Below are 127870 nucleotides of genomic sequence, written 5' to 3'. Positions count from 1 at the left end.
AAAACAAAGGCGATCATATAGAATTATAAACAAGTACATTTGAACAATAATATCAAAAATATAAACTAAAAAAGATCTTTCATTTTGATGTGTCATAAGTTTGAAAATTGAGTTCAATCATGTACACCACAATTGAACAACAAAATCAAAAGCGTATTACAAAGCTTGATGTTTGTTTTAACCTGCAGTGCCATAAAACCTATTACAAATTGAGTCATGAGTTGTAACAAGGAGAGAATTGATGACTTTGAACATGCGACCTGCAACCAAAATTACAAATCTTCAATTAAAATAACAATAATAATTATCCAATAGATTTTAAATATTTTTGTAGCAAAGACTACATACTTTCCTTTTTAGTCATAAGTTGCCACAAAAGGCCTTCGACCAATAGCTCTCCCCCAGACTTTGAGCTTCTTGCACTTTCTAGCATTCATGAATGGACCCTTAAAAAATAAATTCCCTAAAAATCATTATTCCAAAATTTTCAGAAAGATTCAACATTTCATCAACATGAGAAACTAATAAAACTCATCTACTTTTATATGATTCTGATCACTAGGAAATGAATTATATTTTTACAACAAAGTATAAAGCAAATAACCTTTTTGAGTAGACACATTGGGAATTAGATCAAATGCATTGTCATGCATTATGTGGTAGTTTTAGAGTTATTGTTTTCACCTGTTTTAAGTTCCCTTACATTGATATAGTTGCAAGACTCCTAGAAATAATATTGTATTTAAATTCTAACTTGAGAAATGTGTGGATCTTGTACATTGGGGTTGAATGTTTGGTTCGAAAAAGGAGTAATGCTGGGATGACACTAGGATTTATTGTGATTCTTACATTTCTGACGTGGAGGTGGGTACATAACTATAGATATTTTTTACTCGTATCTCGATGAAAGACATCTATGACTATCACATCAATGCAGTGAAAAACAAAGTCACGCAAGGACTTTACTTGGAAAAAACTTTGATGCAATCTGTCCATTTCAAAATTCTAACCGCTTGAAAATTTTGAAGGAATCCTTCTTGCATCATAACACATGATGTTTTCAAGGAGGTATACCAAATATTAATGAAAAAGTAAGGACTTAAAATAAACCGAAAAGGTATGTGTCATGATGCAATAAGCACTACGTGAAAATTGACAAATTTGACAGTCCAAGACTCACGAATTTTAATAATTGAATTTCGACGATCCATGACCATCAAAAAAATTTATGTTCCTCAATTCGATGGCTTAGAACCATTGAATTTATCCTATCATCCATTAATTTGATTGTTTCAATCCAAAAAAGAAAAATCGACAATCTTATCAAATTTTATGAAATTTGATGGCCCAAGACCGTCGATTATGACATTTCTTTCATGTTGTGGATGGTTTTAGCATGCAATGCGATGGGAGGGCTTATGCTCCGTTTGGAAAAGCTGTATGGAAAGTTGCTGATGCTGAATTAAGTTGCTGAAGCTGAGAGAAAGTTGCTGTTGCTGTTGTTGAAGCAACTTACTGAATTGAGTATACTGTTTGGTAACATATTGTCTAATTGTGCTTTTAAGATGTTGAACTGTTTGGTAATCAGTTGATTAAATTCGAACACAATCCGATACCTATAGTTTAGGATTCAATTTGAAAATCATTATTTTCATATTGGCTACGCCTTTATACCTTCTCTTAGCTTTATATAGAAGTGCTAATGGACATAGGGAGGGAGTAGGCAAAGCGTGTCGTTGGTAATGGAAAGAAAAATACCACAACTTTGCCTCTTTGTTGGACCACCAACATGAACACAGTGGTCTCTCACTACGAAGTCCTAACCTAACCCAACCTAATTATATTTATTGAAGTATATATCAACTATACATACGCCATTTATACATTTCAAATAAATTCTCAGGTCAATCATTATCACTTCAAAAGATAATTGACCCAATAAATTTCAATTTTTTTTGCCCTCAATTTCAATTTTTTTTTAAAGAAACAGAGAAACAAAATAGGCTCTCCTCCTCCCCCTACTTTTCAAGAGCCTATTAGAGAGGGAGAAGAGTGGTTTTCTGATCCACAAATTGCCCGAATGTTGGTGGAAGTCGATCGGGCTTGGATTAAGGTTTTATTTTAAGCTTGGTCTAACCCAATATTTAGATGGGTTGAGTTAGGGCCCAATTTTTTAACATAAAAATATTTAACCCATTTAAATCCTGACCCAACCCAATCCATTGACTCTAATGAGTCAACTTGATTTTTAGGATTAAAGATTTTTGCCTCGAGTAATCCTACCCACATAAGTAGGAGTTGTAATTCCTTTAAAAATGGGAGTTGAGGAGCTTCTTGGAGTTGCAACTCCAACAAATTAGAATTTTAAGGTGGGAGTTGTTCTTCTCGCTATATTATGTCAAAAGGTGTTTTCTTCCGGGAGTAGATTATCTGTATTCGTTGCTCTTTGTAGCTATTGTTCTACAGTCCATAAATCATCAGATTTAACAAAAATAACAATTCAGTCCTCTTCTACCCCTGTTTTAGATCAGATTTGAAAAAGAAAATCGAAAAAACACTTGTTTTTTTTTTTTTTTTTGTCTAATCAAGTATTTGAAAATGGACAGTCAATAAACTCCTAAATTTAAGCGGTTAGATTTAACGTCTAGATGATGTCGCATACTTTTAACCTTTGAAAAGTGCTACAGAGGATAAAAAAAAAGTTCCTACCCAAGAACTTTATTCATCCTTAACCAAAGTAGAGTTAATTATACTCACAACTAGGGTGCAATTAGTGTTATATATTTGCTCATAAGAGGAGAAGGAAGTCATAGATAGAGATGGAGATGGAGATGGAGAAAAATGCGTTTGAATCAATTATAAGCGAAGGGATGAAGAGAAAGAAACACAGCTCTGTTCTGGTTCCTCCTGATTCCTCCTATTAGAGGAGGAATCAAACGTAAGATCTTCTCTCTTCTTGGGAAAAGGTTGAAGAACCAGAGGTTTTGTAGGAAAAAGTGGGTTTTTTTTTCTTTCTCTCTGTTTCTCAATTGGGTTTTATTAATGATATATAGAGAGGGAGGGGTTGTATAGCCGAGGGATTCGTTCAACTTTTGCTAGTCGACTGATTCGGCAAAAAATAATCACATTTTACCGACTGACAGTTTTCAACTTGGCAAGCCAAACACACTTGCTACGTTCGACCAACATTTTTGACACGTTCAGCGCCCTCTCACAGCAAAAACAAACACAGTATTAGTAGATGAGGTCGAGTATCTTCCACGTGGGGATAATACCAACCCATGCCCACCTAGAAAGCGAAACTTCTATCCAACCATTGGCTCGAGCCATGTGAAAATTTTACCTTCACACGTGTGAAAAAGCATCACTTAGAGCCGTTGGATTTCCAAATGACACATATCAGATCACGTATCTCGAGATATATTATCTTTAACCACGTCGGCATACTTATCCGATAGAATCACTTGATAACAACTGCACCACTACGCGACAAAATGATATTGGTCACGTGTCTTAATAATCACCGTTGATTTTTATATTTGCAAAAGACAAAAGTAGATGCAGCGTACCGAAGATGTTTTTTTCTATTTGTCCTTTTCTAAAGGAAACAAGATTTAGTTCTTTTGCCACGTCATACTTTATGTTGTCACGTGTCACTAGTAATGATAACCTCCGATCCGCTGCGTAAACCTCTCCAACTACTATTTTACATATTTCCTGCTAATTTGACGAAAATAGGTCTGTAAACGTAGAGATTAACGATAGTATCCTTCATGGATAAAGGGTATTTATTAAATTTTATTATTATTATTATTTTTTTTTTGGGTACTTTGTAGTAGAAAGAATCTAGACGTGAAACCGGTTTGGTTCAATGACCAAAGAGAGAAATCTCGAAGAAAAAAAAAAAAAAAACAGTTTGGTACATTTTTATATTTTTCTGACACTGAACTTGGCCCTTTTTTGATGCTGGTTCATTATGAATATATAAAAATAAATTTTATTAAAAGATAAATATCTATTTTTTAAAACCCAAATCTAAGTTCTATTTACATATTCTATCCTAAATTGATTTGAGAAAACTCTATCGGAACATCATTTTTTTAATCTTGTTATAAATTCTACCTAAACAAAATCATTTATTTTTGGGTATTTTTACAATACCCCTGTCAAATTAGTGATATTATGTTTATCTCCCTAAATAATGCAACTCTATAATTAACTCCTTAATTCAATATCAAGGTCTCATTTTTACCGAAGAATCAAAATTAACAGTGATTTTACTATAAGCAAGAGAGAATTTATCCCAACCCCAAGGGGTTGACCTAGTGGCAAGCAGAGCCCTTGATAAGCTTCAAAGAGTAGGTCAAGTGTTTGAAATCCCACTATAAATATTTTGGTGCCACCCTCTAAGGTCCTGTTGACCCTTGATTCAACCTGTTGCACATAGGACTTTTCGAGGGGACGGTGCATGTGATCATGGGTTTAGCCCCACTCGAAAGGTAAAGATACCCTCAATATCAACAAAAAAAAAAAGAAATAAAGTGAGAATTTATCTCCAAATTGAAATTTTTTTAGAAAGTTAGATATATAAGTTATGGACTATTAAGTTGATAGTAAAATCAACTCTGTTTTATGGAGCTTATTGTTGGGCAGTCAAAAAGCATCATATTAAAAATTGAATGTCGTAAAAATGAGAATGATGAGTTGGATGCTTGAAAATATAAAGAAATCTAAAATCAGAAATGAATACATTCGAGAAAATGTAAGAATAACTCCAAATATATGATAAATTCAAAAAAAAAAAAAAAAAGCTGATTGATCAAGTGTCAACTCTCGTACAACTTTGCCGAGACCTATGTTTTCAATAAACCATCACTCAAGTCAAATTAGTAAAGTGATCTGAACATGCTCAACAAAGACCGATTGCAACAACAATTAGTAAAAATGTTCAAGATGTAAGATCTTAAAAGAATGAGAGGAAGATCGAAAAGATCTTGAATTTACGTAAATTTGAACACATTCTCGATAAGAACAAACTTTTTAAATCGAGTGAAACAGAAGAATATATACGATTAATTTAGCCAACCCAAACCCTTAGTTGTCATTGAGGATATGAATCTAGAAAAAATACTCATTTTTTTAAATTTTTTTTTGGCAGATGTGGTTACCAGAGAGGTGACAACATAATGTGGTCATTTTATTTTCAATCCAAACATAGTACATAATTATTATTAACAGTTGACCCACTAACTCATAGATCACATCGACCACAAAAATCATGGAGCCCATGAGTTGTACAAGGGATAAGAAATAATGTTTCTTAAAAGGAGATTATATCTTGATTAGAACTTAGAACATTTTTTAATCATCCTCTGTTGGTATTTTAAGTAACTTTAATCTCACAAAATATCCTAACAAATGAGCTTTATTTTATTTTATGTATCAATCATTAGTTTATTTGAAATTCGCAAAACTACAATTCGAGAGAGTTAGTTTAGTCCGTACGTGAAGGCATCAACGCTCAGAATATGCGCAGGAAACAGTTTCCGGAAGAAGGGAAATATATATGCCCAGTCAATGTTGAATAAAAAGGGGGAAAGTGTAATATCTAGAAAATCATGTGTGTCTAATCAATTCATAGGGAAGAGGTGGGGTGAATCAAGAAATTAAATATAATGGGGGGGTATGTTTTGAAATGGACTTTTCTAAGCTCAACCCATGGTTGGGGCTCTCCCTTAACATGATTGTTAGGATTTGAGAAAAGACGTGGGATTTCTCGAGATCAGTTATTTTTTCTAGGGATTAATATTTTTTCTAGGGATACATTTTTCTTAGGAATCCCTACAATCTTATGGCTATGTTGACGGAGAATGTTAACTCGTTGGTGAGACTAGCATATACACCTCATGAGACTAGTATTTATGGTGCTCCTGAGACACTTCTTAAGTGTGGTCTTCTAGAAGAGAGTAATAAATAATGACAAAATTAGAATATTAAAGTTTTGAAGGTCATAAAAGAGATCTTAAAAGAGGTAAGAGATATCGAAAACAAATATGAGCTTACTCTTAGGGTGTGTTTGATTGCATGAAAAGTCAATTTCTATGAAATTTGAAATCAATGAAAAAATTGAAGTGAAAAATAGGTAGGGTAGAAAAAAAAAAAAAAAATCAAATTCCAATGTTCGATTGCATTTTGAAAACATATAGGGGGAAATAGGTGGAGAAGAAGAATATATATATATATATATATATAGGGTCGGGTTCCTGCAACACAAATTGCGACACACATATAGACAACGTGTTTGTCTTATATGGGCAAAAATGTTTGGAATGGGCTGATTTTTTGTGAGGATGATCTCTGTGATGAGAGAATCATCCTGGCAAAAAATCATCAAATTCCTAAACTTCTAACCCCATCAAAATTGATTTACAAAAATTGGACGGTCTATAATTTTTCAACAAAAATTGGACGGTCTAGAAGTTTCATAATGAGCTGATTTTTGGCAAGGATGATCTCCTCACCACAGAGATCATCCTCACAAAAAATCAGCCCATTCCAAACATTTTTGCCCATATAAGACAAAACGCGTTGTCTATATGTGTGTCTATATGGTTGTCGTTTGAACCTGATCCATATATATATATATATATGAACAGCGTTCCTAAGACTCATATTGGGACTCACATTGCGACACACCGTTTTGTCTTATTTGGGCAAAAATATTTGGAATGGGCTGATTTTTTGTGAGGATGATCTCTATGGTGAGGAGATCATCCTTGCCAAAAATCAGCTCATTATGAAACTTCTAGACCGTCCAATTTTTGTTGAAAAATTATAGACCGTCCAATTTTTGTAAATCAATTTTGATGGGGTTAGAAGTTTTGGAATGGGATGATTTTTTTCCAGGATGATCCCCTCATCACAGAGATCATCCTCACAAAAAATCAGCTCATTCCAAACATTTTTGCCCATATAAGACAAAACGGTGTGTCGCAATGTGAGTCTCAATATGGGTCTTAGGAACGTGACCCTATATATATATATATATATATATATATATATATATATATATATAGAAAGAAAGAGAGAGAGAGAGAGAGAGAGAGAGAGAGAGATGGCATCAACAACGACGATGATTGTAATACTGGTGGTAGTGAGGAAGAATGAAGGATTATAGTATTGATTTTGGGATAAATTTCATTTTTCGTGACGGTAAGTGGGAAAATAAAATTCAGCATTTGTTGGATTTTTATAAGAGGGTGAAAAATCATTTTCCATGACAAAAATCAAATAAACACATGAAAAATGGTTTTCACACATATATTGCATGTGCAATCAAACACACCCTTAATAACATTGACTTGATTATAAGTAAAGTGGAATGGAGGAATAAGATTTGTTTTACCTGACCCAAATATTTGGGAAATGTTTTATTATTATCTTTGTTGATGTTAATGATTTATTGGCTTATTTCTCTCATGATTAATTACTCTCACACAAAAATGTAAGTCAACTCTATTTTTTGATATTTTCTTAATTAGATATATTCAAATACTAAAATTCCTTTTCGTGCAAAATAATTTTCTCATCTCTTGATTTATTTCTCTTAATTAGATATATTCAAATATCAAAATTCATTTTCTCATTTCTACTTTCTTTGTAAAATATTTTCTATCTAAACATTAAAACCCGAAGGGTCTATTTGGTCACGTCAAATTATATTTTATGTATCCTAAATTGGATTTTCCTTCATCCTGTGACAGTAAACCTTGGCCAGATTAGCTTCAAAGTTGTTTGTCCAACATTAATCATGACACGGAATTAGTTCACATGTTGTTTGTCGGATATCAATGAAAGTCTATTCTAATGTAATAAATTATTTAAAGATGTATTTTATATAAAATTTGAAGTGCAAAATATATACCATGAGGTAAAATCTTAACAAATATTTTTTTTGTTCATTTTTTTTACTCTTTTCAACATCTTTTAAAAAATGTTAAAATTGTTATAGGATTTTCATTGTTTTTCTTAATCAAGGTTTTTTGTTCTGTAAAATAATTTCATCCTTGTTCTTTGTATTTTTTTTCTTTTACATTTCATATTTAATTGATTAATTAGTATGGTTATAATAGATTATCTTTTTGGAGAAATTATAAAAAATTAGTACTTTTTTGATAAATAATTGTTTAGTTAGGTTTTTTATTATAATTTCCCTTATCTTTTTTAGCTGAGTTAGACTATAGGATTTTAGATCATAATGTGAGCTCACATTTTGGCATTCAAAAACATGATCCAATGGCATAGGAATGTAGAGGGAAAATTTTTAAGAACTTTGAAAAAATAAATTAAAAAAAAGAGTTATTGTACACCATTGAATTTGAGAGCTCGGTAGCTGTCTATTTTCAAAACTTTGAATAAAGCTCAAAATAGTCTTTCTTTTTTAAATATTATTTTAAATTAGAGTTTTCCATGAAATCTTATGGTGTTGATTTGCTAGTGTAGTAATCCATGTGGTTCTAATGACCTTTAGTAAGATTTGAAATCTTACTAACTTTGTAAGAAAAATGGTTATCTTTTTAGTTATAATATGACTTTTGTTATAATTTAAGAGATGTGGGAAGGTAGAGACGTGGGAAAGGGGAGTCTTATACTTTTGGTGGGATTCCCTTTTCGTAGTTTTATAGGATTTTTAAGTTACATAATTCTCATATCGGATTTGTTAAATTAATTTTTTTGGTGAGACAAACACAAAATTAGTGGATAAAGTATCTTACACCGAGATTAGGATACCATAATAATAGAGACGAACACAACATAAGAGATTGAGGAAAATCAACTTGGTAGGCCCCGGGGGGGGGGGGGAATGGTAGTGGAAAATAGATATATTATCGCTTGCTTGCTTAGCAAAAAAAAGTAAAAAGTAAAAAAAAAAGAAGGGGATAATAGATAGTTTATAGAAAAACTGAAGATGAGGATATTTTGATGATTTCAAATAGTTTTGTTATGCTACGTGTGGCAATTATGATGAATAGTACGAAAAGAGAAAAAAAAAACAATAAAGAAATAAGAACACACATATTTAATGTGATTCGACGGTGTGCCTACATCCACAAGAATGAGGAGTTGAATTTTCACTATATGTTAAATTAGGGTAACATTATATGAATTTATAATAAACCCTAGTTGTACAATAAATATTAGAAAATTTTAATAATACCCCTGTATCGTAGTGCTGGGGTGTTACCCTTGTATCCTAATCTATTAATCTTCCCTGATAATAAAATAGTAAATTATCCTAAAAGGAAAATGCTATCGTTCCACTCTATTCTGTTTGATATGTTATGCGTTCTTCACTTCGTTCGGAACGCTACACTCCCCTCTCTCCACTCTGCATCATTCTGGTATTCGTCTCCTTTCTCTATATATGTGTTTCACTCAATATGAGCCACATACTACAACAAGTTTTTTAGTTAAAACGAATCATTCATGAACATCACAACAAATATGATTAAAACATTTATAATGCCCACATAAATAAATAAATAACTATGCAACAATTACAAAATTAGAATTGGATGAAATATGAAATAAAGATATACAAACAAGAATCAATCCCAACGAAAAGGCAAAATAAATTGGATTGGTAAGTCATGGTTAAAGGTATGCCATCAATTTTAAAATGTAGGGATCTCTCAAATATTTATCAAAACTTAAAGGGGCATGCCTAAATCACAAAAAACAAAAGAAAAGAAAAACTCGTGAAACCCTTCAAAAATAAAAAATAAATTAATATCCTTAAAAGAGTCCCAGCATATTCTCTCACTCTAGACTCAAGAGAGTAATTTCGTACCTCTTTACTTCGTCTCTTTCTATTGGCGTCCTCCCCCTTTAAAACCTAGCCCAGACCAAACGAAACCAAACCAAACCCAGAGAGAGAGAGAGAGAGAGAGAGAAAATGGTGAAACCCATCTCCCTTTCTTATTGTTCTAAAGAGAAGAAACCATGTATTAAATGGGTTGAGAAATATTTCAAAGACTGCCTTTGCAACATCAGTGATGAAATCTCATTTGGTTTTGGTATTATTAGTCTTATATGTTGGGGAGTTGCAGAAATCCCTCAAATCATCACCAACTTCACCAATAAATCCTCCCATGGAGTCTCTCTTGCTTTTCTCCTTACTTGGATTGCTGGGTTTGTTCCTTTTTGTCCATTAAAACACACTAAAAGCTTCAAATTAACTCTCAAATCCTTTTTTTTAAAATTTTTTTTATTATTTTTTGTTTCATGCAGAGATATTTTTAACTTAGTGGGTTGTCTTCTTGAACCTGCTACGGTAAATATTTTCTCCAAGTTTTCTCTTTATTCTTAATGGTTTATGATAAAAAATAATATGGGAAAAAACTAACGTGCACTGAAGCGTTCCATGCTTTCATATCTCTGAGAAAGCTTACACACTGTGGCTCCGGTTAACCTTAGGGCGCATTTTATCAAAATATCTTTCATTTTTCTATTCTGTTTCTTTTTCTGAAATCTGAAACTCTTTTTGTTTGGTGGATACACAGTTGCCAACCCAGTATTACACAGCTCTGGTAAAGATATGATTTTGTTTTATTCATGTGAAGTTACAAAAATACCCTTATTTGGTATACATAATTTCATAATTACACTTGTACATACTTTTGTCTAATGTACCTAAATACGTATAACTTCTATTGTATTTTCCTACAGCTTTATACAACAAGTACAGTAGTATTGGTATTGCAGAGCGTATATTATGACTACATCTATGAATGGTGGAAGTGTAGAAAGAGTCAAGGAAACCTCGCGGTATGTTGTACACTTTTGCCAGATAATTTGACAAACCATAATTGTGTATTTGTATTTTATACAACAAGCTTCAATAAAATAGGATTTTGTTAACGTGTGCCCTAAGGACACACGTAAAAGAAGAATAAATACACCTGAGAAATTTGAATCTGGGGGTATTTTGGTCAAAAAAAATTTAAGATAGTTTCGGTACAAAATTCAAGTTCCCAAATTTATTTATTGCTCTTTAATGTGTTACCAAGACCCCCACAAAAAATAAAGGTTTTATTAATATGGATTTTTGTTAACTGTGTACCCCTAAGGGCACATGTAAGATGTATTAAACACACCTTGAAAATAAGCATTTAAGAGTATTTTTGGTTTAATTTTTTTTTAGGGTATTTTAGGTAATAAATTTTAAGAGTAGTTAAGAGTATTTTTAATATAAATGTTTTTAGAGCATTTTAAGTAGTAACTTTTTTGAGGTGTATTTAATAATTCTTAATGTCATGGCACATGTTAACTACACCCATTAATATGTGCATTAAAAGTACATGCTAAGATGCTTTTAATACACTTTGAAAATAATCAATTTGAGGATATCATAGATAGTAAATAAGTTTTTTGAGGTTATTTTAGGTAATAATATATATATATTTTTAGGTGCATTAACATGTGGGGACTGACTAGTTGCACACCACTAGTAGTTGGTTGCACCCCAATCTTAAGAAAAACACTTTTTTTTTTTATGTTTTAAACACTTTCGGATAAGGTTGCACTTTATTAAGATAATATCTTCCAAGTTCTAAACGCGTTCTCATTGTTTTAAGATATTAATTATTTATTTATACAGGTAATGAGTGGTGTGCAACTAGTCGGTCCAACATGTGTCCTTTGGGTATACTTTAATAGCACCAAAAAAAATTAATTAGGGTGTTTAACCAAAATGGGTGAGTTTGATGTTGAGCTTAACGGTGGAAATGAATTTTTAAAATATTTTCCAAAAAGAGCATATACCTAGTTTGGTATTTGTTTATTTTCACCGAAAAGATTACTTGCTTGACAATTACTTTCGTATTTTATTTTTACATCTTTATGTGAACCATGAAATTCAAAAGAAGAGTACAAAATTAATTACAAAATTCAGTAAAATAACCATATAGTGGGTACCCATTTTGGTAAAATAAAAATACCAAAATAAGCATATATACTTTTTGACAAATATTTTAAACCATAATAATATAATTTGTCAGGTGGCATACTCAATTGACTCCCTAACGTGACAAGTTTAGGAATCATAGATCTGTACATCTCGAGATACACGATTGTATTTTCCCATAAAAATGTATCCCGAGACATACAGATATACAATTCTCGATCTTATCCTTGTCAGGGAGTCGATTGAGTATGCCACCTAACGAGTCATATCATCATGACTCTTTAATCAATGGTTTAATCAATTCAATTGGATTTTTTTTCTTTCTAGGAAGCGATATAAGTGGTTGAAAGAGGATTGACACATTTTAAGATACGGTCTTTGGGAATTATAACAACTTCTATTATGGAATGATACTTTACAAATAAAAATGCTAAAGTGATTTGAAATAACACTTGAAGCACTCGAGTGTTAATTCAAATCACTATAGCAAAGCTTTTTATGAAGAAAAAAAGGTAATTTAGAAAAACTCACATCGTCCATTTTTTAAATCTTTAACGTCAATCAAAACATATTGAACCAGGGACCGACCACTATGATGGCACGATCGAACCAAATTGACAAAATTTCGATTCTTTAAACATTAATACTTAGGACTAACATGAGCTTCTTTATACATATAGGTTGAAGGAAATACAGAACAACCTCTCAATCCCAAGGAAGTTGATACAAGCACACACATACCTAGTGCTCCACTAAAAGTATCTACAAGGAAGGATGTATATTATACGTATGTATATATCCAAGAAATACAAAATCAATTTTTTTTTAAATATTTATTATTTTGTTAAATTGATGAAATTTTAATTGTATAATTTCCAGGTCAGCAAGATCTATGGCAAATAGTGATACTCCACCATATGGTTCTTATCTTAGATATGCGAGGAGTGGTCCCTCAGCTTTGGAAGATATAGACTCATCTTCTGAAGATGAGACACACCCAGTTTATTGTAGCCAGCCCAAGAGACTCTCACGCACAGTAAGATTTTTATTTATTATTTGTTTAAAGGTGAATTACACTTTGACCCATTGTAGTTTGGTATAATTCCATGTTGAATCCGTAATGTTTTAATAATTGCAATTACCACCCCTTTCATTGATGGTGTTAAAATTTAGATATTGTTTTACCATTTTGCCCACTCATTTTATCTTTTTCTTCTCTTAAAAATTAAATTTTAAAATAATATTTAAAAATGCACCCGTTTAAACATTCAATCTCGTGACAATATGATGCCCCCCTCTGACACACACCCCCGTCACAGAATCATTGATATCCTTTGCCTTGTGACTTACAATCATGCGTATCCCGATGCAAATGATTTACATTTCTGTGATGGGCATAAAGGGCGTCAGAAAATCCTTATTCTTTTATTTATCAAAGAGTAAATATTGTAAAAAAGGTAAAATGATCTTTATAAAAGTAAAAAATATATATATTTTAACGGTTTCAATTAATGGCAAGTAGATGGAAGTGGTGTAAGTGCAATTGTCAAAATATTAGGGGTTAATATGGAATTATGCCAAACAATAAAAGGTCAAAACCGTAATTTACATTTTTTTTTTTAAAGTAATGGAGTCAGGTCAGATCAGGTCAATTAAACAACAATATCTCCACTTTTAAAGAAAATAACAAATTAGAAAAGATTTTCTAATAAAAAATCTCTGGGGTCCCCTCTAGGGTTCACAAATTTTTTGTTTTCTCAGTAGAAGTCACTTTCAAATATTTATGTTACTAAAGAGTACAAAAAAAAGAAAAAGGAAAAAAAAAATTTAATTTTTGGATTTCCATTGATGAATTAAACATAAACAATCTGAACAAAGTATTTATCAATCGAATAGAAACTCCCGACAGGGATCTTTTACTTTGGATGTACTTGAAAAAAGAACTTTATTGTGATTAGAATTATTTAAAAAAAAAAACCCTAAAACCTAGAAAAGTACTTGTTGAGTTGAAGAAAAAAATATCTTGTAATTATAGTCCTAGTTTTAAAATTCGAAAACTCGAAATGAGTCGAATGGTGAGTGTTGAGTCATGTTAATAATTTGAAATGAGTCAAATAAAATTAATTAATTTTATTATTAAAAGTTAAAGATAGTTTTAGGTATTTTAAATATATAATTATATATTTTTTTTGTTGGTTCTTCAAGATAAGATTAAATGTAATCATATAGCTTAGAAAAGTTTCTAACTCAACTTGGTACATTTTCAAGTTGATTCAACCGAGCTGACAAGTTGGTCAAGATATTCCATCATATCTTGTGACAGAGTCACAAGGAATTGAGTTGGACTCGTTCAATTATCAAGTTGACTCAATGAGTTTTAAACTGATTCGAATCAGTCTATTACAAATTTTAAAACTATGTTACAAATATCCTTCCTCTTTCATTAATTAATATAGGATCTTGTTAACGTTGTGACCTAAATGCACTTCGGAAATTGGATTTTATACCCAAAATGCCCTTAGAAATATCTTTTTTTTAATACCAAAATACCCTCATATGCTTATTCCCAATATGTATTTATTGCCCTTTATTAAGATAATCAGTGTTGTTGGTTGACCCAATCATCATCGAAGACTTATTAAAAAAATTTGAGATTAATTTTTGTCTAAAGTCACGTCTTATGTTATTTCTATCGGTATATCAATCATGTTGATACAGGTGGGTTATGGGACATTCCTCGTTACATCTGTGAAATTGCCCTCCCAAAGTAAAGCATTGGTGGAAAAATACATGCAATCATCGGGACGACGTTTATTGATTGTAAGATTTATTTAATTACAATAAATGTAGATTGTTAGAATGGGTTTTGAAGTAATTTCATGTAGATAATATAGAGAAAGTGAAGGTTAATTAATTAATACATGTTTGTTTTAGGAACATGAGATGAATAATGATGTCTATGGAGTTTGGTTAGGGTGGCTGATGGCTGCCATATACATGGGTGGTCGTCTTCCTCAAATATGCTTGAATGTAAGTTTTTCTCTCACAAATATTATTGTTTTTGTGCTTTGTGCTTTGTGTTTTTGCATTTGGTTTCTAATTATTTTTATATGCTACTCATTGATCAGATCAAAAGAGGAAGCGTTGAGGTAATATCCCTTTGATTCTATTTTATATTTTAGAGAGTTTATATTGCCACACCACCATTTTTTTTTATTATAACACATCAGTTTAATGAAATTATTAATGAACACACCAAAAAGGATATAGAAACACCATTTGATAGAATTATCCTCTTAAATACTCTCTTGAGCAAGGAAATAATGGTTATCACATGATTGGATTGGAGTGTCATAAGTAAAAGTTGGTGTGGGAAAGTAAGCTCTCTAGTCTCATTTAAATATTGATTTGGCTTAAAATTGTAAATTGTTGTAGGGATTGAACCCACTCATGTTCATCTTTGCTCTCGTTGCCAATGCCACTTATGTTGGAAGGTCTCTCTCTCTCTCTTTCTAAGCTTCATTTTTCTTAGGGTGAATTACTATTTTGTGAACTCAAAATGAGTTATTTACGATTCCAGCTCACTATTCATTTTAATTACCAAAATGTGAATAATCACATTTTCGTTATAAAAAAAATTCAGAATGAAGTGATCATTTCGTTGGTTTAAAGTGAAATTCACTTTAAACCTGCAAAATAATCACCTAGAAAACCTCCAAATTCATTATCGTTCACATTTTAGTAATTAAAATAAACAGTGAGCTGGAATCGTAAATTTGTCAAAAGTTGATCACTTTTTTTGTAAATATCTCTCATTTATATATGTCCAGCATACTTGTGAGAAGCACAGAATGGAAAAAAATAAAGCCAAACATGCCTTGGCTGTTGGATGCTATAGTTTGTGTGGCACTTGACCTCTTTGTATCCTTTTTTGTATTCTTCTTTATCAAAACCATCATTAAATATTTGAACTTGAACACATTCTTGGTCTATTTTGTTAACCTTAACAAATATATACTTAGATCATTTTGCAGTATATATATTACAAATACCTGCGAAAGATGATACGAAGCAACGGAAAAGATTATAGACGAGGCTATGTTGAAGCAGAGAAAGCACTTTTATCTTAATTTTTGTTGTTTGATTTCGAGAATTTAATGCTATGAAGTCGAAGCAGTGGAAGAGGCTATGTCGAAGCAGAGAAAGCACTTTTATCTTGATTTTTGTTGTTTGATTTTGAGAATTTAATGCTATGAAGTTGAATTCTATCCTTTGGTTTGGGATGATATGCAGTGTGTATGTAATAGTTAATTAGTTGATGTAAATGTAATTATCTATTTTTAGAACCGACAAATAATCTCCGGTTGATCCAACCCAATTAGATCATGGAGGTTCGTCATAGCTTGTATATATATTTCTATCTTATCAGGAGGGGGGGCGTGATTGGTGGAGGATGCATCTATTTGTCATATTTCAGGTGTGGGTATCAATTTTTTTTTTTTAATCCAATCCATCGTTCATGTGTCACTTTGAGATTTGTATCAATGTTCTGACTACTTATACAAGCCTACTCGGAGAAAAAGATCGCTTATTAGAGGAGAAGGAAGAAAAGTAAGCATCCTTCAACAATACAAATCTCAAGAAATGTGCAACGGAAAGAAAGAATGTCACATGTTTGAGATTTTGATAGAATTTTTAGTGTTGGGATTGAGCAATAGTCACGACTATAGATTTGATGGGGATCATATTTTGTACATCCGATCTATCATTCTTGTGTCACCTTGAGATTTGTATCAATCTTCTGACTATCAATACAAGCATGTCCGATGATCAGATGATAAGACTCAAATCATATGACTACGTATCTCGTCGAAGAAAAAGATCACTTGTCAGAGTGGAAGAAAGAAAAGTAAGCATCTTTTGATAATACGTATCTCAAGGAATGTGCAACGAAAAGAAAAAATGCCACATTGTAGAGATTTTGTTGGGACAAGATAGAATTTGTGGTGTTGGGATTGAACAATAGCCACAACTATAATAAATTTGATGGGAATCATATTTTTGGACTCTTCCAAGATTTCAACAATTTTGCATTTAAAGCTCACATCTCTATCTTATCTGAAGTAATGGCTTTTCTCACATAAAGGTTCTTTCCATCTCTCCTCCTATGGCTTATATGTTTCAAACATAAAAAGACAAATCACTTAAAAAAATTATTTATTAAATACCAACTTGATGTAAAGTTATTGGTTACTATCTGTCTCATATAGTCATATATATATATATATATATATATATGGGAAATGTTCAGCACCCTAAGTTTTACCACACACTTTAACAAACGTTTTTTGTCCTACATGGGTTAGATGTTTTGGAATGGGCTGATTTTTGGTGAGGATGATCTCTATGATTAGAAGATCATCCTCCCCAAAAATCAGCCCATTCCGAAATGTTTAGCCCCATGTTTACACGTTGAAAAATCGTGGACCGTCCATTTTTTGTAAACCATTTTTGATGAGGTTAGAAGTTTTGGAATGAGCTGATTTTTGGTGAGGATGATCTCCTCATCATAGAGATCATCCTCACCAAAAATCAGCCAATTCCAAAACTTCTAACCCATGTAAGACAAAACACGTTTGTTAAAGTGTGTACACATGTACGTCAGGAGAGTAGAGGGGGAGTCAGAAAATCACAACTCTTTTAAGATTTCAAATCTTAAAAAATGTTCATTGAACCTACATGGATTACCATATCCACGCACAATCTAACAATATAGCATTTTATGAAAAAATTAAGATTAAAAAAAATTAATTCTTTTTTAAAAAACTTGATTCAAGGTATTAAAAATGGATGGCTACTGGACATCCAAATTTAAAATTAACATTCAATAGTAAAAAAATAAATTTAAATAAAAATTCATAGAATTATGTCATCCACAATCCCGTGGCATCGGATCATGTTTTTGAATGTCACAAGATTATGAAATCAGGAAACTTCCTTTTTTTTCATTGTGAGAATTTCATGTGTTGAGTTGTGGGATCAACTCTCCACATTCCTTGGGATTATTGCAGAATCATCAAACATTGATCATGGTTGTTGACCCAAGTCAGATCCGAATCACCACTTCGAAGGTTGGGTAAGAAACCTGGTAAAATCAGCCATAGTTACCGAGTATTATTTACATTTACTTCCTTAAAGTCAAGGAACTCTCTCAAAAGCTTAGAGCCCATTTGGATGCATACAAAAAAGTAATTTTTTGTCTTTTAAAAGTTATAAAGTCCGTTTGGATTCATTTTAAAAAATTATTTTTAAAAAGTAAAAAATATTTATCTTTTTAAGAAAGTAAAAAGAAATTAATTTCTAAAAGTTACTTTCTTTAAAAGCTACATTCTACTAAAACTACTGTCTATCCAAACAGGCTCCTATTTTTTGAACCTCATAAATTCTTTCAAGGATTTTGTTAGGGCTTTAAAGCGCAATAAATACACATGAAATTTGTATTTTGTACCGAAAAGGCCCTTCAAAATAAATATTTTCTACCAAAATACCCGCATTTGCTTATTCCTAACGGGTATTTAGTGCCGTACCCATTAAATATATGAGTTAGACATAATAATTATAGGGTTCGGATCCCTTGACTCCTTAGAATGACTCATGAAAAAAACACATGATCTCAATTATCCTCGGGATAAGTATCTCCGAGATTTGTACTTCATTTTACATGTAACACCACTAAAATTGTTAATCATTGAAGTATTAGTTATTTTTTCAAATTTAAATTTTCCCTCATTCACAATCATGTGAGATTTACTTTCTTTCTCTCACCACTAAAACTCGTGTTTATTCAACAACAGTTTAATGTATTTTCGTCGGAAATGTAGTATCGAAATCTTTTTTATTTTTTATTTTTCTTTCTTTTTTGGTTTGATTTCACCTAAGTAGATATAAAAAAGAAATGATTTCTAGTTTTGGGGATGGTCTACTAAAACATATTTTCTCTCAAGGGAAAATTGCTTTGCTAGAAATTCAATTTCCTTGGAAAATATGCACTTATTTAACTAAAAATCGCATTTTCTTTTTCCATGCGCAACCATACATACCCTTAGAACAAGCTTAACCAAAAAGGCTCCTAAAAACATGTAGATACCAATATGGTGTGGTTGGGCTTAGTGGGTCCAATAATGGATCACCCAACTAACCTCAAGAACTTGATGAAACTGCCCATTTTCTTGGCTAGATTCAGAGAGAAACTTCATTACTTGTTTCAGATCAAATTCATTGCAAAAAGAGAGAGAAACCTCTCTGTTTTTAATCATCCAGCCCAAATTCTATGAACCTAGACGTCATTTCGTTTCACTTCAAAAAAAATGTCTCCATTCAATGAATGTGGTGGGAATACTATCAAATCAGAATAATCTTTTTGTGGTGGACCGTCGATTTTTATTATAAATTTTTAAATCACTTTTGATGGGATTAGAAGTGCCGATTTTTTGTGAACATGATCTCCTCGCCAAAGAAGTCATCCTCACAGAAAATTAGTCTAATTGAAAACTTTTTAAGTCTTATAGGACAAATTTTATCAATCAACATTGTTGTCATAAGATTGTTAGCTGAACACTCCCCATATATATATATATACATAAAAGGTCATGTTCGGCACCCAACCATTTACATGGGTTAGAAGTTTTGGAATAGGCTGATTTTTTATGAGGGAGATCATCCTCATAAAAAATCAGCCTATTCCAAAACTTCTAACCCCATCACAAATGATTTACAAAAAATGGACAGTATACGATTTTTCTACTTGTAAACATGAGGTTAGAAGTTTTATACTGGGCTGATTTTGTGATGATGATCTTCTATCTTCTAACCCATGTAGGACAAAACATGTTGGGCAAATGATATATATATGTGGGAGTGGTTCAGCAACCCTAAAGTTTGCCAAACATTGTGCCAAGCATTTTTCAAAACATGGGTGAGAAGCTTTGGAATGAGCTGATTTTATTGTGAGGATGATCTCTACATTGAAGAGATCATCATCTCCAAAACATGAGGATGATCTCCTCATTGTGCCAAACATTTTTCAAAACATGGGTTAGAAGTTTTGGAATAAGCTAATTTTTTGTGAGGATGATCTCTATGATTAGGAGATCATCCTCACCAATAGAGATCATCCTCACAAAAAATCGGCATATTCCAAAACTTCTAACCCCATCAAAAATGATTTACAAAAATTGGATAGTCCACGATTCTTTAATTTGTAAACTAGGGTTAGAAATTTCAAAATGAACTGATTTTTGTAGAGGATGTTCTCTTCATCGTAGAGATCATTCTCACAAAAAATCAGCTCATTCCAAAGCTTCTAACCCATGTTTTGAAAAATGTTTGGCAAACTTTAGGGCTGCTGAACTGATCCCTATATATATATATATGGGAAATGTTCAGCACCCTAAGTTTTACCACACACTTTAACAAACGTTTTTTGTCTTACATGGGTTAGAAGTTTTGGAATGGGCTGATTTTTGGTGAGGATGATTTCTATGATTAGAAGATCATCCTCCCCAAAAATCAGCCCATTCCGAAATGTTTAGCCCCATGTTTACAAGTTGAAAAATCGTGGACCATCCATTTTTTGTAAATCATTTTTGATGGGGATAGAAGTTTTGGAATGAGCTGATTTTTGGTGAGGATGATCTCCTCACCATAGAGATCATCCTCACCAAAAATCAGCCCATTCCAAAACTTCTAACCCATGTAGGACAAAACGCGTTTGTTAAAGTGTGTGGTAAAACTTAGGGTGCCGAACGGGACCCTATATATATATATGTTATTTGAACGGAGGATCAGATCACGAGTTAATTTGAAACTTGGTGAAGTCACAGCTTTCCATTATTTATTTACCACATAAGGCCATCTCTCTCTTCACCATAGAGATCATCCTCACAAAAAAATCAGCTCATTCCAAAGCTTTTAACCCACGTTTTGAAATGTTTGGCAAACTTTAGGGCTGCTGAACCTCTCCCTCTACATATATATATATATAGGGGGCGTTCAATGGCCAACTTTTTAGCAAACTTTTTGGCAAAACATTTTTCAAAACATGAGTTAGAGGTTTTGGAATAGGCTGATTTTTGGTGAGGATGATCTCTACGGTGAGGAGATCATCATCACCAAAAATCAGCCCATTCCAAAACTTCTAACCCCATCAAAAACAGTTTACAGAAAATGGACGGTCCACGATTTTTCAGCTGGTAAACATGGGTTAGAAGTTTTGGAATGGGCTGATTTTTGGTGAGGATGATCTACTCACCGTAGAGATCATCCTCACCAAAAATCAGCCCATTCCAAAACCTCTAACTCATGTTTTGAAAAATGTTTTGCCAAAAAGTTTGCTAAAAAGTTTGCCCTTGAACGCTACCCATATATATATATAGGGTCCCGTTCGGCACCCTAAGTTTTACCACACACTTTAACAAACGCGTTTTGTCCTACATGGGTTAGAAGTTTCGGAATGAGCTGATTTTTGGTGAGGATGATCTCTATGGTGAGGAGATCATCCTCACCAAAAATCAGCTCATTCCAAAACTTCTAACCCCAGCAAAATTGATTTACAAAAAATGGACGGTCCACGATTTTTCAACGTGTAAACATGGGGCCAAACATTTCGGAATGGGCTGATTTTTGGGGAGGATGATCTTCTAATCATAGAGATCATCCTCACCAAAAATCAGCCCATTCCAAAACTTCTAACCCATGTAGGACAAAAACGTTTGTTAAAGTGTGTGGTAAAACTTAGGGTGCTGAACATTTCCCATATATATATATATATATATATATATGGGTCACGTTATTACGACCCCCTTTGCGACCCCCTTTGCGACACACCTTTTTATCTTATATGGGCAAAAATGTTTGGAATCAGCTGATTTTTTGTGAGGATGATCTCTATGGTGAGGGGATCATCCTGGCAAAAAATCATCCCATTCCAAAACTTCTAACCCCATCAAAATTGATTTACAAAAATTGGACGGTCTATAATTTTTCAACAAAAATCGGACGGTCTAGAAGTTTTGGAATGGGCTGATTTTTTGCCAGGATGATCCCCTCACCATAGAGATCATCCTCACAAAAAATCAGCCCATTCCAAACATTTTTGCCCATATAAGACAAAAAGGTGTGTCGCAAAGGGGGTCGCAAAGGGGGTCGTAATAACGCAACTCTATATATATATATATATATATATATATATATAGGGGGGCGTTCAATGGCCAACTTTTTGGCAAAACATTTTTCAAAACATGAGTTAGAGGTTTTGAAATGGGCTGATTTTTGGTGAGGATGATCTCTACGGTGAGGAGATCATCCTCACAAAAAATCAGCCCATTCCAAAACTTCTAACCCATATTTACAAGCTAAAAAATCGTGGACCGTCCGTTTTTTGTAAACTGTTTTTGATGGGGTTAGAAGTTTTGGAATGGGCTGATTTTTGGTGAGGATGATCTCCTCACTGTAGAGATCATCCTCACCAAAAATCAGCCCATTCCAAAACCTCTAACCTATGTTTTGAAAAATGTTTTGCCAAAAAGTTTGCCCTTGATCGCTACTCATATATATATATATATATATATATATATATATATGGGAGGCGTTCAAGGGCCAACTTTTTAGCAAACTTTTTGGCAAAACATTTTTCAAAATATGAGTTAGAGGTTTTGGAATGGGCTGATTTTTGGTGAGGATGATCTCTACAGTGAGGAGATCATCATCACCAAAAATCAGCCCATTCCAAAACTTCTAACCCCATCAAAAACAGTTTATAAAAAATGGACGGTCCACGAGTTTTCAACTTGTAAACATGGGTTAGAAGTTTTGGAATGGGCTGATTTTTGGTGAGGATGATCTCCTCACCGTAGAGATCATCCTCACCAATATATATATAGGGGGGCGTTCAATGGCCAACTTTTTGGCAAACTTTTTGGCAAAACATTTTTCAAAACATAGGTTAGAGGTTTTGGAATGTGTTGATTTTTGGTGAGGATGATCTCTATGGTGAGGAGATCATCATCACCAAAAATCAGCCCATTCCAAAACTTCTAACCCATGTTTACAAGCTGAAACATCGTGGACCGTCAATTTTTTGTAAACTGTTTTTGATGGGGTTAGAGGTTTTGGAATGGGCTGATTTTTGGTGAGAATCATCTCCACGGTGTAGAGATCATCCTCACCAAAAATCAGCCCATTCCAAAACCTCTAACCCATGTTTTGAAAAATGTTTTGCCAAAAAGTTTGCTAAAAAGTTTGCCCTTGAACGCTATCCATATATATATCTATATATATATGGGTCCCTTTCAGCAACAAACATTTTGGCAAAACATTTTTCAAAACATGGGTTAGAGGTTTTGGATTGGGCTGATTTTTGGTGAGGATGATCTCTATGGTGAGGAGATCATCCTCATCAAAAATCAGCCCATTCCAAAACTTCTAGCCCCATGTTTACAAGTTGAAAAATTGTGGACCGTCCATTTTTTGTAAATCATTTTTGATGGGTTAGACGTTTTGGAATGGGCTGATTTTTGGTGATGATGATCTCCTCACCGTAGAGATCATCCTCACCAAAAATCAGCCCATTCCAAAACCTCTAACCCATATTTTGAAAAATGTTTTGCCAAAATGTTTGTCAAAATGTTTGTTGCTGAACATTTCCCTATATATATATATATCTATATATATATATATATGGGTCCCTTTCAGCAACAAACATTTTGGCAAAACATTTTTCAAAACATGGGTTAGAGGTTTTGGAATGGGCTGATTTTTAATGAGCATGATCTCTATGGTGAGGAGATCATCCTCATCAAAAATCAGCCCATTCCAAAACTTCTAACCCCATGTTTACAAGTTGGGAAATCGTGGACCGTCCATTTTTTGTAAGCCATTTTTTATGGGTAAGAGGTTTTGGAATGGGCTGATTTTTGGTGATGATGATCTCCTCACCGTAGAGATCATCCTCACCAAAAATCAGCCCATTCCAAAACCTCTAACCCATATTTTGAAAAATGTTTTGCCAAAATGTTTGTCAAAATGTTTGTTGCTGAACATTTCCCTATATATATATATATATTATTTTAACGGAGGATCAGATCGCGAGTTAATTTGAAACTCGGTGAAGTCACAGCTTTCCATTATTTATTTACCACATAAGGCCATCTCTTTCTTCACCAACAGTGTTAGGATACTTTCCTAATTATATTTTGTTTTATATTAATAAGAGTTCTTACCCAGTTCGAGCTCTATCTCGAGGCAATTATAATTAATTAGAAATTGTTTCACATTAAGAGTTTGTTTTCTTTAAGCTGTTTATTTCCAATTAGGAGTGTTTCTTTGATAATTAGCTCTAGGAAGCTTAAGCAATAATAATAACAATTTTATTTCTTTTTTTCAGAAACTCTTCTTCTTCTTCTTAATCTCTCGTTCTCTTGTGGTTCTTCTTCTTGATCTAAGAATCCTATCACCTAGTCAGAGCATCTTTTCTGATTTTCACTGACTATTAAGGAGTTAGAAGTTCAAATTCTATCCCCCACCCAACGAGTTAAAGAAATTTGTGAGACATAGAATTGAACTCAAATTAATGAATTGTTGGGGATATTAACGCTAATATGGCAACCCTTGGCATCGATAGCACCTAAGCCACATCTAGAGATACACAACCGTCCAAATCAAGATGGGGCTGTAATTCAAAGCCGCACCATTGGTATTGATTTTCTATTGTTTAACGAAGATAATACATCTGGTTGGATTTTTCATATAGAGCAATATCAAAAGATCACCAGTGTCATGGATGAACATATGGTGACTTTGGCATTGATTTATCTTATCGAAGATGCAATTCTAACGTATCAATGGTTGAAACGCACCTTACGCTAATTGAAATTGGGCACAATTTATGCGGGCATTGTGTACACGATTTGGTACAATAAGTCAGAATAATCCTGGTCTGAGTGCTTCCCAAGTTGAGTCAAACAGGAGCAATTAGCAACTATCAATTGCATTTAGAACAGTTGGCTAAAGAAACGATAGAATTACCAGAAGATTTCTTGATTTTGCATAACGAATTATGTGTAGGAGTTCAGTTGTGGAAAAATGCTGCACTTATACAAGCTTTTGAACGTTAAAAAAATAAAAATATACAATCCTCCTATTGAACATACACCGTCATTACTTGCACCAACTCCTCCCATTCAATGAATTTCCTTGACAGAGTAAGCAAATCAACAAGCCAAAGGTCTTTATTTCAATTGTGACGATTGACAAATAATTTAAACCGGCCCACCATTGCAAGAAATCCCAATTACTCCTTTTGAAATTCAATATTCTTTCTATTGAGAATCGTGCAAATACACTTAAAGACGAGGTTGCTATCGAGATTTTTCCGACTTGAGACAAACTGATTTTTAAGGGGGTGGGAATGTAAGGATAGTTTCCTAATTATTTTTACTATTTTAGATCATTTCTATTAATAAGAGCTGTTTCCCATTTAGAATTCTATCTTCATGCAATTACTATTAATTAAAGATTGTTTCCTATCGAGAATTTATTTCCTTTTTAAGGCATCTGTTTCCCATTAGGAGTGTTCCTTTAATATTATATAAAGGTGCAATTTGCTCTATGAAGCTGAAGTAATAATAATAATAATTTTATCTTCTTCTTCTCATAAACTATTCGCCTCCTCCTTAATCTCCTATTCTCTTCAAGTAATTCTTTATCTAAGAATCCTATCAAACATTCTCTTTCTAATATCTGATCAACTATTTGATATCAATAGGAGCAGACGATGATGATGTTAACATAATCGATAGGCTTCTAGGACAGCTTGAGCTGACAATTGTTTTTCTACAAATAGTCTGGTACTATGTTACCAAATTCGTTGCTACTTGTCCGAACCACGAATTGATACAAAGCAAACCAGTTTGTGGTATGGTTTATATTGGGTTCATAAAATAAGTGAACCATGAACCCACAGAATTTTGATTGGATTCGTCGAACCAAAGCATTAAATTCGACGAACCAAATAATTTTTTACTTAGGTCAGTGAACCAAACTAATTTATTATATTTTTTTCATTATCATATTTAAAATTTGGATTATTTTATTAAATTATTTCTATTTAACTTAGAATTTTTTTAACATTATAATTGTACTTGAATACTTGATTTATAAATATGCACAAGCAAACCGATCTAGGAAATCAAAGAGAACCAAGAAACAAATTATATCTACCTACCCCTACGAACTGGGTTTATTCTAGTATGGCAAGCCATGAACCCCAAACCCAAATTCAAACCGAGCAAACAGATGAACCAGGTAATATAGGTCTAGTACTAGGGTTGGTAATGGTTTTCGGTCAATCTAGGACAATTCCTAAGAATTAGACTGGACTTGAAACCATCTTATAAGGCATCAAATTGGATCAGATTTTTATTGAATCTCAATATTAGGATCCAAATCTTCGGTCGCTAACGCTTCCTTCCCTACTTCATGAATATAAAAAAATAGCATTTTTTATTATAATTAGTATACTGTGTGGCATTTTAATTTGATAAGTTTTATATATAAAAAATTATCTTGATCATCCTTGAAATTTTTACCAACAACTATGCTTGCAATGGTAACAAACAATATCTTGATTCCCACTGAGAAACATGCTCAACTTATCAAATAGCATTAAAATGAATCCAAACTAATCAAATTTATCAGTCCAACATATCAAATCTATCAAATTGCACTAAAATGAATCCAAACTAATCAAGTTTATCAGTACAAAACATATCAAATCTATCCACAGATGAGAAAATCAATAGAGTATCTCTATATTCAAGAAAAGCTATGTTTCTACATGAAATCTAAAGGCATAAATTTACCCGTATTTGCCGTACAACAATAAAGTGTGAAATGCGAATGGTTTTACAAGAAACATTGAAGTTATGTTTCTTGTGTAGATTCTTCTCTTTGAATTTATTGTGATGTAGAGATGAATCGTATAAGATTAGCTCTAAATGTGAACTAACTAGAAATCGAACGCGAGCTTACCTCCCATCTTCAAAATGGGAGAAATTCAAGGCATCCAAAACTAGCTATTTAGGCTTCGAGATTTTTCAGGAGATGAATTTACAATTTCAGGGACTTGATCAAGCAAACGATTCAACTCCTCGGGAAATTCAATCTTCGCTCGATTAGTCTTTCCACCGACGACCACTGTTGTTCCGTCTTGCAACGCCCATATCTTTAGAAAAAGAAAAACAATATAATTTCATTAAAATATGGCAAATCAGAAACTAAGATATCTTGTACTAAGTTTTTTATTTATGGAAGAAAAGTAGTACTACTTCACCTGTGAATGAGAAAGATAACTTATGCAAGTTGTGAGCATCAGAGCACCAAATCCAGCATACACAATTGGCACCCCTGGATCAGTCTGATTCAAAGAAAAGTTTAGCTCTATTGTAAGTGAAACAGATATTTTACTGGCACCCCAACTTTTACTTATTACACCCCAATCTCTTAAATTATTTTTATACCCTAATTAAATATTAAAGGGATTTTTCCCCAAAAATGCACAATTTATGTCCAAATTCCGGTTTCGGTACATTGTTCATTTTAATTCCCAAAACATGCATTTCGAGTGAATTCGTCACTTTTATAATCAATGAATTCGCTGATATATCTACAAATTCGTAGATATTAAAAGTGACGAACTCACGAGTTTGTAGGTTATAAAATGGGAATTCAAAAGAACGTTGTACTGAACTCAGAATTTTGTCATACTCAGTACACGAAATGGAGATTCACGTGATATTAAAATACACCATTCAAACATTACAAAAGTTTGGTTCAAGTTATTACTTCAACACTACAAAGCATTGTAACACATTCAAACAACTTCAGAAGTTGTTTAAAATTAGGATAAGATCATAGAAAATCCTAAATCTAACAAATAAAAATATAAAGAGAGACTTTACTTATTTTCAACCATTGACTTATCTTGTATATTTTTATTTGGGGTGTAATAAGTAAAAGTTGGGGTGCCAATAGCAGCTCTCTATTTTGCTTTTGACAAGTGAGATATAGCAAATATAGTTAAAAGCATAGTTAAAGTATTTACAAAATTATAAATTATTAAAATAAATAAATAAATTATGTGCTCACCTTCAGATTGAGACCAGTACTACCAATTGCATCCAGGATTTCAATTTTTGTGCCATCGATATCAATTGGAAGCTTTGAATTAGGCCGACGGACTCCTACGAATTTCCCCTCTTGATCATACAGCACAATTGACTGTAGATCACGAGCAAGCATTGATCTGTATTTTAAAAACAAAGAAAAAGAAAAAGAGTGAGAATTCAGTCGTTCGTTCACACTTCTATGACAAGTTAGACAAATACGCAAAGTAAAATAATAAAGAAACATACATTCCTTTAAGATTAGGAGAATTGACATCTCCGATTGGCAGAAAAGTCCCAAAGAGCTTCTTGTCTCCTCCGTTCAACTTCAGAGGTGCCATAGCCAAATTGAAAGGTCCTTCATTATCTCTGAGTATTTGAAGAGCGGAAATACTCCAATCGGTCTGATAGATTGTGATCCCTCCATATCTTAATGGGTCATTCACACTTATAGTTTTCCTCGTCACCTCCTTTCCTTCAAGATCAAATAGTGAAAGATCGGTGTGAAACTGCGACACCTAAACATAACCATAGAAAGAAAACCCAAACCTTAATATGACGTTCAATGGGTGTTTTTGCTAAGGATTTAAGGGAATATAACTAAAATTACTAACCTCCCCACTGTCGTAGTAGTCCATGTAGAATCTGTTGACATGCACCTCAGTATCGAAGGCTTGTGTGGGAATAGAAAGAAACCCTTTCGGACCCAATACATCTCCCATAACGAAGTTCAGTCCTTGAGGAACAGTGACCGAGCCTCGAAAGCTTCCAACAGCACTGAATGTCCCTCCTGCCATTATAAGCAGCATTGCTAAATGTACTCCAATCGGAGCAAATCGACCGGCCATCCCCCTGAAGGCATATAAGGACGGTCCTTTCAAGAATACCTACCATAATCAAACCGCATACAATTAATGGGAAAATTGCAAAATTAAGGTGATTGAGTTTGAGAAACCAAAAACAACGCCTTTCAGAAAAAAAAAAAGATAAGAATGCAAGAAACTTAATCTGTTACTTTGGACAGTGATGTGGGTTAACATAGGATATGGCGACCCCGAGAGGCCTGGTCTGATTCTTGGTAGTTGGCACAAACTTCAACTACATTAAGCCATTCAAAATTATATTGTTTATCCAAACTCTAGAAATACAAATATTTAAAAATTCAAGAAATAAAATTTTAGGAGTTGTGAGGACAGATTTAATAAAGGAAAACAAGGTCAAGCAATGCCTATTTACATACAAGGTTTGTATCATTTACCAGGGCCTTTACTCAAATATTTTGGGTTGTCATTACAAATCCTTTTCCTCCATTCAATTCTATGGCTATTACATTTGTCTTACCTTTATCTAATTTTTGCAGTTTTTTTTAGTCTTACAATTTTTTTAGAAAAACACTTTCCTCAATAACTTAGTCAATGTTTGTTTGCGCTATTTTTCAGCGCTTATTGCTAAAAAAAATTAAATTCAGCACTTTTTGTTAAAATAGTGCATTTGTTTACTTTATATTTTCAGCGCTTATTGTTGAAAATAAGTGAAAAAAATTCAGCACTATTTTGATGCTGAAAAAAAGTGCTGAAGCGGTAAGCACTTCGCTTTTTTCTACACGGACAAGTATGCCCTTCATTTTTTTGAGCATGGACAAGTATACCCTTGTTCTTAAAAGGATATTACCTCTTATATCCCATGGATAAGTATATAAGCACCTCACAAATTAATAAACCCACACCATGACTAAATTATTTTGTCTTATATGAGTTAAAAGTTTTGGAATGAGTTGATTTTTGGTGAGAATGATCTCCTCATTAGTATATAAGCACCTCACAAATTAATAAACCCACACCATAGCTAAATTATTTTGTCTTATATGGGTTAAAAGTTTTGGAATAAGTTGATTTTTTATGAGGATGATCTCTACAATGAGGAGATCATCCTCATCAACATCCTGAAACTTCTAACCCTATCAAAACAAGATCAAGAACCATAAATCCTCCTTTTTTTTTTTTTGAAAATTATTTTTTACTAGTTAGAAGTTTTTTTGGTGAGGATGATCTTTTAGACCATATAGACCATCCTCACTAAAAATTTGCTCATTCCAAAAGTTTTAACCCATATAAAACAAAAAAATTGGCTATGGTGTGGGTTGCCGTTATTAATTCATAGGGTGCTTTTATAATTACACATCCTTCATTTCTATCAAAAATTATTCATCCAAAATTAAGTTCTTTTAATGTTGATTTCAAATTTTGGTGCCTTATATGACATTATTATTTTTAATTTGAAATTTGTGGGCTTTTATAAATATAAATTATTATTTATAAATTGAAAATTTGAGTATTATTTATTATTTAAAAATAAATTATATTTTAATTTTATAAGAAATAATATATTTTATTGTGTTTGATAAAAAATAGGCATTTGAAACATGCAAATAATGTATAATATGATTGTAAGGGTAACAAAAACAATTTACCAGCTTCAGCAATGTGTAACAAACATGATTCAGCCTCGAAACAAACAACTTTTTCAGCACTTAAATTCAGTGCTTATAAGTTTCAGCGCTTAATGCTATTCAGCACTTATTTTTTTCAGTTTAACAAACAGCACCTTAGTAAGATTTTATGTCTTAACTAAGGATCGTTTTGCTCAAATGGATTACCACAATGTCAATCCAACAGCACAGCCCTCTAGATCTTATGGAATAACTTGGATACAAAAGAAAAAAAAAATTCAAAAAAAATTCTTTGGGTTTCATCCAAGGTTTTGAAAATGGCAGCTACTGAACTTCCACGGAACTTGCAAATTTAAAATTCACCAGTGAAAAATAATTTATTTTCAAAGAACATAGAATTTTATCCTCTGCAACCCTGTGTGATTGGATCATGTTTTGGAATGCCACAAGGTGAGGTCAACGACCCTTAGTAAGATTTGAAATCGTACTAAGTTAGTAAGACTAGTTGGTCTCTTTTTTCATTGGTCCCAGTCTCATTTGTGTCCCATCAAATGAATTTCAATCGCTTCCTAGTCAACATTTCTCACCTTGTGTCAATTAGTTGTAAGATACAAAAAAGTCTCCTTCCCTTGTTATGTAGCTGAAACCTAAACATAATTACATGCTGCTTATATGACACTAAGACAGAGACATAACTCATAGCAACATAAGTGAACACGATACACACCCAAATAAATTTAGAGAGTTACTATTGACACCCCAACTATTAATTGTTAAACCTCAATTTCTTAAATTATTTATCACACCCTAATTAAAGATTAAAACAAACCATTTGAACATTACAAAAGTTTGGTTCAAGTTATTACCTCAACATTACAAAGCATAATAACATATTCAAACAACTTCAGCAGTTGTTTACAATTAGGATAGCATTCATAGAAAATCCTAAATCTAGAAATAGAAATCTAAACAGAAAAATATTGGCACCCCAACTTTTACTTATTCTTAAAAATTGATTGATTTTTTTTAAATTTTAATTGGGGTGTAATAATTAAATGTTGGTATGTCAATAGCAGCTCTCTAAATTTAAGTGTGCATAAAGCGTACAATAGCAATGACTATACCTCATATCCAGCACCCATTAGAATGACACCCAAGTCTTGAACTGATGCTCGGGGCAGAGATTCTGTAAATTCCTGTTTACGGATCGCCTCGGCTGAGTGCAAGAAAGTCCATCTGCAGAGACCCATTGATTCCCATTAACTTAAAGCTTCTTCCAACTCACTTCCACTTGAAGAAGACATGATTAGATTTTCATAGGGAAGCAGACCTTCGTGCAACCTTAACGATGGGGATTTGGGTTGTGTAAGTACAAGCCATTAGTGATGCAGCAAGGAGAACCAACATTCCAAGGAAAACGGGAGATGAGAACATGTGATCAAATCCAAGGGTGAGAACCCATCTCCAAGTGAAGAATCCCAGGAAAGGATCATCTTCGGGGTACCTTCGAAAATAAAATTCTGGGGCCTCCCCTTGATCAATTATGGTACCTGTGGAATCCAAACATATATATTACAGAATAATCCAACCTTTAATGACAATTATCAATAGATTAAGACTAGGAACAGATAGAGAGGACTCCAAGATGCAAAGCTTGAGCCCCCAAACTCTAGAATTGAGATGGGCAATGGCTGTAAGAATCCAAAGACAATCAATTAAAAACAGCAGAGAACTCCAAAAAAAAAAATTTCATTATAAATTTATATTGGACAAGGTAAAAGAAAAAAAAATGGTAATTTTTTTTTACCTAACCCAATCGAAAAATTATCACAAGAGATATAATTTTTCTCAATTTTCAGAAGTGGCCCAGGTTAAAATAATTAATTAATCTTCAATGAAATTGGAGTACTCAATTATAGAAACCCTAAACCAATTCCCATAATGGTAATCTTCAAAGACAAATAAAACCCATTATAAATTTAATATAAACAAGAAGTGCAGTCTTAAAAAAAAAAAAAAAACATACCCAGAGCCATAAGAGCTGCAATGCTGAACATTTCACCAATAGCCAAAGGTAAATTAGAAAGAACCCGTAAAACCCTTCTGGGCACCTTTTTAATTAACCCTAAAACCCGAAAATCCGAAAGATTCAGGGACTTGGCTGGGATTTCTTCATTTTCATTGACTTTCTCTGACAGGGATGGTGCTCCCTCAGAAAGAATTATCTTCTTTGGTAAGGAATTCTTCTTCATCTTCTCCTTGTTGTTATCTGGAGAGATTTTGAGCTCAGAAATGATTTTAAGAGAGAGATTTTTTTGTTTCTTGTTGGAGAGATTGGGAAGATGGGTTTTGAAGTTTGAATGAAGAAAAGGAGATTTGATAAGAAAAGGTGATGATGGAATTAGTCTCATTAAGGGTTTTGTAGGGTTTAAGGACTCCATTATTATCTGAGTGTGTAAGAGCATTTCTTAATTCTCATGAGCTGAGCTGAAACACACAAATATGGAGGACTGAGGACTATGTGAAGAGAGAGAGGTTTGTTGGTATGGTTGGATAAGGTAGAGATGAGATGACAAATGGATTGATTCTTCATCACTGGCTTGCTTTTCCCTCTAATATCTTTAATCATCTTCTCAAAGTCAACATTATAAAAGTTCTAGTTTAATCGAGTGGCTAGGATTTAAGGATCACATTCACTTTAGAGAACTTCTATTGCCACCTCATTTTATTTTTCTTACAACGCATCATCCTTTTAATAAACTATAAGTGTTGAATGTTTTAATATTAAAAAAAAAATTGAATCTATATTTTTTTTTTAAATTACCAAAAACTAAATAAGTGGTTGGACATTCAATTGGACTGTCCAACGTTTTAATGTGTTAAAATACGTTACTTTACCTAAATGCCCTCTGAATGATATAACTTGCTTTAACACGCCCAACAATTTAGCCTTCATTTAGTAAATATTAAAAGGAAAATGTTGAAGTAACATTGAAATCAACATCGTTCCACACATTGTTGATGTGGATGTGTGTAAGAATCATAGATGTTTTTCATCGAGGTACGAGTGAGAAACATCTATGATTCTATGCACACCGATGTGTGAAACGATGTCAACTCATATTAAAATATTTAAATCTCTTTTAATAATTTTCTCTTAAATCAAATAGCCTATCTGAGGTATATGATGGTCATATTCTTTATCTTTTTGGAGGATTGCACCCCTATTTCTTCTTTCAGTAGATAAAGCCTAATCGGGGCTTATTGGGTTCTAATCCAGCCCTAAGTTGGGGAATTGTACCTTAGATCAACCATATAATCCTGTAGGCCCAACTCGGTTATACCCAAGTTTGGCCCCAACAATTTGGGGTTGGGTTCGAATTAATTTTCAAGCTCTATAAAAAAAACATAAAATAAAATAAATTGATACACTTAGAAAAAAATTCATTTAGGGAACAAGTTGATATTGTTTTTTCTTATTAAAATAGGGGGTCCAATCTCCATTCTTGTTCAAAAATGTGGTTGAGATGAGAATAATCTCATAATTTTATGATATATTTTAATTAATTTTTTATTAAAAAAAATCTTATATTTTCCTACACATGATGTATGTTTATAAAGGCCAACTATTTGGCCAATGTTTTGATCAATAGTTTTGTCCTACATAGGTTATAAGTTTTGGAACAGGCTTACTTGACTTTTTATGCAGATGTTCTCTTTACGATGAAGAGATCATCCTCACCAAAAACTAGCTCATTCTGAAAACCGCCCATAGCCCATATATATATATTTTAAAAAAGAGAGTCCACTTTTTTAGATTTTAAGTAAGGGTAATCATGAGATAAGGAAAAATGATTTCCTGGGTTTGGATTGAAAAATATTTCCCCATCCCAAGAGAGAAGAAACATTTTCTTTGAAAAAATGATTTTCCCACAAAATGTGCAATCATACACCAAATTGCATTATCTCAATAATATCTTTTTACCACCTATTTCCAACCCCCTAATGAGATCATATAGATCCCATTGAGTGAAACCCATCCATTAATTGGAAAAATAAATTTCTAGAAAATATTTTCATGAAAAGAAATTTCTACCACTTTCAAACTTGGTTAAGATTTATCCAAAGATCAACTACCTACCTCCATCCTAATACCTGACCACCAAAGACTTAACCCTTAGCCTCCAAATGTGATTTATTCTTTTGTAAATAATAAATATTAAATGAAAAATTGCTGTATTATGTCATTCTCTCCTTGTAATTTATCAAATCAAACTTCCGTTTTTCCATCGATCATTGAGATTTCTTTGTGATCAACAATCCCAAACTCCTCCCTACTCCACAGCTTGATCTTCTCCATAGAAGTTGCAAATTTCTCTCTACTGACAAGCCAACTCCCTCCCTTACCAGAGATAAGGAACCCCACATTATCCCTAAAATTAGAGGTCAGCTGTTAAAAATCAAAACAGGACCAGCCACCGAATTACAACCCCACACACCAAAATCAAAGACCATTGTCAACCCAAAATCTCTCATGCCATTGTCGACCCTCTACTACCATCTTTCTTTTCACGAGAGAATATGATTGACATTGATATCACCACCCATACACAGTTGGAAGTCATAATAATCTGCAACATCATCCAATTCCTCCCAAAATTACATCCTATAATTTTTTTTCCCTGAGCCCTACCATACGTGCATGTCAAATACATAACAAGCTTGGTCTCCGAAACAATCTCCCAAAACTGAGACCTAAATTGCTCCAACTAGAACCTACTAAACCTGCATGACCTGGTGCCAATTACAAATCAATAGTTTATACAAACTTAAACACCAAACTACCTCCCCATTTTCTAATCATCGCTTAGCAATGGCAATTTTCACCCCAAGTACTCAACACTTCATTATATTCAACAACAATAAGTTCAACTTCAATGCAACAAATGATGTTTTATGCCTAGACTTGTCCAGATAACCTAACACTACTGTTGTTTTTTTCATGGTAGAAAGCCAAAACTTTCAACGGAATTGGGTTGTTGGACATAGAAAACAACTCCGTATTGGACTCACCTTCTCCTCTAGTAAAACCTCAACTCTGAATTCACCCAAATATTCAATTAAATCTAGTCACACGGAGGGTCAACCTTTCCCTTTTAATTGTTCCTGTTGGCAACTGTTCTTCTAAATGATGTTTTTCAGATGAGCGAAACCCTTCCCTCAATACCTGTGCGGGACATGTCCATGAAATTTCCCTCAATCCACCAAAACGTCTCACTCCCTAGCATCTTCTGTCGTGAGCTTGCATCACCCGAAGAGGTTTTCAACTCTCAAAAATGTCTGGACCATTTACAGCCTAAAAACATGAAACAGACTGAAGGAAAAAAAATGTGACTGAAAATAACATGGCTGAAAGGCACATAGCATCATTACAAATTGACAGACATAATCTAGTTTCTGAACTGCTAGGGTATCATTGTATCTAAATCTGTTAAGCTATCTCAATGTCGCATTGCTGATCCCAAGCCTGGATGGAGATTATATCAGGATGGCAGCCAGTGTAAGACTAAATCAAAATCCTTCCATGAATACTAATGAAATAGAATTTACTTATACTGTTGGCCCGTAATTTTCCCCATTGATAAAACATTTAATCTCAAGTTTGGATGTATAAACGACATTAGATAACGAGTAACAAGGCATACCAATATTTATCAACCTACAAGAATGCCAAACATTGTTTTCAAAAGCTAAAATGCAATGTGAGACATTTCACCAAACAAAGCCAGGCGTAAACCTTTGAATGTAAAGCATGAGCGTTACAAGCATGCATTTTACAAGTAAATCAGTAAATATATCAATAGATAAGTAGAAAAATTCTAATAAGAGAAAAAAAATATAATAATGCTGAAGTGACCTCAAGATTGTACCTCATCGCACATCTTGACATGAAAGTGTAAAGAACCATAGATGCTTTAAATCGAGATACAAGGAAAAAGCATCTTTGGTTCCTATACACTTTCTAGTCAGGATGTGCGATGGGGTACAATCTTGAGGTCACTCCAGCACGGCTCAAAAAAAAATCTTTAAAAAATATTACGCTAAATCACAGTGCCAAATGAACAGAAGAGAAGTATCACCTTTTCAAAATAAGAAACAGACCATGCAACTCACTATTAACCCTCACTGAGCTGTGGGCAATCAAGTGCACCACCATAACTTCAATTCCCAACAAGAGTCAAGCTCCAAGCATCCAACCCCTATGAACATACAAAAAGCAATTCTACCATTCTTAGGCTTTTTTGAATTGCAAGTTGATGTCCGTAATTGACATTTTCATTTATAATGGAAATGAATGCCATTGATAGCTTCACTTCTGATAAGGCAATAAACAACTAATTTGCTAAAATCCATTTTGATAGAAGAAATCCACAGTAGCATAGAACATTCAGCTTAACCTCATAAACTTCATAATCCCTGAAACTGCAGAATAATGTACTAAATTTCCCCAGACTTTGTGTTAATTCAATCTATTAAGGTGCGGCAATATTTGAGCTCCATGAGTATTAACTGGCATAGACCATGCAAAAATTAAATCAGGAGAAGACAATAGTTTCTCCATACTAAAACGTGCTGAAATTGAAAACAACTTTGTCACGAAATTTTTGGGATTGGTACAACATGAATCCTGAGAAAGTAAACAACAATCATCTTATGAACTTACAAACACAAGACTAACAATTCTGAAAACCCATCAGCATTTCAAGTTCAGTTAGCAAAATCTACGACCATATAAGAGCAAGAATCACAAAGACACCCACCATCAGAAACATCATCTTCAAATAGGAATCCGCCTGTTGTCCTTGACTAGTAGGCTGTGGGAAACCATGAGCATGGCCTCCATGAAACGAATTAGAAAACCCATACGGAAAACCAGGAGTCGATCCGTACATAGTAGTATCAGGGAATCCATGCACTTGAAGATTAAAAAGCGATGGAATCAGACCACCGAAAGCTGCAGAGAGCGTGAAATTCCCGAGCCTCGCAGTTGCCATTGGAGCGAACCCCCCCATGAACCCAAACCCATTATGAGGAAAATGGTTTGGGTCGGGCGGAGGGGCCGTTCCAGGTCTCTGGCCGGCTGGACGATTAGGAATATTAATGCCGGGAATCGACTTGGATCTTGGATCCGTTGGCGTTTTTCCTCGGCCATAAAGGGGAACTAATTTCTCCTCTTGTATGAGGGCCTTACATACAGGACATTCTTGGCATTGAGAGTGAATATGGAGCCATTTGTAAAGACAAGGCCAACAGAAAAGGTGGCCACATAGAGTGACAATTGGGTCTTGAGCTAAATCAAAGCAGATATTACATTCGAAACTGCCAGCATCGTTGTTACCGTTGTTCGAACATGAAGGGCTTTGGGGTGGTTTGCTGGTTGACTCCCCAAACCCACTGCTTGCCATCTCTCAAAATCCTAGAACTTCAAATTCCTGTTAATTCATATATAAAAAACCCAAAATCAAGACCAACAAAAAAGAACTTGTTCTTGATTTTAAACAAATTAATTCAAATTCAGATTCCACTCATATATAAAAACCCAAGACCAAGACCAATAAAAAAGAAAACCTTGTTGTTGATTTCAAAAAAATTAATTAAAATTCAGATTCCACTCATATTAAAAACCCAAAATCAAGACCAGTAAAAAAGAAAACCTTGTTCTTGATTTCAAATAAATTCATTAAAATTCAGATTCCACAAACATGGACCCAGATTACAAAACGAATTTTTACCCTTAGAAACCCCAATCTGAACCCAAGCAATGAAAATTTTTAAGAGTAAAAATATATATATTCACACTCATTCAACTACCAGAACTCTGGATTGGGAATTGGGAACAACTATGTAAAAAATTCTTTTATAAAAAATCAAATTTACCCAGATTATAAAATCAAATTTGTACCCTAAAATCCCCAATCTGAATCAAGACAATGAAAATAAAAAACAAAAACTTTTCAGACTCATTCACCTACCAGAACTCTGGATTGGGATTGGGAGTTGGGACAACTACGAAAAAAATTATAAAAAAAATAATATAATACAAAGTCACCAATTGTTAGAGATCAGAAAATAAACGCTGATAAAAACATGAAAAGAGGTCCTAATTTCAAAACTAAACCCTAAAAAGACTAATTTCCTAAACTTGGAAGAATCTCTACCATTATAAACTTGTAATTTGAACAACAGCAACAAAAAACAACTAAAACGCTTAATTCAAACCGATTCAACAACCATAACCCAAAGATTTTCCACAACCACGAAACAATAAAACAAAAAAACATTATTAAAGATCGAAAAAAGACAAATAATAAGGTACCTCGAATTTCCGACTTACAATACGAATCAGAAATTTAGGGATTTTTCGGTCAAAATCAAGAAACTCAAAAGCAAGATCTAAGAGACAGAGAGAAATTGACCGACCTTGATTGATGAACTTGTAATCGAATTGGTTGCGAAAACTCTTTGAGAATAAATTCGAGGAAATCGGAAGAAATTCAATGGAAGATTCGAGGTGGTCCGTCTTTTCGGGCTAGATTCAGGAAAACCGATATTGTACACCAGATGACGTTTTATTAAAACGCTTCGTACCTTCCCAATCGTTAATTGTTTTCATTTTGTGCAACTTCGAGATCTTAAACTCCTAACAATATAGTATCGGGATACTCAGGTCTAGGGCTGTGAACCGATCCGGTTCGAATTGGATCGAAGTCAAACTGGACCAACCGATGACAATTGAATTGGATATGGAACTAATCCGGATCTTATTGGACGGGGCCCTTATCCAAAATTCTCGATCAACTAATTATTTAATATGGTACATTTTATCTTCCAAATGAATCAGATATGAAACCATATGAATCAGCCTTGATCCGGATTGATAAAATCCAATTAATATATAAAATATAGATAAACTTTGAGAGATTCTATTGCCACACCAACTTGTTAAGAGCATCTCAATTCAAATGTGAATCACCAAAGAATTTAAAATTTTGGACTGGACCCGACCGGACTGGACTGACCCGCGATACAATCGTAATTTTAATAAAAATTGGTTTAACTTAAATAGAAATCATTGTTCAAACCTGTTTTTGTAAACCAATGGTTCAACCTTGAAAACCATTCTTACTAGTAATGGACAAGTTTAAATTTTTTGAAATATTTAAAATTTTCAATTATTCATTATTAGATTCTCTTTTTTTTTTTTTTTTTTAATTAATGAAATCTTAGAAAATCTAGCAATCAATCTTTTAGATTTTATTGACTTTTATTATCAAATAAATATAGAAACCTATTAAATCTTGATTAAATAAAAATTTACTTGTGCCTTTTTAGTTATCAAATATCAATATATACAACTTTTTTAAGACTTTTGCATCAAGTGATAAACATAAAAGTGATGAACATTTCGAGACTATTTGAGTGAAATTTCATTTCGAGTATCGGGCCAAATTTTAAAACATTGATGCACATGTATTGGTGTGCTCTTAGTAAAAGTTAGTGTGGCAATGGAAGCTCTCTAAACTTTATATATTTAAACAAAATATATAATATAATTTACTTACCTTCTCACGGATGTGAAATCGGATAGGTTTATTGATCGGAGACCAATTCAATAAGAACTGGATTGAATCCAGTGCAAATTTAATATGAATCAAATAAAACCCTAAATGATTTGGAAAACATTAGAGAACCATTTTCCTTAGTAAAGATTTGAAGTCTTATCGAAGGTCGTTTTGCTCAAATAGAATATCATATTAACAAATCCAACACCACAACCCTCAAAATTTCATTAAAAAAAAAAATTAAAACATTAAAAATTGGACTTGATCGAAGGTTTTGAAAATAGATGGCTACTGAACTTCCACCTAACTCTAAAATTTAAAATTAAAAGTCATTGAAAAATCATTTTTTTTTTTTTTAAGTTCATTGAATTGTATATTCTACAAGGTTGAAGGAGTGAATCTTGTTTTTGGATGCCACAAGGTGAGCTCAAAGACCACTAGTAAGGAGAAATCCTTACTAACTTATTAAGGCTAATCATACTCAAAACATTATTCTATTATTAAAATAAGAATAAGACTAATGGTTTTTTAACTCAACCTGACAGTCAGATTCAAAAACTTGCTAACATGCCATGCACAAAGAATCGTAGATTCTTTCACTTAGGATACACAATTGTACCTCAGGATACACAATTGCAGATGGCAGGTCGATTGTGTATCTCGAAGGACAAATCTACAATTCTTTGCCCATGCCACGTCGGTGAGTTTTGAGTCCCCTTATCAGGTTGAATTCAAAAATCAACACTCTAAGAATAATGATGAAATGACCTCAGGCTGAAATCTCATGTCACACTTCTTGACATGAAAGTGTATGAGAACTATAAAATACTTTTCATTGAGATACAAGTAAAAAGCATATATGATTCCTATCCACTTTCACGTCAAGAAGTGATATATGAGATTCCGGCTTGAGGTCACTCCAGCACGACTCTTAAAATAATGCTGAAGTGACCTCAAGATTGGACCTCACATCGCACACCCTGACGTGATAATCTATAGGAACCATAGATATTGTTCCTTGAGATACAAGTGAAAAAAAAAGCATCTATGATCCCTTTTCATGTCAAGAAGTGCCATATGGGGTCTGATCTTGGGGTCACTCCAACACGGACTCTTATTATTATTAGTCTCCAAAAGTCTGATCCGACAACTATTGAATCTGGTTGGATTAGATTGAATCCGATTTATACAAATTTTACATATTTAACCTAAACGGATAATTTAAAATCTTATAAGTTATCTGAAGTTATGAGACCCAAACTAATCAGATTTTGGGTCTGATCCGATCCATTGACAGCAATTTGACCACTCATCTCGTCCATCCGAGAGGAGACCTCAAACCTTCACATATTGGATAGAGACCACCCATCAATCACCACTTTTTCGATGGAGCCACAGCCAATCATATAAATCCACATGGTCCTTCACAATCATAATTCCATGCATCATGTTGTGTATGTGAACACCCTTGTGAAATTCACTTAGTAATTTGATAATGACAATGAAGGGTAACTCAACTAAAATGGCAAATGCAAAAAAAATAAAAATAAAAAAAAAAGTAAGAACACAATATGAGATTTTACCTGAATCACTCAAAGACTACGTTCATGGAGGTGTGAGTGTTGGAACTTGATTTCACTATGAAGAAAATATGACAAATTGATACAAGAACTGCCTTTATCACTTAAATTTACTTTCTTCTAAATCTCAATCTTCTCAAACCTCTCAACCTCTCCTCTCTTAGATTTTTTGTTTCTCTACTCTCTTCTCTAAAAAAGATTTAGACTTCTTACAACAAAAAAATAAAATCTTTTTTTTACAAGCACCACGTAAACAGATCACTTACATAAGTTACAAGCACAACTCAAATTACCTTGGACTAACCCAATAATACACAGACTTGAACCGGGCCTACAAATGAGTTTTGAGTCATATCTCAACACATCAACCTAACCATCTTCCTCCACCCATGATTTTTAAACTCGTCTAAGACCGAGATGTATCACGCGAGTTAACTCAATATCGAAGTTGAACGAGACTAACTCACAAAGTCATTTTCTGACTGAGATTTAGAACTCACGTTTATTTTGTTGACTTGTCTCACGAGAAGTCTCAAACGTATCAGAAAACTCGTCAGAGACAACTCGATATCAGGCCTAGACGAGACTCGACGCGACGCAAAACCAAGTTTAAAAACCATTCCTCCATCTGGTTTATCAATATTCATCATCATCACCCGGTCCACTTGGACCTCTACTTTAAAAGATAAATAAAATAACATTAAAAAAAAATTAATTAATATAATTTTAAAGAAAAAATCAGATACGAGAAGCATTGAAACCTTTACTCTAAAATATACTAAATAAGAAAAAAATTGCATCTAAAAAGGAAAATTTTATACAAATTTCAAAGCTCAACCTTCTCTCATTGTGGTGGCAAAGATGTCACTTCTCTTTATAACCATTTGGAGATAAGATGTCCACTCTTCTTTCTCAAAGATCCTTTTGCAAGTAAATTATTTTCATCTGAGTTTCCAATCATTAAAAATGTAAAATATAGAATTTATTCCAAACAGATACTTTTCATAAGCAAAATTATAGAGGTTTTTCAAATCATAAATGCATTATCATCACCAAGCAAACGTTGAAAAAACATTTACGTTTTCGACCCAAATAATTGGGATAAGACGTAGATGATGATAACGATGATATATCAGAAAGCAGAATTGAACCCATAGTTTCTTTTAAAATACTATCCACATTGTTAAAAAATATTCAATCTGACAAAAAAAATTATATAATATATTTTTTAATATAATATTAAACACAATAAAATTTCACATTTAATGAAAAAAAAAACTGTATTTACTTATTTCTAATGAAAACATTGTATCTCCAGCCTTCAATCAGATATAACCACAAAGCATCTCATCCAGCTTTCAATGGCGATTCCGGCATACTAAAGTCTTCAATGCATCACTATCTGGAGCTCTGGGCCATCATACAACCTTTGAACTACATTTCATAACATCCAATCGAACAGTAAGATAAATGGTTGATGTTGTGAAATGTGTTAATCATGTTTGATCAATTTGGGTGTTGCCATTAACATTTAATTCATGTAGTTTCAAGAACCAAAAAAAAATTAAAAATTAAAAAAAATGTACCATGGAATAACATAATTAATTTTGGTTGATTAAGAGTTCAATGTCGGCTCCAACTTCGGCAATCTTTGCCTCTTTTGAATTCTTTGCAATTTTGGCAATGCTCTGAACATCAAAGTCCATTGCTATCTTTTTCACGAGCCCATCGAGCATCTGTTTTCAAGGGAACAGCATTAGCAACAAAGAAACTGTACAACAGAGGAAAAAAAAAAGGAATGGAACCAAAACTAAACATAGGACTCTACATCTATCCACATAGTAGTGCATACATCATGGATGATCAGAACTTCCACAAGTCGTCTACTATTTGGAATAAATAATATTAACTTAATTCTCAAAAAATACCAGTGATCCGACGGTGACAAGAGCCCGGAATTTTGAATCAAGATCTAGGTTTCCCTCTTCCACAAGCTGCAAAGCAAAAATAAAATCATCATGGTGGATAAAATATATGGTTCCCCAATTTTTGAAGACCTCTACTCAACATGAAACACAACATAGTTCAATTCATATGAGTAAAAACACGCACGCGCGCGCGCACACACACACACACAAACAAACGCAATGCATACATCAAGGGCGGCTGAAAGAACTTGAGATTGGCCTTCTTGATCCCTTTTTTCATTCAATAGCACTGCGTAACTGCAAAATAAGGTAAATGGTCAATTGATTGATTAGAGCAATAAACATTATCAGAACTAAGAGAATATTTTTGGTTGGCACTCATCGTAAGCTCTTCAAAAAAGGTTGCATGTCATTGATGAGAAACATTAGATAGCTAGATCTGTCCCATCATGGTGCTTAAAAAGTTCGAAAGATACCTAAATATATAATTCCCCTTGAGCACATCAATTTGTTTAATAATATCTCACTTGTTTGGGAATTGCTTTAAAAGATCTATACATTTGGTTTTGTTTTTTTTTTTTATTTCAAGAATGTAAGGGTCATACCCGACACATAAAATCCCAAGGGAGTTGATTGGTGGTTATTCAGAAAAAGAGGCCCTTCTTCCACTAACCACCAACAACCACATTTGTGAGCATCCACAATAGATTCATTATTGGAAATTTTGGAGGTGAAGAAATCAACTCCGATCTTGTATTATAGTAATGCTCAAAATTAATAATATCATAGAGTTTCAGGCAGCTCAAAAGCATTCCACACAATGGCATCAAAATAGCATACTTTTGTTCTTTTCATTAAATATTCAAAGGCTACAAATAGATTTCAGAAGAAATATGAAATGTTAACAAGATTATTGCCATTTGAAGTTTTGAAGATGTTTCATCTGTGTTTGGGGTTCCTCCAGTGTCTAAAAGTTACTCCTTCAACGTAACCTTTTTTTATAGGTCCATCAGCACAACCTATTGGGCTCCTTACAATAGCTGTGAGTCCTGTCATACTTCGATGCAGTTATCTTTCACGTGTCATTTAATTATGTCTTTATTGTGTAATATAGCTAGTCATATAGCCAATCCATTGGGTGGGAAAAGAGTAAATTGTCGATCCTCGTACATCAGTTTTCTTCCCTACTTGTATTTTCTCCTTCCACAATCATGATACCAACAACAAAGTGGAAAACAAAAGGGAAAAAAAAAAAAGAGGAGTCTTACTTGAGTAACAAAGTGGAATAGGACAATTGTATATGCTTGTTGGAAGATGAGCAACAACTTGACACTGCATCAAGAATCTGCAAGCTCAAAAAACAGAGAAACAAAAAAAATAAAATCAGTATTCATGAATAGAACTAGATTTCAACCAAACGTACAAGGAATCAAATAATCTTGCAAATGACAATTGAGAGCTGAGCCTATCATTGATGCACTTTATATTGAAGAACAAGAAGCAAGATGGTTCAAGATACATGCTCAGACATACAACTGCAACAGGAGCAAAACAGTGGAGGTTGCCAAGCCATATGTGCACAAAAGCAAACAAAACTCTAGAACTCACAATGCTAAATATTTCACTAAACAACTCATGCATTCTTCAGCCTTAGAAGTCATGCAATGTAAACTACCGATACATTAGTATTGGCTTGTTCCAGCCATGGTTCAAAGTTTCGTTCCATTTGGAAATTCGGTGGATTTCGGTAAATTATCGATGCGTTCAGTAATGGCTTGTTCCAGCTATGGTTCAAAGTTTAGTTCCATTTGCAATTTTTGGTGGATTCTGGTTATCTTTCACCTCTTTATTTAAAGGGAGCGGTTCGGCAGCCCTAAAGTTTGCCAAACATTTTTTGTAAATCACTTTTGATGGGGTTAGAAGTTTTGGAATAGGCTGATTTTTTGTGAGGATGATCTCTACGGTAAAAAGATCATCCTCACCAAAAATCAGCTCATTTTGAAACTTCTAACCCTAGTTTACAAGTTGAAGAATCGTGGACTGTCCAATTTTTGTAAATCACTTTTGATGGGGTTAAAAGTTTTGGAATAGGCTGATATTTGGTGAGGATGATCTCCTCATTATAGAGATCATCCTCACAAAAAATCAGCTCATTCCAAAGCTTCTAACCCATGTTTTGAAAAATGTTTGGCAAACTTTAGGGCTGCTGAACCGCCCCCTTATCTAAATTGATAAATATTGCTAGAAATTTATTTGTAAATGTTTAATTTTAACACTTAAAAATAAATTTATTTACCCTTTAAAATGGAGACAATTGGTTTTGTTCGAACATTCCACAATAGGCAATAAAAGCCTTTGGACCTAAACTGATTCTAGAAATCCTTGAAAAGATTAAGAGTATTCAAATTGACTATTGGATTGAGACCCTAAGTTTTTTTCCTTAGGATCCTTCATTTTAATATTTGGGAATATAGCCTTGTAGGATTGTAACGTAGCCTATGACCATAATTAATTTCCTATTAATTTTTTTAATTCTATTTCTATGGTAGATTTAGCTTATTTTATACTTTTATTTGTTCTTGGTAATTTATTTGAGACTCAGATTCATCATTCTAAGTTAGTTTATAATGTCCTGGATCAATCATATAATGAATAATCAATAAAAAGATAAGAGAGAGAATTTAGTCTTCCTTTCTATATTGCAACAAAAAAAAAAATGATAGGTTTCATCTGGCCGTGGATCCAAATTTTGACTGTAGTAAATGATGAGGGTTTCAATGTTAACTGAAAGATTTCAAATGCAGATTTTACCTATCAAAAGAAGATTCCATCTTACTAATGATTACAGTATCCACATAGTGACAACTTCAGCCTTACTTGCTATCAAACCTTCTTATAGGCTCTAAAGTGAGAGCTTAGCCCACAATACTATTCTAGGGAAGGAAGTACTGACCTCACTGCGATGACTTTGTAGCCATTGATGGAAGACTGAATGTTTAAAGAGATTTGTCACAGCACGAATGCCAGTTAAAAGGTTTGCTGCCAATGCCGGAACTGTTGTAACTTTCTTCATTGTATCCATCAAGATATCTGGTAAGATCGTATAACCTCTACATTAACTATCAAACCCAAAGAACAGAGCTGTGATGACTGATGACAGACACATGAAACACCAGAAACTATAAGCACCACAGCAACTAATCGGGCTGAGAGTCCCAAAATTACAAAATGTTCAACGAAGACACAAGCTTCAATTCAAAGCTATATTCCAGGAAAAGCATCAGATCCAATATTAGTAAAGCAGGTTATAGATATATCTAACATGGAAATCATAAGCAGTATGTTCATCCAAATAAGCTTTTCATGACAGAAAGTTAAACACAAGGCAGGGTGCATCTCTGCAAAGTTGTATACCATCTCCATCTACGATATGCTCGAGAAGCAAACTAGCCCCATCTGGATGAAGGATGATCATTCTTAAAAGATCAATAACTACACATAAACAATAGATCATGTAAGCCAAATGAAAATGAAAGCAACAAAATTAAGCAAATACTTCCATAAACCACAAAAAGATGACTAAGTCCCTGCACATTATAATACAGGATTAATTGCTGATATAAAAATAATAATAATAATAAAATCTTAGAATGCAACTGAAACTCCATTTAGAGATTAACTCAAAACTTTGAACCTATTAAATGATTTCTACATTTTAAAAAGTTCAAACCACCCATCTTTTCAAAGGTGACAAAGGCTCGCCATAAAATGCCTTGAGTTTTTAAGGAGAGGCCCTTTTCCCCCCAACAGCTTACGCCTTACTCAATGAGGCATGTAAAAGACTTTACACCTTTGGGGACACAGATGCTTATTTTGCACCTTATCAAAACAGAATGCACCATTTTTGTAGCATCATATATAATAGTTTTTATAATGATAAAGTTGTCCATATTATAATATTTGATTTACATACAATGTCTGGCTCTTCTACTTCCACTGATTTTGTTTCTTTCCTATTTCTATTTTTATCTCTAAGTTGATCTTATGCCTCTTCTCCATTTTAGAAATAGAGTGGTGTTATGCTTTTTTGGGACCAAGATCTCTAAGCAAAAGCAACATGGTGGGTAGAAGATTCCTGCTACTAGGGAAAAACAACATAACTCAATCGCAAACCTTAAACAATTCATAACTACTAATGAATTCAAGAAATTTTAATCATTGTCATCTATGCCTCGTGCAAATATTGGGGTTGATGACGTGAATCTGTTTTCCACCATTTCCTTTGTAACTAATACTTTTTCACCATTCAACTCTATCTAGAGCTATATCTTTTTTCAATGTATGTATCATAACATATTTTCTTACTATACCTCAATCCATGCCATTTTGACCTTATCATCACTTTTAGATCCTCCAACATGCACCATAATAGTCACTGTCATTTGTACCATCATTGGTTTTTGTTGCACAAGCCCAAACAACCGTATCTTTTGTTGTACAAGCCCATACTACCTCAAATGATATTCTTTAATTTATTTAAAACTGGGATTCTTCCTATAAGCACTCATTTGTTATTTGGTCTTTCCTTGTCTTTCCACTCGTCCATCTCAACATCTTCTCTAGTACGCTCATTCTATTGCAGATTCTCTTTTATAATGCACACCAATCTCTCCTCCTCTATGGAAGATTAAACCTAAATAATGGATGTGGTCAACTTGGAGCACTTTTTGCCATCCGATCTTAACTAGTGTCAGATCCCGATCAATGTTCTCACGAACTTGTATTTCATATATCTGTTAGCCATACTTATTTTAAAACCCTTAATTTCCAAGGCATCCTTCCATAGTTATAGTTTTGAGTTTACAGTTCTAGATTAATCGACATGACTACAACATTAATCATTGAGATCTCTCTGAAATAAGCAATGAATCCCATCCCTAACTGCTTCAAGAAGTTGTCCCAGCATCTTATTTAGGTCTTCCTCAGGGAGCAGCATATAGAAATCAAAATATCTAGGATCCAGTAATCGAATGATAGAAAAATGGTTGGGTTCTTGGAAGACCAAATATCTTTTCAAAGGAGAGAAGGTGATCTTGATTAAGAGGACTCTTGCAAGCATAGTTTCTATCACTATTTTCATTACCTAGCCAAGTTGAAGCACGTCTAGACAAGTTGATATGATAAAGAACTCCTTATCATTCAATAAGGAATTCCATTTTATGAAGTAGAAATTGATTTGTTTGACAAAGAAGAATGGGGATATAGGTATTAAGAGGTTTAGGCTAATGAATTTCGCATTATTAGGCAACGAGCTTCAGAAGTTCAGAATGAAATCGAAAGTTTGTGGAGAAGGCATAAAGTCTAAATATGGTAAAAAGCATTTTGGGTGGGAGAGTGGTGAAGTTAAACAGTCTTACAGTTGTAGTGTGGAAAGGTATCTTAAAAATCTTGCCAGAGTTTGTAAGAGGGTCACCTTCAGGATTGCTTAAGGTAACAAAGTAACATTTTGGGAGGATCACAAGTGGGGTCTCGCCCCTCTGCCTACAATTTCCATCATTTTTCCTTATCATAAAAAAAAAAATTTAATCTATCAAAGACTACATGATATTCACTAGGGAAGAATTTTCATGGACTCAGATTTAGGAGAGGTTTCAATGTTTGGGTAGTTTGGAACATTGCTAATCTTATCAAACAAATCTTTCGCAGCCAGATGCCCCTATGGTGAAGGATCGAAGAATTTGGATAGGCAGCAAAGACAAGAACATTTCCTATATAAATCCATTGCTCCTGCTTCTTGGGTCAAGATTCCAGTGGCCGCAATCCAGAGCCTAAGGAGGCAATTTTCACTTGCTTGGCTACCTGGGGTAGATTCTTACTTTTAGTCAGCAATTCAAACGCGTACTATGCATGGCTAACTTTTGTTTCAAGTGCAATAATATGCTAATCATTTATTTATTCATTGTAACTACGTTAAGAAGGTTCGGCCACATTTTTTATCCAAATCCTTGGTGCTTTCCTAATTCCATTTCTTCAAGGATGGTGGATTCAAGCTTTCTCACATAAAGATAAAATTCTGGGGGCATAGTTCCTTTTTCAATTTGTTGGAGGATCTGGAAGGAAAGGAACAATAAAAAAATTTTGAGGGGAGGAAAACTCTCTTTAGGGAATGATCATTAGCATTTGGATTTATTGTTTTTCTGACGTAAGCTCTTTGAGTTTAAGGGTGTATTTCTTCATTTTTACTAGTAATAGATAGGAAGGTCTTCCCAATATCTGTCTTCCCAGCCTACCTGGTATGTGTGGTTTGTGGGGGATTGCATGTATCCGGGGGATTTGGGTAAGATATGGTGCTCTAAGAGGCCAGTTGCCTTGCCCCTGCTAGTTGGGCTGACGGGTCCGGAACCCCCATCATCAAAAAAAAAAAAAAATCTGGCTTTTTAATTCAATAAATCTATACTTAATCTTTTTTTAAAAACATGTCATTTTAGTTAAGGCTCAAATTGTCCAATCAATGAGATTTTCAAGCAACTGCCCTCTAAGAAAAGTGACCCATCATTTTTTTATTTTATTATCGATATGTGAAGTGTGAACTGAACTAATTTGACAAGGATCAGCAAAATATACAACCTGGATGGACAAGAAACCAATACAAGTTATACAATAAAAGAAAAGTAAAGGAACATCTGGATCATTAATGATAGCTATCACTCCTAAATTTCCTCCAGAAACAAAAAAGATCTCCAGCATGGATTCTATAACAAGACTATGAACAAGAACTTGTCAGGAAAAAAGAACAAGACAATGGGCTTCAACCCATAGTTCAGTTGGTTTGACACATTGCAAATCAACTTTGAGGTTGTGGGTTCAAGTCCAGCTTACCCATTAAAAACAAAAAAAGACGATGAACAAAATATAAAATGACTGATTATTATATACTCGTGGAAGTAAGAACATTGTAACGATAAAGACATGCAAGAAAACAAAATTGAAAAGAAAAAAAAAAAGTAGCAACACAAATTGTTTCCCTAATGGACTCTCTATTGCAAGATTATAAGAGTAATATCTGATTAATACTTAGTGCAGTAAGAGAATAAATGACAGAATTATGCAAGAAAACAATGACTGAAGGATAAAAGCAACAAATACGGAAGAAACTATCATGACAGTGTAAAATTGGCTGTCTAACCTGGAAACATCATTGCAACTGGCCAAGATTTTAATAATTTCAGTAACAAAGAAATGTCAACAGCAGCAAATGTACTGCAATGATAGTGAGATGTGTCCTTTAATATCTTAACAATAGCTGCCAACCTTGGCAGTTCAATCTCCGATAAAGACAAGCCCTTCTGTCCCTGGGAAAAAAAAGTTGTCAAGATCCATCATTTCGAGGAGAGAGAAAAAAAAAAAAAAAAAGGAAAAAAAGACAGAAGCACACACAAGTTGTATTGTATTGAAATACAACCAACTGCATATGTTAAAGACTGGTGGACTATAGCAACAAAGATCCTTAAGCTTGAACTAAAGCAAACAAACCGTTCTTTAGACTTTAGGATCCTTTTTCCTACCAAAGAAAACTGACCTCTGCCAGTTCTTTAGACTTTAGGGTCTTAGCGTTATAGATCAAGACTTAAAATTAGGTCTTACAATAACAAATTGATGGGTCATGCATCACAAAACATTAATAATATAATGAATGCAACTTCAAGAAAGTAAATATATGTAAATGGAGAAACCAGGTAAAGAAATTGAAGAAATGTAAAAGAGCAATATGTCATAGATGGAACTAATAGAAACAAATAAAGGCATATACAAGTGAAATTGGAATCACGAATAGTCATCATCTTAAAGCTTCAGTGCTCAGAGAAACCTACCGGGTCTGCAAGTAAAGCATTGTTGAATTCCGCAATCTTTTTGAGAATCCCATCGAACTGGGCCACATCAAAGAGAAGCATTCCTTTCTGGTAACAAAAAAGATTGCACATGCATTACTTTTCAACATAAATACTCATTATAGAAACACATTTTGAGCCCGTGGTTATTGAAATATTATGACATTGGTCCAGTGTCTATGTAAAAAGAAAAAAAAGAAGAGGGGGAGGGGGGGTGAGTATGATATGCTATATTAATAGTTCGTACCTCATTTTGAGGCATAAAACATTGTTGTTCTTGTACATATAAGAAATTCTATTGTATAGCACATTCATCAAAATAGTAATCTAAAAATCATTTTAAAAAATTATACTGTATGTCATAAAAACTTTATAGCTAGTTATGATATAAGTTAGAAGGATGTTCCACATTATAAATTCGACACTAGGCTTGTGTAATAACATATTGCATATAGTAAGCCAAAAATGACAAGTTCACGACACGGGTGTGTGCGCGCGCAAGAGAGAGAGAGAGGATTGGATTTTTCTTTTTCTTTTTTGCACAAGTGTATGATTCTGATTTTTTTTTTTTTTTTTGATAAGTGATTATCCAAATTGATGATGATGATGATGTTGCAGGTTGTACAAAACAAAATCAAATAAAAATATTTACAACTTTGAAAAAGCATATTTATCTAAACACAATACATGATTGACACTTGATTTGACCCTCTTTCTGTTTCTTGACAATGTATGCAAGAATAACTTGGTATTTGGGTACTCGTTTTGAAGTGTTAGCTCGAAGTTTGGATGCGAGTGAATGGATTCCATGGCTCATAATTTGTTATGACTGTCTTCTGTACCACTATATGTCTCAGTGCGAGGATGAAAACCTCCTAAAACGTAGTTTTGTATATAGGGATTCCCATTTCTCTTTAGTACAAAAATTATCCATGTCTATAAAAAAAAGATTTTTAAAAAATCTGCTGAATCTAACCACAATCTTATATAGATCTCGAATTGTAGAATTTAATCCCATATTTTTGGAATTGAGGGAAACCAGAAGGCAAACGAGAATGATAGGAAAATACCTTGGGAATATGCTTGAAAATAGGTTTTGTTGAAACACCTGGTATGCATGCAAAAATATGTGGGAAAAAATTAGATTGAACATAGAAGTCTCCTGTCAAGAAAACTAACAAGGAGAGAATTTCTTAGAGCAAGAAAATAAATCAATAATTGGAAAGCACTGATCTTGGAGAACAAGAAGATGTACCATTCGCTCTGGAAGGTTCTCCAGGAATATACGCATTAGCTGAAACATTAAAGTATGAATAGGTATTAGCAGCAGAAGTCAATAACGACAATGAGCTTTCTCAACTACTACTAATGTCATGCCATATTTCAACTACACATTAATACTTACAGCCAGTGTAAGGATCACGAAATGATGTATCCAGAGAAAAATCCTTTTGTCCCGAATTTTGTAATATAAACTGTACAACTTGTTCACGATAGGAAAGAGGAAGATTCTCCTTAAGAAGCCACTTGTCGGCAACAGCGTAAGGGTTATCTGGAAACAACTCACCATTTGTAAAATCATGCTTAGGATTATGTAATGCAAAATGTACAACTAATTTCACATGAAATAGAAGACACTAGCATCTAAGAACCTCAGCAAGACTTCAAATTGTAAAATTAGGATTTCACGTTTTAATTTCTATTTTTTTTTTTAAGTAAACATCTATACACGGTACCCTTGGTATTCTTTATTTTTGTAAGTTAAAAATTCATTGAAAGGAGGTCGAGATGACCAACCAAAAAAATATATATATATATATCAACCAAGAAAACAAAGCAACAAAGTAAAACCCACACAATTCTCTCACCTACCCCACCTCTAACAGTTTGAGATGTTAAATACCCAATCTCATCTCCCCAAGAGATCCTCGAAAAACACCTTCCTAATTTCCTTGAAGATTTTCTACCAATAAAAGTTATACCCCAAGATAGAAATAATGATTTCTTGGAGGGGTTGTTCTCTACCTTTGAAGGCACGATAATCCTCTCCATCCAATTTACCCCAACAAATGGAAAATGGTGATAAATGCCACAAAGACCTCTTAAACACCCCAAAGCATTCCTAAACAATTGCCAACCCTTGACCAGAAAAAGAAGGGACTTACAAAAGCAACCAATAACTCCAAACAACAATAAGAAGTGAGACCATAATTCAAAAGCTAACTTGCAATGGACGAAAGCCTGCCCTTCTCCTTGAACCGTGAATTCCCGAGCTTCCCAATAAAGGAATGAGCTAGCCTATCTTTATCATGTTCTGGTAGATTGTAGATGCATCTTCAACCTGGTCCAAGGGATTCTTCTGCCTCCTATAGTGGACATCCTTGATTTCACTTTGCTTGCTAAGATGACCATTGATTCCCCATCCTCTCATATGGGGCTTAAATTTGGGTCAATTGGACCACTCTTGATGATGTTGTCCATCATGAGAATCTTCTTCAAATCAGCTACCCAAATGAAAAAGAATTTTGGATGGAACCCTTAGACCGCAATTTGCCACATGAGGAAAAGACATGACAGGCAATTGCACAAATGTTTGGTAGAAATACCTGACTGAGAAACCCATGTCCCAGTTGGAAGCACACACCCCCAATCTTCAATCCCTAAAAACTTATGACCACTTGAGATACAACTCACTAGTCTAGCAATAGAATCCACCTCTCGATTGTTGAGGGGCCTTCAAACCTCGAAATCCCAAGCCACTTATGACACTGAAGGATTCTAAACTTTGTAATCCGAAGCCCATTCTTCCAAGATATCGTGAACAATAATCGGAACTACGCTTTTAGAGGCAATAATGTGCACCAATGAACTTCCCAATACTGGACTCTAGTTCCCATTCCAACCTTAAAACTCAACCTTTCCCTAAAGGCCAGAGGAACTTTGTGGATTCCTTTCCATGCCCCACACTTGTATGATGAGCACACCACCCTGCTCTCTCAATCAAACTCCTTTTTCCCAAACTTAGTGACAATGACCCTCTTCCACAAAATGTCTTATCCCAAACCAAACCACCATTATCATCTACCTGACAGGGCCAAATTCAACAATCCAAAATCCCAAAATCCTAATCTCTCATGCTTCTTCAGGGAACAAATTAGCCTCCATTTCACCAGATGAAACTTCATCTCAAACTCCATATCATGCCAAAGAATACCTCTAAAGATCTTGTCAAACTTGACCTCCACACATTTAGGCATTGAAAACAATGAAAGAAAGCAAACGGGAATGCTTGCAAGAGTACTCTTGACGAAACTCGTCCTTCCTCCATTCAAGAAATAGCAACCCATCCATGCACTTAGCCTCCTTCCTACCCTCTCAATCACCAGATCCCACATAGATTTTATATTATAAGGCACCTCAATTAGACAAATATCGGACCTCTTAATTGTTTTTCATAAAGAAAAATAATAAATAAGCTTTCAAAATTATGTACATAAACTTTATTCACCAAAAATGTGTAATACGAACTCTATGTACAATTTTCTTAGCAAAGTATTTCAGGTTCCAAAAGAACAATGCCTACGTGAGAGTGACAAAAAAGATACAGAACATTAAATCCAGTAAACATTTTTAGAACAAACCAACAAAAGCATGTAACTTGTGTGAACAATGATTACCTGATCGATTATAAGGCAACTTACGAATAGGCTCACCATCTCCAATATCAACATCAAATACTAAGTAACAAGAATATTGGAGGTCGATTAGAAAAAATACAAAGGGTATAAAAGAGGTTATTCAATTTAAGCAACTGACTAAATGTAGGCTTACCATAATCATATTGAATCCCATCAAGGACCAGACGGTTCATGCTATCTTCAGGTCCATCAACAACTTCACCGATCTAAAGGTTTGGATTTTGGTCAGACCAAAATTTTCATCTTTTAAGGGAGAAAAACAGACCAACAAAAAGGAAAAGGAAACAGACAATCCAAATCTGACAAAACAATAATGAACAGAAGAAAAATATAGGAATCTAAATGGCTTAAGGCAATTAAATAATTAATTAGTTCCGGGGGGAATCACAATGAACCCCAGAAACTACCATTGTCATACCCAACTTCAAAATACGCATATACAACCAAACCACTAAGAAAAGATAAAACTGCACAAATAAAACTTATTTTTTTCAAAAAGGAAGAAAATATTAACCATTTTATGTGTATAAAAATATTAAGATAACAAAATATTATTACAAGATGCTATGTAAAGGTTCCTGGTTCCCCATAAACTAGGCTTAGCAGTTTGGCATTCTACCCAAAGAAGCCAAAGCCCCCCCTCCCCCCCCATGTAAAAGATTGCATGCAGAAGGATTCAATTCAACTCCATCAATACAGCATAGAAATGTAATTATAAAAAACAGTGGATACAATAAGGGCTAAAAGAGAAAACTACAACCATAGCAAGAAACTTGGATTGTAACAAAAAAAAAAAAAAAAACTTTTTCAGCAAAATATATTTTATTAAAGGACATTATCATCATCATCACCATCATCCTCAAAGCCTCATCCCAAATGGATTCAAAATTACAAGATGGACATAAAAGCCCAAATTACAAGATGAACAAAGGTCTAGTGAGAAGGAGACCCACACTGACCCACAAATAGCCAAGATTCCAAACTAGGTAACCTTTTAGTTATAGTATCCCATCCAAAAACAAAGTCATCAAAAAAGATACCCTTAAAATCTGGTAGAAAATAAGACCATGAATACAGTGTTCAAAATCACATCTTGAGGCAATGTCTTGAGTAGGAGAAAAAACGACAAAGACTTTCTCAAACAATCCGGAATAGAAAAATCCTGAAACAACGAGTGACAAATGCTTTAGAGTCGATGTTACTTTCCAGTCTCCACCGAAATCAGAATGTCTTGTCGAGAAATTTCAAGACAATATGAAACGTTAGACCATATAAGAATACATCATAGAATTAATTTTCAACACAAATGCCCGCATATTAGTCTTTTTTATATTCAAAGACATTATCATTCCTTCCATACCATATGAACCAACATGCTACAAAAGGGAGAAGAATAAATAAGATCTTCCTTTACGAGAAAATGATCCATTGTCCCTTTCAATCCCTTGCACATTGTACACATATAGAGATTTGAACACCCATACTGACTTTAGTCTTCCAAATCCCAAGACTACCACATCTCTTACAAACGCCCCCAGTCTTCCATTCCACTAAAGAATGTTTAGGACATCTTCTTTAAAAATCTTTGATCAATGTTTCCAACTGCTTCACGATACTCGTTGGAATCGAATAACAAGCCATGCAATAAATAGGGACACTTGGAGAAAGACTCGTAACCAAGACCATCTTACCCCTTCTATATAAGTATAATGATTTCCAATAAGCCAATCACCTACCAAGCCTCTCAATGATAGGATCCCATATGGCTTTACATCCATACGTAGCTCCTAGTGGATTAACAAGGAAAGTCCATGGAAGAGTCCTTATAACATATTCCAAGATTATTGCAATGCCCATTGTTCTCTAACCCCATAACTTCCCTTTTAGCCAAGTAACCACTCAAGCCAAAGACTGGCAACATAACACAATAAAGCTCTCACACATACCTAAGTTTGAATCTAGATGGCCAGGTGATGAAGGTGTAAGATTATCAGCCACCCCACATTGCCGTGAAAAACACCCCCAAGACTCTTCTATCAACTGCGTTTAAAACCATCATACTAGTGCATAGTAAAGAAGGAATAGGAATCACAAATCTCCTTGCCTCAAGCCCTTCTAACTTCTATAGTAGTGAACAAAAGACCCATTAATAAGGACTTGAAATGTTGTAACTTGCAACCCAAAAGCATTTCTGAATTTCGCTTCGCCACTTCCTGATGAATCCCATTCTACCTAGCAAATATTTTTTTATCAGCATGATCATATTTCTCCAAAACAATCTTACAAAAGAAGAATTGAGAAGAATAATTGTCAAGTCTCAATCTGAGAGCTTGGCAGGAATTTATAATAATAAAAGAGTTAAAAGACTAAAAAATCCTTTCAAGAAATAAAAGAATAAAAGCTATTACTAAACAACTAGGACTAAAATAACACTAGATTATTTCTAATAACAAACAATGATCGGCTGACATGAGAAGATCCTAGAATTAGTTTACTCATTAGCAATTATTACGCATTGAAAATTTTTTCTACCCATAACAAAAGCCCCCTTCTTGGAGCGATGATAGAAAGGACAACACCGAAAAAGCTATGTTCTTGGATATGATCTTATAAATGCACCCCACCAAACTAATGGGTCTATAATAAGAAATGTATCGTTCCTTTCTTTCTTTCTTTTCTGATTTGCTTTTTTTTTTGGCTGGGTTAGGGGTGTTCAAGAAATGGAACTAATATTGGAACAGTAGTCTAGGAAACCCTTGTCATGAAATCCTAGTAAATTACCCTCCCATCAATGGTCTTTTTCCCACCAGATCTTTTGTTTCATTTTTCTTCCCATCAATTGAACCTTCTGCCAGTACAATATAGTACCAACACTTGATTTTGAAAGATCTTGTTCAATTGGTACCTAGATGACAAAGGCTACATGTCAACCCTTAGCTCAACTGCAATACAATCTGTGATCTGTGCTTGCATCATTAATGCTGCAGGTTCAATCTAGGATTGTCCACCAAATAAATACTTGAAAATCAAGGTGAACGTTCAATATACCTAGATAATTCAAAAGCTAGGGATCAACCCTTAGCTCAGCTGCAATACAATCTGGGTTAAGGTTTCAAGTTCAATCTAAGATTATCCACCAAGTAAAATAATTCAAAATCAAGGTGAATGACCAGCGAAAATATGCCAAGAGTTCTTGAAATTATGTTAGATAAGATATCCTAGCCAGTGGATAATTGGAAGACTTAGAATTACTTAAAAAAACTAAATAACATTTTGAAGTTCGAGAATAGACGAACTAACAGGACTTTTGTAGGTAGGGAGAATATATAGATACATCCTATTTCTCTTACTTATCTTCCCAGGTCATTAGATCCATGCAAGAGTGGATCAATAAATTTGACATCATGATCCAGAAATAGCTCTAACATCATGAGGAGAAAAAAAACGTTGGAAAGAAGGTCCAGGTAGTCCTCTTGTCAATACAGAAGAGTGCAAAGAGCAGTTAAGATGTCCAAAACAGACAGCCCGGGCAGCCATCAATATACAAGATATACGATGCTACATCTTGATCAAACAGGGGGCATTAACTAAATGAAAAAGAGCAGTCAAGATTTTCAAAAATGAAGGCCCGGGAGTCATATTTCAATGTAAAAGATATACAGTGCCACCCCTTGATTACCAAGAAGGCAAGAATAACCCAAAGCCCAAATTTATTTATACAAGCAAATATACCAGTTATATCAATGTCACATCTCAATGGACTAGAATAGAATTTAAAAATAAAAATAAAAATCCAAGTTTCTCCATATGGAGTAGTGCTAACATAAAAATGCAAGCTACATGGAACTAGATAAAACAATAAATTTGGGATACATATTGTTTTTCAACAGTCTAACAAGTATAAATGAGACACATGATTTTTGTATTTGATATTGTCAGTAAAACATTTTCCTCAGTATTAACAGTCAAATTTGTATAATAGCAACAAAAAAAATTCAATAAATATAAAGTGGATACATTGGAAATTATAATATATTAATATCCAATACAGTTTAAACACCATCATATCCAATACAGTTTAAACACCATCATGCACTACAAAGGAATGTTTCCCATTGAAAGAATTAGGAATTAAATCAATTAATCCATGTTGCATCTTGCAAGTTACACGCATGATAATCTCTTCATGAAAATAAAACCAGCGCAATTGCTTTCAAAAACAAAAGGACGTTCCATAGATTAGGATTTAGCAGGTACCCGGCCCCATTTTTTTTGGATAAAGCTTTGATGATGACAGATTGAGAAATAAGAATGTATAAGATTCACACCAAATTAAACCATGCAAGGAAATAGTTCTCATAGATATAAAAGATGAAACTAGGTAGTACTTTATCCCACTTCTGCTCTCCTGAATTCCATGAATAAGCAACACCATTATCCCCTTCTCTCACAATTTTTGTTTGTCCATCTGTGGTACCTGTTGACAAGAAAAAGGAAACAATTGAACAATATAGGACAAACATTGACCAAAAATTTATCGACCATTCAACATTCTTCAAAAATAAACTACAAATTTGAAATGTTCAGATAAAAAGCAGTTGGCATCAACCATAGTTGTTTTAAAATTTTCAACATTAATTAATCTCAACAAAATATTAGTAATAACAATAACACAAACAATTACTAGGTCTTGGCCTGCACATATTATTTCTATATCAATAATATCTGTCGATACTTAGGATAAGGCACGATGCAGAAGATGGTAATAAATATACATAACAAACAATGGAGAATAGAAATTATGATATAAGCGTCAAATTTTCAGGTACATGGTGCCCATCAGTCCATCGCCACCCATATTTCACAGCTACCAAGATTGAGTTCCTAGAATCTATCCTTAGCCAACCTCAAATCAGGTTAAGCCTAGAATCCATCCAATAACCCAGAAATGACATATATAGACACAAATGACCTATGAGAAATTTGAACAATTTACCATTCTACAATATATTTTTCATAGAAGGGTAACTAATAAATATCAAACCTGGAACATGCAAAGCCTCCATCCCAGGTAATTCCTCCAATTTCAATCCACCAACCCTCTTCCTATAATCCAAACAACAAGTCATAGAAATGTACATCAGATGAAGGTCTTTATTTTTAATTTTCTTAGGTAAAGAATTTTTTCAGGTAAAAAAAATTCGTTAGAAGACAAAGAAGCACAATATCAGAGGTCAAGACGAGCATCCAAAAGCGAAGGGAAAACAAGAAAACATGATCAAGAGAGAAGGCCCAAAGAGGCCAAATCATCAAACCACCCACTATGACACTTATCTATCCATCTAATGAAACATTGTTTTTCCATGAGGTTTCGCCTCAGAATGTTAGAAAACTGAACAAGATTTTAAACCATGCTCCTCACTAATCATAGCAGCCCACCTAAACATGAAGTCCTAGAAAGGAACCCCTAAACTTATTAAATTGCTTACACCAAGACCTAAAATATTAATGGTGACATCTAAAACAGCTGGCTTCTCTCTCGAAGACCAATCAATTCCTTTCCTTTCAAATTCCCCAGAAAATTGCAAAATGGAAGGATGTTTCACATAACTCCTTCATGTGCTCTGAAGGCAACTGAACTCCAACTTTGAAAAGAGATTTAGGATGCCACTCAATGCACGTTAGGTCAATGAAATTTGACCAAATGACTCTAGCAAAAGAGAAATGGATAAGAATGTGATCTACCGATTCACCACTAGCTTTGCAAAAAGAACTACAAGACGGAAGACCCTAGAAATGAAAACATCCACTGTCAGGATTTTGACTAGAGTAGCCAAATGAAAGGCGAATGATCAAACTGCTCTTTGGTTCCACCAACTCTCAAGAACTATACCTTTTGTATAGTAGAATATTGTCACATAATTTTAAACATCGCAAATTTTGAACAGCAGAATCATATATTGTTTACTAAATGGCTAGCCGAAGAACAAATGGTGCGCAGAAAGCTACTGAACATATTAAAAAAAAGATGCCTATACTTCAGAACAAATTTTAACAAATGAATCCAAACTTTGCTGAAACCAAAAAGATCTATTAGTCCTTGAAAAAGGTAGATGTGTATGGTTAGCAGCAAGAATAAATCTCCATTCCAGAAAAGAAAAAAAAAATCATATTGCTAGTCAAAACCAGAATATGGATGGTGTACTGATGACTAATTATACCTGCTGCACTTGTACTGAGAAACTTGTGAAACATATGAATCAATTTCAACTGGATCAGCAATCCTATCTTTATGTACCGTCCAGATCCGTATAACTCCATCGGAACACGCAGTAACAATGTCCCCATTTTCCAAGAATTTGGCATCCCAAACACAACCAGGGTGCTCAATGCTTTGCACACAAACTCCATCTGCAACACAAGATTTTACAAAGGTAAATTTCTAGCCAGATTTGACGAGACAAACTGCAAAGAAAGTGGGGGAAAATTACTAATTCTACGACATAAGTCCAAAATGCACTCAGATGCCTATAACAGTACTCATCACTGGTATCACAATGGTGAAAAATATGTCTAAGGAGCTTTATAAATTAAAGAATTTTTCAATGGTAAAAGTAATAATAACTATCAAAATTTGACACAGTTCTACCAATTTTGCAAGAAAATGTAGCTATCAGTCATTTTTCTCAAACAAGAACCCTTAATTTATACATGCCTTGTGAAAGTTCTAACCTACTATCAAAAACTAACCCTTAATTTATGCAAGCCTTTGGACAGTCCTAACCTTCTATCAAAAATTAAACCATCCTCATTTTAGAAGGACACTATAAAGTCCTAGCTTTCGCAGAACTGGTTGTCATTGGGCCAAAATATCATTGGCACATTGGTAAACCAATGTCACGAACTTCTAGATTTCATGATAAAACTCAGATTTTAAAAAATAAAAACTAACATTTTTAGGTTTGATTTATGGTTTTAGGAGAGAGTAGATCTTGAGAGGAGAGAGAGGATATAATAGGTATTTGATATTTTGATTTAAAGAATGAGGGTATTTATAGGCATTTAATCTTTTAAAAGAATGTGAGTCCCACTCCAAGGTTTGTTGGGTAACAAACTTGAAAAAGTAAGGTTCGCTTGGAGTAGTCAAAACCATAGTAACAAAGTTCAGATTCGGCAAGTATTCAAAGAGAGGTCAGTTTGATTAATTCAGATGAATTTGGGAAAATTTCAAGAGTAAAAAAATTATGTTTTTAAAATAAGTGCATTATTCACATCAATGAGCAAAATTATAGACAAAGTTAGGTCCATAATTTTTAGATTGAAATTTTTTAAATAAGAATAATATTAAGCACAAAAACAAAAAAAGTTTTTCAATATTAAATAAGAAGCATGATATAATAAAACCTTAGAATATTCAATCAACTATGATGAATAATATTTTAAAAATCGAACCAGTGACCATTGGTTATTCCATGGTCTGACCTTGATTCAATTTGGTGGGATTATTTTATATATGTTAAAATCTTTAAAATATTTAATAGAGATTATCTTTATATAGTGTCTTAAAGAGGTAACACTCACAAAAACCAACTGTTCAATATCTAATTTTCTTATTTTAAAGTAAACTAGTAGCCTCAAACGAGTCCATCAAACAAACAGCTTCGATAGGAGGATGGTGCCTGAAGATTTTCAACAGGGATATCACTAGGAAACAACTCATCACTAGAAATTTTGTTTTCCCATCCATCTCTTATGTTTGATGGTTAGAGAAGTCCTGAACACAAAGAAGTATTCAACTTCAAAAAAAAAAAAAAATCAACTTCGACTCCCTAATAACCCTATGTCATTTTTGAGATTCAAAGGTTGAAGAATATCGAACTTGGGGTTGAATACGATGGGTTTTTAGGGGAGTTCAAGTTCTATCCGTAGATTTTTCTTAATTCCCCAAAAATCCATCATCCTCAATCTCCCTAAAAACACTATTGTTCTTGTGATAGAAGGTTGAAGAAGAATGATTTAAAAGATTGAAGAAGATAGGATTTTGGGTTTGTCATCACTGGAGTATTGATCTTCACTAGAAACACTATCTGTTTTGAGTGTTCAAGAGAACCAACCAAAAAAAGGTCTATTTTAAAAGGGCAGATACGTAGAAGAGGAGACTAGAGAGGCGGAGCTGTTGATGCTGAACTAACCGGTGTTTTCTAATTAATCAGCGAACAAACGATTGAATCGGTGAATTGACTATTTAAACGATTAACCACAGATTGAATCATTGGACCCTCTTGGGTAGGATAAGGATTCTATGGACTCTTACTCCCTTCACCTTATGCTGGACGATTTGGAGAGAGAAATCTGAGGGTTTTCCAAGGGGTGGAGCAAAGCACAAGCAAGGTGGTTTTGGAAATTCTTGTGTTGTTGTTCTATTGGACAACGTTGGAATCAGACTTAAAGGGGTATTTTTTTGAGCAATTTGTCTTTAATTAGGGGTCCTTGTTCACGATTGGTTTTCTCAACCTCCGCCTTCTTTTGATCTAATAAAAGTTTTTTACCGATCAAGAAAATCATTGGACCCTCAATTCTGTTGTAATAAACATGCAAAGTGAAGTCTGCCTGGTAAATCTCTCTAAATATAATCATCCCTAACAAATTAGGATGTTGAAACCAATTAAGAGAAAGTAAAATCGTAATCAATGTGTTCTAAGAAAAGAAGAATAACCTTTCCATATCTTGGCAAAGCAATCTTCACCGCCACTAACAATCAGTCCAGACACATGTGCATGCACAGAATAAACAATTGAAGTATGACCAACCATCTCCATCAAGCCTTCACCAGTTAATGCCCATAACCTGATGGAGCTGCAATTGCAAAAAATTCAAGTACAATCAGGGAAACAAGAACCATAACACCACAGAAATAAATCCCACTTAAATAAAGAAAAAGAAAGCAGATATGAGCAGGGGCGGACCCAAGAAAACTCACTTGCAGGGACCGAACTAAGTGTATTAAAATAAAATAATGTAGGGTCGCATTTGGGGGGACATCTACAAGTGACAACTATTTTTACATCTCTCTGATGCCATCCATTTTACAAGGTCCATCGGCATATGGCAGTGTTAAAGAAAACATAAAAAATCGATCGCATCCGGGTGGTTTTGTAAAAATAGTTGTTAGTTTTAGATATCCCTCAAACACGTCCCTATAGTGTGCATTTTTTTTTACAATAGAAGTCGTATTACATATTCTTTTCTTCTTTTTTTTTTTGTCACTAAAGCATGTTTTTAATGAGTTCAGTAACCCAGTATTGGCTAGATTTGAACCCAGGTCTCTAGTATCATCACCCAAAGACTTTACCAACTAAGTTAGCTAGCACCTTGATGGGGACATCAAATCATCACCCTCTAAATATTACCATAGGAGAAGGAAATCACAAGCTTCCTTGTGGATTGGTGATAGCTACAGAGAGGACTTGAAGACCCCACGTGCAAGATTTTTTGAAGACTCCACATTGAATAGTGCATATGGGTTGCATTTGGATTGAGGAGGACTTGTTGGTTGAATTAGAATGACCAACACATGACCTTAGTGTTAGAATAATTAGGATTTATTTAATTTTCTGTTTTGGACTTTTTTTATGTTTTGTGCTTATTTTTATGTTTTATTGGCCCATGGTTATAGTATAGATGTTTGGGGGTAGTTTAGTAACTTTATGTTGTCTTTTATTTATATTTTTAAGGTTTGAAATTTTAAGAGAGACAAAAGTTACGAAAATTAGATAATTTATCTTATACTTAAAGGTAGCTTAGGTCTTTTCTCTTTAGGGTTTTGTTTTTATTATTTAAGAACATCTTTATGTTATTTTATGGAGCTTTTTGAATACAATTTACAGAATTTCTAGTTTTCCTATCTTGAATGTTGGGTATTAATCTTGGTGAGCAAAAATCCTCTACCTCTTCTATTTTCTTCTTGGTTTGTAGTTATAGTCTAATTTTCTTCTTCTTTTCATCTTATTTTCACAGTTTTCTGTGATTTTTTTGTTACTAAACCCTAGGTGAGCCCTTACCAACATCTCTTTAGGGATCCTATACATACTAAAACCTATCAAAATTCCTCTCAAAACTACCATGTTACTGCCTAGCCCAAACTACTCCAAAAAACCATTGTCTATTAAACCTGGATCAACCACAAAATCATCCCTATTTGCTGTCCAAAAATTTACAGCAAGCTTAGACCATCCTAAATTCTTCTTTTTATTAAGCTAACCTTATTAAAACCCTATATCTAACCTTAGGAACCTTAATTTTCTAGATCTTCTTAGACATTGTCAAAGACTAATACCTTAGGCTAGTTGGAAGTTCTACCTTATCGATCAAAAAAAAAGTTCTACCTTCCATAAGATCCTTTAATTTAATATTTTAGATTCAGACCAGTGGAACTTAAAACATTTTGTCTAGAATAGTTTGTTAGCTATTTACTGGACTTTTCTTATTTCTTTGTAGTAGAATCCGATAGCTTATAATATTCATTGTCCTAGATAAATTTTTTTTGTAATCTCAGAACCATCATTTTAGTTAGTTTCATAGTCCTACATCACACCTACTCGTATTACATATTCTTACCGTAAAAGAAGAACTAAGGTGACTAATAAGATTATATATAAGTTAAAGGTACTTTATAACCCATTAAATGCTTTACAAAAATATATTTATCCAACTTTGGTACAGATATTTACAAAATCAAAAGAAAAGCTTATTCTATCAAAATTATGCTCAACACTCTTTAAAGAGACAGATCGGATGGAAAATTGGGCATCGTGGGATTCTAAAAGTTTTGTAAAATAACAATGACACGTCTCACCAATTAATAAAACAGAAATATATCTCACCTATTAATAAAATATAATATCTTTATAGAGAAAGCAGACTAGAAGGATCTCACAAATACCCTCACCTTTATGTTTAAAGAGGGTCATTTCAATAAAAAAAACCAAGAGAATTGCAAGCACACGATCTTGTGGTCATGTTGGTTATTTTCAAAATTACAAAACATTTGCACTATGTAATGTTAAAACCCCTTCAATTAAAGTTTCAAATTAAAAATAAGTCTCGTCTCATATATGCTTTTGCATACGAGAAACACTTTCCTTACTAACTTAGTAAGGTTTCTCAAAGGGATTACCAAATTGGCAATCCAACACCACAGGCTTCAAGATTTCATGGAAAAACTTAGATCCAAAAAAAAAAAAAAATCAAAGAAGTAATTTCTTTTTTTTTGCTTGATCCAAGGTTTTGAAAATAGAAGGCTACTAAACTCTCACTGAACTCCCAAATTTAAAATTAAAATTTAATGGTGAAAAATAATCTTCGTTAAGTTTGCTTGTTTGTTTTTTTGAAGATTATAGAATTTTGTCCCTACATCCTTGTATCATCAGATCATGTTTTTGGATGCCACAAGGTGAGCTCAACAACCCTTAGGAAAATTTGAAATCTTAATGAGTTATTAAGGCTAGAAGTACTCTTTGCACATCCAACTTCTAACATAAATAATACGAATTTTTTTTAAAATTTTGTGGTCACGTTTGTATATGTAAATATAAAATAGTAAATTTTAAAAGAAATATACTTCATTAATAACTTAGTAAGATTTAAACTCTTACTAAGGATCTTTGAGCTCAAACGGATTACCACATTGCCAACAAATGACATAGCCTCTACATTTCATGGAAAACTCAGTTTCATAAAAATAAATAAAAAATAAAAACAATTGTTTTGGGGCTTGATCTAAGGTTTTGAAGATGGATGGCTACCAAACTTAAATAGAAACAACAAATTTAAAATAAAAATTCAACGGTGAAAGATAAGATTTTTTCGATTTTTTTTAAGTAGATAGAATTTTGTCCTCTACAACTTGTGACATCGGATCATGTTTTTTTATGCAACAAGGTGAGCTCAACCAACAAGGTGAGCTCAACCCTTAGTAAGAGTCGAATTCTTGCTAAGTTAGTAAGGCTAGTATATATAAATAATATGTTAAAAAAAGTTGTGGGGACCACAGCTCTACATGAAAATTTATTATGCACAGGAACATATATAAAATAGTATATTTAAAAAAAAAAAAAAAAATTGTGGGGACCATGCCCCCCTCCCTCTCCCCCTCCCCCCCAAGACTCTACATAGTTCCACCCTTGGATATGAGTAAAAGAGGAAAACTTAAAATAAAACAAAAAAGTACCCAATTAAAAAAAATGTGTAGATTGAACACTATTGCATAAACACCACCATCCTTTAAACCAATGTCGTATTTCAATTAAAGTTTTAAAAGTTTTCCATGGGGTTTTATTTTCTCATAGCCACACAGGCATTGAAAGGTGAAATTAGTAAGAAGCTATTTGGCTAATCTGAGCTAGTTTGATATTATCTATGGGAGAGGTAATCTTTCTTGTTGATGTGTTTTTGGATCTGGTGTAAACACCACTTATGGCATAAGTGCCCCACAAGTGTTCTTAGGTAAGAATTTACTACAGACAGAAACTGTATATCACCAAGTTAAAATGTATTAGACAAATTGGAAAGTCTGGATTAGTGGCTCCTATTTCTGCAAGTCAACCTTTATGTCTTATGACTTATATTACAATATAAGTTCTCTTCATGATCATTTTGCAAAAATTCACGATTAATATAGTCATCATCTTCTTCAAGTTAACCTTTATGTCTTATGCCTTATGTTACTGATGCAGGACTTTGAAACTAACTAAAATAATGGTTCTGAGATTACAAAAAAAATTATCAAGGACAATAAATATTATAAGCTACAGGATTCTACCACAAAGAAAAAAGAAAAGTCTAGTAAATAGCTAACAAATAATTCTAGACAATGTTTTAAGTCCCGCCAGTCTAAATCTAAAATATTAAATTGAAGGATTTTATGGAAGGTAGAACTTTCAATTAGCCTAGGGTATTAATCTAACAATATCTAGAAGATCTAGAAAATTAAGGTTCATAAGGTTAGATATAGGGTTGGAATAAGGTTAGATTAATAAAAATAAGGATTTTAGGATGGTCTAAGCTTGCTGTAAATTACTGGACAGCAAATAGGGATGATTTTGTGGTTGATTTAGGTCGACTAGACAAGGGTTTTTTGGACTGGTTTAGACTGGGTAGCAACATGGTAGTTTTGGGAGGGGTTTTGGGAGGTTCTAGTACGTGTAGGATCCTTAAAAACACATTGAAAAGGGATCGCCTAGGGTTTAGTAACAAAAAAAATCACAGAAAACTATGAAAATAAGAAGAAAATTAGATTATAACTGCAAAACAAGAAGAAAATAGAAGAGATAGATGATTCTTTCTCACCAAGATGAATGCCCCAACATCAAGATAGGAAAACCAGAAATTCTGTAAATTGTATTCAAAAGCTCCGTAAAATAACATAAAAATGCCCTTAAATAATAAAAACAAAATCCTAAAGAGAAAAAACCTAAGCTACCCTTAGGTAAAAGATAAATTACAAAAATTATCTAATTTTTGTAACTTGCTCTTTCCTAAAATTTTAAACCTTAAATACTTAAATAAAATACAACATAAAGTTACTAAACTACCCCAAACATCTATACTATGACCATGGGCCACATAAACATAAAAAGAAGCTCAAAACATTTTAAAAAATCCAAAATAAAGTCCAAAATAGAAAATTAAATAAATCCTAACTATTCTAATACTATGGTCATGTGTTAGTCATTCTAATTCAACCAATAAGTCCTCCTCGATCCAAATGCAACCCATATGCATTATCCAATGTGTAGTCTTTAAAAGATCTTGCACATAGGGTCTTCAAGTCCTCTCCATAGCTATCACCAATCCACAAGGAACCTTGTGATTTCCTTCTCCTATGGTAATATTTAAAGTTTTCTTCGTGATCAATTTTGTAGAAATAGGAGCCATTGATCCAAACTTTCCAATTTGACTGAGACATTTTAATTTGGTGATACAAACTTTCTACAGTATGCAATAGAAAGTATGTTTTACCTTTCATGACAACATGGCTTCTTAGTGATGCATATAGTTTTCATGAAAAACTATGAAGATTATATGCATCACTAAGAAGCCATGCTACCAGATAGAATAATAATGGATGCATCACCACTGACATTAGCAGAAAAAACTCGCATACCATAGTAGATACCCAATCTGCAGCAATGAGACACACAATATACAAGGAAAAGTTAGCTCACCCATCATGTGAAGCAGAAAGAATTCCCAAATCAGGCATCACAGCTAAACCTCGAACAGTATCTGCACATGCCTCAAATGGCATTAGAAGTAAAGGTGAATATGAATTTAAATATTCTATAAGCAAGGAGATAATCCATGTTTAAATCATTAAAGAATAAATAAAAAAGAATCGTAGATGCATAGAACTTGATGTGCTTCTGTTGGTATCTTTCTCTTTAGTTTATTGTTAACAACTTAGCAATACACATGCAATGCTCATGCAGGTACACACCCAAGGAAACAAAAAAATAAAACCTGTATGCCCAACAAAAGTGTGTTGACAAGTTTTCCCCCTCCAAAGCTTTATAGTTGAATCACTTGAACCTGAAAATACCAGATAGGATGTAACAGAAGATATTAAAATCAAGTCAAATGTACTCAGAGCAATCATGTAGTCTTCAGCATCTCAAAGAATTGATTTGCCCACAACTGTAAGCTTAGGTGGGTTTGAGATGAGTGTGTTAATAAAATAAAATAAAAATGAAACAAATGATACCTGTAATAAGCTCGCCTGAAGGTAGCTTTAAAACAGCCTGTATTGCTGCCTTATGAGCTTCCCAAAACTCAATCGGTTGACCATTCCTCCACCTTCGTATAGTACTGCAACAAAGAAGCCCCAATAAATAACAACTAATCATATTATACAAATGAGGAAAGTAACCCAAAGACTTAACATGACAAAATAATTGCATGCCTTAAAGAACTTCTCGGAATTAGTACACAAACAGTTAGACAGAAGGGCCTTGAAAAAGCTGTCAAATAGGCAAGCACAACATGGAAAGGTAACTGGCTAAGATAAAGTTACCTACAAGGTCACCAGATATATGATAGGTGTACCATTATTAAGAGTCACACAAATGATATATGTAGCTTTTATTATGGGAACAACCATATAATTACGTGAAGGGAAGATACCTTCACAATGGTTATCGCGTATGTCGTCCTCGTCCTCGAGAGGTGGGCCAAAAACCACAATTCAATGAGACAGGATAAGTGAGCCATGTGGCATTTTGTAGTTACGTATAAAATGTTTGGCAAATAAATCCATATCAAAGTTTTGCTTGACCACTTCCTTTCCCACTCCTACCAAAACAATCACTCAAGCTTATGAAGGATGAACCTCACACAAAATCCAAGCAAGTAAGTCCAACAAATTTCCTTACCACTCACACATTTGAAAGAGAAGCAAGAGCACTTTTGCCTATGCTCTTGTCAATAAGCAATCAAACCAACATGAAAATCCAAACCAAAGGAACCAATTCTGGAACTACAGCATAATTATCAAGATATAATTCATGAGGAGCCGCTAATGGTCCATAAAATTAGCATTTTATTCAAAGTCTATGATCTATGATTTCCTCAGGAATGATCATTGAAAAGAAGATATTGATTGAATTAGATACCAAAAGACTCAGCTAAACACATGCAAGATATCCCAGTATGAAGCAAATACACACAAATTCCTGAAACATAACTAAAATGGCTCAATAATTCAAATCAACATTGTGTAGAAAGCCTTACATTTCGAACAAAAAATTACACAACCCAGCGGGATTGATGTAACGCAACCAAAGATGATTGATGCAAAATAATTCATAAAAAAGAAATTATTGATGCAAAATATGTTGACAAAATCAGATAATGATGACAAAGGGAATGAACCACTTAATTGTAAATAGTAAGTACAGAGATAATTAAGGTAATTCAGTCCATAACTTGTTTGTACAAGTTTTAGGCAATAGAATCATTTCAAGCTTGTGCATGGTTTTAAAAACGAATTTGACGCAATTTTGAATCACCCGAGTCGAACTAGATGGCATACCTTAAGTCATACTTTTCTCCTTTTGATTCACACAGACTTGAGTCTAGATCATCCAAATCAACTTGGTCTTGATGCCTGACAATCCAGACTTCTAGTTGAAGACCTAACCATGATCTTATGAATAGAGAGTTGTGATTAAATGTAATGATAGGCGGGGATTTGATTTCCATTTCGATTTAAACTTCTAGAGGAAAGACATAATCTAGGAGGTCTCCCCTTGGCATTTGTCAATTGTTTGCTGACTTTTTCCCACTTTCCATTGTGATTTTCCTTATTATTTTCCTCTTTTCGTTTGACCAACCACCAGCCTTCTTACTTTTAGGAATGTCGATTTTCTCAAGACTTTCTTTCAAAATGAATAACACCAATTGACACACATGCATATACTCCAATGACTACTGAATTGTAGTTGTACCCCAAGCATGATTATGATATACTTTCTAGGCATTCCATGACATATTTTAACATATTAAACATTTACGGTCCTTGTACATCAACATTTTCTCTTTCACACTTCTTTTTGTTCCCCAATCCTTCTTTTAGCTCAATCAGCATAAACTACTTAGGGTCTATTTGATTCCAAGAGGAAAATGGTTTGCCATGGAATCAAACATTTTCTACAGTTTGATAACCATTTTCTCTCATTTTTCGGATTTCTTTTCTTTTCTTTTTTTCAAGTGGTGGAATTCATTTTCCTAAGGTTCCCATGTTCTAAAGGAATTCAAATTTTCTTGAAAACGAAATTCCCTGCAATCAAACAGTCCGTTACCTTCTGGCAAACTAAAAGAAAATTAAACGTGGTTTAATGTGACCAATACAATGTAAAGTGTATGGTCAAACAATCTCAAGAAAGGGAACCAAATTTTACAAACTAAATATGAAACCACAATCAACATTCTATGAGTAACAATTAAAATAATAAGTGTTATCAATCAATCAATCAATAAATAAATAAAGCATGTGCCAGCTAGCTTAGTTGGTAAAGTCTTTGGGTGATGATACCAAAGACCTAGGTTCAAATCCCGGCAGTACCGAGTTACTAAAATCATTAAAAACAAGCTTACAAATAAAAAATAAATAAATAACAAGTGTTGTCTAGAGCACAACTACCACATTATAGTTTTCCATCCAAGATGTAACTCACCAGTCAACCGACGTAGACACAATATCCGCATCATCATCTACAGTAAGACCCGTAACCTGTAACAGATGACCCTTCATCGTTTGCACACTCTCTCCCGTTTTCAAATCCCAAAGCAAAACAAGTGTGTCCATACCACCAGAAACAATTCCACCTTCCGGAAAAGTTTCATTAGGAGAAATCCAAGCCAATGGACCTACAAAACTAGAATGCCCCAACATTATCTTTGACAAGGTGAACTTATGCTTCTCGACAGGATCATGGGACCAGAACCTAACAGTTCTGTCCCTCGAGGATGTCGCAAACCCAACGTCACCACATACACAAATTCCACGAACCTAACACAGAAATCAGTAAATTGTATCAGAATTCAGGACAACCATATGTGATTTCTAACTAATTAAATATCATTTAAAAAAAATGGATGCTTATCAATCATGGAGTTAAATTTTCAGTCTGGACATGTCGTCAAGTATGTGAGCATGATGCTACATACATAAACATAAATGTAAGTGCACGATAAAGAAACAAGGATTGAAAAACTAATAAACAAGGTAAACGAGATGATCAATCGAAATGGAAATTAGGGTTAGGAGAGTTCACATATTCGATTGATTCAGATAAATTGGATCAGAATTCGTGACAACCATCTGTGGTTTCAAACTATTTAAAGATTTTTAAAATTGATGTTAATCAACCATGGAGTAGATTTTCAATCTGAACATGTCTTCATGTATGTGTCCATGATGCTGCATACATACATACATGTAAGTGTACAATAAAGCAACAAGAATTGAAAATCTAATAAACAAGGAGATGAAGCTAAGTGGAACTTAGGTTTAAGCGAGTTCACATTTTCGATTGATTCGGATAAATTGTATCATAATTCATGACAACCATCGGTGGTTTCTAACTATTTAAAGATTTTTAAACTCAACAATTATCAACCATGAAGTAGACTTTCAATCTGAACACAACTCCATCTACGTGTCCATGATACATACATACATACATACATGTAAGGGAGCAATAAAGCAAGAAGAATTGAAAATTTACGAAACAAAGAAGAAGATGAATCGAAGTTGAAATTAGGGACTTAGGGTTAGGAGAGCTCATGAATTTGGATTGATTCAGAAAATTACACAAAAAATTGTAATTTTTTTCTTCATTTTTTTAGTTGAATTGGAGAAAACGAGGATCGAATTAGGGAACAAATGGGGAGATTCGAGGAGATGAGGAAAATTGTAGAATGATAAAGAGATCTTACGTCATCTTCGTGACCTCGAAGTTCGCAACTCAAGCTGTATTCTCCGAAATCGACTTCCATTGTCTTCTCTTCTGTAACTGCGAGATTCCAGAGAGAAACAAAAGAAGGAGCGAAACGAAGGAAACCCAACAAGTGAAGCCATCGGTACTTATTCCAGTAGAGGAGATGCACGTGCAACTCACGTGATGATAAATAAAGGCCGGCCTCATCTACAATTGTCAATGGGCCGGGCTTTAACCCAACCCGGCATAAGACCTAGTTTGGATCAATGTTACCTGATTCATGGGTTCGCTCGGTTTACAATTCGTGGTCCGCCACTTTGGAACGAATCCGGTTCGTAGGGGTAGACAGAGATGAGAGCATTTAAAGTTTAAAGTGAAGATATGTATGGTTAAAAAAAGAGATGGAAGAGGTTTGGTTTTTCATTAGTGTATTAATAAAGACCAAGGTCAAAGACGCATACAGAGAGTTTGAAAACTTGGTGAGGTACCTCAAATACTTTCAAAACATGGTGGGTTATGTAAAAAATAAGTTAGATTTACACAATTACACCATTCACTTTGTTTGTTACATTTTACGAACTTAATACTAATTGTATCACGAATAGATTGATTCAAACATGTTCGTGGTCAACTTCATGTGCAACAAATTAGGTAACAATTATCGAGATTCAGGGCCATATCAAGTCTAGTTCGTGTTTAGCGTTGAGTTTGGGCTTGGGAGCTAGGGCAATATACGAGTCGAGTTCAGAATAGGTTTTTGAGGCTCAAAAAGGCAATTCAATGAACTTGGGGTGCAAGAACTTCTTCAAAGGTTTGGCTAATAATAACTTCCTAGTTAAGGAGGTGTGACATGCAATCGCGTATAATCGGAATTGTAGGACCCAAAAAAATCACACTCATTGAAATTAGTAAAATTGTCATATCAAGGCATTCAAATCTAGTTCAACCTAATTAACCAAGTATCATGGGTCTAACCCATACCCCAATCAATTCAACCCAAAGGGATCTGACCCCTTAACCATGGCCCAAGATAGTTTGACCTTTATATTGGCCGACCCCATCACCCCCTTTCAATCTCAAGGAGGTTCGACCTCCCTATTGGAGTCAACCCCTTTACTCTTCTAAATCTTGAGGAGGTCCAGACTCCTCAAGGAGCCAACCCCATGGTATTTTCATCTGAAGGAGGTCTAGACTCCTCAAGGAGTCAGAACCGACCCCATGGTATTTTCATCTGAAGGAGGTTCAGACTCTTCAAGGAACCGACCCCTTGATATTTTCATCTAAAAGAGGTCCAGACTTCTCAAGAAGCTGACCCTTTGCTATTTTCATCTGAAGGAGATCTAGACTCTTCAAGGAGCCTGTCATTTGCCATTTTCATCTAAAAGAGATTCGGTTTCCTCAAGAAGCTAACCTCTAGTTACATTCTTTGACATTTCCACCAAACACTAAAGTGATTTTTCCAAATTCTGCAACAACAACTACTGCTCATGTTACTTCTTTTTCTCATGTTTTACTCAACAATTATTACTACTTCTTCTTATCTTGCTCTACTTAACAGCTACTACTTCTTCTCCCACCTTACTCAACAACTACTACTATTGTTATTTCCTTTTTCTACTTTTGAGAATTATTTTGAGGAAATTGATACACTAAGAGAATTATGTGAAGCTACCCAAGTAGAAAAGGGTATTACAATACACTCTACTACCAAGGTAAAACATACATGGTGCCCGATAGAGTTGCAGACAAATAACATGACTGAGTCAACTTGAAAATTGAACAGTCTACCGAGTTGGACCAGTTGCACGTTAAGACCACTCCTCGTGAAGGTTACAAGAATCAAGAGCAGTGGGTCTTCAATGTCATTAAGGTCTTTTATTGTCATAAATACTAAACAACATGGGTGAAGGATTACAACTAGGTTATTAATCACCTTTTAAGAAACTACTCTATAGATATAAAAGCCTCTCCCATTCATATCCAAGGCACAAGCCACACAAAAAACTCTCTAACACTTAATTTCTTCTTCTTGTTCTGTAATTTATCTAAGATCTAACTTGATCGTCGGAAGCTCCTTCGTTGGTATCCCACCAATGTCTTTTCAAGTTAAAGTGATATCATGTTGTGACTAAAGATTTTGATGCATTATCGGAAGAGACAACCAAAAGTTACATCGAAGAAGACGACCTGGGTTGATCATCAATTGTAACTTGCATCTTAAAGATAAGTCAAGCAATCATTGTAACACGTATTTCAAGAAAATACTTATTATCTTTATAACTCGTATCTCGAGGGGTGGAGATAAAAAATCTCTCGCAAAAGTGTTGATTGATCCATCAATTTCCCCCTCATTGGGAACAAGTCCCTCTCTCTCTCTCTCTCTCTCTCTCCCCCCACCCAAAAAAAAATAAAAAAAATTATTCTAGTGTGAGTTCATAATTTGACAAAGTAAAAAAGGAGAATAGATTACATACCTTTACTTTTAATTGTCCCTCTTTTATATTGTAGCCTATTAGAACCATACACTCCTTCTAATGTGCCTTAGGATTACACATGTCCTTATTCATCAAGATGATCCTGAGCCATAGTCTTTGGAGTTGCATTAGGGTTAAAGGATCATCCAATTGCACATACATTCAAGATGGGAGACAAGAATCGGGGATGTGTTTTTTATTCATATTTGGATGTGCTACGTGTTATGTTGAAGTAGTATCCAAGTAATAACGAAAATGGAACGATACAAGTTAATAATTCTGTAAAATACCTTACGCATTTTATTTAAAAAAAAAAAAAAAAAAAGCTGAAGCCTTAGAATTACAAGCGTGATCCGAGCTGAAAAATAAGATAAATGAATCAAGTTGAGGCACGGGCCAAGTTTCTCTAGGTGCCTCTGCGATAAATCCAAGAAAGTGTGCAAGCAAATAATCGGCATGCAATACTTTGAATCAACTGATATTTGTAGGGATGGCAAATGCCCCCCCCCAAAAAAAAAAAAAAAAAAAAAAAACCCAATGTTTTCAAACTATTAGCAAGCCCCTTTTGACTGCTTTGCCACCTTCGTCCCCCTTAATTTTTTTGGTTTTTAAAAATAACCCTCTATTTTGGTGAATATTTATCTACCCCATATCACCTTATTCCCCCTCATCCTTTTTTTTTTTTTTTTTTGAGTGATTTACCCACCCCTTAAATATTTTGGTGAATATTTGAGTTAGCTCTATGTATTCAATTAATGGCATACCCCCTCAAATTTTTGGGTGATTTAACCACCTCATCTACATTTTGACGAATATTTGAGATACTCCTATGTTTATAAGCAAACTTTTATAAATCGTTTGAGACCAAGATGACTTGCTTGAATCATATTGGTGTTGTTCGCTAACGATCAAGATTAATCATTTAAATCATCCTTCACATTGATTTGTTTAATATTAGGTAGGACTTGTCCAATATTTACATAATGTTAGACGGGAGGGTTACACAAGTCATTATTTTATTTATTTTAATCATGGTTGATATGTTTTACAAAGGCCTATATTTTACAGATGTTCCTACAAGTTAGTGTTAATGGGAGAAAAGCTCACAAGAAATTGACATCTTTATTAGAGAGCTACTATTGCTAGCCCAGCTTTTACTTATTACACCCCAATTTTTATATTAGTTATCACTTCCCAATTAAAGATTAAAACACTCTTCAAACATTTCAATTGTGGTTGGCTCAAATTATAATCTCAACATTACAGAACACTATAGCAACTCATTCAAAATTATTAGGTCCATATAAAATCCTAAACCTAGAAAAGAAAAAGAAAAAAGAGATAAAAATCTAGAAAAGAAAAAGAAAAAGGGAGAGATTCTATTGACAACCCAACTTTTACTTATGCTCACCGATTCACTTATTTTCTTTATTTTTAACTGGGTATAATAAGAAAAAGTTCAGGTGCCAATAGCAGCTCTCTTTTATTAACATTATCAACATTACCATGGTGCATAACAGGAAGCAGGCAATATACATCGCTTGGCATCATAATAACGGTGCAACTTCAAAGACATTATGACCACTTAGTGAACCATTATACACTCAAGGTCAAGGTTTAAAATGTCATATCAATTGAATGTTTCAGTTAATGAAAAAACCAATACGGTATAGGCCGATACATTTGATTCCCAAAACATTCAATGTTTCATATTGGTCTCAGCCGATACTAATATGTATTGACTGATACATTACAAAATTTTAATCCAGATAGCCCTTGGGTCTTGTAAAAGATAATATTTTGTTAAAAAATATAAAGCAGAGATAAATCTAGCAAAACCTCTGTCTCTCTCTTACTCTCTGTCTTAGTGCTTGAGCTATTCTTGGCAAAGCAATGAGGAGAATAGATTGCATACATTTACTTTCATTGGTCTCTTTTTATAATGGGAGGTGATTGCCAATCTATTGTTCCTTTTGGCCTATTAAAACCATAATCTTCTTCTGACGGATTATTATTGCACATGTCACAGTCCCATGTACTTGATGATGTATTGGTCTTGTTCAATACAAATATTTTGCTTATTAGGTAGTCATAGAAGGTAGTCCTTCCTCGTCGAGATGATTTCTGGCCATTGGTGAGAGGATAATCCCATTGGATATACAATCAGGATGGGAGATATGATTCAATGATCAGATATTTGTTCAAATCTGGATGTGATACATGTTACAGTAGGATGTCTGCCATTATCTTGACCACCTACAGCTAGTTGTTCTCGCAAACAAGGGTTGGGATTTGGAAATACATGAGTTGTTGAATTCAATTTCAGTACACCTTAGAACCATAAGGTGACACAAATAACAGAATGTTTAACGACAAGATCAAAAGCTCTTATGCAGGTTTTTTAGATATCTTGAGTTTATTATACCTATGCTCTAAGCAAAACATAGAATTTGCAAGGATTTCTTTTGATGATTTTATTTTTAGATGGGATTCTTTATGTAATTAGTGTTTTTGTTTGTTTATTTTTCTCATTGTTCTCTTGAGGCCTTCTCGGCCTCCTTGTGTTCAGTTCTCCTCTTTGCAATATATTATACTTATCAAAACCAAAAAAAAAAACCCCTACAGCCCAAAAGCAACTCTAATGGCAATGCCATATTTAACCCTTACCAATTTCAACTTTGGAGACTGAAGTGCAAAAATCCTATATTTGGCGTGTACCTCTCCATGCTCATTTCAAAAATGCCATTTATATGCTTTTGGATAGCAATTTGGTATATAAAAAAAAAATCCATCAATACCTTTTTTTTAATGGCAATTTGGTAAAAAAGAAAATTCGAAAAACACATTTTATAACCAAGAACAAGAAGGCACTTTAGTAAATTTTGAGATATTTCAAAACCAATAAGTGCTGATTTTCTAACTAGAAAGGCTTCACTTGGCTGACGTGGAACAGACAAGGAACCATAGATCTTTTTCCTCAGGGTACACAACTGCACATCCTTATAAAATGGCAATTGTGTATCCCGAGGAAAATGATCCATGATTCCATATCTATGCCACGCCAGCCAAGCAAGGAGGGCATTTATGGTAGGTTTAAATTTGAGGCCTCAGTTATAGTGTAGCTCTAGAAGACCTTTTGCTTGGTTTATAACAAAATCAAAGTTACACAGGGAAGTATTCCATGAAACATACCCACAAAGAGAAACAGAAAAGAATTGAGAAGAAATCAGAAAATACAACAATTTCTTCTTTGTTAGCCTTTGGCCAACAATTTGGTTCAGTTACAAGCAAAACAAAAAAGCTTCTTTCTTGCTTCCATTTCAAATTTTCTCTACTTTGGACTCTCATCTTTTAGAGACCAAACTAAGTAAACACAACACCCACTCCTTCTTTAAGGATTTTAGGGTTGTTGTAACATAACCCTACAACACATGCCACCTATCCTACAATTAGAACATAAGAAAAATAATAAACACAAAAACAAGAAAAAAAATTAAAAATTAGAGGCCTATATGATACAGATTTTTCCTAGAATTTACTGTTAATGGGAGAAGAAACTCCGCAGGCGACGCAGCCACCAAGGTTGCATCTCACCAAAGCCGGTGCATTGCTCGTCACTTTCTTCCTCGCTACTGAAAAGGGTTTGGTCAGAGCAATCGAGACCTGCTATACATGCAGCATTGTATGACCGACATGCCGAGTGGCACACTCGAAGCCTGTTATCCCCATTTTTGTCGCACTTTTGTATGGAGATCTGAAAAATTCGGGATTTAGTATCATTGTCGTCGTCATCATCATCACCTCATCCCAAAAACCAAGTCTCATATACATAATAGAGTTCAAAAGAATTTGGCATTTTTATTAAACCCCAATTTAAAAAAATAATTCATCACTTCCCAACTAAAGATCAAAACACTCTTCAAACATGTCAAAGGTTTGGCTCAAATTATAATCTCAACATTATTACACTCGTTCAAACAATTTCAGTAGTTGTTTGTAACTATGATTACGCTCATATAAAATCCTAAAACCAAAAGATAGAAATCTAGCACTAAAAAAAAGAGAGAGAACTTCTATTGGCACCCCAACTTTTACTTAATCTCAACCATTCACATATTTTTCTTTATTTTTAATTGAGGTGTAATAAGTAAAAGTTGGGGTGCCAATATCAACTCTCTTTTATTAACATTAATTATCATTTGTAAGTAAAAGAAACTACAAGGCGGCTAGCAATGACCATGGTACATCATAGCAAGTAGGCAGTATATAGTGCACATCATCATAAATAATGGTGCAACTTCAAAAACATTAAGAAAATGCTGGAGTAACTTTAAAATTGACAACGTTTCACACATTGCTGATGGGGACATCAAAGTTTGAAGTGTAGGTTTTAATTTTTATTTAGATTTCTATTTTAGGACTTTAATTTCATGTTTTATGGGCTTATTTTAATGTTTTATCGACCCTTGATCTTAGTATAATAATTAAGGGCAGTTTCGTAACTTTAGTTTGTCTTTTATTTAAATTTATTAGGATTAAAAATTAAGAAAAAACTATGAAATTAGGTTATTTATCTGATATTATAGTTTTATTAGGATTCTTGGATTTATTTTCTTTATATATAGATTGTATTAGTGGTTCTTTAACGAAAAAAGATTAATAAAAATAGAGTTTGAGCTTTGATCATCACAACAATAGGTGTGATGTGAACCATTTTGGAGTTAGTCCAATATAACATTCTTTTCTTCTAATATTTTTTTTTTCTCTCTTTAACTTTCTTGAATTCTTGATTCTTGAAACCAACAAACCTCAAACCTCAATCCTTTTCCCTTTCCTTTAACCCTTATCCAACCTCAACCAAAATCTTGTAATTTACAAAACTTTGCATTTTACATCTCAATAGCCAATCAGGATTTTGGAAACCCTTTTCCTATTGTCGCCCAAATCCTTAACCCAATTCCAAATCCCAAATCAAATCCCCTAACCACCCCATATTTCATCTTCTTCCCTCATCGTTCATATCAGCAATGTGTGCAACGACGTCAATTTTAATGTCACTCCAGCTCGATTCAAAGACATTATGACCACTTTGTGAAGCATTATACATTCAAGTAGATTATTTGCCCGAGGTATTAAATATTGTGTCCAGTAGAACTCCTACGGTACAGGTGGCATAACAATAGGGCAGTCAAGGTCAAGGTTTAAAATGTCGTATCATCGAACGTTTAGGTTAACAAATACGGTATGTCGGTATCAGCTGATACATTGGATACAAACCATACATACCCAATACATTCCTGAAACATCCAATGTTTCAGGGCCAATGTTTCGTATTGGTCTCAGCCGATACTGATACGGATTGACCAATACATTCCAATATTTTAAATCATGGTCAAGGTCAATGGAGACGCAAGAATTGGGAATGGAGACAATGAGACAACCAACTGAAACGTGAAGTAACTTACCCAACAGGCTAACCGCTTCGCCGCTGCCGCACAGTAGCTGTTATCGAAGATACCAAATAAGGTCAGACCACCTGGGATCAACCGATTATAATTGGGTAAAACCACGGCTGCTTCTAGCTGTTGTAATATGCTTAGTTCACTAGGGGAGCAGTGTTGTCCGGTGGCATCTGTAGCAAGGAGATCCCTGCAGATAGAAAGGCTTGGAAGGAGGATAGAGCTGTTTTGGCATGTATATCCTGCGTAGTCAGAGCAGCGGAACTCACAGACTCCATTATCACAGACCCCACCATGCAGACTGCACTGCTCGTCGCAAACAGCTGCATATCATGTATATATGCATAAGCACATTATTATATTTTTCTCGTTCTTATGGTTGGGGAGTTAAAAGAAGCATTACTTGGTGCTATGACATGAATTTTTATAAAATAATAGACTTATAACAGTACAATTGAATAGTATAGAAATTAAAAAAGAAATATAGCAATAGAAAATGTTGCACGGGCTGGAATTATTCGACCCAAATCAAGTAATTTGGTCAGGTCGGATCCAAAATTAGTGAAAGTAAAATGGTTCGGATATGGTTTTAGATAATAGGATCCAAGTTGGATACAGATCTGGATATAAATTTCGAATGGATAAAATCAGATCCAACCCATTTTAAGCCCTAACCAATGCATTAAACCAGGAATGCTCATTCAATGAGCCACCTCTTGGGTAGGCCCAAGGCCACACAAAAAATTATGCAACTAGGGCACCTTAACCATACAGTTGAAGAATAAGATGATCTGATCGGTATGATATCAGGCTATGATTCATCATCCACTAGATGTGGTTCACCAATTTAATAGTTCAGATTCGACAAAATATACTGCAGGAAATATTTTATTTTGTTGTCTATAACTCAACAAACTTTCCTTCCAAGCATAGAGAAAAGGTTGCAAACATTTTATTAAATTATTTGTATTTAAATCTAGTCATGATACGGATGAACACAAATTCTACTATTCTATTGGTTGAACACATTCACAGTATTAAAATAAAATTATAATAATAAAAAAAAAGATGACGACGATGATGAAGATAGTTGGAGTTGAAAACTGAAACAACACGAGTTCTCAGGAGACTACCTGTTGAACAATCAATACCCGTCCACCCATTTCCACATTCACACATCCCATCTGGGAGGCACATGCCGTGCCCGTTACAATTACCTGGGCAGGACCCTGCAGTTAGAAAGCTACATTATGAGCAAAATTCAACCAATAATTTTTTAGAGCTGCCATTGGCACCCCAACTTTTACTTATTAGACCCCAATTTCTTATATTATTTATCACACCCTAATTAAAGATTAAACACACCATTTGAACATTACAAAAGTATGATTCACGTTATTACCTCAGCAAGACAAAGCATTATAACATATTCAAACAGCTTCTAACAGTTGTTTACAATTAGGATCAGGCTCATATAAACCATAAATCTAACAAATAGAAATCTAAACAAAATAAGAAGAGACAGTTTATATTGGCACCCCAACTTTTTTACTTATTCTCAGCTACTGATTTTTCTTTATCTTAATTGGGGTACTAAATAAAAGTGGGAGTGCCAATAGCAGCTCTCTAAGTTTTGCAAGACTGAGGAATTGAACCCTCTAGAATAGAAAATTCAGATGCAAAATCCTTCTAAAACTCTTTTGGTAGATGATAAGGGACAAACCTAATGACCTCATGATTGTGAGACTGCATGTTCTATGCATAACTCGTGATTTTGCATCAAAGCAAAAAATTAGTGAAAGTAAAATGGTTCGGATATGGTTTTAGATAATAGGATCCAAGTTGGATACAGATCTGGATATAAATTTTCGAATGGATAAAATCAGATCCAACCCATTTTAAGCCCTAACCAATGCATTAAACCAGGAATGCTCATTCAATGAGCCACCTCTTGGGTAGGCCCAAGGCCACACAAAAATTATGCAACTAGGGCACCTTAACCATACAGTTGAAGAATAAGATGATCTGATCGGTATGATATCAGGCTATGATTCATCATCCACTAGATGTGGTTCACCAATTTAATAGTTCAGATTCGACAAAATATACTGCAGGAAATATTTTATTTTGTTGTCTATAACTCAACAAACTTTCCTTCCAAGCATAGAGAAAAGGTTGCAAACTTTATTAAATTATTTGTATTTAAATCTAGTCATGATACGGATGAACACAAATTCTACTATTCTATTGGTTGAACACATTCACAGTATTAAAATAAAATTATAATAAAAAAAAAAAGATGACGACGATGATGAAGATAGTTGGAGTTGAAAAACTGAAACAACACGAGTTCTCAGGAGACTACCTGTTGAACAATCAATACCCGTCCACCCATTTCCACATTCACACATCCCATCTGGGAGGCACTTGCCGTGCCCGTTACAATTACCTGGGCAGGACCCTGCAGTTAGAAAGCTACATTATGAGCAAAATTCAACCAATAATTTTTTAGAGCTGCTATTGGCACCCCAACTTTTACTTATAAGACCCCAATTTCTTATATTATTTATCACACCCTAATTAAAGATTAAACACACCATTTGAACATTACAAAAGTATGATTCACGTTATTACCTCAGCAAGACAAAGCATTATAACATATTCAAACAGCTTCTAACAGTTGTTTACAATTAGGATCAGGCTCATATAAAACCATAAATCTAACAAATAGAAATCTAAACAAAATAAGAAGAGACAGTTTATATTGGCACCCCAACTTTTTTACTTATTCTCAGCTACTGATTTTTCTTTATCTTAATTGTGGTGTACTAAATAAAAGTGGGAGTGCCAATAGCAGCTCTCTAAGTTTTGCAAGACTGAGGAATTGAACCCTCTAGAATAGAAAATTCAGATGCAAAATCCTTCTAAAACTATTTTGGTAGATGATAAGGGACAAACCTAATGACCTCATGATTGTGAGACTGCATGTTCTATGCATAACTCGTGATTTTGCATCAAAGCAAACAAAAGTTGAAAAAATTCCATGATTAGGGCTTACGTTTATTGCAGTCATGACCATGAAACCCGAGAAAGCAATTGCACTTTCCTCCTATACAGTCTCCATTGAGATTGCACGAACTTGGACATTTACCAGATATGGGCACTAGCACGTTGTTACAGAGTTCATGGTAAGCAGGGCAGATCAGTTCTCCTACAAACATTAATATATACCATCTTAATATCTGAGAAAGAAAGCAACGGTATTTCAATTTTACTGCATTTTTAATTAATTACCATTGAACCCAAGAAACTGAACAGGTCCACCAGCTTCAGGACATGCTTTCCAGACCCCATCAACAGAAACCTAAATAGCACGTGAAAGAGTTACATTAAAAGGAAGATTAACATTGAAAGTTCAAAATTAGAGACCATAGGTATGTCTGTTCACATGTTGAAGCTTGCTCTCACATATTGGTTTGTGCCCCGGGGGGGGGGGGGGGGGGGGGGGGCAATGGCTCTAGGGACGTAGGATCAACTAAATTTTAGTAAAACTGAACATTACTTGGACATAAACGTGGAACCTACCTCTAATGAGTAGTTCATGCACCGATGCTGATAACAACCATTCCCTTGGGTCGTAGATCCCCTCACAAATCCATTACGCACTAAAGATGACGCCATACACCTATATATCCAAGAGAGTAGAGTTGAAAGTGAAACCAAGAAATATTTATTGCTTTCCCAACATTTTCGACAAAGCACTCTCGTAGAAGTATTTTAACAATGGTCTCGGTGATATTAGTAGATGCTATTCGAATCGTTCCTTTTTTGTCCATGTCAGCATTTCATATAGAAGTTATTATGTCTGCAATTTTTCTTTAGTGAAATCTCTTTCAACTGGTAATTCAAAAAAGTTTTTTTGTGTGACAAGCAAGTAATAAAACCGTGGAATAATCAGAATTAATATGAATGCATGAATGGGCTAATCAAATTTCATTCAATCGGGAATAATGCGTTCATTGAATTTCTAGAGCATGTCTCACCTGGAGTTGCTGCCTCGCACTTCACCCAACATTCTGTCAGGTGCCCGTGCACTGTTAGTGTCTGTACATGAACCATCAGAATAAGCTACAAAATATGTGCAATAGTCAGCCAACGATGACTGCCCACCTGCATTGTCAAAGACTGATTAGGCCGCAGCTCATACAAGTTGATCTTTGCATGTTTCAAAATCATACATGGTTCAATCTCTTCTCCAAAGTAGAGTATCATAGAAGGCAGTTGCAGCCTATAAATGGAATACCAGAATCAAGGCCAACGAGGGGGGGGGGGGGGGGCAATGTTTTAAAAACCAGACCGATATCAAACTGGAATTTTGCTCAATTGGTCAGATTAGGGTCCGATCGAGGTTCTCTTCGGTTGGATCAATTTCTATTAATTAAATATATTCATAAATAATGAATAACGCCCAACCATTCTTCAAATTTTTTTCCTTCAAGGTTATTCAATTGTCACCTTCTATAAAATAAGAAGTCCAAAACAAAAACATTAGTTAAATTAATAAGAGTTTTTTATTTGACTAAATATTCCTAAAAAATCTATAATTTAGCAGATATGATATAAGATTTAGTGATTTTATTTGTTAGTAGTTGTTAGAATTTTAAATTTAATAGGTTTTTATATTGTATCTGATACTAAAATCCTAAAAGAAGTAAATAACAGGTCGACTTTTCCATATTTTCTATATTTTGAAAGAGGGATACTCGGAAAATTTTCACAAGAGTCGGTTCTTTGAAACCGACGGTTTGAACAGTTCCATAGTCCATTTTTTTTTCAAAAAGAAAAAAAGAAAAATGCTGTTCTTGATTAGGCAACGGTTCTTAATGAGCTAAACCGATTTTTAGACAAAATCCGGTTGGACCTGGTTCTGACTTCGGTCTGGTCCGGTTTTTAAAACATTGGTTGGGACACAATTGAGCGCACCTATTACGTAGCCTAGCTCAATTAGAACAAGAAACATATCTTATGCCCCTAATATATTGTTTATAGACAGATATTACTATCTAACATGATTTTGGGCGTCAATTGAATGACCAGTCAGTTGTACATTGGGAAGGGCCTCAGCAATGTATTGGAGGGAAAAAGAGCACAGAATTGTTGTCATCATTAGAAGTGAAAACTAGAGCAACAAAGATACATTAACATACCTTTGTTAGCATCTGGAAAATAGCGGGCCCACAGAGGGAGGTCTCCACTATAATTCACGATAGGGCAGTAACCTTCTGACTCCCTATTATACGTACAGCCTGACAACTGTGTCGTGTTGCAGTGGTACGCCCCCTTCCAGAGATTGCAAGGTGATGTAACAAACTCTGTCCCTTGATTACGACCCCAATCTAAACGGTCTGCCATACTATAATTAGCCTGGTACCATCCACTATCCTCTAATAAAGCTAATGTCATTGTCGAAACTACTGATCTCGTGTCCACAGACCCCGTCATAATCTCATTCATCAGAAGCCTTTTCTCCCAATGGGACCCTGCATCCAAATGTTATTCTAATTCATTATTTCCAGTGATTTGGGTAATCTTAGCCCCAAAAATCCCTTTTTTGCTGTTCAATTTATGCTTAATTTCATTTTTGGTAAATTACACTTTCACCCCCTATGGTTTGGGATAATTCTATGTCAACCCTCTAATAACAGGTTCACTTACCCCTTCCGTCTACTTACCGTCAACCAAATGGTTAAAAAATGATTTCTACCTTTTGGAAAGACCATTTTTCCCTTTCTAAAATGTTGTTTTTTTTTTTTATAAATAAAAATATTTTTGTGAAAAAAATGGGTTTACTTGTGAATGTTTAGACAGGGACATTTTTATAGTTCTAAAATTTATTTTGTTGTATATTAAAAAAAAAAAAAAAAAAAAGATAAAATGAGAGGGTAAAATAGTAAAATAACATCTGGATTTTAATATCGTGCGTGAAATGGGAGGCAAGTGAAATTGTCAAAATGTTAGGGGGTAAATATGGAATTATGCCAAATCACAGGGGGTCAAAGTGTAATTTACCTTTTCATTTTTTAATAAAAATAGCGATGTGCTGAACTTGTACTACAGAATTGTAAGAGAAAAGAAGGTACCTGCTGTGCCACGTCCTCCCCCGTCTTCTAGCTCTAAACCAGTAAAATTTTCAGAGAAGGCCTACCCATAAAAGACCCATCATCAAGAGCTTGTTTCTAGAAATATAAAACTTTTTGTTTGATTGACAAAAACATAGAACTCATGCATGAAGTTAAAAAAAAAAATCTTGGTAAATGTACAGTTCATCACATATAAGAATTCCCTGCATAATTCAGAAGTAGTCAACATACCCCATAATGATTTCTTGAGTGCATGACAACACGTGGAAGGACAACACGGGTCACAATCCGCCCAAGCTTCTCATCCATAGCTTGGACAGTGACCTACAAAAAGAAATAAGAAGTTTTATTAGGATTTCTGAATTTTAGAATATCCAAATGCCTGTATGATTCTGATTTCTAATTAATACTATTTTTTTTTTATAAGTGTAATAAAAAGAAAGAAAATTACAAGGAATATGAGGCTGAGGTAGCCCCCCAAACAAAGAAAACCAAAGAAAAACTGAAAGAGCCAAAAAAAAAAAACAAATAACAGCCACAACTGAAACAACACATCACAGAGAGAATCTCATTTAAACACAAAATCCTCGAAGGATACTCCCAAAAAATTCTTGTTCAGCTACGACCAAAGTAAGTGCAAACCCAAGTTCTCCAGGATCACAGCATGATACTAATTTTTGTACATGAAGAGAAGCTACTATGAAGAAAGAATATACAAATTAGACAATGTTTTTCAGTAAAACTCCTTGTTTCCTTCATATAGCAGTTCAACTAGAAAATGCATACCTTCCAATCAACCAGCCACCCAATGATTAAAATGATCCTAACAGAGCTTCACAATTTTTTAATGAACAAGAAAATGATGGGCAGCAGATAATGATGGGTGGGAGAAGAATGAATTTCACATTTTTACATAAACTTGTCTATTATCTTTGAAAATAGATATCAAGAGCATAAACGATCACAGGTTCAACAGCCAATGCTCTTCTGAACCAATATGCTGTCTTCCCTAAAGCCTGAATATTTTTGTTTTGCTTTTCATGGTTAGTACATCTATTTAATCAGAACACTCTCCAACTAAGTTATAATATTTGATACTTGTACTTCTAGTCTTTGAAATGTATATCCAGTTCGAAGTTAGACTGAAAATACATAAATGATTCTACAAAAAAGTATGATGAAGATAATGTGATCCATTTTATATGATCTTCTTAGATCAGAAATAAATAAATATTCAAAAAAAAAAAAAAAAAGCATAACTGACATGCTTATAAAACATGGTGACACACAGTTTTAGACCATCCAAAGTATCCAGTATGTTAAGCATTGGATGAAGCAAATGCATTTCAGGCCGAGAAACTTCAATTTTCAGGATATAATATGTAACAAGAAATATTAATTTGCTAGGTTGTTAAAGATAATCATGGTTTTATATTAGAAATCAACTTTTATCAAGTAATTTGTATAAACATGTTTAACTTTACTTTTCATAATATTTTTTCCTTCTTTTATTGTATTTTCTTTTAAAACTTGAGTAAGCTAAATACATTTTATAAAACATATGTAAGGCCATGACACAAGTACCTGTATCAAACAAAGACGTCCGCATCCTTGTTACGTACAAGTATGGACAATAAACTGATTTAAAGATTCATCACATGGTTATTAAAAGGAAATTAGGTTAAGAAATTAACCTTACGAAGGCGACGAGTCTTGTCCTCCCCAGATATATCATCCATAGTGCAATTATACCAGCAGTCAGCAAAAACTGGAGGACTACCATGAGGATCGCAAGCAGGTGTTCCAGGAAGAGAATCCACAAGGGCCTCTCCAAGCTGGAAAAAGGAGGGGAAAGTAAAGAAACCGTATAAAGCAATTGATTAAGCCTAATTCCACAAATATAGACTCGTAAAGAGATTACCAACTAATCAATGTTACCCACCTTTACTATGTCTCCAACTCTCCGACAATCCCTATCAGGTGAATGACCTACCGCATCGTAATTTAGGTATATTCTTATAGGCTGCCTTGCATTCTTTTGTACCTCTGACAGTCGGGAAATTTCAAGCAATGCACGTCCATTGCGGTGAGTGGTGGTCAACAAACTAGTCTCTGCATAGACTTGTGGGGTAACTGAGTACTCCCTGCGACCAGGTCGCCGCCTCTGTTCAAGTAGTTGATCATGGATGCAGGAGTGTGAGAGAATGTCCGGTTTTCCCACTTCATACAACTCGTTTTCTTGGGATTTGACACTAACAGCAACAAGCCATACTAGGACTAACACAATCTGATTCAGCAAGAAATAGAACACAAAAGTCAAATTTTGACTAAAACAAACTCTGACTGCATCACAAATATGAAAGAATCTAACAAGAAAAGAAAAATCCCTGTTAGACGGAAAAAGAAACAACCAAAAAAAGAGAGCTGCTATTGGCACCCAACTTTTACATATTACACCCTTATTTCTTAAACTATTTATCACAACCTAATTAAAGATTAAAACATACCATTCTAACTAGGGGTGCACATTGGATTGGATAAATCCGAGAACCGAACCAATCCGAAGCTTTTGGATTGGATTGATTCGGATTAAATACACCCACGGTTCGGGTATGGTTTGAAAGAAAAAAAATCCGGTTAATTCGGTTCGGTTCCGGATTAAGAATATAACAAACCGAACCAATCCGAAATCCGAACCGTAATATATATATATATATATATATATATATATATAATGATTTTTAAAAAAAAATTTATTTTCTTTATTTCTCTCTTCTCCTTCGAATCGAATTTGGGGGAAATCTATAAATCGAGAAACCTAGCCGTCGTCTTCCCGGTCGTCTCCCTCGCTCCACCTCGTCGGAAAACATAGAGGACTCTCTCTCTCTCTCTCTCGAAACCTCGCCGCCGTCTCCTTCGCTCACCTCGTCGAAAAACACAGAGATCTCTCTCTCTCTCTCTCTTGAAACCTCGCCGCCGTTCTCGGTCGTCTCCCTCCCTTACCTCACCTCGTCGGAAAACACAGAGGTAACTCTCTCTCTCTCTCTTTCTCTTGTTGCCGTTGTTCTCGCTCGTTTCGAAAACGACTTCGTTTTCGCTCGGATGTTCCCTTCGAACATAAATTTAACTGTGTGTGAGTTTCGCTCGGATTCTCTGTGTGAAATTCAAGAATATAAATTTCTGATGTATTCGAACAGAAATTTTAGAATACTAGAAAATTCAGAACAGAAAATTTATTTTTAATTTTATTCGAACATAAATTTTTAATTGAAATTTCTAATGTTCCTGTTTATTCGAACATAAATAATAGATTAGAAATTTTAAACATAAATTTTTAATTCTATATTTTCGATGAATCAGAGAAATGGAGAGGTGGAATAAAATAGAAACTTTCTGATGTTCATTTTTTTATCGAACAAAAAATTTAGAATAGAAATTTTATAACAGAAATTTCAAAACAGAAATTTCATAACAAAAATTTCAGAACAGAAATAGAAATTTCAAAATAGAAATAGAAATTTTCTCTTATTGTTTTCATGATTTTTATTTTTAATGTGTTAAAAAATAATAAGTATTTTGGATTGATTCATGATTTTTATTACTATTAGATTAGTTCATTATTTTTTAATGATTTTTATTACTATTGAAAATATTAAGTATGAAAACCGAGAACCGATCCGAACCAATCCGAACCAAGATTGGATTGGATTGGTTCGGTTCTATAGGGTAATTGGATTGGTTCGGTTCCAAAGTTGTAGAACCGATCATGTTTGGTTCGGTTCCAATTTTGCTAAAATCCGAACCATGTGCACCCCTAATTCTAACACATTCAAAAACTTCAGCAGTAGTTTAAAATTAGGATTAGACTTATATAAAATCCTAAATCTAACAAATAGAAATCTAGAAAGAGAGAGAGAGAGAGAGTTTCTATTGGCACCCCAATTTTTACTTATTCTAAACCATGGAATTTTTTTAATTGGGGGGTAACAAGTAAAAGTTGGGGTGACAATAGCAGCTCTACAAGAACCCTGTTATTTCCTTTCAACCTGTTCTTCGAAAATTGAAATGGTATTGCAATTGGAATTATTCCAAAGTTAGTGGTAGACCTAACTGCAGAGGAACAGTCCAAACCCCACATCAAACATTAAGACAGTTCTCTCATCAATTCTACAGAATGCCGAAGTAAAGTAGAAACTCCAAAACAGAGCCCCATAAGTGTATTTAAACTCAAAACCTTCCAACAGTACTAATATTCGCAATATCCACAAGAAATCCCTTTAGAAATCAATGAACATGAAAGTGCAATGCTCGCTTCCCCAAGCTAACATATAAATTTGAAAGCTTTCACACACAAATTTACCTGGACAAGACTCAAAACCCTAAGTAGTCCAGAAGCATCAGCACAAAAAATAGATGACGAATAAAGATTGGCGTATAAACCAAAACATTCACTTTTCCATCCGCACAAAGAAAAGTAGCAAATCAGCCAAAATTTAAAGTCAGTCTCAGTAGTTCATATCCTAATACCAATGAAACCCACAAAATGAGTAAATTTCTCAACATTGTCACATTTCTAATCACAATTCATTCAACAAAAGCCACAGCTCAAAAATCCCTAAATATCTCCCCCTTTCCTCCCCAGACAACTTAACCTAGAAAGACCTCGGATCTATCGTTTCTGATTGATTCTTCGCAGACAAAACACGTATCTATATTTCTAACCAAAGACACAACTAAAATAAGAAATGTAGCAAATCGATCAATTTAAAGTCAATCACAGTAGTTCATATCTTGAGACTACTGAAACCCACAAAATGGGTAAATTTCTCAAGAATTTCACATTTATAATCAGAATTCATCAACAAATAAAAGCCACAGATTTCAAAAATCCCTAAATCTTATTCAAATACAACTTAACCCATACAGTCAGAACTCAGAATCCTAAAAACCCATTAATACCCACGAAATAAAAAGCACCGATTTTTCATTTCTGACCAGTTCTTTGCAGAGAAAACCCTAACTTTGTAGCTCTAACAGAAGGGGGAAAAAATCATGGAAAGAGAACCATAAATTGCACAAAAAAGAACAACATTTGAGGTAAGTTCTGAGTTTCTGAGTAATCCTACCTCAAGAGGAATTGCTGAAAATAGATTCGAACTCCGAAAGATGAATTTGGAGGAAATCATACATTTGGTTGAGTTCTTGACCTCCATCAAATGAGGTTCGAATTGAGATTGAGAACTCCTCCTTCGACAACCTTCCCATCAAACCACCAAAGATTTCCTTATCCGCATTTCAAATTCTTTCGAAATGCGAAAAAACTCGTCTTTGTTGAGAGAGAGAGGGAGGGAGAGAGAGAGAGAGTTCTTCAGTTTCTTCGAAGTTGGTCAGCTGTAGTTGTTTAACTGACTAAAACAGGCAAAAAGTGTACAAGTGGGCCTACAATCAGTGTTTCAAAACCACACCGAACCGCTGGTCCGACCGGGATCTGCCAAAATATTGGCACCACAACTTTTACTTATTACTCCCAATTTCTTAAGATATTTATCACCCACCCATTAAAGATTAAAACACACTACTCAAACATTACAAAGGTTTGGCCCAAATTATAAGGGTGAGTCTTCATTTCGTGCGTTGAATATGACGATATTCGGAGATTGGTAAACTGTTCATTTTAATTCTCAAAACATGCATTCCGTCATTTTTATAACTTATGAACTCGTGAGTTCGTCATTTTTACTATCTACAAATTCGCAGATATACCAGCAAATTCATTGATTATAAAAGTGATGAAATTATTCAAAATACATGTGTTTGGGAATTAAAATGAACAGTTTATCGATATCGGAATTTGGATATAAGTTGCGCACGTTTTGTGAAAAATCCAAATTATAATCTCAACATTATAACACTTGTTGAAGCAATTTCATAATATAGTTGTTTACTATTATGATTAGGCTTATAAAAAAATCTAAGCCAAGAAAATAGAAATCTAGCACCAAAAAAAAAATTATTGGCATCCTTGGCTTTTACTTATTCTAAAATATTCACTTATTTTCTTGGGATTTTTCTCAAAACGTGCACAACTTATGTTCAAATTTCAATTTCGGTTCATTCTAATTCCCAAAACATGCATTTCGAGTGAATTCGTCACTTTTATAACCAATGAATTCGTTGGTATATCTACAAATTCGTAGATATTAAAAATGACGAATTCACAAGTTCATAGGTTATAAAAATAACGAATGCAAGTTTTAGGAATTAAAATGAATATATAGTATACCAAACTCGGAATTTCATCATATTCAATGGATGAAATGAAAATTCACCCTTATAATAATTTGAGCCAAACCTTTGTAATATGTTTTAATCTCGTCTCGATCAACTTATTAAGTTTAACACTTAACTTGCTCATTCTTCTCAATGGAAAATGATTTAGAATAATGCTAAAGTGACCTCATTTCGCCTGACGTGGAGGTGTGTGCGAACGATAAATATTTTTCATCAAGATACAAATGAAAAGCATCTATGATTTTGTGACCACCTCCGCGTAAGGAAAGTGTGAAATGAGGTCACTGTAGCAAGACTCAATTATTTAAATACCCCCTTCTTCAACTTATAAATAAAAAAACCTTTGTTTTTCTTTCTAAAATCTGTCACCTTCATGCTCTTTTAGGCGATTTTGTTTAATTAACCTTACTTTGAATCCACCGTTTTCCATCTAAGATTAATCCTTTATACAAAATCCTATATTTTCTATCAAAATGTCATTGTTTGAATGAGTGATTTTTAAGTATTTATGATGATTAATTGTAATGATGGAATAAAAATGGAGGAAAAGATGATGGATCTTAGAAAGAAAATTAACTAAGATTTTTTAATGGATTTTTTTAAGAATGAAGAAAATATAGGTTTGAAGGTGATTACTAATAAAAATATGAGTTTTGGTTAGACAGTGAACATGAGGGCATTTAAGTCATTTGATATAGACAAAATGCTTATGTGGCTGAAATGCATGATTTAAGCAAAAATATAGCATTTAAGTCATTTAATTTGTGAGTTGTGACACATGGAATCAGATATAATTTACAAAGTTTTCCATTTATAAATGAATAATGTTGAAGTGACCTCAAGATTATACTCATATCACTCTTTCCTGAAGTGGAAGTGTGCAAAAACCATATATGTTTTTTTTTATCTCGATGAAAAACATCTATGGTTCCTACACACTTCCACATCAGAAAGTGTGATATGAGGTACAATCTTAAGGTCACTGCAACATATCTCTTTATAAAATTTTCAAAACTTCTAACAGTCTTAGGATGATATCTTAAGACAAATCTAGAGATTTTCCTATTAAAGCAATAAGGTTTGTCAATTTATAATTAGTTTACCAATATCATAATTCAATTCTTATTTTGATTATAAGTCTCATTAGTATTGCATGCACTATTTCAAATCCAACCAATGACTTGTTAAGAAAATAGGTGCAATTAAACCAAGAAAACGAATTGAAACAAATACAAAATAAGATGCAATCACACAAAGATTTTACGTGATTTACTCAAGATTAAGGTACGTCCACGGATCACACCATGCTATTAGGCTCCACAAACGACAACATGACTTGACTCCATCAAGTCAACTGAGTTTCAAAGTTTACTCAATTAGGTGATCCGATCCCAAATGGATTTCAATGCTGAGTTGCTTCAAAATTCAATTAAGTTGAGTCGATTTTGAAGAGTTTTTATACATTACGCCCCCTCCAAAAAACATGGTAAATTTGAGTACTACAGTTAGTTATAGTTCTTACGATTCACCATTTTACAACATGATTCATACATAATTATGACATATATAGGTACATTGAAACAACATGCATGAAATGCTGATTTCACCAAATATATTGCACCAAATATCTTAATGATTTATATTTGCATTTACTAAGTCGGGATATGTGGACTCATGAAAAGAGACTCATATGTATAAACATGTAATACCAATCGTTAAAACATGAAATCAACAGTCAAGATTTAAAAAAAAATGTATAATAAGGATTTATCATGAATATTTAGGAAACGATATGATATTTAGATTTTGTTTTTACGATAGGGACTGAGTATTTTATATATGTGTCTATTTTCATGAGTCCACTTTAAATACAACAAAATTTAATAGAAATCATAAGCATTATATATTAATTAATTTAATTTAATTTTAGTTGCATTGACAAATCAGCTAGAGCCAACTCAGTTACATCGCTACTCCAAACTGAACCCATGCAACATAACTCACGAAGAAGTTAATTGTGTTGAAGACATCCACTTGAAATGATTGATGCAGCTACTATTTTTATATGATTTTTTTTCTTATAAGGGCAAAGTAACATCTCTAAGTAAATTATTATTATTTTTAACTTTTTTGCTTTCTTATTCTTAATTCTATGGATTAGATATTCTAATTAAAAATTGAGATATTCGAGAAAATTAAAAATTATAATGAAGAATAAATTAACACAACTATAATAGTTTCATTGTATTAATCCTATATTTTCTATCAAAATGCCATCGTTTGAATGATTGATTTTCAAGTATTTAAGATGATTAATTGTAAGGATGGAATAAAAATAGAGGTAAAGAAGATGGATCTTATAAAGAAAAATTAACTAAGATTTTTCAATGGATTTAAAAAAAAAAACATATATATATATATATATAGGGGGCGTTCAATGGCTAACTTTTTGGCAAAACATTTTTCAAAACATGAGTTAGAGGTTTTGGAATGGGCTGATTTTTGGTGAGGATGATCTCTACGGTGAGGAGATCATCATCACCAAAAATCAGCCCATTCCAAAACTTCTAACCCCATCAAAAACAGTTTACAAAAAATGGACGGTCCATGATTTTTCAGCTTGTAAATATGGGTTAGAGATCATCCTCACCAAAAATCAGCCCATTCTAAAACTTCTAACTCATGTTTTGAAAAATGTTTTGCCAAAAAATTTGCCATTGAACGCTACCCATAAAAATATGAGTTTTGGTTAGACAATGAACGTGAGGGCATTTAAGTCATTTGATATAGACAAGATCTAGGTAAATAATAGGGGGTTGTTTCAAAATGCTTACGTGGCCAGAATGCGTGATTTAGGCAAAAATATGGCATTTAAGTTATTTAACTTGTGAGTTGAAACACATGGAATGATATAATTTACAAAGTTTTCCATTTATAAATGAATAGTGCTAAAGTAACCTCAAGATTGTACCTCTTATCGCACTTTCTTGACGTGGAAGTGTGTAGGAGCCATAGATGTTTTGTTTTATCTCGGTGAAAAACATCTATGATTCCTACATGTTTCCACGTCAGGAAAGTGTGATATGAGGTACAATCTTGAGGTCACTCCAGCATAACTCTTTATAAATTTTTCAAAACTTCCACTAGTCTAATAGTCAATCATAATGAATCTTAGGATGATAAGTTAAGACAAATCTAGAGGTTTTCCTATTAAAGTAATAAAGTTTGTCAATTTATAATTAGTTTACCAATATCATAATTCAATTCTTATTTTAATTCTAAGTCTCACTAGTATTGTATGCAGTCTTTCAAACCCAGCCAATGACTTGTTAAGAAAATAGGTGAACCAAGAAAACGAATCAAAACAAACACAAAAGAAAATAAATCACACAAAGATTTTACGTGATTTTCTCAAGATTAAGGTATGTCCACGGATTACACCATACTATCAGACTCCACAAACCACAACATGACTTGGCTCCATCAAGTCAACCGAGTTCCAAAGTTGACTCAATTTGGTGATCCGATCCCAAATGAATTTCAATGCAGAGTTGCTTCAAAATTCAATTAAGTTGAGTCGATTTTGAAGAGTTTTTATACGTTGCACCTCCTCCAAAAAGCCTGGTAAATTTGAGTAATACAGTTATACTTCTTACAATTCACGATTTTATAACATGATTTATACATAATTATGATATATAGGTACATCGAAACAATGCGCATGAAATGCTGATTATAATATATTGCACCAAATATCTTAATAGTTTATATTTGTATTTATTGGGTCAAGATATGTGGACTCATGAAAAGAAACTCATACGTATAAACATGTAATATCAACTGTTAATACATGAAATCAACAGTCAAGATAAAAAAAAATGTATAATAAGGATTTATCATGAATGATATTTAAATTTTGTTTTAACGATAGGGACTGAGTATTTTATATATGATTCTATTTTCATTAGTCCACCATTAATACCAAAAAAATTTAACAGAAATCATAATCATTGTATATTAATTAATTTAATTTAATTTTAGTTGCCTTGATAGATCAGCTAGAGTTACATCATGCAACATAACCTGTGAAGAAGTTAATTGTGTTGAAAACATCCATTTGAAATGATTGTCGTAGTTACTATTTTTATATGATTTTTTTTTCTTATAAGGGCAAAGAAACATCTCTAAGTAAATTAAAGTTTTTTTTTAAACTTTTTTGCTTTCTCATTCTTAATTATGTGGATTAGATATTCTAATTAAAAGTTGAGATATTCGAGAAAACTAAAAATTATAATGAAGACTAGATTCTCACTATTATTGTAGATATGTTTTGTCTATGACCTTGTTGAGAGCGATCTTTTAACTTTCACAATTGTAATAGTTTCATTGTATCAGTAAATCAAAGTTCGTCTGTGATTACGGCACAGACATCATGTTAAAAGGGTAAAACTGTAAAAAAAATTAAAGTTTAAAGGGATAAAAGATGAAAAAGAATAAAGTAGGCTAAAGTTGTAAAAGAGAGAACTTTATCTTCATATATATAACAACGCCCTAACATAGGAAAATATAATAAAGTTAGAAGCTGAATAATAAAGAAAGTAAAATAGGTTACCCAAGGTTTATCCCATAAAATTGTAGGTGATAAGAAGTTTATTTTAGTTAGATTTGTCTGAAACAAAAGTGGCCCTACCTTTCTTATAAATATTTTTTTAGGCTAAGAAGAAAAGAAAAAAATTAAAAAATAGAAGAGTGGAGAGAAAAATAAAAAAGTGTCATGTGTAATAGATTTGTCCAACCACGAAAGTGTAGTTGAGGGGACATTTATACCTAGCAAGTTGTATTTTACTATATAGATATAATTAATTTGTTCTTTATTGAATTAAAGAAGAGGGAGTAAGAATTATTATTATTTTTTGTATCAAAATTTGTTTATTTTCAAATTATCTCGCAAAATAATTTAGTACTCATTTTGATACAAATATTCTTGATGCTCATAATTCAATGTTCTAAAAAATCAATAAGGGAATTCAATGAAGAATTGAGTAAAACCTCATAAAGATAAAGTCTCAAAGTAATAATCTTGATGGATTAAGAAGAGAGCTGCTATTGGCTCCCTAACTTTTAAATTGTCGAGAATCAGTAAAAGTTGGGATGCCAATTTTTTTTTTGGGCTAGATTTCTATTTTTGGAATTTAGGATTTTATATGAGCATAATCATAAATATAAATAACTATTGAAATTGTTTGAAAGTGATGTAACTTTTTGTAATTTTAAGATTATAATTTGAGACAAATGAGGTTAATATTTGAAGCGTATGTTTTAATCTTTAATTGGGATGTGAAAAATAATTTAAGAAATTGGAATATAATAAGTAAAAGTTTGAGTGCTAATGGTAGCTCTCATTTGAGAATTATAAAATCAATCTTATCTTAATAGATCGAAAATTTAGGATTGAAACTAGGTGATTTCATATTTCATAGCCCAGCTCCAATAAAATGGGGAACACTAACTAAGATCAGATCATCCGACTTGAACCATTAAAATGTGGTCCATCATTTTTACAATCCACACGGATGGATAGGGGGCATAGCTAGGATTTTCTCCTAGAGGCAAACTATAATTAACTTGTAAGCTTAAAGAGAATTGGTATTAGGGATTATTATTAAGGGTTTTTGTTTAGTAGTTGAAAAAATGGGTAGTTAGGTCATTTCTCCGTAGTCTAAGAAAGAAGTCTTAATTCGATTGAGCAATGTCATCAACTAAAAAACATAGGTACCTCAGTGGGTAAATTCCCAAATAATTATCGAAGTCTTTGGTATTTCTGAAATATTGCTAATGTTCACTCTTAAACATATAAAAAAAATGGGTAAATTCCCAAATAATTACCAAAGTCTTTGGTATTTTCGAAATATTACTAATGTTGACACAACTAGCAAGTAATGTTGACAAAATGTATCAAATTGCCAACATTAGCAACATTTTGAAAATACCAAAAAGTTTTGTAATTATTTGGGAATTTATCCTAAAAAAGTCCCATTTTTCTCTTTGCATGTTTTTCTAAATTTCTTTTCTTTTGTTTTTTAATGATTTAAAGCATAGATTAACATCATCATCTGTGAGCAATTAGAATTACATGCTCTCCTTAACTTCTTAAACCTTTCGATATTGAATTTCTTAATCTTCATAAGTCGCTTCTTATTTCATTGTGAAACATCTTTCAAAAGATGGGTCCTTTGAAGTCGTAAGAAAGAAAGTGTACCCAGCCATTGTAAGAAAAATTTACAATGCAAATCATTTGCATTATATAATCAAGAACTCGTAAAAAGAATTTTCAAATTTTTTTTTTTGATCAGTAAGCCTATTTTTAATGAGTTAAGTAACTTGGCGACGACGAGCTTTTAGACGCATATTTGATGCACTATCACACACAAATGTTTGAGGATATTATTTTATTCAAGAAAAATAACTGATAATTAATTTCAAACTAGTAGGTGGCAGTGCAACTGCCCATTTTTTTATTTATCAAAAAATAGGATTTATATATGATTATGATTTTTTAAAGTATTTTAAATAGATAAATTAATTATATGTTATAGTTTATAATTTTTTGTATTGAAAGGATATTTTTGCAAATTCAGTAAATTAACTTTTTATTAGACCTAATCTAATTATAATATTAAAGATTAAAAGGATTTGTTTATAATTTCAATAAATTAACTAATATGGTTAGGGGAGTTATACACATACAATTTTATTTGTTTCGAGAAAAAAAAAAACTCTAACAATAAGCTCAAATGTTTTGTCCAAGCATTTTTTAAAGAAAATTTTGGTGTCAACAACTTTCTATTATTCGAAACCGGATTTGATGCAAAAACTTGGCATAAATCGTAAGAGTTAGGAAATTCCTAAATTGACTACGCACGACTCTGCGTTTGACATTAAGTTAACCTGGAGGTATACATGGAATCATAAAAGCTTTTCATCGAGGTATGAGTGAAAAGCATCTATAGTTTTGCACATGTCTCCACATCAACGTAGTGTTGAATGTAGTGTCCTACATAGTCACTCTAGCGTGACTCTAAGGGTTATGCTAAGTCATCCATGCTCGCTACATTAGTTTCTTTAGTTTAATAATTTCCACTTCATCGATCTTTTTCTATGGAAAACGATTTAGGGTAAATTACCATTTCGTGATCAATTTTTGACAAATTTATGATTTCAAATCAATTATTTAAGATGATTAATGTTAAGGAAAAAAAAATGGAGGAAAAGATGCCTAAACTTAGAAAGAAAAATTAATAAGATTTTTTAATAGATTTGTTTAAAAAAAAAAATGAAGAAATATAGGTTTGAAGGTGATTACTGTGAACATATGGATTGGAAATTGATAAGAATGCAAAATGTCATATTTTTCTCCTTTAATATTTAGTCCTTTATACATATTTAGTGCCTAAATGTACTCATTATTCTTTTATTTTGATTTAGGATGCAAATGGAGGTGTTAAGTGCAAAACGAAATTAATTGGGCGATTTTGGACAGTTTTGACATCACTTCGTAATCTGGGCATAACTCTCTCATCCAAACTCCAATTGAGATGATTCCAAATGCTATGGAACGCTGAGAAAAAGATCTACAACTTTCGTGTTTTGAGTTTTAAGTGATAATGACTGTATCAAGGTCAAAATTAGGTTTGAAGTTGCTGCACGTAAACTGTTGACGCGAATTTGTTAAAAATTTGACGAGGTTTATTTTCGAAAGTCTCCAAATCTAGTGCACGAAAATTCCAACTAAAACACCACTTTCCTAATTATATTAGGACTTTATTTTATTTTAATTAGTCAGATTTATATATTGTTATTAGAGGATAAGATTTAGGATTTTTTTTAGGAGATTTTGTTAGCTTCTAAGAAGGAAGAGAAGAACGGGTAAAAGAAAGGAAAAAAAAGGAAGATCGCTCTCTCTCTATTAGGATTTTTTTTTTTTTAATCTTTTCTTTAGGAAAGAGGTGGCTGAAACTGGGGGAACTAGGGGTCAACGAGTTGCTATCAAGAAGAAGGAGAAGTTGCTGAAATTTTTCAGCAACATTATTGCCGTGAGAAACATCACCACCAACACATCTCAAACTTCTTTGGTTGTGTTAAAAAGTGTAACCCTTATGACTTTTATTTATTTTTATTATTGCAACCCTAGTTGCTTTTGGATTAAAGAACATCTTGTTGGATTCTTAAGTTGGAAAATTTTAATTCAATGAGTTTGTGACTTTCAGATTCATTAATTGATGTTTTCGGATTGGTGATATGTAGACACATGAATCAGTGAATTTTAATTATGTATGCTGAATTTTCAGTTTGGTCATATTGAAAACTTTGATATTAACGGTCATTGAAGCCATAATTGTATCTCTAATCACCTAATTGATTTGGAATATGATTTAAAAGTGGTAAAAACTATGAACAATAGTTGTGATCTAAAAATTGCATGTTCTTTAGCCATGGACTTTTCCATAGGTTTGAAGAGTAGGTTATTGAATCATAATTCCTTTTAATCTTAATGATTTGTTTAAGAAGTTGTAAGGATACGCCAAGTATTAACTTGATTGCTTAATCAAAATAACTAGGTAATGGACTTTTCCAAAACCCTAGGGATTATCTAAAAAGGAATTTATAAGATGCATGATCTCTTTAGGCTTGCACTTTGATTCAATTCGGATATGTAATTAAGGCATAAAATTCGTTATCTATGTTGAAGCAATTTGATTAGTCATTTAATGAATTTGTTTTTCTGAATTGTGAGAGAAGATGATCAATTGTAAATAATTATTTCTTTATTTTTATTTTTATTATTATTATTTCTTTCTTTTTATTTTTATTATTATTTTTTTTAATCCGAATCACCAAAATTGAAACCCCTACAAATTTGTGTAGTACATTTGTTTTCAATTTGTTAATTAAACTAACTAAAATTTGTTATGACTCTTTAAGAATAGGAGTACCCGCAATCCCCGGCCAATAACGATACCCTACAAATCACTTTACTACAATCTTCTATAGGGTTTATTGATGACTAAAAATCTGGTCAATCAGAAATTTTATGAAAGTTTCCTTTTATAATCTTTTCAACACATTCAACCATCTAATAGACATTATAATGAATTCAAAGGTTTTCCTATTAAAGCAATGTGGTTTGTCAATTAATAATTAGTTTATCATAATTCAATTCTTTTTTTGATTCTAAGTTCTCATTAGTATTGGATCGTGCATGCACTTTTTTAGATCAAGCAATGACTTGACTCCGTCAAGTCAACCGAGTTCCAAAGTTGACTCAATGAGTTGATCCCAAATGAATTTCAATGCTGAGTTGCTTCAAAATTCAATCAAGGTGAGTCGACTTTGAAGAGTTTTTATACATTGCATCCCCTCCAAAAAAAGCATGGTAAATTTGAGTACTATAGTTAGTTATAGATCTTGAGATTCACGACCTGTACAACATGATTTATACATAATTATGATATATAGGTGCATCGAAACAATGTGTATGCGATGCTTATTATAGTGTATTGCACCAAATAACTTAATGATTTATATTTATACTAGAGTTTGTTGGTGTTATAAGCATCCTCTTTGGGATTAAGGGGATAAAAAAGTCTGAGGTATTATTATTATTATTATTATTATTTTTGAGATTAAAATGATAAAAGATAAAAAATAATAAAGTGAATTAAAAAAGTAAAAGAGAAAATACACTAATATTAAGAGTGTGAAGAAGAAAGATAATAAAGTGGGCTCAACAAAAATTATTATTGGATAAGATGTTTATCCTAGTTAGATTTGCCTCCCACAAAAGTGGACCCTACATAGTACATAGTTATGCAACATGGTTCGTAAAGAAGTTAATTGTGCTTCTCTTTATTTTTAATTCCATGCTTATAATATGTGGAAAACATCCACTTGAAATGATTGTTGTAGTCACTATTTTTATATGATTTTTTTTTCTTTATAAGGGCAAAGAAACATCTCTAAATTGTTGAGAAATTTGAGAAAACTAAAAAGAATGAATTTATTATCTTTCTTCTCACTTGTTTCATTGCTTAGAACCAACTTTTAACTTTCGCAAATATAGTAGTTCTTTTGTATAAGTGAATATTTCTTAATTTCCCTTTATCAAATTACAAAGGAGTAGATGAATAAATCGTTTATTATGAGAAATTGAAAGAACACGTAAAAATTCATATGTCCTCCAATAATTTTCAAAGAGTTCATTTCATGTACAACTTTTACGGATTGTATCCCAATTAAAAATAAAGAAATTAAGTGATGAATAGTCGACAATAAATAAAAGTTGGAGTCCAGATTTCTATTTCTGGAATTTAAGATTTTATATGAGATTAATTATAAATGTAAACAATTTAAGAAATTGGGACGTAATAAGTAAAAGTTGGTTTTGAGTTTTGAAGAGTGTATTGAGTTTTAATATGATAAATAATTTAAGAAATTGGGATGTAATAAGTAAGTAAAAGTTGGGTTGCTAATAACAGCTCTCATTCAGAATTATAAAAACCAATCTTATCTTAACCTATTGAGAATTTAATATTTTAGGGATTAGGATTTAGAGGTAAATCCGGACAATTAAAACAAGGTTCATCATCGAACCCACTATCGAATCAAATTGATATAAAACTTAATTAGTAACATCATTTTGTAATTGGGCTGTCAAATGATCAGATCATATTCAAAATCCATTCTGTTTGATTCCATAACTTCGTTTCTAGAGTGATGATTTGAATTCTAACAAGGACCTGATTTGATAAACTATTCAGTTTGTTCTATATCAATCAATCAATCACTATCCGATATTTTCTAATTGTACAAAATGTATAAATTATAAATCAATAAAGTTTCAAAATCAGATCGGGATAAGATTAATCATCCCTTAATCAAGCAAAAAAAATTAACAAAGAAAAAAAACTGTAATAGGTTAATTACTCTCCCAGTTTTCTATTATTGTAAATAAAATATCATTTTTTCTCTTTCTATGTTATTGTAAATTTATTTTCTTTTGTTTTTTGTTTTTTAATGATTTAAAGGATAGATCAAAGTCATCCTCTCAGAGTTATTAGAAGATGAAACTGGTGGTTCTGAGGAGTAAGGATAACAAGCTCTCCTTAGCTCCTTAAACCTTTCGATGTCGAATTTCTTAGTCTTCATAAGTTGCTTCTGTTTCGCGTTGAAACGGTTTTCGAAAAGTCCTTCGAAAGATGGGTCCTTTGAAGTCCTGAGAAAGAAAGTGTACCCAGAAAAGAAGTACGTCGACGAGATGAAAAAGCAAATGGGCTCCATAACATCCCAAGAGAGATCCCAAAAAGTGAGCTTCATGAGCCCAACTGTTTGAAAGACGAGAAAGCCCAACCCACACCAAAGTTCTTTTCGGACCATTATTTTTGCTTCTTTGTCGATATCTTCCTTCTCTTTTTCCATTTTTGCGAGTTCTTCTCTTCTTGGATTGCTTGGATGAGTTATTGATATGGGAATTACGTCCTCGATTGCTTTCGCTACCTGCAACAAGCAAGTGTTGAAAAAAAAAATAAGTATAACATGATTTTAAAACACCAAAATTCGATTTTCAAATCAAATTAATTGAATATAAGGGATTTGTAATTTTTAAAAATATTTATATAAAAAAAAATACTAATTCAACTCAATTAATTTTCAAACTGATTTGATCGCTCCAACCAGTCATCTCAAAATCCCAACCGAGTCAAGTTGACTAGGCTGAGGTTTGAATTGACTCAATGAGTTCCAAAACTATAGTTTATGCTTAATAAAGCTAGCCAACTATTGCAGACTTTATATGAAATGTGAGGGCATCCTATTAGGTGGGGGCCACCAATCAAGCTCAGATCAATTTGATTTCGTCCATCCAACTTTTGTTTTAATTAAGTCAAAATAGTTCTTCAACTTTTCATATAAACTATATAGATTGAAGTTTAAAAGAACCATCTTTCCCACAAATAAATTATTATTTGTAAAGAATATCAATTTTAATTAAAAAAATAATTTATATCTTTATTACAATAAATTTTGTAAATAAATATGTTGATTCAAGGTTGTAATTGATTTGTTACCAATCCAACAAGGATCAAAATGAGAATCTTAATGGATTAGGTTTTTATCCGAATGTAAGATCCAGAACCGATCTAATAACAATTGACTCGAGTCTAGATCAGATCAAATCCGATTTGATGTACAAAATCTAAATAAATTTGAAATATTTAAATAAATATATAATATAATTTAGATAATTTCTTACTATTTATCAAATTGGGACATGGCCAATCCAGATCAGATCCAGTAAGATATCAGATTGAATCCTTATCGGAATCTAAATTATTGAATCAGACCCAAAGTTATCTGATCATAGCGGATCTGATTTTGGGTCTGCTCCGGTCCACTCAGCCCTACCAATTCCATTTATCTTTGAATTGAAGATAAGAATAGAAATTAAAATTAAAAAAAAAAAAAAAAAAAGATAAAAGATAAAAGATAAAAAAGAAAAAAGAAAAGAAGGCTAGTTCCAATTCTAGCGACCTAAAAAATAACTTGAAAAAAATATTATAAATCCAATTTTAGGCACCTTAGAAATTTCTTTTTCTTATTTTTACTTTCTATAGGAACCACACTTTTTCTTTTTCTTAGTTTCATTCAATGGTGAGACTAATTTTCCTAAAAGGGCCTTTGTTGAATGGGAAAAATCAGGCCAAATCAAGTTTTCCTGCAGAAAGAAAAACATTAAAAAATAATAACAATAATAAAGAATAAAATAAAATAAAATAAAATATTATCAAATCGTCCCTAAAAAAAAGCCAAAGCAATAGCTTAAGGTTAGATAAGAAAAGAAAACAGAAGCCTTTAAAAAAAAAAAAAAACCATAAATGTTTGATCTCTGTGTCTGGCGTCGTTTAAGGTTATTTGAAAAAAAAAAAATTGGAAGTTGAAATTAGTCTGCTCTGAATGCAATTTCGGATTAAAAAGCAACAATTTCAGACAAAGTTGATTCCACAAGGAGAAAGATCAAATTATTACCTGATCTGGGCGAAGAAACACAACATTTCCCAGCACAATAACAGCTCCAGATTCATCCAACATCTTCGCAAACTCCAATCCTTGATCTAAATTCGAACCTTCTTTGCAGATCTGAACGTATTCCAAATATGAAATACGACTCTTTGGAATCTCTCTCAATGTCGATTTCAACTTCTCCATCTGCGAAATCTTCAACAGTTTTCTCGCATCTTCGACTGAGATTCTATCCAAAGAATCCAATTTTCTCTCAGGAGGACGAATCAATCCTTCCAATTGAATACGATCTCTACTTATATTCACCTCTTTCAGCTTCTCCATCAACTTCTCACCAATCGGAAGTGAACGGAGTTCCGTCGATGAGGGTGACTGAAATCGCCGGAAAAATCCATTCTCCGAGGAATCTGGAGCTGTGAGAAGTTCATGCTTGAAGCTCATTTTTGCAAGATTTTGAGAGATTAGGTTTTGTATAGATGTAGACGACAATGGAGAGCGAGTTAGAGTTAGGTTTAGAGTTGGAGATGAGAGTTTGGTGATGTTGTAGAGACGATGAGCTAAGGTTCTTCGAAGCGCCATTGATGAACAGAAGAGAGAGAAAAATCCCAAAAAAAAAAAAAAAAATTTAGAGAGAGAAATGGGTTTTTATCTCTACAGCTCCAAATTGAGGGCGGTGTTTCAGGTCATTTGGATTACATCAACTGTGGAGGTGTTTCAGTTCTATACATATAAGGTTCCAACAAAGAAGAAAGAAACAAAAGGCGTTTTAAAATGTCGCGATATTTTGAAATTGAAAATCAAGCGAGAAAAAGCATCAATTCGTTTTGGGTGATTTGGGTTTATCGGATGTACCTATCCCAAACTCAGATCTAAATGAGGAATAAAGAAAGATACTAAAAGAACTTCAAAATAACGCGATATTTCGAAATTGAAAACCACGAGAGTAAAAGCATTAATTCGTTTGGTGATTTGGATATATTGGATGTAATAAGCCTCCAAATTTAGTGAAATATTTGAGATATCCTTTTATGTTCTCAAATTGATGGTGTAAACCCTTGACTTCAGTCAACACTAAAAGATGTATAAAAAGTGACATAAATAACCTTATATTTCAACTTATAGCTAAAATTCTTGATTTTTAATGTTAATTTTGAGCTCTTGAATTTCCTTTGACGCAAATGTATAAGAGATTGAAGGCAATTAAGAAATTTTACTTTTAGCCTATTCAACGTTCTCTTTTCTTTATCGTCTATGATTTCTAGTAAAAAATCTTTTTTTTTTCCTAATTAAAAATTTTATAATTTTTTAAAATTCTATCTTAGTCTTGACATTTAAGCATTGAGGGAGAGAATTTATAGGCTTGAAGAAAAGAAAAAAATGACTTATTTATGGATGTTTAAGATGAATGATTTAGATAGAAAAATCAAAGATATTTTTTGTTAGAAGTGTAAGATGATGGTGTTTAAGTCATTTTCTTTAGTCTTACATAGTAGAACAAGGTCAAGGGTATAATTCATTTTTGAAAAAGGGAATATTCGACAAAATGTTCTGATTTCATAAAAATAGCGAACGAACGAGACTTTGGCCTAAAGTTAACGTAAAAAGACGAAAGCACCCTCAACTAAGAAACGGTGAGGGGAGTAATAATGATGGAATCTTTTTCATTAGTAAAACCATCCCACGTAAGTACTAACGTCGGAGTTAGTTTTAACAGCATCATCGTCTAGAATTAGTGTGCCAACCTGACGATGATACTCTCTGTCATTGTTAACCACTAGATGAAACGGGAGCACCATAATATAATGTTTTCGGATGTATACGTGACTTTTCTCTGTTTATGATACACGTTTTTGGATTAAAACGTTTACGTGTCGCCGCATCCATTGAATGACGTTAGGAGCACCATAGTCAAGGTGATACCATCATCTTGACCGTTAGATGATATAGGAGACTCAACTTTAGATTAAAACGTTTACGTGTCGCCACATAGACTTAGTTGTTGACCGTTGAATGAGATTGAGAGCACCATAATATAAAGTTGTCGGATGTACACATGATTTTTCTCTGTTTGCGGTTTTCGTTTACGTGTCGCCACATACAATTAGTTGTTGCCCATTAAATGAGATTAAGAGGACCATCAAATAATTAATAGTATTAGATAGAAAACGTGACGCCACATACACTTTTGATATGGGAGCACCATAATAAAATGCTGTCGCATGTATAAATGATTTTTCTTTGTTTGAGGATTTTGTTTTGGATCAAAACGTATACGTGTCGCCACATACAATCAGTTGGTGACCATTAAATGCCATTGAGAGCACCATTAAATAATTAAGGCTAATGATTTTTTGACTCAAGTATTTTCACGCGATCTGATGTGGCAAGGGCATACAACGGTCAATTGATTTCTTGTGTATCTCAAAGCATTCTGAAAAAATAGATCAACAATTCTGTACTCTTGTCATGTCAAACTTGGTGAAAATATTCAGGTCAAAAAATCACGGCTCAATAATCAATTATATTAGATACAAATGTGATTTTTCTCTAATTCATATTTTCAATGAAAAACACGAGTCTATCGCCACATACATTTTATGTCATATCCTATAGTTTCAAAATTAAAAAACTCAACTGATTTTATAAAATATTATATATTCATTATTAAATTTTAACTAAAGAATTATAAAATTAGGGTGAGTTAAATAATCCTTGACCCTTTGATAAATAGTTGAACATCCTTTGTGTTTTTAAACCGATGACATGCCCACTTAACCTCGATCTTCTATTATAGATTAAAGTAATGATTTTCTGACACCCCCCCTAAGTTCTGACGTGGCATGTGTTAGAATCATAGATTATTTTTCTCGGGATATGCAATTGCACATATTTATGGGGATGTACAATTGTGTATCCCAAAGAAAATAGATTTATGGTCTAGCTCATGCATTAGGGGGCGTATGTGGACATGTGTCAGAGGAGGCGTTAGGGAATCACAAGTCTATAGATTAATACTAATTTCCCTAAATGCCTCAATCTCACCATCTACTTCTAGTCAAAAGATCTTTGACTTTTTTCTTAAAATCCAACATTTTAAACCTCACCAAAACCTTACATAGAAAATTCTCGATTTTCTACTCCTTCAAGAATCCAACCTCACTGAAACACTAGATATTTCTACCTAGAAGTCCATCGTTCTCTATCATGTGCAATGTGGAAAGAGTTGGCTAACAACTTTATTTTTAGAGTCGTGATTTTCTGACTCCCACTTTGACATACTCCCCCTCTACTCTCCTGACATGGCATGTGCATAGAACCATAGATTTTTTTCTTGGGATACACAACTGCACATATTTATGGGCATTTGCAACTGTGTATCTTGATGAAACACATTTTAGTAGGAGTTTAAAATATATTGGACTTGTAACCAACCCATTATTTTTTATATGGCACGTAGTCCAGTGTATTTATTCTCCAACCAAATTGCTCCATGTAGACAATGTATGCTATTATAGGAGCCATACCCTTGTTAGCAATCTCCTATTTAATTCTTGAAAAATTCATGAAATTTTATGAAAGTATTATTCTCCGGACTATTGAACTATTTTGAGTAATTCACACATTTTAAGTTAAAAAATAATAAAACATGCTTTTTTTTATATACAAATTTTATGACTTTTATGAATTTATTAAAAAACTCGAAATTCTATTATAACTTGTCAGGTCACACAAGTAAACTTTGAAATGGCCTTAAATAAATTTTTTTGAGGAATACACCTTTTACCCTTTTATTTAAAAAAATAATAATGATATGGCCATCTACATGTATTTGAGATTACACCTTAAATTTTCAAAAATATGATTTGTCCATTGGCTTTGGTTTTCTTTTACAAATCAATGGGCAATAACTTCAATACCATCATTATCACCACCATCATTATTACCTTTGTCAACATATCATCACCCTCACCATCACCAATTTTATCATTACCATCACTATTAACGTCACTATCGTATTATTGAATTTTTGAAATTAGATGGATAATACATGTATGAAGCATATGCCGCATATTTTTCATTTATCGAATTTTAGACCGGATTTTTGCAATCTAAAATTGATTAGAACTCAAAATTTTCACAAATCGAATTTTAGTCATATTCTAAATTGCTAACAAAGAGCCAGACACCACTCTAGATCTTGACTCTACTCTTTTTAGTTAAATTGCGAAGTTCCAAAACATTTTAGGGGTTGAACCCACTTTCCTCCCTCAAAGAAAGGGAAGCATCTCACCACCTATGCAACGCAACATAGAAGAATACAACGAAACATTAATACTTTTGTTCTTTTAATAATAATAATAATAATAATAATGATGGCCTCTACTATACAAATGAGGGCATATTCTTCTCTTTACAAGTAATACATAGTTTATCTAGTTTTAATAAATAATATAACTTTTTTAATATATATAAAAGGAAAATTTTAATTAAATTGGCTATCTAATTATACACCTTTCAACACTATAATTAAATGTGTTTCATCAATTCGATACACATTATATTCTACTCCTAATTCAAGGACAACATAACTATGGTGAAATCACATATCAAGTTATAGATTGGAAGTATGAGTTCTTGAAATATGTCAAAAGAAAAAAAAAGAAACTTTTCCAACTAAATGCAATTCAATTTTAAGAGGGATAAAATAAATAAAGTACCTGTAAGACTCTCCGATACTTAAGTTCTGAAGCAACATTAGAATACTATACTAGAAAAAATACATGACATCAACTATATTACCCATCTTTTAATTTATTATATAATATTTCTTTATCTCTGTTTTATTTTGTTAATTTTCTTTTATATTGGAATTTTTGCCACTTAAAAGTAATTACCTTTATCTTGGAAATTTTTCCCTTTTTATTGGGATTATCCTATTATGAACTTGATCATGCTTTTCTTCACGATCTATGGAATCATTACTATTTACATTTTTTTATTTTTTTTCATATCTTTAGTCTATTTATGATCCATAATTTAATTTTTTCAATATAATTGTTTCTTTATAGAAATTTTTTGGGATGATATATCTTAGCTTGGATGATGGCCCAGACCATATATAATCTATCATTCAACTTAAAGCCTCAAGCAATATAAGTTACTCACTTTCTTTTCTTCGAGAATGCCTATTATATTTATCTCACGGTACCACATGTGCAATAGGGGGATAAATATTATATTTACCCTACAATACACTTCTTTAATAATATTGGAAGACCACTTTACCCATGTTGTTTATTGTTTCATTTATTTTATTGATAACTGTCGATAATAAATTTCAACTTGTAAAATAAGATAGCAAATAATTTTATTGGTTTTGATGAAAAAGAGATACAAATCTCAGTATTTTCTTTTGATTAACAATCAAGTATAAAAAGATGACGTATATATATTTTTTTTCGGACTTTATATTTTATCGGTTGAGAAAGGTATTTTGACAATGATTTTGTCCGTGTTTGATCTTCTGTAGATTTTCTTCTTTCTAGACTTCGTGATTTATCGACTGAGAATATTTTATTAGCTTTCGGAGAAAGGCTTTATGCTTAATTTTATCTTTAATCGGAGTCCGGATCTCTTAAGAACTTTGCTTTGTCTCTAGAAAAGGACTTGAAAGCTTATTCTTCTTTAGAGGGAGATATTCTATCTTCTAAGAGAAAGTAATCCTAAGCCCCATTCAAATGAGGGATGCTCTTGTATTTATAGACTTAAAGATAATTTAACTTTTCAATTATACCCAACTAAAAAAGATTTGATTGATTTATTTAAATGTTAAACTCGTCAAAATTCAATTTTAAGGATTCTATAAATTGTTATTGGGTCAAACTCATTTATTTAGGTGTAGGGCCTAATATTTAATATGTGGATCACTTGATTTTATTTGGATCATGGGCTTTATCTACGAAAGCCCAAAACCTAAGTTTGTAGGAGGCACATTTCTAGTTAATGGATGCAATTGTGAGGCCCATTTATAACTTTAGAGACTTGATTTTTATTTATAAACTTTGTTAAGACTTCCTCAAAATTTTGGTGCCTTTAATAACTCTTTTTGATATTATAAAATAACAAATTTCCAATAGATTACAACCTCCATAATGAGTTCATCGTGTAGACATTTCATCGTTTATCTCAAGACCTTTGAAAAAAATCAAAATTTTCTTTATCTTTTCTTTGATAATAATTACACTTATCTTGAGGTGAGATATATACGATGACTCAATAGATAATATGTATATCATCCCACATAATAACGCATGATATTCTTGTAGGAGTTGAGTTAACTATTTTACACGAGGCATTGAAAAAAAAGAAACATGAAATTATTATTATTAATGTTTTATATTTATTATGATAAGGGTTCTAGACTCATAAGCCAATGATGGGGCTTGAACCCAAGACATCTTCATTTGTGGAGGGATGCCTTGGCCAATGTGCCTTAGGCTTGTTGATTGGCATGAAATTTTATTATTATTACGCATTACAAACCACAAATAATTTGTGACACTAGATAGAGAAATATCTCACCCCCTACGCTAAGAAGGCATGTATGAGGATATGAACTCAATCATTAGGCGCACAAAGCATATTCTGAGAATTTTTGCTCTTTTAATAAGACTGGTCTCCGCCATACAAATGAGGGCATATTCTTAATTATCAATATTGGGTTGGGGTATGTGACCTTCAGGTTTTTTCAGAAATAATATTTTTTTAATAAATAAAATATTAAAAACTTATTAAAGGTATAATTGGGGTTTTAAATACCATTATTGTTACTTATCACATTAGTAGTAAAAAATAAATAAATAAATAAATTCGAGGAAAATATTTAATAATGGATCACATAAGGATCTAGACAATAATTTTTTTAATAGAATTAATTTATTATGAAGATTTTAAAAAATATAAAATAAAAAAATGAAGAAATCCAATCAAGTTCTAAATAAAGAATATGTCAGAAATATATACCTATCATATCTTCTCTTTAATTTCCATTAAAAAAATAGTCTTCTTTGAACTTGACGTAAGGATTTGAAAATGAATGGCCATCAAACTCCCTAATTTAAAATTAAAATTCAACTATGAAAATTAATATATTTTTTTTCTTTCAAGGTTCTTAAAATCTTATCCACTACACTATAATAGCACCAGATCATGTTTTTGGTGATGTGGTCTTGAAACTTTCCTTATTAAGCACATCTATTTGTCCACTTTTGGTGAAAGTGCAGTTATAGTTATTGTTTGGTGAGGTTCTTTTTTAGGAAATTTTTCGACATTGTGGGTGATATTTCTAACGTGGAAGTGCGTAAGAACCATAAATGATTTTCATTGAGATACGAATGAGATATCAATGAAAAGCATCTATGACTGCTATACACTTTCACGTCAAAAATGTCTTCCATGACATCCCTCACAATGTTACTTTAACATTATCCTTTTGCAAAATGTCAAGTAGTTTTCATATTCTTGTCAAACTATAATTGAGTATAATTAGCGCTTTTTGAGCGTCAAAAAGTAATAGCGTTCGAATATCACAGAAAAGGGTGATTTAGACATATCCCTCATATTTTGCTAAATATTAAAGACACCCCCTATGTTTTTAAAATAATGACATGCATCCCTTGGCATCAGTTTTCACTTTTCTACATAGACTAAGGGAAAGAGATTTGAACACCTTCATCTTTAATCTCTAATAATAAAAAAAATCTAGATTTTTCTTCTAAAACCAATCATCTTCAACCTCATTGGATAAAATGTTTAACCCTCATAACTATCTTAAGATTTTACCTACTTTAACTTTCAAATCTCAAGGTAAGATAAAAATTTTTAGGAAATATAAAACAATGAAATTTTAGGTTAAAAAATTTAGAATTTTCTACAAAGAAGGCAATATAAAAATGATGAATTAAAATAAGGTTAAATAGATAAAGATTACCCTATAAGTTGAAGAGCTTGAAGATTACTTGTTTTGGAAAGAAAAAATAAATAATATTTTTGAAAAAAATAAAAATTATGGGATTTTGAATAGAAATATCTGGGGTCTTATGTAAAGAGTATTTCTAGGTAGAAAAATGATAAATTGAAAATTAAGTTGAATAGATATATCATGGAGGTTGGAGAATTTGAAGATGATTGATTATAAAAAAAAATCTAGATTTTTTGTTAGGAGTTGAAGATAAGGGTATTTGAGTCTTTTCCCCTTAATCTATGTAGAAGACTACTATCAAGGGATGCATGTCATCAATTTCAAAACATAAAGGGGGTATCTCTAACATTCAACAAAATGCAAGAGGGCAAGTCTAAATCACCCCTCAGACAATTGGAAAATATCCCTTTAAATGGGATGATACAACAGCCCATTTGGCACAAAACTTTCAAATTGTTTCAAAACAAGATAAAAATGGTGAAGATCGATTCTGAAATTTTCAATCAATCACAAAGCAGAATTTGGACTTCTTGACTTGTGGTAAGGTAATAAGCGACTCATTATCAATTATTAATACAATTTAATTTTTTTTAAGCGTTAACCGTTGAAAATTAGTGCAAACAAACAGTCTCTCCCCCTTACAAACTTCCCTAAAAATAAAACCCACGTGGCAGTGAATGGAGCTGACAACACCAATGCGCAGTCTGCCAAATAGGTAGGACAACAGGCACATTTTTGTAGTTTCAGTTTTGGTCAAGTGACGCTGAGACTGACAGCTGAAGTTACCTTGTGTCAAACGTCGAAGTAGAATTTGACAAATTTGCATCAAACGGTGGGTGACCCACACGTAAAAACGGGTTTAACTCGTCTGAACCCGATTCGCCCTCCCTTACAGTTGGGATAGAAGGTTCTGAAACGAGTCCGTGGCCCAAAGCTAACTGCCCCCTACTCAGCAAGAATCACATGCAATAGCGCTTTAGTTTAATGCGTTTGTTGGAAAGTTCGGATTGCGACTCTCCTTGAAATTATGATATTTTCTTTACTTTCTTTTTCTTCATAGTAGCAATTGCAAGGCCCCAAACCACTTTGAGGGTTGAACCCACATTTGTTTATTCTCTTTTTATAATATAATGATTTTCTTGACACCCCCCTCTAACACACCCTCTTTCTCAAAATCATAGGTCATTTGCCTTGAGATACACATAATTGCAAATCTTTTTCTCGTGTATCTTGAGGCAAATGATCTATAGTATTGTGATGGGGCGTCATATTATCACATCTCTTTTTTATAAGTAGGGGTTGAGCCCACTTACCATCTCATAGAAAGGAAAACATCCCACCACCTATGCTAGGGGCATACATGAGAATACAAACTCTTTCATTAGGAAAACACATAATATTTTTAGTACTTTTGTTCTTTTACTAATAATAATAATAATAATAGGCCCCACTATACAAATGAGGCCATAATCTTATATCCCTTCAAGCAAGTTTATCCATTTTTAATAAATAATATAACTTTAAAAAAAATAAAAAATGTAAAAAATTAATTAAATTGACAATCTAATTAAATGCCTTCCAACACTATAGTTAAATGTATTTCAATTTGATCCACATTGTAGATTCTACTGTGTATAAAAGGATAATTCACGATGTTAAAATTGAAAATTTTGATAAGAAAATTCGACGGTCCGTGACCGTTGAAGTTTTTTATGTTTGACAATTCAACAGCTTAGAGCCATCAAATTTCTCCCATTCTCCATTAGTTTGACGGTTTTGATCCGTAAAAAAAAAATTTGACAATGAAAAATTCGACTCCTTGATCAATTAAATATAGGTTTCTTTTTTTTTTTTTAAGGTTGCAATTTAACTATGCTGAAATCACAAATCAAATTATAGATTGGAAGTATATGAGTTTTGAAATTACTCAAAGGAAGGGAGAAGCTTTCCTAAACAAATACAATTCAGTTTTAAAAGAGATAAAACGATGAAGTACCTACCAAAGACACTCCAATACATAAGTTTGTAAGTAACATTTGAATGTTATACTATCAAATGGATGGAGTCAACTGTATTAGTTATCTTTTAATTTATTATATATTTCTTTATCTCTATTTTATTTTTTGTTATTTTTCCTTTTCTATTGGATTTTTTTGCTACTTAAAAGTTATTATCTTTATCTTGACAAAGTTTCCCTTTTCATTATGATTATCCTATTTTGAATTTGATCCCGCTTGCCTCCGCGATTCATGGAATCATTAGTACTCACCTGTTCTTCTTTAAACTATTTATGGACCTTAATTAATTTTTTCGACATGTTCGTTTCTTGATAATAAAAAATGAACTTGTCGAAATGATCTCAGTTTGGATGTGTTAATATTAGTTTTTGTTGTATTGTACTATGATGTACAATGATATATTGGATCATTATCTTCTGTAGTTAGGGTGTTGTTGGATATGACACAATCTAATACTCTAACAAGATTATGGCTCGAGCCATATACATCGTATCATTCGAATTAGAGAGTTTCAAGCAATATAAGCTAAGATCATTTTATTTTCTCTGACAATACCTCTTATGCTTATCTTAGAGTTTCATATGTGTAATGTGGGATAAATAGTATTTTTCTCCCCCTCAATACACTTTTTTAATAGTATTGGAAGAGACCACTTCGCCAACATGATTTTAGTATTCCATTTATTTTATTATTAACTCTTTGGGTTGAATTAGATAACAACCGTTCAATAACTATCACAACTTGCATGATGAGTTCATGGTGTAGCACCTCATCACTTATCTCGAAATCTTGCACAATGTCAAATATTCATTTATCTTTTCTTTAATAATAATTATACTTATCTTAAGGTGATATGTGTACGATAACTAAATAAATGACAAAAAAAGAAAACATTCATTAGGTAATGCATTTAAAATAATGACATGTGGCATGCCATGTAGGAGTTGGGTTAACAATGCTGCATGTGACACATGGCATGAAAAAAAGAAAAAAAAACTGTTATTGCCACACCATTTTTTGCTAACACCACCCCATTCATATGTAAATCACTAAAGATTTGCATACAATTTGGGGTGATGTTAGTAAAAGTTAGTGTGGCAATAGCAATTTTGTCATGCCAATTTTTACTAATGCCATATCTACTGTATGCAATTTTTTGGTGATTTATAAAAGAATTGGTGTGGCATTAGACAATAGTAGCTTTAAAAAAAACACCTCGCACAAAGAGATGATATGACCTCTTTCATTAGGAAGAGAAAGACTATTCTAAGTTCTTTGGCTCTTTTAATAATACATTTCTCCACCATACGAATGAGGATATATTCTTATCAATATTGGGATAAGGTATGTGATCTTCAAGCACTCAACTAGGGGTGGCAATCTCAACGCGATCCACGAACATGACTCGAAAACAACATAAAATTAGTAAGTTTGAGTCAAGCCTAATTGGGTTTGGGTCATAATATTGTCAACCCGTCTAACACGATTATAAATGAGTTGGGTTTGGGTTTTGGGAGTTACCAACCTGACCCATTTAATTATTCAGTCATTAATGTATAATTTTAAATATATAAAAAAAAGTTAAGAATTTTTTAAATTAATCATTTTTTCTAGAATTTCCTTGCTCTTTTATATAACACAAATTTTTTTATATCAAATTCTATAAAATGTAAAGGGCATTTCAAGATATTTTTAAATTAATAAATCGTTAAGTTTTAGTTTTAGAAAAAAAAAAAAAACTTTCTTAATAAGTTATTTATTTATATTTATGCCTTTTTTTTTCATTAAAATCTAGAGCTATGTAGTGTTTGATTCCTAATATTGGCAAAATGATTCTCAGTAAGACTTAAGATCTTACCAAGTGGGGCTATTATGTCTCATGTGATAATGAAATACACTTTGCATAGCCAATAACAATAATAATAATAATAATATTGAAAAACACTTTCTGAACAAAGTTAGTAAGGGAAGTTTTCTAACCACATCTTCTTATGGCATCCAAAAACATGATTTGATGCCACATGATTGTAAAGGATAAAATTCTACGAACTTTGAAAAATAATTCAAAATAAAATTATTTTTTACCATTGAACTTAGTTTGCGGTTGTGCAACTTTATTTTTTAGTAATGATATTTTCTTTTTGATAGTGGAAATGAAATTTATTTTTTCCAGTAAAAATTAGAATTTTATTAAATAGGTTATGTATGGATTAGGCCAGGTATACCTATTTATATATGGGTTGGGTTTGAGTTTAAGTTTTTGACATGATTATTAAGTGGGTTGGGTTTGGTAAATTTTTATAATTCCCTTACTTCAACACGACATGAACAAGATCCGATCCGACCCATTGCCACCCTTATTACTCAACTTTTTTTTTTTCATAAATAATATAATTTTAAAAAATAAAATATTAAAAATTTATTAAATTTGTAAATTGGGGATTTAAATGCCATTATTGTTACTTTATCACCTTTGGAGTCAAAAAAAAAAAAATTATTAAATTAAATTAAATTCAAGAATATTATAAGAATTGTACTTAAAAGTAAATTTTTTTCTTGTAGTTAAATTATTAGTTAAGATAGTGAGTTAACATGTCTTAGAATTTTATCCTCTACATCACAATGGCATCAAAACATGCTTTTGCAAATGTGCTTCTATGTCACTTTCGATGTAAGTGTGGTCATAAATTATTGACTGGTGAGAGGGGCTTTTTAGGAAGTTCTCCCAAAATGCCAAGCACTACTCCTATTCTTGCCAAATTATAATTGGGTAAAAGAAGCGCTTTTTGGAAGTAAAAAAGTGCTAGAACTCATAGAGTTGGAATCTCTCAACAAATTGAAAATAGAGAAATTTCCCAAAACATGATAAACTTCAGACAAAATTTGCATTCCAACTGACTATTCATTTTAATTCCCAAAACATGAAAAGTTATATCAAAGGTTTTTTACAGTGATGATCTAGTTGATGTAAAATAACAACATCATTGATATTTATTTGAAAAGTGACAATCTCGTTGGTTCACTACATTTATGCGAGATAGTCATAAACCAACATAGAATTGTAATAAGAGGACTTTTGGACATGGGAATAAAATTTGCTGTTAAAGAAAAATAAGGCTAAGCTATGAATTGATGACATGATGTCTAAGTGTATTAAAAATATTGGAGTTATTAGTTAGTAAAAGTTTTGCTCACAGAAAATTCAATCCAGGATTTCATAGAATCCCTAATTGACCAATCACATGAATCTACGTACTGAGGTATCCTCAATTTACAAAACTACCCTTAATAGGATTTTAGTATTTGGTCATCCGAGATGTGATGTCAGAAAAAATTTCTAAGAGAAAATCATGGTTGAGTGTTAGGTGTTTTGATTTTGCTATTTTCTTCATACACGTGTTGTTATTATTATTATTATTATTATTATTATTATTACTATTATTATTTTGAGAGGGGAGGGGTTAATTGATTCATCGTTTTAGTGCGGTTAACATATTTGAAATCTAGACACTAACGAAATGATTCATGAATCAAATTTTGACATAAATTTTGGATTCCACATTAATTGAATATTCTCTCCCAGTCCACTCCACATTAATTGTATGGGTTAGCTAGGTCTTCATCAAATTGGAAATCACAGTCTGTATATGTTTGTATTGTTACCTACACATAATTGAATCATTAATTATTTTCTTCCCAATAAATCATTAAGAGTGTATTTGGATGCGTGTTTTTCTTTTCTTCTGTAAACACGATATTCTCGGACAAATTGTTGGTGGAAAATGTTTCACTTGTAAACACATTTAATGTTGAATGTTGTTTGGTTAACAGGAAAAACCCAAGATTCAGCCGGATAAAAGTAGGTTCATGAGCAATCTTTTTAACACATTGAAAACAGGATTTGCATTTTTTTTTTTTTGCACAATGAGTCTTCTCGAAGAAAAAACATGAATTAAAATGGCATTATGGTGACGTATTTTGTGCAAAACGCATAAAACATGGTGTCCATCCAAACAACTTCTAAAGGGTTAGAGAGGTATGATTATGTTTGATAAGGATAGCGTGGAGGTCATTTTTGTGATTGACCTCGAGATCTAATTTTAGCAAGACCATTCACTAATAAATTATAAAAATCATGAAAAAATAACGAAAAAAAGAAAGAACACAAAAAGATTTTTTACGTGATTCGACAAACGTGCCTACGCCTACGGATTCGGAGAGCTGTTTCACTATAAATCTTAGATTTACATAGTCTCTTCTCCTCCTCTCCATCTTTTCTCCTCCCCTTTTACAATGACCTCTAGATTTTTAAATAGAGAAACTCTAATTAGAGTCTTAATTCTAATTAATTATAATTGACCACCTTGCCCCTTATCCAAATTAACAATTACATAATAAGGAGAATAATAATCATTTTACAAATTCTCAATGTAATAATGCTTTTTCGATTGGATTTGGGTGATTAGGGTTCAGTTGTGAGGCCCTAAAAAATGTTAGGGTTCAGCGTGTGGGAGATGGGAATGCGAGAGCGAGAGAGAGAGAGAGTTGTAGAGAGAAAGAGAGACAGTTGCAACGAGTGAGAGCTGCAGCGAGAAAGAGAGGTAGTTTAGCGTGTGAGAGAGGGAGAGGCAGAATATGAGAGAGAGAGAGAGAGAGAGAGAGAGAGAGAGAGTTGCAGTTGGAGGGAGGGATTGAAGAAGAAGTTGGAGAGAAAACTCTCTCTCGGATTTTGTTAAAATGTAAGGAGGTCTTTACAATTTTCTAAACAATGTAAGTGAAAACTTGTTTTAGTGTTTTAGATGATCAAACGGTTCTCTTATGTTTGCTAAAAGCGTCTAAAATTGTAAACTGGTCCCGAACGACTGAGTTTAATAGTCCCACATCGACAAAAACTAAAGTAATATTTTGGTTTAAAATAATGGAGGGCCAATTTTTGTAATGGTAACAGTGACGATGCGAATGGGCCTTCCTACCTTACAGGTATGTGTCAGCCCAGGAAAGTCCCCGGGCCTATATTCGCAGAGATGCGGACTCGGAAACGAGTTTACTTTGGGGAGAGACCGTTCGCCTCGTGCGAGGGCAGAGACATGTGTGGAGCTTAGGTTTCCCCCCGAACTTCCCATTGGCCAAATTTGTACAGTTATTCGCTTAGTCCTCCTGGACTAACAGAACGGGGATTACGATCACAGTTACCCAATTTTTATATTTATATTTTTTGGCCCTCAATTCATTATTGAGGCATTTTATCAAACAGTTGGAATGTGTTCTCTCTCCCAATATTGAGGAATTTTAACAAATTTTCTCTCCCAAGCTGACCAAACTCCTGAATTTTTATTTTTTTCTAAAAGAGAATTCTTCAAATAAGAGAGCAGACGATAAAATCGGTAAATCAATGAATGACTTGATTATTTATCGATTAAATTTTTAGTCCTGGCCAAGTCCAACTATCAAATCTTAATTTTTTTATATTACAAACAACTTGTAATCTTTTCAAAACAATCTATTTTCTTATTTATCTTTCTAAGAGGATTGATTTTGTAAAATCTTACCAAACACCTTTTATAGCTCTTATTATTAATTATAAATCGATAATTGATTATGAAACTCATAAATCAAGATTACCAAACGACCCTTAATTATGTGTATAATTAATTTATAATGAAATCAACAAAAAGTTTAAAAAATGTTTTAATTTTTATATTTTGATTTGGTTCTCGTAAAAGTTAGAAGCCGAAAAATAGGTCAAAGGTAGCTTCTTTTTCTGAAATAACAAATAGTTTCGTTGTTCCAAATCATCAAATAAGTTTAAAAACTCAAATGAATCTTGATATAAAAAAAAAATTCATTAGTATTGGTTAATTCTAAGATATATTTTATTGAAATTGAATATTTTTTAATCATTTTATTTGTTGTACTTTACTCTATCACTATTCAAAAACTTTTCTTTAGAGAAATTATTTAATAACTCAATATTTTTTTTTTCTTTTAATATATTTTTTGAATCGTGTTGGACTAACCTCAAGCTGTAACGTCATATCACACTTCTTGATGTGAAAGTGGATAGAAATCATAAATTCTTTCCCACTCATATCTCGATGAAAAGAATCTATGATTCTCATACATTTTTATTGGGATATGAGATTCCAGCCCGAGGTCACTTCAGCATTATTATTATTTTTTCGTTAATTAAGTAAATATATTAATTAAAGAGGGGATTCTTGTAGGATAAAAGTGATTCTACAATCAAGTTCAACGAAGCTCCATCGATTTTCCATCTTCACAGTCTTCTCATTCACATAAATCGTCTATGTATCTATATGTATCTATCGTGGACTCATTTTGTTCAATAGAAAGATCTTAATAAATTATTTTTAATAAAACATATTATAATTATTTTATAAAAAATCATAAGGGAAAGATTAGAAATAGGACTATATCACTGCACAAAAAAAATATTGGAATTATTTCCATTGCAATGGCAAATTGGCAAACTCAATACTATTTGAGCATAAATCATCAAGTCCAACACTTTTCTTGTCGAGTTCAACTGTTGAATGTTTTGTTTATCTTTCGACGAAAAAAAGAGACAAATAGAACATGAGTTACTTCACGTAACCTCGTCTTTAAAATATCTTTATTTTTTCCTCTTTTAATCTATTTTACTTTATCTCTAATCCATCAGTTTCAATTTTGTGTAAACCCTTTCAAGAAAAATCATAGATTTTTCTATCTTGAATTCTATAATTTTCTACTTTCTGAGGAGTTATATCTTACCTTAAGGTTTGAAGGTAGAAATACATGGAATATTAAGCTGGGTTGGGCTATTAGCTATTCAACAGAATTAACTTATCTAAGGTTGTCAATGGATCGAGTATGGATTGGATCAGTATCCATCTGAGATTGATTCGATCAGTATCCATCTGAGATTGATTCGATGAGCATTGGACCGTATTGCAATATTAAGATCAAAATCCAATCTAATAACAAATTAAATTGAATACAGATCAAGTCAAATCCAATTTGACATATTAATTTGATTAGAAGTTTCAGCTTGGGCTAATTTTTTTTTTGAGGAAGATCTTGTCACCATCCTCACAAAAAAACAGTTCAATCCGAAATTTTTATGCATATAGGACAAATTTTGGCTCTCTAATGTTGGCTGCCGAGGGCCTGTGTGGATACACCTCTCCGTGCAAGAGCAAAAGCTCAATCACTCCCCGCAAGAGCAAAAAACCTCTCCGCGGAAGAGCAGGTCTTTGAAGCTTCTCCACAAAGAGCAAAAAACCTCTCCCCGCAAGAGCAAAAACCTCTCCACGCCAAAGCAAAAACCTCTCCAAACGTTTGCTAGCTCCCCGCAAGAGCAAAAGTCGTCAAGAAGCTCTATCCAAACGCAGTGCGAGTATTTGTCTTTAAAAATTATACATACGTACACACACACACACACATATATATATATATATATATATATATATATATATGGGGACGGTTCAGCAGCCCTAAAGTTTGCCAAGTTTGGTGCCAAACATTTTTCAAAATATGGGTTAGAAGCTTTGGAATGAGCTGATTTTTTGTGTGGATGATCTCTATGATTTCAAACTTTATGGTTGCCGAACCGCTCCCTATATATATATATATCTCACATTTTATCGGATTGGGAGATGGTTGATCGAGATCCGATCCAATAGGTTATGGTTATCAAATGGGACCCTTATGTGAATCCAAATCATATCGAGAACCAAAGTGGAACTCAGGTCTGATCCGATCCATTGACTGCTCTAAACCTATCTTAGTTAGAAATTGAGACAAAGCCCAGCCATTTATCGAGTAGGCTTTAAAATTAAATCGATCCAATAGCCCATTTCTTACATGGACTCCATAAAACTTCACCTGTTTCTCTCTCTAAAGTCTATGTACTTCAAGCTTTGCAACAATGATTAAAAAAAGAAGAAGAAGAAATTAATCTTTCCTTAATGGCATAATTTATTAATTGCTTCAGTCTTGCAAATTGTTGTTGTAGATGCTTCAAATGCTTTGTGATTCTTGACTCTCCTTATCATCAAAGAAAGTAAATATATGATTTTATATTAGATCATTAAATATAAGATAGTCTAAAAAAAAAAAGAGATTCTATTGCCACACCAACTTTTTATAACACCACCACCAATTTATATGTAAATCAACAAAGAATTAGCGCACGTCTTGGGTGCCGTTAGTAAAAGTTGGTGAGCCAATAGAAGCTCTCTAAACAAAAACATGGATACTAAATTAGATCAGTTTTGGATCAACATTATCAAGATCCAATAATATGTGAGAAAATATATAAATTATATTATATATATATTTTGTTTAGGTATATGATTGATATCTATAGTTTTATATCGATTATCAATTTTGATTTGATCTAGTAGTTATTGGATCAGAGATACATTAACTGGAACCCAAGCCCAAGCCCAAGCCCATTTCATTGAATTGATCACATGATGTGAAGTATATTTTTTTATTGAGGTATCACCAATTGACATAACTACCCTCCTCATGTTTAGTGTGATTGATCATCCACGTGTCTTATTGTATAGGGGCACTTATGGCAACATAAACATAATTATTGTCATCCACGGATGCACCCAAACAAGAGCACTTTTTAATTTTACCAACAAAAAAGAGAAGAAAGGATAAATTTTAGGGGAAATTAAAAAAAAAAATATATATATATATATATATATATATATATATATAAAAGAATTAAAATCGCCCGATATTTTTTTTCTAATTAAAAATTAAAAATTTTGGCTATTGAATGACTGCTTTATTTATTTATTTATTTTAAAATTTCAAAATTTCAATCTTTTAGAGATCAAATTTTTTATTTATTATAAAATTTAAAATTTTATTCATTTAAGAGTCAAAAATTATTATTATTTTTTATTTAAATATTCATGTTGCATTTGTATTACGAAAATGCCCTTGGAGTTTTGAATTCGTTACCTAACATACGTTGGAATGGATTCTAACACATCAATTTTTGGCATCCAAAAACACGATCTGATAGCACAGGATTATAGATGACAAAATGTTAAAAAAATTTAACAAAAAAAATTACTTTTCACCATTGAATTTTAGTTTTAAATTTTGAAGGTCAGTAGCCATCGTTTTTCAATAAGTACGATCAAGCTCATAACAATTTGTTTTTCAATGTTTTCTTCTGCATATGAGTTTTTCAATAAAATATGCAAGGCTGTGGTGTTAGATTTCTAATTTGATAATCCATGTGGGCCCAACATTCTTAGTAAGATTTTAAATCTTATTAAGTTAGTCACCCTAGACTAATTCATAAAGTAAGCTCAAATTTTCGGCCGTTTAAGTGCCGTTTTAAGTATTACACCATACTTTATTAAAATTAGTGTAGGGTGACTAACTTAGTAAGATTTAACATCTTACTAATAAATGTTGGGCCCACATGGATTATCAAATTAGAAATCAAACACCATAACCTTGCATATTTTATGGAAAAACTCATATGCAGAAGACAACATTGAAAAAACAAATTGTTTTGAGTTTGATCGTACTTATTGAAAAAAGATGGCTATCGAAGTTCAAAATTTAAAACTAAAATTCAATGATGAAAAGTAATTTTTTTTTTTTAAATTTTGTTCAAAGTTTTTAACATTTTGTCATCTATAATCCTGTACAATCAGATCAAGTTTTTGGATGCCAAAAATTTATGTGTTAGAATCCATTCCAACTTATGCTAGGTAACAAATTCAAAACTCCAAGAGCATTTTTCTAATACAAATACAACATGATTAAAAAATAAAATAATAATAATAAAAAATAAAAACATTAGGCCCTGCCAATTTTGATTCCTTTTAATAAATTCTAAAAATTATTAATGCTGGAGTGACTTTAGTGGAGGACATCTTGATGTGGTAGAGCGCTCATACTTGTAAATACCTTTTTCTAAGATACGAGTAAAATGCATCTACAGACATGAGCGCGCCACCACGTCAAGGTGTCCCCTGAGGTCACTCTAGTACAAATCATATTTTAACTAGAGTTTGTCTAACGTCATCTTCTTTAGGGTTAAGGGGGTAAAAAAGAAAAGTCAATAATTAAAGATATTAGATGTAAGGACACTATTGAAAAAAATGTGGGAGAGGAAATGTAATAAAGTCGGAGGAGTATGATTGAAGAATGATATTATCAAAAAGGGATAGAAAAGGTTAGTGTGTTTTATTATATAGAAATATAGATTTGGTCTGGATTCCGTTAACTAGAGAAATGACACAAGATCTTAACCATGTAAATACAAAATCCAATGGCTGAAAATTATCATAAAGATAAGTATTACCATGATATGTATTGTTATTGTTAAGATACACATAAAATTTTAACCATAAGAATCTGTGTTTACATGGTCAAGATCTTGTGTCATTTCTTGAGTCAATTGAAATTGACCCAATTTTGATTACATTCACACGATCAGGGGCGGATTTACAGTGGGAGCACTTGCCCCCCACAAAATTTTACAAGCCTATAGATTATTGAACTTTTGCGATAGATATTAGCGACAGCTAAAAAATTTGC

The 127870-nt window shown here is 33.0% G+C and overlaps 6 protein-coding genes and 1 non-coding gene across 10 annotated transcripts; 2 read left to right on the top strand and 5 right to left on the bottom strand.

Annotated features, from left to right (window-relative positions):
• Nucleotides 1-9868: 9868 nt before the first annotated feature.
• LOC147405175 (PQ-loop repeat family protein / transmembrane family protein) lies at nt 9869-16434 on the top strand. 2 transcript variants are annotated; one of them, XM_086441398.1, is made up of 12 exons: nt 9872-10191; nt 10291-10333; nt 10563-10589; nt 10729-10827; nt 12646-12752; nt 12845-13001; nt 14684-14785; nt 14900-14995; nt 15094-15114; nt 15401-15459; nt 15796-15886; nt 15988-16434. In XM_086441398.1, exons 1-12 carry the CDS (start codon nt 9956-9958, stop codon nt 16093-16095), a joined length of 1146 nt encoding a protein of 381 aa, XP_086297524.1. In that variant the 5' UTR covers nt 9872-9955; the 3' UTR covers nt 16096-16434. The 2 variants fall into 2 exon arrangements, with proteins under 2 accessions (XP_086297525.1, XP_086297524.1); XM_086441399.1 differs by lacking the exon at nt 10563-10589 and having other exon boundaries at nt 9869-10191.
• A 10292-nt stretch (nt 16435-26726) lies between these two features.
• LOC147405174 (cytochrome c biogenesis protein family) lies at nt 26727-37080 on the bottom strand. Of its 2 annotated transcripts, none has more exons than XM_086441395.1 (8): nt 36775-37080; nt 31965-32184; nt 31759-31870; nt 28800-29072; nt 28435-28703; nt 28169-28325; nt 27354-27437; nt 26727-27245 (listed from the first exon to the last, which is right to left on the bottom strand). In XM_086441395.1, the coding sequence occupies exons 2-8, from the start codon at nt 32066-32068 to the stop codon at nt 27093-27095; spliced, it is 1152 nt and encodes a 383-aa protein (XP_086297521.1). In that variant the 5' UTR covers nt 32069-32184; nt 36775-37080; the 3' UTR covers nt 26727-27092. The 2 variants fall into 2 exon arrangements, with proteins under 2 accessions (XP_086297521.1, XP_086297519.1); XM_086441393.1 differs by lacking the exon at nt 36775-37080 and adding an exon at nt 32661-33237.
• Nucleotides 37081-37225: 145 nt separating this feature from the next.
• Nucleotides 37226-39272, bottom strand: LOC147405173 (uncharacterized). Of its 2 annotated transcripts, none has more exons than XM_086441396.1 (2): nt 39116-39272; nt 37226-38127 (listed from the first exon to the last, which is right to left on the bottom strand). In XM_086441396.1, exon 2 carries the CDS (start codon nt 38098-38100, stop codon nt 37417-37419), a length of 684 nt encoding a protein of 227 aa, XP_086297522.1. In that variant the 5' UTR covers nt 38101-38127; nt 39116-39272; the 3' UTR covers nt 37226-37416. The 2 variants fall into 2 exon arrangements, with proteins under 2 accessions (XP_086297522.1, XP_086297523.1); XM_086441397.1 differs by having other exon boundaries at nt 39012-39169.
• Nucleotides 39273-42967: 3695 nt separating this feature from the next.
• On the bottom strand, nt 42968-73994 carry LOC147405172 (transducin family protein / WD-40 repeat family protein). The gene is made up of 23 exons (XM_086441392.1): nt 73848-73994; nt 72584-72918; nt 70114-70217; nt 69873-69941; nt 69578-69638; nt 64069-64208; nt 61574-61763; nt 60397-60458; nt 59741-59829; nt 55486-55558; nt 55332-55391; nt 53060-53206; nt 52910-52948; nt 52725-52762; nt 51637-51723; nt 50952-51117; nt 47180-47257; nt 46719-46855; nt 45034-45110; nt 43993-44062; nt 43766-43831; nt 43424-43573; nt 42968-43271 (listed from the first exon to the last, which is right to left on the bottom strand). The coding sequence occupies exons 1-22, from the start codon at nt 73905-73907 to the stop codon at nt 43439-43441; spliced, it is 2283 nt and encodes a 760-aa protein (XP_086297518.1). The 5' UTR covers nt 73908-73994; the 3' UTR covers nt 42968-43271; nt 43424-43438.
• A 5530-nt stretch (nt 73995-79524) lies between these two features.
• On the bottom strand, nt 79525-93325 carry LOC147405171 (uncharacterized). The gene is made up of 14 exons (XM_086437961.1): nt 93049-93325; nt 89865-90209; nt 89617-89757; nt 88888-88938; nt 88154-88246; nt 87923-87983; nt 86990-87322; nt 85826-85952; nt 85368-85467; nt 85077-85146; nt 84841-84993; nt 84148-84243; nt 81789-82105; nt 79525-80077 (listed from the first exon to the last, which is right to left on the bottom strand). The coding sequence occupies exons 1-14, from the start codon at nt 93133-93135 to the stop codon at nt 79865-79867; spliced, it is 2187 nt and encodes a 728-aa protein (XP_086294087.1). The 5' UTR covers nt 93136-93325; the 3' UTR covers nt 79525-79864.
• An 11937-nt stretch (nt 93326-105262) lies between these two features.
• On the bottom strand, nt 105263-107974 carry LOC147405170 (calcium uniporter protein 3, mitochondrial-like). The gene is made up of 2 exons (XM_086441391.1): nt 107294-107974; nt 105263-105766 (listed from the first exon to the last, which is right to left on the bottom strand). Exons 1-2 carry the CDS (start codon nt 107864-107866, stop codon nt 105284-105286), a joined length of 1056 nt encoding a protein of 351 aa, XP_086297517.1. The 5' UTR covers nt 107867-107974; the 3' UTR covers nt 105263-105283.
• Nucleotides 107975-122226: 14252 nt separating this feature from the next.
• Nucleotides 122227-122479, top strand: LOC147405169 (RNase MRP). Its single transcript, XR_015178172.1, has one exon.
• Nucleotides 122480-127870: the final 5391 nt, after the last annotated feature.

The sequence above is a fragment of the Akebia trifoliata genome, chromosome 4, assembly GCF_017979445.1.
Source record: "Akebia trifoliata isolate Shusen 1 chromosome 4, ASM1797944v1, whole genome shotgun sequence".
In the NCBI taxonomy this organism is placed as follows: Eukaryota; Viridiplantae; Streptophyta; class Magnoliopsida; order Ranunculales; family Lardizabalaceae; genus Akebia; species Akebia trifoliata.
The sequence above is the reverse complement of the archived record's forward strand: the minus strand, read 5'-3'. Positions and strand labels throughout refer to the sequence as shown.

Bases quoted from the DNA above. Each gene is read 5' to 3' on its own strand.
- LOC147405175 (XM_086441398.1), top strand. From the start codon at position 9,956: ATGGTGAAACCCATCTCCCTTTCTTATTGTTCTAAAGAGAAGAAACCA. The intron at 14,996-15,093 runs GTAAGTTTTTCT...CTCATTGATCAG, and splicing joins TTCCTCAAATATGCTTGAAT to ATCAAAAGAGGAAGCGTTGA. The intron at 15,115-15,400 runs GTAATATCCCTT...AAATTGTTGTAG, and splicing joins TCAAAAGAGGAAGCGTTGAG to GGATTGAACCCACTCATGTT.
- LOC147405174 (XM_086441393.1), bottom strand. From the start codon at position 33,099: ATGCTCTTACACACTCAGATAATAATGGAGTCCTTAAACCCTACAAAA. The intron at 29,073-31,758 runs GTATAGTCATTG...TGATTATGGTAG, and splicing joins TAATGGGTGCTGGATATGAG to GTATTCTTGAAAGGACCGTC. The intron at 28,326-28,434 runs GTATGTTTCTTT...TTTAAAATACAG, and splicing joins TCTCCTAATCTTAAAGGAAT to ATCAATGCTTGCTCGTGATC.
- LOC147405173 (XM_086441396.1), bottom strand. From the start codon at position 38,100: ATGGCAAGCAGTGGGTTTGGGGAGTCAACCAGCAAACCACCCCAAAGC.
- LOC147405172 (XM_086441392.1), bottom strand. From the start codon at position 73,907: ATGGAAGTCGATTTCGGAGAATACAGCTTGAGTTGCGAACTTCGAGGT. The intron at 59,830-60,396 runs GTTTGATATTTA...TCTTGTCAACAG, and splicing joins GGAGGCTTTGCATGTTCCAG to GTACCACAGATGGACAAACA. The intron at 45,111-46,718 runs GTCAGTACTTCC...TTGAGCTTGCAG, and splicing joins TACAAAGTCATCGCAGTGAG to ATTCTTGATGCAGTGTCAAG.
- LOC147405171 (XM_086437961.1), bottom strand. From the start codon at position 93,135: ATGGAGGTCAAGAACTCAACCAAATGTATGATTTCCTCCAAATTCATC. The intron at 90,210-93,048 runs GTAGGATTACTC...TTGCTGAATCAG, and splicing joins TTTCAGCAATTCCTCTTGAG to ATTGTGTTAGTCCTAGTATG. The intron at 88,247-88,887 runs GTGATCGTTTAT...TTCTTTTTGTAG, and splicing joins GAGCATTGGCTGTTGAACCT to GTCACTGTCCAAGCTATGGA.
- LOC147405170 (XM_086441391.1), bottom strand. From the start codon at position 107,866: ATGGCGCTTCGAAGAACCTTAGCTCATCGTCTCTACAACATCACCAAA. The intron at 105,767-107,293 runs GTAATAATTTGA...TGCTTGTTGCAG, and splicing joins TGTTTCTTCGCCCAGATCAG to GTAGCGAAAGCAATCGAGGA.